This window comes from Lampetra planeri, chromosome 5 (genome assembly GCF_965212315.1).
Source record: "Lampetra planeri chromosome 5, kcLamPlan1.2.h2, whole genome shotgun sequence".
In the NCBI taxonomy this organism is placed as follows: domain Eukaryota; kingdom Metazoa; phylum Chordata; class Hyperoartia; order Petromyzontiformes; family Petromyzontidae; genus Lampetra; species Lampetra planeri.
Window position 1 is genome coordinate 1,860,516 of NC_136111.1, and position 144,179 is coordinate 2,004,694.

The following is a 144,179-nucleotide window of genomic DNA, read 5'->3' on the forward strand; positions in this document are numbered from 1 at the left end:
CAGATAATACGACAAATCGCTAACCTTAAACACCCAGTCGTTCGTCAAAGTTGAAGGCGGTATAGTACTATAGTGATAGAGCAAGTGCAGAATCACTGAACCGGAATTGATAGCTTGAACGCATTTAGCGCGGGCCCGTAGCATTTGCTACTTTTGCTACTAGAATAATCCGACACTGGATAGTAGGGCTGAACGATTTGGGGAAAATATCTAATTGCGATTTTTCTGACAGATATTGCGATTGCGATTTGATTTGCGATAAAAACAATTTAAGCCAAGCTTCAGTTCAATATTCACTGTGTAATAGATTTAAAACATGTGATGGAGCATTAATACATGATACCATCAAAATATGAACTGCTCTATATATTCTAATGCAAGGATGAGAACTTGAAAGATAGAAATTGATTCCAACATGTATTTATTAAAATGTTTTAATTGAAATAGAACAATCAAACATTGAACAATTGTTAAGTTAAATAAATAAATATCAACTAATCAAAAATCAAACATTTCCAATAAGAAAGTAATGACTTTTCAAATCGCCAAAAATCGCAGCCTTTGCGATTTGCTAATCGCATTGTTTCAAATTGCGATTTGAAATCGATTAATCGTTCAGCCCCACTGGCTACTACTATAGTTGCTGTTCATGTGAACCTCACTCATTGAACCCCCCCCCCCCCATCTACCGGACTCTTTTGTCTCATCCACACCGTGGGTCAACCACCACCACCACCACTGCAGGTCACAGCATTTCTCCTTCTCCCCTCGCACGGCTCCCCTTTGCAATTCCCTCCCATCACCGTCTTAGTCCCAAGCTCTCATAACCTTGCTCAATTCAAAAAACATTAACTCGTGCCTCTTACACTTTCAACAGTGTTGTTGCATGCTTGGTGCTTTGAGCCTCCTGCGCTCAGCAAGCGTGGCTTTAAATAAAAAAACAGTGTCTGAAGCCTGAAGCTAAAGAATAGTGACACAGATTGATAACTAGTCAAAGCATTGCTACAACAAATTAATTCAACGTCGGGGACTGCGACTATTAAATAATGCAGAGTAACCGCATTCGATCACAAGACAGGAACCACTCCCTTCAATAAAATGCTGGTGTAACTTTAAAATGTTCAAATGTAATGCTCCGTGTCAAGCTGACATGACCCCACATGCACACGTCCCAGATATCTGAATGACGCCCGCAGCAGTGATTAATCAGATTCTGAAGGGAAAAAAAAACTCGGGCAATTCGTTATTTTCTGTGAATGCCCTCGTTGTAGCAGTGGCAGTACCTGTCCAGAACGCTGTACAGGTACATGGTGTGCTTCGACATTGGCTGCGGTTGACTTCAGGGTGAGCAGACTTCTGCTTCAAGTGAACGTGTACACACGACCTTGTTAAGTTTCTTAAGTTCATCTGCTCGAGACAAGCAACACATCAATGTGTTGTGGCATTTGTGTTGTTGCTTTCTGAGCCCAGACCATCGACTTGCTCAGCAAGGGGACCCAGTTGAATCGCGAGCAGCCGAAACTTTCATTTGAACCCAGAATCTCAGCAGTTGGCTCAGCAATCTGATCCCTTTGCCACCTGGCCACACATACGTCTATGGATTTATTTTTGTCATGCCACTCACTGTTCATGGCCTGAACCATATCCATCAAGAAGACAGGACAGACACCTAATTGTGCTGTAGTACAACAGAAGAGCAAAAATGGCTTTCGATTATTATTTTTTGTTGCAGATATTTTCATAAAAGGACATGTATTCATGAGCCACGGATTAGAAATAACATATTGACTCTCAAGCGCCCAGGCGAGGTTGGCAAAACAAAATGTCCCAGTGTAATCGGGTTATCTGTCTCGTAACATAGAGTTGTGGGGCTGGGTTTGGCAAATATGCCTTCAAGATGAGATCGACAGAGTAATGGCTGTGCGAAATGTGCGCACATTGTCATTACACATAAACAACGATTATGAAGTTTAACACGCAGGCTTTCGCGACCAATATCATCGATAAGAGGTTTTTGGGGGGTTAAATCGCGTAAATATATAAATGTGTCGTACTCAGATTGTAAATGTTGTGGCTTGGCTCTCCAACACACCGGTGTGCTGTATTAGTGACGAATTGGCACGTTCTGATTACGTGACAACCCTTACGAGTTGGCTGTGTCGGGTGGTGGCGGGTTTTAACGACACATTTATATATTTACGCCATCTAACCCAAAAAACTATATTATGAACGATTATGAAGTTTAAAATTACGTGAGGGTTTGCACTTTGTGGGGGAAAAATTATTAACACATTGATTTTTTCAAGTGTCCAAGAGCCACTGCATTTTAAGATGCTACAAGATCCTGCAATGAGGTGGCTTGGCAAGTGATATTATTGTAGCCAGAAAAAAGGGGAAAACCCTATTATCATATTTTGGTACTGGCAAAGGAGGTCCCATGATGTAGATGCTCGCCTCGAGCTCTCATTACTCTGAGAGTGGCATTGTCTTTGTGCTGTACTACTTTTGGCGTCCTCTGGTCTAACAGCGTTTGAGACGAGGCTCAAAAGAAAGCTGTTTCTGGTGTGGACCAATCAGTTGCAAAGACAATGCATCTATTATCAGAGTGTTTTTTGTTTGCATTCTGACCACAAGTATTGTACTCGAGAAGATGAATTCAGATTGAGCATTGGAAGGATGTGATAAACCACGTTAAGTTTTAACTGCTATGATTTTCACTCACCCACCCGTGTCTTGTTGTCCGATTACTACAAGTCCATTTACTTGCTCATTTCTCCAGCCCACCAGTCCATGCACGCCACAAACCCTCCCCCCTGCGAACCCCTACAGCCAAACTTCTCCCCCTCCCCAACCCCTACAGCCAAACTCCTCCTCCCCCTCCCCCTGTGAACCCCTACAGCCAAACTCCTCCCCCTCCCCTACAGCCAAACTCCTCCTCCCCCTCCCCCCTGTGAACCCCTACAGCCAAACTCCTCCTTCCCCCCCCCCCGTGCCGAACCCCTACAGACAATCTTCTCCCACCCCCCTCCCTCCCGTGCCTAACCCCTACAGCCAAACTCCTCCTTCCCCTCCCCCCTGTGAACCCCTACAGCCAAACTTCTCCCCCCCCCCGTGCCGGACCCCTACAGACAATCTTCTCCCACCCCCCTCCCTCCCGTGCCGAACCCCTACAGACAATCTTCTCCCACCCCCCTCCCTCGTGAATAACCCCTACAGCCAAACTCCTCCTCCCCCTCCCCCCTGTGAACCCCTACAGCCAAACTCCTCCTCCCCCCCGTGCCGAACCCCTACAGACAATCTTCTCCCACCCCCCTCCCCCCTGTGAACCCCTACAGCCAAACTCCTCCTCCCCCTCCCCCCTGTGAACCCCTACAGACAAACTTCTCCTCCCCCCTCCCTCCCGTGCCTAACCCCTACAGCCAAACTACTCCCCCCCACCCTCCCGTGCCTATATAAAGCCACAACAGCAGATGTTTTTTCTCACCTGAAGACGGCCGCTGGTGTTTCGACCGAAACGTCGTGTTTTCTTTTATTATTTTTTCTATCTACGTGACTTCACTGAAAGAACCAGAGAATATGGATTCCTGCAGTCACGAAAACTTCAAATCAAGATTTCACAAGTATTGTGGTTAACTCAAGACATGATTCCTTGTAAAAGGTTTCAGTTTGGTGTTTTAAATTAACACCTGTTTTGTTGCCAGAAAAAAGGGGAAACACCTATTCTCACGAGATTGTTGTTGTTAATATGTTTTTTGGAGGCAGTAGGAGGCTGCGGGGCAGAGGCAAAGGTGGTTCAATAACAGTCAAGGTGTGAATGAGTCCTAGTATGACTCTTCTCCATTGTATTTTGCTTGCTTTATTCATGAAATCTCAGTGTATCTGTTCCATTGTTGCGGATAGTTTTATTTCAATTATTTTTATTCAGAAACAATATGTTTCAACTTGGATTACCACATCATTTCCAATTAGTCAAATGCTTTAGAATTCCACAAAAGCTAGGCATATTGCCATTCGGTATTCATTTATATTTTCCAGAATCGGACCGACAGTATTTGGTCAACAGCAGAGTAGCCTTTCTTAAACCTGGCTTGCTCATGTGGCTGGCTAGCATCTAAAATTTCCATTATTGTTGCCAATAATCTTGTTGAACAATGTATTTAAACGTGACGTATAAAGGAAACTATTCCAGGAACTTTTACTCCCTTGACTTGACTGCCTGGATAACTGGAAACAAAAAATTACAATTGTAAAGTTAGGGCACAAGAGCCCATTGGGGCTTGTGTCCTATTCAGGTCTATGAGAGGGCTCAACATCACGGGCTGACCCAACTCCCAATCACGGAGAGCTGAACCGTCGAGAGCCACCAGGATCGTAGTTGAGAAGCACTGCACCAGCGCAATGGGACCATCTCGTGCGGGTTTGCATCACGTGCACCTTATACACCTCACAGTCTCACCGTGCCCCCCCCCAACCGTCCCCCCCCCACCCCCCTCAATGAGTAGCTTCCAGTGACGCCGGGCATGTTGAAAAAAGTCGCCAGCAATGTTTCAAATAGTTTAATCTCAAACGGTTCTAAATATAAAACAAAGTACGTGTACTTCATAGGGTTAAATACTTTACAGATCGAGACTTGAAGCCTGGTGAGCAGGTCCCAAGTCTCGAGCTGTAATTCCGTGACTGGAATCTCAGAGCATCGCCGGCCCCCGTGCCGCGATTAACGCGACGGGGCAGATCGAGTCCAAAATGGGTGCGATGGCATCACACGCCCACTTTAATCTACATTTCACATCACCGCACATGTTCCTGCAGCAGACAAACACACATTCTCATATTCAGTGGTTTAGCTGTGAATGTAATATTTTGGTAAGAACAGACAGCATTGCTTTTGTGAGTTCCCCACATAAATGACCGTGAGGAAACAACAGCAGGGCTTGAGCCTGTTCACTGTGCAACCCAGGCTCAGTGGCAAGTTAGCCGAACACACAGACGGACCGCCGAGCCGAATGCACGGTGTAAGACGGTCGCGAGTTTCTCACATGTCATCTGAAACGGAGCGTCAACCCACACTCGTTTGTATCTGGGTGACGATCACACTCTGCTTCCCTTTACCATTGTTTCAGCCACGCGCTCCCAGGCAACTCACAGTGTCTGTGTTGCCATTTCTACACTTTGTACTTATATACTTTATTTATTTGTATTTATTATTCGTGACTCGCTTACCTTTTCTCTATTTTGCCCTATCGTTTTCTTTATGTACTGTTTGTTGTTTGTAACTTGCTGACCCGCCCCTTAATGAACATCTTGTGAAACAGAGATTCATAGCTCATCGGATTCCTCCAGTCCAAATGAAGATTCTGATTCCGACCCAGAGGTCAGGAATTCATTGTACAGGTCGCTCGCCGCGGCACCCACGCTCGCCCACTGGCACCAGCACATGGGTGTACTGGCGGGCGGGATGGACTACGTGAAGCGGCTGTGGCTGCAGCGTCGAGGTTGACAGGGAGAGGTGGCATCACTGGAAGGAGAAGGACGCACTTGGGGCTCCTCCGCACCACTGGCCCAGGAACTTGATCACGTCCTGGCACTCGGGGCTGTGGCTCGTCTGCGTGGCATGCACACGCACACACATACAGATACACACACGCAGACACGCATGTTTATTATCATCACGTTTGTTTACACGGGAAAGCCTCACCGAGTCTCGTCACTCTCTTTAGGAGGGTTCTGCAAAGTTTAGCATTCGGGAGCCATGATTGTGATGTATAATCACAATTTAGTGATTTCAGTGATAAAAACGAAGAAAAAAATCCCCCATATAGCCTGTCACAGACTGTTGGGGCAAGTGCTGTTAGCGAGTAGCACCTATGAAGGCTGGCACACCACACGAAGGGGGTAGGTAGCCAGCACCACGCCTGGCCGTCTTTGTCTCCTGAGTGGCAATGATTAAACACCATACCAGGTACTCGTTTGAGGCTGAGTCGACCTAGGGGAGGCCCAGGACCGGTTCAAATAATCGTCACTGATGTTGGCCGTGAGTGGGAATCGAACTGGGGTCACTGGGTTCGTAGTGCAACGCGCTAACTGCTACACCACCGCTCCCCACAGAAATACACACACACACGTACGCAGACACACAGCATGAACACAAGGACACACCTTGACCGCCATCAGAAAGCGGTTCCAGTCATCTTTGTTGGCAGTTTTCCCTGGCTGCTTGAAATCCACCTTGTTCCTTAGCACCGGGTATCCTGCAGAGCACAGTACCAACGCAGATTGCCCGTATAGCATTTTACCACATCAGTCCATCTCTTCTCCAGACCGTGCCATGCCCATTTAGCCCCCTTCTATCCAGCCAAACAGAAGACGCTTGGTCATGCGGTGGCTGGACATGCGGGCTATATGACCCAGTCAATGCAGCCTCGCCTGCTGGAGGAGCTTACTGATGATGGGACTGTCCACATGTTTCAAGGATCTGTGAGCTCATCACCCTGTAAACCAGTCTGTTAAATCCAGGATAGATCATAGACAGAATAGCCTGAGAAGATGTTCCTTTCAAGGGCTCCACATATTGCATAGAGAAGGGAGGGCATAACTATGGCAAGACACATACATACACACACATGTGCGGGGCCAAAGTAGAGTTAATGAAATTACTCGTGTGAACAAACAAGAACACAAGGGCCCCATTGGCAGGCACACCACACGACGATGGATACACAGGGAGGGGAGTGAATGATGCCAGCAGCGTCACATAAAGGGGACCGAGCAGGTGAGCGTGGCACAGCGGTACCGGTGATGAGGCAGGGCAGCGCCCGCACGCCGGTTCCGGAGGCCACCAGCGAGGCCTCGTAGGTGTGGCGTTCGTCAAAGGGCAACACCTGCTCCACACGCTGGTCCATGGACACGGTGAGCACCCAGTCGCGCACCTCCTCGCGCTTCTCTTCCTGCATGAGCAGCACGAGCAGCACGAGCAGCACGAGCCACGTGAGCAGTGTGAGCAGTACACATGGCCATCAAACAAAGACCGATATTAGGAAGCCACTGGAGCTACGCACTTTTAAATCATCATCTAGATTGAAAGCTCATTTCTTTAGAACTGCTTTTTGTATTTAATTTGCTGTTCTTCCCCCGCACCTCTGATTTGCATGGTTGGCTATATACGGTGCGAGAGAAGTTCAACATACATATGAGTATGCCATTGATAATAATGTTCTTTGTTAACATAGGAAAGCCTGAGACTCTAGACTCTTTTTTCACAAGTGTCCTGCTACATTTGGATGTTTCAGAAAATCCCTTTTTAAATTAGGAGCATTTTGCCTTGTGTGATAGGAAATTGGAGCAACCGGGGAAAAACCCCAACCAGGCATACAAGGGAATATAACACTCTCACAACCCTAAGTCATTCATGTAAGAAATGTGCACGTGTGTGAATATGGATTTGAGTATGGGGACCAGTAGTGCAACGGTTAGCACGCTGCGCTATGAACCCGGCGACCCGAGTTCGATTCTCCCTCATGGTCATCACAAGTGACGATTATTTGAACCAGACATGGGCCTCCCCTAAGTCGACTCAGCCTCAAACGAGTATCTGGTGAAATGTGTAAAAATTGCCACTGGGGAGACGAAGGCTGCCGGGCATGGTGATAGCCACCCACCCCCTCGTGTGCAATGCCGGCCTTGATCGGTGCTCACTAATAGCCCTTGCCCCAATAGTCTGTTAAGGCTCAATGGGGATCTTTTTCTTTATATGTGACGCTTGTGTGTAATGCCGGACTCACAGACACGTGTTGTGTTGCTGGTAGAGGCACCTCCAGTGGGATGTCAGTATCTGTGAAATCCGTGTTGTCCAGCATGTCCGAGCTGCCTTCCTCTATCGCCTGTGCACGCCACACCGCACACCGTTGGGCTACACCACCCCAAGCCATGCCACAGCACAGCACTTCATGCATACCCCAACGCCACATCACCAAACAAAAACATCGTGCAACACGGTGCACCACACCATGTACCTATGAGAAGCGTGGTGTGACTTCACATTGCACCGAGCATGCAATGTGGTTCGGCATCCTTGGTTAATGCAATCGCCGTCAAATACACCAACAACAAAAACACCGCTGAAGGGCAGGGTGTTGGCAGATGTCATTCGTTGACGAAAATGATGGTCACGATTATCATCACCATCATCATGACGACAAGGGCACAGTGGCCGTGGGCCATACGTACATCCGAAAGATCCAGGAAGTGGTTCAGGAAGATGAAGGCCATATTCTCCCAGTCATTTTCCTGCAGGAGGAAGAGGGGAGAAGAAGAGGTGTGAGGTGAAGAAGAAAAGGTGGTGAGCGTGGAGAATACACGAGACTCGGCCATGCTACTGCTGGCTGCTCACCTTTGCAGCCATGCCAGCTTCGTAGAAGGCCTTGTCAGCGGGGATTGCGTCCGTGTGTCGCAGTAGAGAGATGGACAGCTTTGCCGCGATGGCGTTCTAACCGTGGTAATGGAACAGGAGTGCGGCACATGCAGTCATCGGCGGTGTGAGCACACACAAATACTCAACTCGGGGACGAATTGAAAGCGATCGCGCCTCACCCATTAATAAATACACATCGGTTGTTGAATCGCAGTGATCACTGTCGTACAGCTGTTGTTCATCGTAGCCACGTATAAATGTATCGATTAAACAATTAAAATCGATCCTTATGCTCACGATACACACATAGTAGTGTGTGTGAGAACAGATTATTCTAAGCGCGTGCAAATTAAACGCTTGATGACGTGGGAGGTCACCAGTTGCGGTACGGTGAGCGAGGCGGAGCGCGTGGCGTAGTAGTGCGCGATGAGCAGCAGCCTCTCAAAGTCCTCGTGCGCCGGGGAATTCGCCTCGGCTGACCTGGACAAATTCTCACACTGACGAGACACACGCATGGCCACCAACACAGCCTCATTGCACACGACCAACGTCGCATCACATAGCTGACACAACAAACACGGCCATCAATACATGACACGTGCCACACAATGACACAGCTGACCGCCGTGCACAACCACGACGCACGCAGCGACACGACACAACCGGACCTCACGCGCGCGCGCCAGTCAAACAGCAGCGCGTCGTCGCATCCCGCAAGCAGCGCCGTGCAGTACAGCTCAGTAGCAGGTGCGGCGTGTCTCATCAAGGGGCCCACCAGCATGTATGCGCTACTTACCAGCGCATGTAGCATGTCCCGCATGGCAGCCCACGTACGGTACGCGTCGCCAGTGGCCATGCCAGGAAGGCTCAGCAGGTCCGATATGATGCGCTTGTAAATGTTGAAGTTCTGCCGTGGCACATGCACGTGTCGTGATTGGTACGCAGCCGCAATGCCATTTGTACTGTGCCGTCAGAGCAAGAGACAGCCGTTTTGAACTGGTACTGGTAAATACGCATGCGACATTTAATAGATTTTCCGCTTTAAGGTTATTCATATGCTCACAATAACGTCAATGGATTGTGAGAACGTAACATTTGATGATTACAATTCCTATACGTTGTATAAAATTGGATTATCGAAACCTTGCATCCAGCAGAGGTGCTACATATTATAAAGAGAATGGCGAATTCTTTAGTAGAATCTTGTCTCCAAATCAAGAAAATTAATGGAATCGTGCAAGTTATTCGTTCTGATTTTTTGTTGTATTTCTTTTCAAACCTTGGCGACCCAGGTCAATCTTTTAAGTATGCAGCAAACATTTTCCTACGCAGTCGAGCAACAACTCGCATTCAGCAGCAATTTACTGTGCATCTGAAAGCGCACGACGGCAGAATGCTGACCCAAGCAGCTTTGAAGCACCGACCTAAAGAAAACAAGTTACTGATCTCAAGACAAGCTGTATCCCAAGTCTGCATTTCATGTGGCTTTATCTTTCCGTAAATGTACCATAGCTGCTCGAGTCAATGAGCATATGAGTGACAGGTTGGCATTGCTTAATCAGTGAAGGATAAAATGTGCATTTTGCAGCATGAGATGGGCCTCATGCTCGCGTTGTGCAACCTGCGTGCTGTGTGTGCTCCGTCGTTTGGCTGCCAGCCCATGATGTGTGCGCGTGTGTGTGTGCCTCCTGGCTGCTAGTCCATGGTGCGTGTGCGTGCGTGTGTGTGCCTACTGGCTGCCTGCCCACATGTAAGGCCCTGTGTTTTTAAAATACCTGTAGGAAACGCTTTTAAAAGAATATGCCATGCATCTGGCTACATCCCAGCTGAGAACTTGTCAGTGAGCCAAGTACAATAACCTCCACCTGGCCTCGCATTCCGGCAGTGTCCCTTTCATAGTCAATTTATTCCGTGGATTTTGATGCCAATCTTGCTTTTTGGCAACAACAAAAAAGATGTTCAGAGTTTAAAATTACGACATTCAATCATAAACATGTTTGTCATGTACACACCCATACACACTGCCCTGTTTGTGTGCATATATTCGGCGTTATAAATATTCCCACATTGTTCCTCGGTTAATTGTCACCCAATTCACTCATTCACCCACCGGCCGACTTACTCACGCATTCACCCATGCACTCACTCACTCACCCATGCACTCACCCGCCCACCCACTCACGCAACCCACCCTTCTCACCCACTTTCGATTACACGATTGTTTAATTCCTCACAAAGTGGTGCCTATTTTATGATAGTCAACTCCCAATCAGGATTTAAACTCGCAACCTTTCCGATTGTGAGTCTCTTGCTCTACCGCCGAGCCACCTTGCCAGATGGATACATTCTGACCCAGTCTATTTGCCCTAGCGAACCCTTGTTGTTGTTGTGCTTATCATGAATTATGCAGCCTACATATCACAGGGCTCCACTTGATTAAATCAAGGTTATGAACATTGTCTGCAAACCCTTGGCTGGCAGCATCTGGCGACTGTAGAGTAGGTAGATACTACTGTAGAGTTAGTATATACTGCTATAGTTAGTAGATACTACTATAGTGATAGTAGATACTACTATAGTGATAGTAGATACTACTTTAGTCAGTATATACTACTGTAGAGTCAGTAGCTACTGATATAGAGTCGATATATACTATTATAGAGTCGGTAGATACTACTGCAGAGTCGGTAGATGCTACTGCAGAGTCAGTAGATACTACTATAGAGTAAATAGATACTACTATAGATTCACTAGATATTAATAAAGAATCAGTAGTTACGACTATAGTCGGGAGATACTACTATAGAGTCGGTATATAATATTACAGTCAGTAGATACTACTGTAGTCAGTATATACTGCTGCAGAGTCAGTAGATGCGACTATAGAGTAAGTAGATACTACTACAGAGTTAGTTACTACTATAGTCAATGGATACTCCTACAGAGTCAGTAGATACTACTATATAGTCAGTAGATACTACTATATAGTCAGTAGATACTACTATATAGTCAGTAGATACTACTACAGTCAGTAGATACTACTGTAGAGTCGGTATATAATGCTGTAGAGTCGGTAGATACGACTATATAGTCAGCAGATACTGCTATAGTCAGCAGATACTACTATAGAGTTGGTTGATACTACTATAGAGTCAGTAGATAATACTACAGTCAGTAGATACCACTATCGTCAGTATATACTGCTGCAGAGTCAGTAGACACGACTATAAAGTCAGTAGCTACCGCTATAGTCTGCTGATACTACTATAGAGTCAGCAGATACTATTATAGAGTCAGTAGATACTGCTATAGAGTTAGTAGTTCCTACTATAGAGTCGGTAGATACTACTGTAGGGTCAGTAGATACTACTATTATGGTCGGTAGCGACTACTGTACAGTCAGTAGATACAACTGCAGAGTCAGCAGATACTACTATAGAGTCAGCAGATACTACTCACTCTATTGTATGTAGGATATGTAGGTATATATACGTGGGGGTCAAAACAAATTTTGAGGGGGGGGGGGGGGGTGGGGGGTCGACAATTTTTCGGAAACCTTTTAGATCAACTATTTACCCCCCACTTTCTATAACTTTCTGGACTTCTGCAAGCCTCTTATAATTTTGTTGACGGACAAATGCACAGACAAACGGCATGCCGGGCTTTCACAATAGCTGAGAATTTGTGTATCTATATAGTTATGTTTTTAAGAGACGTTTTGAAATATATTTTTCCCCCGGGCAATGCCGGGTACTTCCCGCTAGTATATTATAAAGGGGCCTTAAATAAATAAAAAACACATAAATATTAAATCACAAATTTGTAACTTTCACAGTAAAGTAATTGTATTTTTTCATTTGCTATACAACCAGATAATACGACAAATCGCTAACGTTAAACACCCAGTTGTTCATAAAAGTTGAAGGCAGTACAGTACTATAGTAATAGAGCAAGTGCAGAATCACTGAACCGGAATTGATAGCTTGAAAGCATTTATCGCGGGGCCCTTGAAAGTGCGGGGCCCGTAGCATATGCTACTTTTGCTACTAGGATAATCTGGCACTGACTGCACCATGGGAATGTGGAATTTCCACCACTGACTCAGGGCCACCATTGGAGATTTGAGTAAACATTCCGTGCTCGACTGAACAAGGAAATACTTATAAAGTGTCGAAATAAATAAAAATCTCAAGATGCTGCTCGTATCGTTGCGGATTATAATTATTGTTGATGTTGCGACTGTGGAAGTGGCTTGAGTCTAATCGTAATTGTTGATATCAGTCAGTGAAGGTGCTGTGATCGATGCCCCTGCCAGACTCCGCAACCACACGTGTAATGAGACCCCCTTCGTCGTGGTTGCTGCGGTTTTGTTTGCTGCTGTGGCTGCTGTGATTGTCAAGTGTGTGAAATTGCGGTGGTTGTGGTTGCTGCCAGTGCGGCTGTTGTGGTTGTTGTAATTCGTGGAACTGCAGTTGTAATGGCCATTGTGGTTGCTGGCGCTGCAGCTGTTTTTAGTGCTTGCTGGAAAGGTTTGTGGTGAGTGTGGAACAGTGGGTATTGTGGTTGCTGGGAATATAGTTGTTGTGGGTGTTGCGATTGCTCGTGGTCTGAACGCTGTGGGCTCGAGCGATGGGACGTGCCTGTGAGTTGGCGGGTGTCCCGTGCTGGGTGTACAGAGCCAAGGCTTTCTGTGCCTGCCCCTCCTTGATGAGATGCGTTGCATACAGAGCTACGTATTTGTGTAGCACCTTGTAGTTCTGCATAAGCAACAAACACCGACAGAAATCGAGAAAAAAAATCGATGACAGTAGTAAACAACACATTTTCGAAGCGACTTTTAATATGGTTATATATTATAATTGCACAACTTTGCAGTGCCGTGCAGTAAATGTGTCAATCATGCGCACCCACTTAAGAGAGGAAGATTTATTGACTGAACACAAACAATGCTGCATGTTTACTCTTGATCTTAACATTTACATTGTTTAACTGTCATGCTGCCAAGTGTAATTCTCTTAACGCTTGCATATACTCCACCATTAGATTTACCATGTGGTCTGAACAAATAGGCCGGTTACATCTTTCTATCCAACGCCAAACTTAATTTATGTATTTAATATGGTGGTGTTGGTTGAAAGGGTTCACGATCGCTGCAACTGGTCTTGACACTTGCTACCATTTAGAATATCTTTCATCATCACCGAGTTTGGTGGTGGTTGGTGGTTATTGATGTGGTGATGGGGTTGAGGGTAATGCAAATAATGGTGATGGTGGCAGTGGTGGTGCTGCTCCTTGTGGTGGTAAAGGTGGTAATGATGGTGGTGGTGGATGTGGTAATAATAGCAATGGTGGTGGTAATAACAACAGAGGTGGTGATTACAATGGCGATATTGATGGTTGTCACGATAAAAGTGACAACAATGGTAGGAGTTGAGGCGGCAATGAGAGTGGAGGTGGCGATGAGGGTGATTGGAGGTGCTGCTGGTTACGACAACGAATGTGCTTGCTCACAGTACCTGCTTGGCAGCTGTCTCGATGCACTTCTCCCACTGCCCCCGCTCCATGTACATGTCCAGAGCGGCGACAACGTCAACCCCCACGAGCTACGGGAAGAGTCCGGCCGCAATGAGGGGGGGGCGGGGTGGGGGGGGAACAACGGGCAGCACAGCCTCCACGCTGCCACCCCTCGCACGCACCAAGCCGCCCTCCGCACACATGGTCATGGACAGTACTCGCTGTATTTCTCGATATTTATCATAATTACAATGATAATAATTAGGGGCGTAATGATGCATTAATTCGAGTGGCCTCTTATTCTCATGATAAATGCATACAATTGTGTTACGACTCGATGTTTCTCTTTTTGTAATGTCGTATGCAATGGAGTTATGTGACCCATATGGCTACATTAACCGGAACATTAAACAAGCATTGATAGCCGATTTGAAATGCGGCCCTGAACTTTGAGGACGAATTGAACTACAAGGGGTGTGAACCATTACACTCCAATTCCAAGGTGGGCACGCACACACAACGAGGCCACTCCAACACACTCACCGAGTCAACCTTCCCTTGATTTTTCAAGTACTCTTTGTATTTCTCATCGACGTACCCCTCAAACCTGTAAACGTAAGACAGGACACTTTAAATACGGAGATCGCGTCACATTAACAGTGGGTGAAAAGCACAGACAGTCGCCGTCACTAAGCTTAGCAATGTCTGCCCTGCTTGCAGCACTGCTCTACAGACAAGGCTTTCATTGAGTGCCCTCTGCAGACGTATATGATAATTGTCTCTTATACCTCGGCACATTCTGGATAGTACTTGGATGCATAGCGGTGATGGAGACTTCTGTGATACTACGTTGAAGGGGAAAAATGGCAGTGACGCAAAACCAATTGTAATACTGAACTTCGAGGCTCCCCGCCTTCACCAACCCACACTGACCAACGTGGTGAATTATGGCCAAATAAAGCCCACTACCCATATGCCGTGGGGAAGCCCTCATCCAGCGGTGGATTGACAAAGGGCTTTCCATGTATAGATTATACAGATAAACACTAGGTATGTACCGATAAATCAATTCACGAATTTAAATATATTCTTACGTTGACGATACACGCATCTATCACGCATGTTAGAATCAATGATTTCTGATTTGTATGTGCTGCATTTAATTCATTCACGTGACCCCAGGAGCCATGGTAGGTGCTGCATATTCACCACAATATGAAACCAAATCATGATCCCCTGGGATCATAAATAGTTCATCAATGTGTGAGGTGAGAGAACACATCGTTAAACACCTAATGAATACCACATCCACCACAACGGCTAAATATAATAATAGACTTGTGAATCAAATCGCAAATTATGACAATTCTTCAAACTGCAGGAGTGAATCGTTACACCACTCATTTCACGTAGAATCAGAATCTCTATTTAGACTGGAGGAAACCCATGAGCTATGAAGCACTCTTTCACAGATGTAGCGTGCGCTTGTGCGCCAAGCCAGGCAGCAGCTTCATCACTTGCAGAATGCAGCAGTGTCTGTCCTCAGATCGCCGCTGAGCTCGGTCAGTGGACAGTCTTCAACCGACTACCGATGGGTTCAAATGGCTGAGTGGGCCAGTCCTGGGCATGGAATCCGTCACACCTGGGTTCCATCTCCTTGGCCACACGCTTCGCCTTGTTCCATTCCTCGCCGTCGATAAACGTGTCGATGGCCTCTTTGATCATGTCCATGTTCAGGAAGAGTTCTGCTGCCTGAACAAATACAATGGCAATCCACAATACACACGGGAGTAACCGACACGTGAAATTATTTTTTTTAGAAAGGATGCTGGAAAGTATTCGTTTTTTTCTTTCCTGTGAACTCTTTATTGAACTGATACAAACATTTTGATGTTTGTTCATTGGAATGGCACGGACATTTATTTACTTGATCATTTCAGTCTCCATCCTGATGCATGCACTTGCCCCCATGGGTAAACGAGGCCAGCGCTCCATCAGAGTGAAAGTATTTATCGACGAAACATGACAACTTGCAAACAGCATCTTGTACACAAGGGTTATTTCAAAATGCTACCCAAGTTGGCCATCCTTCATAGTGCCGAGCAGACGAAATTGTGGGGGTGCCCGATCCGGGCTGTACGCTTGATGGGGTAGCACAGTCCAACCGAACTGTCAAATGGCCTCAGTTGGCCTGGGCTCGTGTGTGGTCTGGCATTTAACGTGTTAGATGGAGGAGGACTTCTGACGTATCTATCGAGTATAATTTATCGGTTTAAATAAAAAGTAATTCTGAATACAACAAGAGGCATTACTTTTTGAGTACCCATAAATCAGCAACGCCTCCATCGTGCACACGGGCTAAAACTGTGCCGGCGAGGAGCCACAGCTAAGAAGCGAACGTACCGTGTTGTGTTTCTTGATGCCGATGAGGCGCGGTCCCACGGTGCGCACGACCTCCGTGGCTCGCTCAGGACTCAGGAATTTGATGGCCAACTCTGCCGCCTGTACAACCACACACGCAGCACGGGAGCAAACCTCAACGATGGGCACGCAGGCCATTCACTTTATTGTCATCTATTTGATAAGAAAATCTATAATTGTTTTGTATAACAGATTGACATGCTAATCTCTCACAATTCAATGGCCACCTCCACAGATTCATAGTCGTGGAGGTATATTAGCTTTCCGATCTTACATCTACACACAAATTCCATCTCTAGCCCTGCCCAATTACCCTTGGGCTACACCCATCTCAAACCTATAAACATCCTGCTTCAGCAGCTCTCCCTCTATTTTTTTTTCACCTGATGACGATTGTTTGTGTTACGATCTGAACGTCTATTTACGTGACTTGACCGAAAATCCAAAGGGTATGTTTTGACTAGTTTGCACCGTCTTATTTGCGGAATCTCGTTTGGATTGTCTATCAAATTTATTTTCTCGTGTTTGTTCGACGAGTCTGAAGGTAATATTTACAAACAATTCTCTCGAGTCTTACACACACAATTCCACGCATGTATTGTGAGCAAAAGGATACATTTTAATCAAGGACTCGTGACATGGCCACGAAGTGTGACGTCACCATGAAGATTTAAAATCCTTCCATTACCCACACTACTCTTGAACAGCACTCTGAAAGCAGTGTCATGAATTAACATGGGAACCGATTGGCTAAGCACCGGGGTTTTGGTTAAATAAGTCAGCATTATGACTATCACCAGACTTAGTTTTTAAGGCACGATTATAGGTTTGATGATGATGAGTTGAGTGTTGCTCTATCGAGGGTAGAAGTTGGGGTAAAAGTCCAACGGCAGTGGGCTCGCATCGGACACGTGCGTCACATACCTTCACCCAGCACTTCTCCATGACGAGGCTGTTGCCCGTCGCCTCCACCCTTAGGTAGCTGTCGACGGCACGCGCGTACTCGCCCGACTGCTCCCATTCGCGAGCTTGCTCCACCTGGCCCTCCCCGCCCCTGCGACGGCGCACACAGACGCACGGCTCTCTCAAACCCGCGGAGGGGCTGGCGGGCCACACGAACGACGAGCCGCAGGCCACGGGAGGACGTTAAACTGGGGAGTCGTCGTCGTCATCGCCCATGGCCAGGTCACCCGAAGCGCATCCGATCTTGTCATATCTCGGAAGCTAAGTAGAGTTGGGCCTGGATAGTGTTTGGATGGGCGACTACCGTGCACATGCAGGTTATTGGCTGTGGAGCTATGTGGTGGGCAGCAGAGGGCAACAGAGTACTTCTATGCTCCCAATTGCAGGCTACCTTCATAAACCTGCACTGACCAGCGAGGTAATATATGGTCAAATAACCCCAATCACCTGCACGGCGTGGGGAAGCCCTCATCCAGCAGTGGACTGACCAGCATCACTGTCAATATATTACTGCCTATGCATTTAAATATGAGAAACGAATGGCAAGTTTTGTCCAGTCAATGACAGCATAGTTTGCGGGACCTCCTTTGCCAGTATCAAAATATAAGAATAGGTTTTCCCCTTTCTGGCAATAAAACAGTTGTGTTAAGATGTTAAAACACCAAACTGAAACCTTTTGCAAGGAATATTTTGATACTGGTAAAGGAGGTCCCATATTGTAGCTGCTCACCCCGAGCTCTCAATGTCCTGAGAGTGGCATTGTCTTTGTGCTGTTCACCTTTTGGCGTCATCTGGTCTAACACTGTTTGAGGCGAGGCTCTAAAGAAAGCTGTCTCTGGTGTGGACCAATCAGTTTCAAAGACAATACATATACTGTCAGAGCATGTTTCTTGTTTGTATTTTCACCACAAGTATGTGTGGGTAATGCAGACATGATTCCTTGCAAAAGGTTTCAGTTTGGTGTTTAAGCATCTTAACACCTGTTTTATTGCTAGAAAGGGGAAAACCTATTCTTATACAGCAGAGTTTGTTGAAAAAAATTGTGTTTGATGAACAACGATTGACAGGGCACAACCTCGGACAGTCGAGTAACCTCTGTAATCCGGTTGGAAGCTGCCATCTCAAGAGGGAGCAGCATTCAGATTATTTTTTTTAACAATAGGAATCCTACCGCCACTCCTACTGGTGACAATTGCACTCCATTGCCCGAGCCTGTCACGGCCCTTCAGGTACGGCCTTTTTTGCAGAGGGGCGGCATCTGCTTGCAGAGCTCTGTGTGGGGGCGGTAGTTCATGGAGAGAGATTGAGGGCCCTGGGCGGTGCAAGGCCTCACCGTGCGCCCTTGCCGGCCGCCTGGCTCTCGTACTCGTCCTGCAGCTGGCTCAGCTTGCCCGGAAGGTATTCCTTGCAGATGCGGATAGCGTCGCTCCACATCTGTGCCTCCTGCGCACAAGGTATGCGGAGTCAGAGCGGAAGGCCTATCATGATAAAAAAAAATACCTCTTCATTTGCATTGCCACTTCAAAAGTGATATTAAAGGTCAATATGCAAGTTAATTGCGGACTCTGTAGTTGTTGGTGAAGTAGAATAAACCAAGGCCATTCCTTCAGATAAGGATTTTAGAAGGCGGTTAGATATGCGACTGTGGAGAGGGTATCCAAATAATAATGCATTTTATTAACCGAGGAAACCAGAGGAAACCTACACATACAACACAAACATTGAAAGGTTGGCGTAGATGGGCTCACAAACAAATTCATTTTCTGTACTTCCTTCTTCTGGCCACCGCACAGCCCATTTGGTTTTGGAGTTTCACTAGTCTGTGTGATCCACTGACCCTTGCCTCCAAAGCGCTGGATGACAGGCATGTGACATGTTGCCTTGCTGGACTTGTTAAGAGTGCCACACGGCGGTGCAAGATGCATACCGCCCAAACCCCCGACTAAGCACCCTCCCTGCCCGACGGCACCTTGTAGTGCTTGAGGGCGAGCTCGGGTCTCTGGGCGCGCAGCAGGAAGGCCTCGGCTCGCTGGAAGTCGCGCTGCTCAAAGGCGGCACGTGCTTGCGCCACCAAGACGTCGGACACGCTCGTGGGGTCGTGCGCCTCGGCCACGGCTTGAGCCGAGTCCCAGTCCTGGCTGTGGACGTACCTGGAGATCCGTGAGCATAGTTCAACGATGGTTCACACACGGCATCGGCCACTCGGGCCAACGCTTATGGAGGGAGCGGTATTAGACCTTGACACAGGAGCATCGCTGCAATGCGCACTGAAGCCTGCAGAGCACTGCGATTACCGACAGAGCCAGACCCATACTTGTCCAGTGACCAAGCCAGTCCAGACCAAAGGTCACAACCTATCTAGTCCAAACACAGCTTCGTGTTCATTGGCTCGACCAGTCCCACTCCCGATATAGCCAGTGCCAGTCCAGTCTAATGACTCAAACAGTCACATCAATGTTGATTATCTATTGATCCTATCAATCATACCCCTATCCAGTATCTACAGACACAGCCAGTCCCACTGCTCTGATACAGATCAAACCTCCATCGCTTACATGAGAATGGCCTCCTTGGGCTTGCCAGCCTTGATGAATTCCACCTCCGCCTCCTTGTACTTGCCCTGCAGAGGCACGCGCGGGGAAAATCCCATGCGGTGAGTGAGGCCTCCGCATCTCTCCATTCACTCCCATTAAAGTCAAGAATACACAAAAAACAATAATCAAGATGTATGCACTTTCGCCAGCACACAGTGGCAGCTTTTATCAAAGAGCGTCACGTGGCAGTGCTCGCGGGGGAGGGAATACCTCCTCCTCCTCCTTTGTTATTGTTTGACTTGCATCACACTGGGATTTTTGCACACAGCGTTTTTTGTTTTTGGAAGATTTGCTGGTTTATCCAGGATGTTTCTGTTGCGCGTCGTCGCTTTAAGATGTTCTCCGTTCATATTTTGTTTGTTGCGGTTGCACCCGACTTAAGAGCCGCATGGCTCACAGGGCTATACCAAATAAATGAAACTTCAAACTTGAATACCTCGTCCTCCAGAAAGATGGCGTGCTTGAGATGAATATCAGCCATCTTGCTTTTCATGGCTCCCCGCGCAAGGTCAAAGGCAAACTCGAAGGCACTGTGAGGAGCACAAAACAGCGAGAGTCTTAACCAGCGACTCCATCTCGCAGGTCATGCACAGGCACCAATGCAGATGCAACGTCCAGAAGCCAGTATGGCTGCAACTGATTTTACCGATTTACGTAGCAAACTATAACCCACAAAAGAAGGCAGTGTGACTGAAACACGTCTTAGTCAAAGCAGTTGCGTTAAACCATATGGTGCGAAACAAGTTCAACATACACACACATGCATGCAAACGCTCTGTTAACCAACACCGCGTGGTGTCCGCGTGCTGTGCGCTAGTGGAGGAAGCACGGGGGCGGTTGGCACCAGTTGTCGGCGGCGTAGTCGATGGCTGTCTCCAGCAGCCCGAACTTGGTGAGGAGCTTGATGGCAGACTCGCCGCCCAGACTCTTGGCCCAGAGGTACGCCACCTGCTTGTGAGCCGTGGGGCCTCCGTGTGACTTGGCCACCTGCGCCACAGCGACAGCGACCAACTTCCACGGCCGTTTGGGAAGAAGCACCTTGCCTCATTTATGGGTAACCCCCATGGGGTGACTGAAAATAACATGGCTCGAGAGACGAGCAAGTGGCGCTACAACAAAGGGTGAGTTGTTCTGTTGAAATCATATTGTGTCCTCTGCAAATGATATGCAAGAGAAAATCCACAGAAATGTGGAAAACAAATTTGGGAAAATCCAGCACAACTTGGACAAAATGGGTACAGCGTTTTCCGCATATTTCAACAGTTAAAGAATCACTTGCAGCAAAAGCCATCTCTAGTGATGGTAAAATGCCATATGCAGTGAATAAGTGATTGTAGAAGAGAAATACATTTATAAAAGGTGGGGATGTCAGTCTAAAATATCAATGAAACTTTAAGGGAACAAAGTGAATGAACATAATTTCATCAAGGTCACTCTGCTTGATACCAGGCATCAGACTTTTCTACTTCCCCTTGTATACCCACTAATTGTGTTAAGGTGAAAAGGTTGACTGAAAGTATCTGCAGGAGAAAATGTTCTATGGAAATCTCTTGTGTGACCATTCACAGACCCACAGGGTCACAAAAGCTCTGCGACAATGAATTATTTATCTTTAGGCGTAATGTTGACAACACACTGTGGAATATAATTACAAGATTAAAATAAGAAAGATGAAGACAAGGGGTCGGCAACCTGCGACTCCGCAGCCACATGTGGCTCTTTACGGACTGCTTCGTGGCGTCACGCACGTACATCTTCGAAGCATTGCGGCTCTTGAAATTTTTAGTTTTGTACCAAATTCGAAAAAAATGGCTCTTTTTGTTATTTTGATTGCCGACCCCTGGTCTAAGATGTAAAGAAGATTGAGACGCAAAAGAAGACAGAGAGCCGAGAGAGGCTGCACGAGTCTCTAGACCGAGCAAGGTAGGGACGGCACGTGGGGGGAACGCACCCTGTAGGCCTCCTCCCACATGTCGGCACTGCGGTACATGTTGACGGCCGCCTTCCACTCCTTGCCCTCCAGGTAGTGGTACTCAGCCTCCCGCAGCTGTGCATTGGCCTCCAGCTCCTGTGCGGCACGGGCGTGCGGAGAGAGTGGACGCAAAGCAACGGAATAATGTGGTCGGTAGGATGACTGGACGCGCATACCCAAGTGCGTGCGTGCGTGTGTTGAGTGCCTGCAGAGGAACACCTCAACCTTAAGTGGGTACCCGAGGCCATATTCCCCCATCTCGGTGAAACCGCTGAAAGGCATAATTTTAGACATTTTCCCAAATATTGTGCGATAGTGATACAGTCCTGCATTTAGGATTAACTTTTTTTTTTACAAAAATGTACATCATCCGAAAAAATGTGAATCGGTGTTCATAGGTGTTTGCTAAAAGTGCGTGCTCCAAGCAGTCCGCGTGACTGAACGGAGGAATTATTTCGTCTTCCGTGTCACACCTTGGCCAGGTGGAGGTGCGTGTCGGCCAGCAGGTCCTCGTGATACTTGGCCACCAGTCGCACCATGTCATCGAAGCGCTTCAGCTTCTTGTACATGGTGATGGCGAGGTCGGGCTCGCCCACCGTCACGTACAACCTGCCGTGGGCACGGCGTCGGGGAGGAGGGGGGGGGGGCGGCACACACACAGTGAACGCCGGGGCGGGTGCACCGACGATAGACGAAATTAAACTTCTTCACTCTGAATAATTCCCAAGGAACTAGTTGAGAACCTGTTGCTCAGCAATGGAAAATAAGAGACGGCTGTCACGTTCATCCTCTTCTCACAATCCTGTACCCAGAGGACTAATAGTAATCCGCTTTTTTATTAAATAAAATTCCAAGATAACATGTATTGTGAGGTTTTTTTATATTCTCTAGGTTTAAAAAATATATATTGCAAAATAATTACACTAAGGAACACTGATTGACAAGTTCGAGCAATTTTAAATTAAGCGTGTCAGTCTTCTGTATTATCCATTATAAAGGTTTTTTTGGGTTAGATCATGTAAAAATATATGTGTCCTTCAACCCACTACCACCCGACACAGCTAGTAAGGTTTGTCACATAAACCAAACATGCCAATTAGTTACTACTTTAGCACACCTGTGTGTTGCAGAGTAAACCCACAACATTTACAATTTCAAGATGACGTTTTCGCTGATTACCACCAGCTTCATCAGGCAATTTTCCATAATCGTGGTAAGTTCACACTGGACAGACCTGTATCAGAGTGTGCAAATTCCTAATGTCCTGTTGAAGCTGGTTGCAATCACCAGCGAAACGTCACAGTACTCAAATTGTAAATGTTGTGGGTTTACTCTATAACACACCGGTGTGCTGAAGTAGTCACTAATTCAGTTTAACACGTAGGCTTTCATGACTCATATTATCCATAATTGAGCTTTTTTTGGGTTAGATCATTTGAGCCAATCAGGTTCGAAGACACAAGTGACAACATCACGTTTATTTCTCTATTTAAGAACGAAACAGGATTTCTCCACAAATCTGGATTCGCCTGATGATGCTAGTTGTAATTACTGGCAAAACGTCGTAAATGTTGTGGGTTTACTCTCCTACACACTGGTGTGCTGAACTAGCAATGAATTGTCATGTTTTGTTTACGTGACAAACCTTACTAATTGGCTGTCGGGGGGTGGCGGGTTCAATGACACATTTATATTTACGTGATCTAACCCTATAAAAACCTCTATTTTAGTCACTAATTGGCTGGAGCCTCACCTCTCGGCCTCCTTGTACTTGCCCTCCTTCTCCAGCTCGTGCGCCTGGTTGATGTAGAGCGTGCCCACCTCCTCCTGCCTCATGCACCGCTTCGCCAGCTGGGCAGCATACACGAGCGTTGGGAGGTTCACGGTGTCAGAGGGTTCAGAGGTCGGGGATTAACGTAAATAAAAGTTGAGGGAAGAGGGCTTGTGTGCAAGTGTCTTGGGTTTTGAGTGATGGGATCAGCTTTTGATTTGCAAAACAATATTAAACAATCATCACCATGTTACACAAAAAGGTAATTGGAAGAAAACAAATCACACGTACTCATTAAACAATGGGCAGATGGCGCTGTAGCAGTCACCTCAACTTATAATTATCATCATCATTGTCAATCCATCCTAGGTCAATTAAATGAGAACCAATCTGCAGGAAGAGACCAGTGGTCATTCTATGGAGAGACCGTCACCCACCATAGAGAGTGGAATTCTAGATTGAAAGCAAATTTTCTAAATTAAAAACTAATTTCTTTAGAACTGCTTTTGTGTTTAGTTTGTTGTCATTCCTCCGCACCTCCGATTAGTACGGTTGGCTACGTACGGTGTGAAATAAGTTCAACATACATACATACAAAGCTGTGTTACGCTCCCCATGGACTCGGTGACTGTGACACACAGTGCCTGTGACACGCGGTGGCCGAGACACGTGCTGACCGTGGAGAGAATTGGGTCCAGCTCACCCTGTGCGCATTCTCCCACTGTCCGGCCTGCGTGTACATGTCGATGGCGTCCTTCACCCTGTCCGCCTTCACGTAGAACTGCTCGGCCAACTGCAAGCGTGAGAAGACAGCGGCGGCGGCAGCAGCAGCAGCAGCAGCAGTAGGGCACCATCAGCATGGACCTTCGACCTTGACTGGACAAGCACTTCTTTTTTTTGTCTGGCGCCTCTTGCTCTCATATTATGCTTGCATTGTGTTTTCGATTCGCGTGCGTTTCGTTTGGGACCGTTAAATACCTCATTTGTTAGTTGTTCAATATTCCTTAAGGACCCTGGTGTACTCGTTCAATGCAAAATGTTGTATTTTGTTGTTGCTGCTGCTGTGCTCTCGCAGCACCAGCTAAACTGGATAAACGGGACCTTATAGGTAACAAATGTAATGAACTGAAACTTATTCTTGCATCTTTGAAGTCTATGTCCAGATGAGTTAGGAGTCTCTCCAGTGGTGATGTTTACACATCTCACCAGGGAAGGTCCAGGACCGGTCAAGATAATCGAATTCGGGTCGCTGGGTTCGTAGTGCAGCGCGCTAACCGCTACTACACTATCGCTGCCCACCCATGCACAGACACAAACACGTAAGCAATCACCTCATAGTCCTGCACAGAGGCGTAGTGCTGGGCGATGCGGACGTAGTACTTGGCGGCCGTGCGTTCGTCCTGCATCTCCAGAATGCTCGCCGCCTTCTTCCACTGCCGCGAGCCCATGGCCGCCTCCAGCGCCTTAGCCGAGCACCTGGCGTGAGGGCAGCCGAGACACACGAGATAAGGTCGACTCAGCCTCCAATGAGTACCTAGTGCGGTGTGAAGTAAATATCGCCAAAAGAGAGACAAAGGCGGCTGGGCGTGGCGTTGGCCACCCACCCCCTCGTGTGCCGTGGCGGCTTTCATAGGTGCTTGCTAACAGCACTTGTCCCAACAGTCTGTTCCGGACTATAGGAGGGATTTTTGTCTTTGTAGAAAGAATGAGCGATGTGACAAGGGAGCCGTGTTCTGGTAGTGAGAACACGTGACAGGTTTTGCTGTTTGGTACCCCTGCACTGAGTGCATGGGTCGCCTGGGTCGAGTTGGGACAACAGTAAGGTGCGGAGTAGTTGAGAGCAGTGAGATGGTTTATAAGGAGGGGTTGAAATATATCATGTATTATATTGCTTCACCAACACACACTGACCAGCGTAGTAAATTATTGTCGAATGACTCCCACGACCTGCAAGGTGCAGAGGTTTGTGAAGGTGATGATGATGATGATGACAATCACCCCGCCTCAATGTAGTGGTTGATGGCCGCGTCCAGCTGCTTCTGCGCCACCAGGTGGTCGCCCCACGCCTCCTCCAGCTTCACCACTTCGGCTGGGTATGCGGAGCGCGCCAACTCCACCGCTGAGACAGCCACCGTCACCATCACCAACAACAACACGCGTCATCATCACAGCCACCATCACCACCATCACCACCATCATCATCAGCCTCCCACCCCCCCCTCCATTGGATTACTCACAACACACCAGTGTTACCATCTGACAACCATCGAGGTGGGTTTGTTTTGCCAGGCACCACCACCGTCATCACCGCCACCACGCCACCACCAACAACACAACCACGATCATAAAATATTTTTCTGTGTGTACGAGCGGATACATTGCACAAGCCATTATCACTACAAACACTTGTTACGCACCCTTGCGAAAAGAGCAGCCCTTTTTGTAACAATCCAGAGCGCGCTTGTAGTTCTTGGTCTTCTCAAATAAGTCACCGGCCTGCACACAAGACATACGCATCAGTGCAGCGTTGTAGAAAACACCACTATCAAGTAGGGGTGTAACAACTCACCCCCGGCCCGGTGAGAGTGTGTCGAGAGTGCGGTGCGACTGGTGTGAGTATCGTGAGCGTGGCTCCGGCATGTGTGTGCCGTGCGAGTGCGGCGAGCGTGGTGTGGCGCGAGTGCCGAGCCAGGCGGTACACCCCACCCTCTCGTGCAGCTCCGCGCGGACGAGCGCGCTGGCGATGCGCGCCACCAGCTCTTCGTTGCCCAGCAGCTCGGGGCGCGAGGAAGCGACGCGCGCCGCCGCGGCCGGGAGGCCGGCCTGCAGGTAGAGCCCCACGGCGCCCACGGCGTCGCCCTCGCTCTCCCGCACCTCGGCCGCGCGCCCGTCCTGCCCGCTCACAGTGAGCCACTTCACGTAGCTCCGCCGCAGGCTCTCCAGCTCTGGGTGACCCTGGGGGGATGAGGGATAAAGGGATGAGCGGTGAGGGGCCAAGGGGTGTGTAATAAGGGGGGGGGGGGTGTTAGTGAGGAGTGCAGGTTGTGAGGGATGGAGAAGAGGTGTTTGGAGCGAGGGGTGAGAGTTTAGCCACCGCTAACGTATGTTGGCAGGTAACTGGGTTTGTAGCTCAATATGCTCAATACTACGCTACCACTCCACACGCATATAACCAACCCACCTTAGCCTCAGCGACAGCGATGCACTCATCCCACATGTGAAGGTTCTGGTACATCTGCATAGCCTCCTCGATTGCATTCTGTCGTCAACAGAGCACAGAAAATCCATGAGGCAGGACACATCACAAGCAGGAATGATGGCCGGTGGTCGAGACATCCAAAGTAGAGAACTTACTGCAGAGAGATGGAGCAACTAGATCAGCTCGTGTGCAGGAGCTATGTAGATTATTTCACTGTCTGCTGGTGAGGGATGGCGACGGCTTAGGAAGACCTTCATCCAGCAGTGGACAGATCACGGCTGATGATGATGCGCAGGGAGGTGGCATGCGAACCAGGCTCCAGGACTCACCTGCTCCAGGAAGATGCTCTCGGCCAGCTTGTACTGCTTGTCTAGCATGGCGAGCCGGGCTCGCACACGGTAGCTGTCGGTCCCGTCACCGCCCTGCACATGCCACGGGGCGCGGGGTCAGCCGGCAGTCCACTCAGCACAATGAGAGGCCTTTCCGTTACCCACGACCAGCGCACCAACCGTTACGACATTCACAATCATGTCAACCATGACAACTAAACCTACACCCTAAACTAAACACATTTTTTCTATTTTACCAGGTAAGGCCCACTGAGCTGTATAGCTCTTTTTCAGAAGTTACCTGGCTATCACAAATGACAGCTCAACGAAGTGGCGTATCATGTGGGAATTTATAGCAGCTAAATACTCTCAACGCATGTTTCTAAATTTGGAGGTAAAAACCGGAGGACCTAGAGAAAAATCCACATGACCACCGGGAGAAAACGCAAACCTCAAATATACAGACATCAGGGTCGGCATCGAACCCACGACCTCCTGTATACCAGGCGAGGTAGTTAACATAACACCACCGTGGCACCCATAACTGCATCCAGCCACAATCATGTAAACACACAACCGCATCAAACACGACCAAGGAAATCACATCCGTGACGACTACTTAGCATTTTACAATGAGGCGCTTTTCCTTTCCCTTGTGTGTGCAAGGTGGTCTATTAGGCATGTAACAACTGACCCCGCTTCGCTGCGATGCGATTGTCACAATGCAGGGTCATAATTTAATTGTGTCAAATTTTTTCTCTCATTTGTTCTGTCTCAATTGTACAGTTTTGTCCGCTCCATTATCCTGAATGTAATGTTCGCGCATCGCCTGCATATAATTTTCATAAATCGTCACACAAGCAGTTTAATGTGTTCATCATCAGCGTAGGAATTTATTTTAATCGATTAACTGACGTATCGTCACATGGCTGTTAAGTTTACAACGGCACCAGCGGCGTTTGAATAAATCGCAGCTCAGAGCCTCATTGCCAGACGAAGTAGCACTCACAAACTCCTGGGCATCCAAGTCAGCGATCCGATTGGTTTCGCGGAGGAACTGCACCTTGGCCATGTCTCCCAGCGCGGCAAAGCACCTGGAACAGAAGCAGAGACCAGGGGCTCAAACCCCCAACTCGCGTGTCGGTGTGTGTGCCGCTGAACGCGACGAGCCACACCCCTCGTGTGTGCCGTGTGTCGTGATGTAGCAACGACCACTTTGTGAGTGGAGGTTAAGGGACTGTCTGAAAGTCACACGGTTGTGACTTCAAAATTATATTTCTAATTAACAAAACATCACTCATTACAGATATCCATAACAGAGTTTTTTTGGGTTAGATCGCATAAGTATATAAATGTGTTGTTAAAACCCGCCACCACACACAGCCAACTAGTAAGGGTTGTCACGTAAACAGAACGTGGCCAATTTGTCACTAATACAGCACACCGGTGTGTTGGAGAGTCAAGCCACAACAATTACAATCTGAGTACGACGTTTTGCCAGTAATTACAACTAGCTTCATCAGGCGACAGCCAGATTTGTGGAGAAGTCTAACTGTTTCGTTCCTTATATAGAGGCGTAGATGTGGTGACCACGCTTCTGCGCTCTTGCGCCACGTGGGAGGGGGGGGGATTACTGAGGCAACGTACATTATGCATTATGCGAGCCCTTTGAACTTGTCCTTCCTGACTATTGTGTATATTAAATAGCCCTTACTAGTTGGCTGTGTCGGGTGGTGGCGGGTTTAAACGACAGATTTATATATTTACGCAATCTAACCCAAAAAAACCTCTATTATGGATGATAATGGTCGCGAAAGCCTACGTGTTAAGCTCATTACAGATAGGCCGAGTGGTATTCTTCAAAAGAAAAGCTGTTTGTTGTTTGGATTGTCTTCCTGTAAGCTGTGTGGCTATGGGCTCACTAAGCTTGCCCCCCACCTCTCAGCAATGTGAAGTTGTCGAGCTTCCAGAGCCAGGCGGCCAAGTGTCCTCCACATGGCCTCCGCCTCTGGTCCCATCTCTAGTGTCTCCAGGAACGCCACAGCCCTACCGCCATGCAGACACAACCACGATACAACCACAATCGCAGCCACATCAAATACCACCACACAGACGCAACCATAATACAAGCACACACAACCACAGTGAATACCACCACTACAAAGACAAAGATCCCCTGTATAGCTTTAACAGACTCTTGATTCAAGTGCTGTTAGTGAGCACCTATGAAGGGCCGCACGTCACACGAGGGGGTGGGTGGTCAGCACCACACCCGGCCGTCTTTGTCTCCTGAGTGGCGATGTTTACACACTGCACCAGGTACACTACAACAACCACACAGTCATAACTATCACAATAACCACAACCACACACAGCCAAAACCCTGCCAACCACAACCATGACAACAGCACCAACATGACCACACACAGCAACAACCATGTCATATCCCGACCCCATCACAACCGCATCACACCCACGCAGCCACGCAAACTCCGGAGAGCTGACAGGGCACGCCGCACCGCTCGTGGTCGCCGTCGTCGATGGCGGTGCCGAACTCGACGAGCCCCTCGTCCAGTGCGTAGGACGCGGTGCTCACGCCCTCGCTCACGACCACCTCCGTCTTGCCGTTGTTCTTCTCCACGTCCACGATGTCTCCCTGGCGCGAGGAGGAGGAGGCAGGCACGCAGAAACACGCCGGACGTCACGTCGCTTCTGACCAGCACGCATTGGGGTCACCAGAGCCGTGTCCACGTAGCGCTTTGCAATGAGGGCTGGCTTTTCTGACCCCTTGTGCGTACAAGGTAGTGTGCTAGGCATGTAATGATGCACCCCCCCCCAAACAGCGATTCGATTAATAAATTCTGCACAATTATGGAGGAAAAATTTTACTTTGGAGAAAGAGACAGGTGTTAAAGTTATATTTGAATGCAGGGACAGCTGGTGAGGTGACTACAGCAAAGAGGGGAAAACAGTCTTCCAAGAAACATTGTCATAGGCAGAGGATAGCTTGTCTTGGACTGAACCTGTCCTGTGCATTGCCTAGATTGGCTCAGACTTACACGAGTACATTCTTCTGCGAGTGAACATCAGTATCGGGTGACAAAGCCAACCGACCGCGGTGCTGAGCACATCATCTCTTTCGTGCGCTGTGCCAGCCTTAATAGGTGCTGACGAAACAGCATTTGCTCCGATCAAATATACAAATGAATGTGGGATGTTTGTCTTTATCTGTACATGTTTACGTTTGTGTGCGTGTGCGTGCCAAGGAGCCACACCTTGATGGGAAACATGGTGACACGCTCAGGGGCGTCGATGTTGTACCAAACGCACAGGTTACCACGGTTCTGCGCCACCACCACGTCGCTGGCCGGCACCCACTGCACGTAGGAGCAGTAACTGAGCAGAGTGGTGTGGACCCCACTGTCCACGTCGTACAGGTGCAGCTGTGGACGAGGACGCAGCATCCGCGGGAGCACGTTTACATCCCCGAGGCGACCGCGTGTACCCCGATGTGATCTCCGCACCTCCGATTAGCACGGCTGGCTACGTACGGCTTGACATACATACATGCATCTCGCGTAGCCTTGTGCGGTCCATTATGTTGCCACGCGCACCGTGGTGCCATGCCCTTCGCCTACAACCGCGTTCTGAGATTGTGGGCCTCGCGCCAAATGCTCAACGGATCACTCACTCTCCACCCACACACGCACTGCCGGAATATATTCATCGTCATTTTCACGCCAATGCAGTGATGTTACGGAGGTGCGTGTGACAGTAACTTTTAAGACTTTTATCTAATTACCAAACCGCTGAATTTGTGTCAAACATCTGAGTACTTACAGCATGGGGTCTGCTTCTACAAGAACAGTTTTTTTTTTTAGTGATGCTTTCCTTTTAAAAGAGAATTGACAAACATCCCATTGCAGCACCCTACTATAAGAATTTTGAGGCTCGGTGAGACTATTCTGAATAAAACAAAAATTAAATTACATTTGTATTTTTGCTCCATAGGCAAGCAAAGATACCCGCTCTTCTGACATGTGAATATGATTCTTAGCTTTTATTAGTACACTTATGTTACCCAGGGAAGCCTGGACCTCATGTCGGGGGTGGTGCTGCTGCTGTGTGCAATTACATTTGAGTAAATTGGAGGTGTATTTTCAGCATTGGGATATTTTCAGCCAGTACGATTTATGACGTATGAAGAGTGGAAGAAAAGTCTACCCCCAAGCGTTCGTGTCCAGCTCACCCGCAGCTTCTTGTCACGGAAGAGCAGCTTGCGCCCAGTCTCGCTGAGCTCCAGCCAGTCGACCTTAGTGTCGTGATTCAGACTGCCCAGAGCACACCCTGACACCAGGTCGACTGCACACGTACCGTGCGTGCACATACACAGAATTAATTGCACGTATGTTGAACTTCTTTAGCACCGTACATAGACAAACATGCTAATCGGAGGTGCGTGGGAAGGACAACAAACTAAACACAAACCAGTTCTAAAGAAATGAGTTTTCAATCTAGATTTTAAAGTATATAACTCCAGTGGTTTCCTCATATCGGAAGAGCGTTCCAGACATCAGAATCAGAATATTCTTGGTTCTTTCGGTAAAGTCATGTAGATAGAAAATAAAAAGAATAAAATATAATTTTCAATTTATTTTACATTTTATTTTATTATTATTTTCTATCTACGTGACTTTACCGAAATAACCAAGAATATTAATTCCTGCAGTCACGAAAGTTTTAAGTCAAAATTTTTATCAGAATATGTATTTATACTGGAGGAATACAATGAGCTATAAAGGTCTTTTTCACAGATGTCTAGTATAAATATATATATAGTTAAGTACAGTACATACACAGTTACAGACACATTTACACACACACATAACAGGTGAGTGAAAAATAATTAGCAGGTTTTTTTAACAGGAAAGGTCTCGCTGTTTCTGCCAAATGGCCTTCTTTGGAAAATATTGAGGTTTACAGAAATAATTTTAGATCAGATACACGTGTCAATCGACACCCTGGACCCACTTGCAAATGAGATGTTCCATCTCAAGGGATTTTAAGATAAGGAAAATACAAGACATATGTAAACACACATATATATACGTACACACACAATAATGTACACACACAGACACTGTTAAAAACGTAAAAGAACAAAGATGAATATGAAAGGTCTCACCTATGGCGATGGTTTTCAAGTCAACGAGGTAAGCCAGCTTCTTATTGTTCTCCACCCCTCGCTGCTTCCGCTCGTTCAAACGCACGCTGTGGAGGTACAGCAAAAAGCCAGTCCCGATCGCAACACATGCTGGGCCTCTTTACATTGCCCTACCATCTGGATTTAAATAGTTTACTTCATCGCCAGCCTCTGAGTGCCACCCTAATGTCTGTCTCATTAACCCCTTTCCCATTCCGATGACGTACACATATGTACATGTACATCATCGGAATGGAATTAGAATAAAAACTTAAATAAAACAACTTTATTGGTATCTAGGCTCCCACACGGCCATGCGGGAGAGCGTGTGGCACAGTTTGGCGCCAGCTATCATAAAGTATGGTCGTGTCGCTACAGTTATGTGCGGTGAGTACAATGTCTTTAAAAACAATGGCGCTATGCCTCTCTAAATAAAGTTAATGCTAAACCGCTTGCACGTTCCGAGATTCAGCGGTGAACGGGACCCCACCCTGCAACTTGCAGTCATCTTGGAACAGGAAAGGGTGAACTTGCCGTCCTCCAGCCTGGACACGTCGTCATCCCACCCATCACAACCTCTTTTTCCTGATTACATCTACAATTATTTCTTGTCATGTCCCATTCCAAACTTTAAAATTAATTATCCGATCCTGCCATGTAATTCCTAGCATCCTCCACATGCACCTATGCAAAAGAACAGAATCTCCTTTTCCATGATGATGTTGGCGAGATGGATGGCAAAAGGAAACAACAGTGATGATGTTCGCGACAAAGAGATGGATGCGAGGCCTCACCTAATGAGGTGTGGGTTCATAAACTCTGTGCGTACGGAGCCCAGGACTTCATTGCTTCCATACTCCACAAGGGTCAGCTCACCGGCATTAAACACCATACACACCTGCATCGACCACACACACACACACCTACCGTTAACACCACACACACACCTGCATTGACCGCACACACACACCGACCGTTAACACCATACACACCTGCATTGACCACACACACACCTACCGTTAACACCATACACACCTGCATTGACCACACACGCGCATCTAAATTTGAACATCAAACACACTTGCAATGAACACCATAAGTACGTACACTGAAGTACATGCCCATGAAATTATGCATAATGCATTACACTACGGGCCTCTCTTTTTACTTACATTTTCATTTTCAAAGAAAAACTTTTCATTTCCACCGGAGCCCTGCCACGCAATCTAGGAATGAAAAAGAAAACACGAGGAACAAAATCACACGCTGCCTCAGCCGATTGTGGGTAATGCAACATTATTACACCATTTGTTTTATCGCCACAATAATGGAACATTTAAGTCCATTGACGAACGAGCAATCCGGATCGACGTCCTCCGGTAGCATTTGCTTAAAAAAGACGGGCACGAATGAGACCCCGAGACTTAGGGTGGAGACGCCGCCGTCCTGATGTTTGATCTTCCACCCCAAAGCCAGCAGCCCACGCACCTCGCTGAGGCGGTTCATGGAGAGGTCGCCCAGCAGCAAAGTGTCAGACGTGTGCGCCACCAGGTAGCGATCCTTGCCCATAATCTTCACTTCCTCCACCTCGTAGCCCAGGTGAGACTTGAGGACGGCGCGTGTGCCTGTGGACAGGTTCTTGACGATCACCTGGTGTTGGTAGATACAAACTCGCTGTTACAGGCCGCATGCATGAACTCACCGTCACTGCACGAACTATTAGACCATTTATCAGCTCGCAATCATCACAATACACAATTGTGTTTTGTTCCTAACAATACAAACATACGGCTCTTATATTGGAGGTATAGATGAGTAGTCATATGTAGATATTGTGACGGCAAGATGTTGTGACATCCCTCCCCCATATGCCTGCGAGCACACCGCTAGATTATCACATGGTCCACTGGATATATAGATTAAGAACTCTGCTGTAAACCACAATTGGTTGAAAAATTATAATTTTATTCCATGCGCTCTGCTAATAATTATCATTATGATTAATTATTAGCAGAGCGCATGGGGTAAAATTATTATATTCAATTTACGGGAAGGAATGAAGAGCACCTCTTACCTGGCTCAGACCGACGTACGTCATCTCAAATTTGTTCTTGTAGATGGAGCGTCGCAGGCAGCAGTCAAAGAGCTCCACTCCCCCACACAGCGTGCCCTGCCCAGGATGCACATCAAAGATGGCTATGAGGATGCCGTCACACAAAAGATGAAGAATGTGTGGCACAACAGAGCTCCATTCTGCTGCTGGTGCTGACATGTACACATTGTAAACATAACGTTAATTGTTTTCGAGTCTGTCAACCAACTGGCCTTCTGGGCTAATGTAATCCAGCAGAATTCGTTTAAGCAAAAAAACTCTGGACTGGTTTCAACCTTGTTGGTCTCATGAGCGCATGGGAGGTGATTAGCAAGAGCACTCTATCTTAATAATTAGGCCCTGTTCAGCTAAAAAGAAACATATTTATAAAAACTAATTGTGTAACTTTGTAGATCATTTTGGGGGCACTGAAACACCATCATCATCAGCAACGCTCAGTCCACTGCTGCATGAAGGTCTCCCCGAGGCTGTTTAATATATGCTGCGATATGAATCCCCTGTGCAGGTTTCCCCCACTCTGCTTGCACCGCGCAGCATCGTGCGTGAGCAACGCGTACCGCGCACAAACGGGAGCCGTCTTTCTTCCAGGCGAGTGCCGTCACCGTGTACATGTTCTGGATCTCCTTGGGCTTGGCCTCGTCCCACGCTGATCGCCGCGGGCTCCAGTTGTACACGCGCAGTCTGCGAAGACAAACGGCGTGCACACACACTCTGGGTGATGGACTTGCTCACATTTTTTCATCCTCGCAGCAGCTGCTTTTGGCTAGCCATCAAACAAAGATGGTCACTGCACTGCGCGCTTTCAGATGCGCTTCTGCGGCCGTCTGGAACGCTGTTCCTTCAAATATTAGGAAGCCACTAGAGCTGTGCACTTTAAAACGTACATTGAATACTAATTTCTTTAGAACTGATTTTGTGTTTCATTTTTTGTCCTTCCCCCGCAACTCAGATTCGCATGGTTGGCTACGTACGGTGTGAGAGAGGTTCAACATACGTACAATGAGTTGAGAGCTCACCGGTCATAGCTGCCAATGACCACGGACTGGGTGCTGGGACTGGCGGCCGCCACCGTGAGCTCCCGCTCCGTGGGGTCGCGGCTGTAGTCAAACGTCTGCAGCGTCTGGCCCTCTCGCCCATACGCTACCACACGCCGGTCGCAGCCCCCCGCCAGCGGGCCACTTGCGCCCCACGCCAGCGCATACGGGGGGCAGCTGTGCGTCGCAATCTTGCCCTGTGCGCCACGGCAATACATGTCACCTCAAATTCCGCTCACGTACGTTAAACACATGAGGGGAGGGGGGAGGGGTTTGTAACACAGACCTGGGATTCTCCGGAGCCCTCATCGTCAAAGAAGTAACGCACGATGGTGCCGTCAGCATGCCCAGACAGTATTCCTTTACCTGACGAGCTGAAAGACAAATCACAATCACTTATATGGCCTGTTGCAACCACTGAGATCCACACTACTGTTGAAATTTACACTTTAATTCAGATTTACACTTCCGTTACATTACAACGCATGCGAGCAGTGGCACCGACTTCATTACATGTTGCTTACTTTGCGGTCAGGGACACGACGTAGGAATCTGCTCCGTAGATGGTCGAGGATTTGTTTGTCTTGACATTGGCCAGGCGCACCTGTGAGCAATGAAATGCACGAATCACCGCGTGGAACTCCCAAGTTGCACGTTAAATAGTGTTGGAGTGTAAAGGGACGGTTGAGAATGTGCTGTACATGACTACATAATCTTATCCTAAAAAGTGAAATCAATCAAACATTTACGCACACATGTCAAATGGGTAGGAAGGCATTTTGATATACAAACATTTTGTGCACACAAATTATACATTGTCGCGAACATTCATATTAATTATGACTTCAAAAGGGAATTCCATTGATATGTTAGAGAAGATTCCCCTATGAGTGGAATGAATGTTATACAAAATATTGTAGAATTTTGCAAAAGGAAACCATCATATGATCTAATTTGTCATCAAGTACGGTTTAGTTGACAATAAGTAGATTAAGTGGATAAAGTGAGTGCATCATTAATTTCATTGTGCAGCGATCTGTGGGGAAACTATACAAGACTAAAAGTGGATTATTCAGTGCTGCTAAAAACCACGTCAGTGTTAGGGGCAGGACGTCTCCCTTTGCATCGACTGACAAATTTGGGACTGGTGTTGATGCCCAACTGTCCTGCATGGCATTACTGTTGACAAAGTGAACCCAAAGCACGACCGGAACCCTTTACCTTTCCTTCAGCGAGGCCAAACACAATGGCATGTTCCATGGGCCATATGAGAGCAGTGACAGCGCTCTGCAATAAAAACATTCCGCAACCATCAGCCAATGCCCTGCATGCAGCGGTGACCTAGTGGGTAGCGTACTGTTACTATGAAACAGGTGAGGCTGAGTTTTATTTCCAGCCACGGTTAAAATCAGCAGCGAGTGATATACAAACCAGTGCTGGGCCCTCCCCGCCTTCACCAACCCACACTGACCCAGCTTAGTGAAAAACGGTCAAACAAACACCATGACAAACACTGTGTGGGGAGGTCCTCATTTAGCGGAGAATTGACAAAGAGGTGCAAATTGTCCAACCAGAGAGCAAAAGACATGACATTGAGCAAAGCACACGCACACGAGGACTTACGGTTTGAACGAATTTGTTGCAAATCACTTTCTTATCTCCCCTGAGAAAACGCAAAGATCAGATATTTTGGAATTAAACAATGTAAGATCACACTGGTTTACTGAACAAGAGAACATTCAGTATTGAATCATGAATCAGTTTTGTGGCACGGTAGCAAAGCATTTAGCTCACAATCGCAATGCTGCAAGGTCAAATTCCGGTCAGGTTTCAACTGAACCCATAATCATTTTCAGCATGATAAAATGAGGACAACTTTGGGAGAGGCAACGGTGGTTTTGCTATAGATTGACTGGCACCCGTCAAAGTAATGTGGAATTTTACCACTGTTGCAGGACAATAGATAAAGTACCAATCCATGCTCATTTGTGCAGATACTTTGACTTTGCTCAAATACTAATTTCTTGGCAAAGGATCTCTTGGGGACCCAAACTAACCAAAGTCAAGCATGCCATGTGAGAGGTTCAAACGTTGTGCGTACAACACCAAGTGACAGCCCTCACCACTCCTCTCCGATCTTGTAAACAAAGATGATGTTGTCCGTCTGCCCAACGGCAATTTTTGTGGAATCCGGAGAGAACGCCATTCCTTTCACCATGTAACTTTTCTTGCCATACTATATTTCAAATATACACACACACAGTAAGACAAAGTAAAACATATTACAATGGAGACTTGTGGCGATGTGGTACAGTGGTAACAGGCTATCTGGCTCAGCGGTAATGCGAGCAGCTCGCAATTGGGAGGTTGAGAGTTAAAATACCGGCCAGGGGTTGATTCAGCACACAATCCCACTGGGCTCAATAAATGCAGCACAACTTTGTGGTGAATCGGAAGGTTGCGAGTTAAAATACTGTCGGTGGTCGACTCAGCAATCCTAGCAGGGTCGATAAAATAAGAACCGTACTACTTTGCGGAACAATGTGACAGTGGTTGTGCCATATGGATCGACTCGCCCCCACCTGAGGAATGTGTAATTTTCACCACTTGCTCAGGACTATAAACAGGCGGAAAAGCACCTTCTCAATGATGATTTCATTTGAGAAGATCAATATGACTCGGCGGTGTCATGGACGGCACTGGGTATTTCAGGGGGGGCACTTGGGGGGGGGGGGGCACTTGGGGGGGGGGGTGCGACTCTGGGGAAGGGGGTGGTGACACTTGGGAGTGGAGGGCGACACGTGGGGTTGGAGGGCCACTCGCTCTCTGTGGTTCCGCGTGCCTTGGCGTCGGTGGGTTTTGTAGAGAACTTGTCGCGCCGCTCTCCGCTCTCATCGTACAGCAGCACCACGCGGTCCACCGTGCACACCGCCAGCTTGCCGTTGTTGGGCGCCCACGCCATGCACGTCACCTTGGCCGCACCGTTCTGGCAGCATCACCACCACCGGAGTTGCGTGGTCATTCGCCGTGTATGCACTCGCGTATGTATGCGCTGGGCACATGCCCAGAGCAATGTTATTATCTTACACAGAGTACACAGAGCAATGTACTGCACTCAACTACACATATACAGCACAATTTATACATTGAAACATATTTGACCTACTCACAAACAGAACGATGTTTCTTCTTTCGTATGGATGATGTAGATGCAGAGAAACAACTACAATTTCACATCCACAGAACGATGAACCTACTAAACGCATGCACGGCAGCAGTATATGATGTCCAGAGCGATGTGTATTTCACACACACACACTACTTTGCACAGTACTAAGATGCAAAGTCTCCATGGCCCGGATGTAATGCAGTACGCACACGGCACCTTGTAGCAAAGCTCATTCGCGCGACTTCAGTGGGCAGGTAAGGGGACAGCGAATGTCAACAGAGGGGAGTTTGAAACCCCGTCCATATCAATGGGCCCTGTGGTGCATGATTCTTTAAACTATACAGTACATTAAAAAAGTGTTTTTATTTTTTTTTTACCAGGTAAGACCCACTGTGCTATATCGCTCGTTTTTAGAAGCAACCTGGCCACAAATGATAGCTCAACTTATTGGCTTAGGGGCCGTCCATAAATGACGTCACGCACCTGGGGGGGGGGAGACATTTGTGACGATGTGTGACGATGGGGGTGCGGGGGTTGAGAAATGTGACATCACATCAAAATGCGCAACTTTAAATAAATATAGACAACACGTTCTACTTAATTAAATAGACTTTTTAATAAATGTTTTCTCCTACAACATCAGAGTGCAGCGCCACATTAAATACGCACTACAATGACAATAGTTTAAAGCGATTTGAAACATGTTTTATTTTGTTTTGGGGGGGGGGGGCGAGCTTTGTGACGTCATATTTGAGGGGGGGGGGGTCTGACTTTGTGACGCCGTGTGACGAAGGGGGGGGGGGTCAACAATCGTCCAAAATCTCGTGACGTCATTTATGGACGGCCCCTAAAATATCACGTGGCAATGTATAGCAGCCAAATACTCTAAACGCGTGATGTGGAGGGGAAACCCGGAGAAGATTACACGCGACCACGGGGAGATCGACATACAAACTGCAAATGCACACGAGGCGTCAGGGTTGGGATCGAACCCATGACCTGCTGTACACCAGGCGAGGTAGTGAACATCTCCTAGCCGCCGTGGTTCTCTTGAGAAAGATGCCCTTGGAAGGGTCCTTGAGTAAACTGGATCTCCTTGGGAGTGCCTCTGGATGTGGTTCTCTGGGGGGGTCCCTGGTGAGGGAGGACCCGTGGCGACGATTCCTGGGGCACAGTCCTTGGGGACATGAGTATATAGACCGGGTCCGTGGAGAATGATCCCTCGAGCAAGGAGAGCCCCCCCCCCCCCCCTGGGGACGAGGCTGAGCCCCCCTCTCACCTGGGGCGTCAGCAGCGTCTTGAGATGCCGGAGCTGCATGGCTGCTCCTGTGGTGAATCTGGGGAGTCGAAACTCGTCTCGCTCCTCCTCCTGTCGCCTGGAAACTCTCCGCTGTCTCTTCTTCGCTTCTTCTGGAGCCTCTCTCGGCCCTCCTCGATCTCGCCCTTCACTCTCCCCGCAGCAGAAGCAGCAGCGGCAGCAGCAGCAGCGATTCCTGGGCCGAGGCTTCGTCTCCCGGTGACGTCACGACGCGTGCTCAGCGACGCGTTACCATGGCGACTGGTGACGTGATGGGCCCCCACTCCCTTCCCACCACATTCACCCTCTCTCGGTCACGTGACGCCCCCCCCCACATTCACCCTCTATCGGTCACGTGACGCCCCCCCACATTCACCCTCTCTCGGTCACGTGACGCCCCCCACCCACATTCACCCTCTCGGTCACGTGACGCCCCCCCACATTCACCCTCTCTCGGTCAAGTGACCCCCCTCCCCCCACCACGTTACTCCTCTTTCAGTCACGTGACTCACACCCCCCCCTTTCTCACAGTCACGTGATCCCCCTTCTCCCTCCCCACCACATTCCCCCCCTCCCACCACATTCCCCCCCCTCCCACGTGATGCCGCCACTACCACCCCCCTTTCTCGGTCACGTGACATTCCCCCACCATCACGTGATCCCTCTTTCGGTCACGTGATGCACCCCCTCCCACCACATTCCCCACCACACCCCCCTCTCGGTCACGTGACATCTCGCCACCACACACCCCCCTCTCACGGTCACGTGACCCCCCCCCCACCAAGCTTCCCCCCCTCCTCTCTCCCCGCCACGTGTTTTTGAGCTGCCAGTAGCGGCCGGTGTTCATCAGAGGGCGGTGGTGAGGCAATGTGTCTCAAAGCGGTGGGTGATGTTACATCCACGAGGAGACGGGGATGTATCTGAACTCTGAAGGCCGAGAGGAGTCGTGAAACTCGGAGATGGAGACGTCAGCTCGTGTGCCACGTGCGTCGTTACGTGGTAGAAATCGTGACAGCTGGCGACGGCTTTCATCCAGCAGTGGGTTGACCATGGCTGGTTATATGCACCCTGCAGATGCACTGCACCTACTTTGCCATCCTGTAGAGACTCTTTATCACATTCTTGGTTCTTTCGGTAAAGTCACGTAGAAGGGAAATAATAAAATAATATAAATATAAAACAATATCAGGTGTGAAATCCACAGCAAGAAAATTTTCTTTATCACCTCAAAATATTTAATATGCATATTTTTTACGCAGTTGAATTCATTGGAAAACGATGTTCCATGGAGAGGTGATGTGACTTTTTTAAGTGCATTGAAAAATAAAATAAAAGTTACCCGTGGAGATGCCGGGGATTGAACCCGGGGCCTCATACATGCAAAGCATGCGCTCTACCACTGAGCTACATCCCCGCACGTCTCAAACCCGCGCGTAGGGGCTCTTAACTCTACTACACCCACGCCTCGTATCAAAGATCCCCCATGTAGCCTTAAACAGACTTCAGAATAAAGGGGTTTTTTTAGGGGTGGGTACGTTCGCGTAAATATAAATGTGTCGTTCAACCCGCCGCCACGACACGGCACAGCCAATTTAGTGAGGTTTGTCACGTAAACAGAACGTGCCAGTTAGTTTATACAACATCAGCACACCGGTGGTGTGTTGGAGAGTAAACCCACATTTAGCATGAGTCGTGACGTTTCGCCAGCGAGTACAACAATCAGCTTCATCGGGAGATTTGCCAAGATTGTAAAGAAGACTGTTGGGTAAAGTTCTGTTAGCGAGTCGTCCTCATGAAGGTGATGGATGTTGAACTTCTTTCGCACCGCACGTAGCCAACTCTGCTAAACGAACTAAACACAAAAATCAGCCCCAAAGAAATTAGTTTTCAATCTTGATTTCAAAGGGGGGGGGGGGGGTGGAGAACACCACGCCCGGCCGCCTTTGTCTCCCCAGGGGCGATGTTTCCTACACACCGCACCAGGTACTCGATTGAGGCCGAGTCGACCTAGGGGAGGCCCAGATAATCGTGAGCGGCAATCATCGTCACGTTGCTAATCTCTCACATTAACATGCTTATCTCTCACATTAACATGCTCATCTCTCACATTAACATGCTAATTCATTCTCTAGCCCCGCCCACTTTCCCTTGGGTTGAGCCCACCCAAATCCGATATAAACTAATTCTATATCAACTCTTGTTGTAGCAGCTGTTTCTCCTATGTCAGCAGTTCTCCTGTTGTATCTGCTCCACCTGATAACGGTCGCTTGTGTTGCGATCGAAACGTCGTGATCGATTCTTTTTCTACCTACGTGACTTGACCGAAAGAAGCAGAGTAATAACATGCTAATTTATCTCATTAACATAATTTATTACATTAACATGCTAATTTATTACATTAACATTACTAGCCCCGCCCACTTCGTTTATGACCCCGAGGACGTCACCCTATAAAGCAGTCTGCATTCAGCAGCTTTCACTCTTTCCTCCTGATGACGGTCGCTTGTGTTGTGATCGAAACGTCGTAGTTTTGTTTATTTCATATTTATTATTGAGTTGGGCATTTTTGAGTTGGGCATATGTATAAACCACTCGATTTGCAAATCCCTCCCATCGCTTCAAGTCCCACATTAAACATGTCCCCACGTGAACACGGCTCATCAATTGGCCGATAATGCCCTCACATATGGAGAGGACCGCAGAGCTTGGTGTGACGAACATTTGACGTCAGCTGCTCACCACGTGGTTGTTGTTGCTGCTTCCTTATTACAACCTTGCTCAATTCAAATAAATGGTGAACTCGTATTCAATGCAGCATAACTCTGTTAGTGCTGTTTGTTGCCGGCCGTTCAACGTCGTGGGTCATTGCTCAGCAACTCCAACTACTGTAGCTGCCGGTAGGATTTTAGTGCAGTGCAAATGTAGTTCAGTGTTTAAGACCGATGGGCTTATCAAACCCGACTAAACTGGCTCTGAGATTACTTACCAACCTGAGCAGTAGTCGGTGGGATTCATACCGAGCCCCCACAAAGCCAGACGAAGGCCACCTTCTGGATTCCCCGGGTACGAGGAGGTCGTAGACCGGAGTCCACAAATCGGACCGTACATACCGTATCGAGTAACACATTCCTCCTGCGGAGAGAGCTGGTAGGAACGTTGGGTTGCTCGGTCAATGGCCAGGGTCAACGGCGGCGTGGTGTATTCCGCAAATATGCCCGACTGCGAGGGCGGGCACAAGCCGGCGTGAGTAGGTTAAACGTTGAGTTTTATAAGAACACCACAAAGTGACTAGTCCCTCCCCACCCAGCCCCACCCCCCACCCAGCTCCTCCCCACCCTCCCCCCACCCAGCCCCTCCCCTCCCATTTTCGGATACAAGACAGACGGACGGACACAATAACCAGAAGGTTCCTACCAGTATAACGCCTCTCGCTAGAACCGTGTGGCTCACTGGTCATGGTGCCCTCTGTTCTCTTAGACCTGGGAAAATTTTACCACGTAGCAGCATTTCGCGACCACTATTTAGATTCGTAACAAATTTTTGTTGTTGCTGCGTGGATTGATCTCCCGGTTCTTAAATAAAGGTTCGGATTCTGAAGGTACCGACCAGTTCAAAGCAGGCACGTTTATTCACGTGGCAATTTTATAAATTCTGTGTCGGGTGGAGGAGGGTTTACGACACATTTTTAGTTACGCATTCTGACCCAAAACTCAATTATTGACCTGGGAAATATTAAATTATTTGGTGATGCTGCTGCCTTGGCAGTGGTGTAAGAGTACACCAACAAAAAATACATTCGTCAATAAAACTGGTCTGGAAACTAAAAACATTGTATGCGACGTAACTGGCAATAAATAAAACATTAATATATGCCCTACGGAGATATAATTTTTGACAACACAAGCGAGGGCAGGTACTGTGTTAATATTGCAATTCGCATCGAGTCTTTCCTGCTCGGCAAGATAATTAACTGTTGTTCCCTCACGTGGTAATTGCAGGGACAATTTACAAAAAACAGTACAAGTTTGTCCGATACATCACTAACAATACGACAGTAATGTAGTCATTTACGTACATTTGATGTACAATGTTGTTTTCATTTTTGTTGTTGCTCAAGTTGTTTATTCTAGCGAAGAGTTTTTTGTGAGAGGGGAGATTGAACAACGGATAAAGGGGCATGCTGCCAAGCAAGTCCATTCAGTGAACCTCCATTTTGTTAAGGGCTTTGAACTGCGGTGCAAGGAAATGTGGCAAAGGAAATTCGCACAAGTCGTCGCTACGAAGCGCAACTTTTACATGCATAAAACACGATTTGTTGCCCCAGGGTTGTAATGTGTGGATGTGCGACTAGAGACATTGGTGTGGAGGCAAGGTTGGTGGATCACAGATTGCGGTTCCCAATTTAGCATAAATGGTCACATTGGCAGCACAGCACCCAAATGACCTTCTATTTAAAGCTTTCGTGACTGCAGGGATTCATCTTCTTGATTCTTTCGGCCACAACGCAAGCAGTGTTGTGGCCGAAACGTCTTAAGAATTGTATTTTTTAAAATTTCCTTTCTACGTGACTTTACCGAAAGAACCAAGAAGATAATCGACCTTCCTGTATGGATTTTGAGTGTTACGCCTTCGTATGCATGGGTCTTCTCCAGGTTCTCAAATTGGAAACAGGCGTTCCTGCAGTGGGCATTATTTACCATGGGCAGATTATCCTGCACAGCATCAAAACACACCACATCCCCTGGATGGAGGCTAGCACACACACACACACAAGTTCTCACTGCCAAATTATGCCTGAATGCTTGCCAACAGATGTTAAAATAGATCCGACCGATCAACTCGATCACTCTGGGTATTATAACGAGGCTGTTTAGATTTTATATTTTCCTACAACCTAATCGACAAACGTTCATGAATCTCAGATGCCTGAAACAAAGCACCATCGAGTCTGGTTAGCACTTGCATGGGTGATCAATGGGGCCTGCCAGGTGTGGTCAGATGGGAGCCGTGGTGACCAATTGCTGGCAGGACAGCGCGACCCACCCCCTCGCAAGTTGGATCATCTTCAATTTCTCGAGTTCCGACATGAATCCAGAGAGCAATGTTCTTCGCCAATCGTCACGATAAAAGGACCCCCCCCTCCTTAAAGTGTCGAGACCGAGGCTTTTCTGGACAAAATGCGTTTTGTATCTCACACGGTGATAGAATGCTTACCATCCCATTACCAGATAACTTTACTAAGCCCACGACTGTTACATTTGCAGAGCTTTACTTGCAGAGCAAGCAAGCCTTCGAGCAAAACACAGATCTGGAGGCCGTGCCAGTCGCACTCGAACTTTGGTACGTTGGCAAAATTGTGCGTGTTACAAGTCGTCTTTATTCCTCGCACATCGGTCAGTGGTTTACTGCCAACACAACGCGGCACCGAAATACCATTTTCAGCACAGAGGCAGGTGGAAATTCAACATTCCTACAGCAAAAGTCCAGCCACTGTTCGTGCAAGTGTCCCCAGGTAAAAAGTCATCAGCTTGTACACTGCTAATTTTTTTCACATTTTGCATCCTCCTGCGTCATCACAAGCATGGGCATTTAATGCATACCTTTATCGCACACCATACCAGTTACATGTGGTATACCTTTGCTATTTTATGTACCAGTTTATTTTAAACTTTGAAATCAGTTCCAAGACAGCAACACATTTATGACTAATATATTTTGATTTACACAAACTGTATACATACAGTATCTTGCAATAGCAGGCTGTGCGTGCAAAACGGTGCACAAAAACTCAATACAAACCTGTTTGGGAGTTTTTTTTTCCAGTGCAGACTGCTTTTACATACAGTATGGGTTTCATGCAACTTGTGTAATGAAGTACAAATTAACAAAATTAAAAGAGACAAAACGGCGTGCTTTGCTAAGTAGGATATTGTGTTTATTAAGGCTAACGTTTTCTAAGAGAAGAAAACCAACGCCACTGTTCTCCCCGGCCGTGTTGTTTATCTGAGCGAGCGGCTCAGAGACCTTGGGGTTGAGAGGAGGGAGCCACTTTGGCAAGTCAACAATGATGCTGAAAAGCACGATGGTGTGTGTGTGTGGTTGGAGTTTCTGTCACCAAGGTCCAACAGTACGATTTCAAAAGTCTGCATCCAGTCTTTTTTTTAAGTCATCGGCAAAACACGGTGAATGTAATTTTTTCACTCTTTTTTCTCCTTTTGACCATCTACGATTTTTTCCAAGAAGGGGTGTCCCTGCATCAGTCCTCAAAACCCAAAAAAAATCAAAGATAAAATACATTAAATGAAAGACGGTTTCTTTCGATTACCAGCAAGCATTGAAGTAGCAAACTACAGTAAATCAGTCATTCAGCTTCATTCCTGGAGCATGTATTCTCTATTGTGGCCACACAAATGTATGCATAGTATCACTGCTTACACAAATCACAGCCGCAAAATGAGATTCAGATTACACATCACAAAAATAGCAAAAAACTACAATAGAGTTATTTTAAAAAATGGGTACGACATGGATATCAGGTCAGTCTCCAAAAACAAAATCAATGAAAGATTTTTTTTTAATCAACATTTTTGTGAACCATTCACGAGATTAATAGTCATAGTAATTAGGTATATACGACCATCTATACCGTTTATTTGCTACTACGCTTCAAAGGGACAGCGTTAAAGACAGAAGCGAGATACCACTGAACGCACAAGGAAGCAGCCGCTTTTTTTCCCCCCTTCATCACCATCGTCGTCGTCATCATCTCTTGGTGCAGTGCTGCTATATTAGCAAAGCTTCACTTCTCCAAGCCTGCACAGTGTCAGCACAAGTTCCAGTGGCGCGTCGCCAAGCTCCGCACGCTATTTGGTACGGGTCTGACGTTCCTGAAACACAATTCGAGCGACAATATCAAAAAGCTGCCAAACTCATCGGAACGTCAAAGTCAGCAATCGATTGGCAAGTCTCACCCACGTAGTACGCATACAACAAATTACATTTATGTGTTCATAATAACAAAACACCTCTGAGCAAAGAGAAGATTCAAAAACGTGTTTGTGGAATCATTGCATTCAATGTCCATCCACAGTTAGCGTATTCATTTATGTAGTTATTGGTTTTACAACCTGTATTAAATAGATACCACTTAACAAAAGAAAATCCTTGCGTGCGATTGTAGTGGTGCATAATAAATCCAACACCTTCGGAGGTGAGATTGGTGGCACACGGAGAAATTATCGTGGGGGAGATCATTAAAATGAAGGTCGCATGGAGAAAGTAGCAAGTAAATCGTTTATAGACGTGGGTGGATTGTTTAGTCATCCCCTTGTATGCACGATATTTCCACTCGGTACTGTCATCACACATGCAAACCCATGAAATAATGTAATTTTATATAATCTCACTGCAGGACCTTCCCGATGGCCCTACCGTAGAAGCGAGTCTTCCCTGAGTGAATAACAGATTACAAAAGGGATGATGTAAGTCCATGTGTCGACAGAGCAATGAGTAACCTTGCTGAAATATTTTTTGTACATTGTTCCCTTTCAGTGAACTGCACATGGTCCAATGTTGATGCTTTCATCCCTCTAAACCACTCATTTCACGGAACACATCTCTTCCATGTCAACAGAAAAGAGCTTTCCCCTTAAGAGACGTATTTCCGTGCAAACAGCTTGAAAGCACTGGCAATGAGGCCAGGCGAGTGGTGGGTTTTCTCCAGAATTTTATGGGTTTTCAATATTTATTTTCATGGATTTTGCCATTCAATTAACACATACATACTCACGAGATTATTTCAAACGCTTGTGTAAAAAAACACTAGTTAACCTACTGCTATTAAAGTCAATACTTAACATTACATACCATTAAATCAATTATCCAGAATTATAATCAGAATTTCTTCTCTAGAGAAACTTATCGCTCCTGTCGCATATCTGCTTTAAAAACACAAATCGCACGTTACAAGCATCTTTCGGCACGCGCTAGGAACACTTGCCATTCACGCGAGGGCGTCATACTAACCTTCTTGAGGTTATCCTCCTCCTCTTGGCGCTTCTCATAGTGGCCAAAGTCGTCGAAGATGGAGGTGGTGTGCTTGTACGCGGCAATGATCTTCAGCACCTGCTTGGCCTTCTCGAGCGGCACCTCCTGTGTGTCGCGCGAGTTGGTCACCGGCTTGTTCTCGTTGTTCTCCAGCCGGATGTGGCGCAGCTGGGCATTGGGCACGTCCTTCACATAGATCCACTTCACCTCGAATTTGCCCTTCCACTTGTCCTGCGACCACACGCCGGCACACGTCTGGTAGTCCACTGGCGACATCATCTCGGCCACGCCGCAGAAGTGTCCGCTCCCGTTGACGCTGAACAGCAGGTAGATGGGCCCTTTGCTCTGCAAGGAGCGGTAAGCAGAATCCAGTCGCTTGTTGCCATGCTCCGTGCTGCACCAGATAGAGTACTTGATGGAGCGGTGGATATCGTCCTCCGAGTAGCTCTTAATGATAAACACGCGCGCATTCTTGGGGCTGCAGTCAAAGTCACGGGGGTTGTAGCTGTTCATGGACTTGAGTTTCTCCAGCACCGGGTGCACCTCTTGGCCCAGGCCCGGCTGCGCCACGCTGATGGGAATCAGGCCCGGCACGTTCACCGTGGGGGGACCGTCCCCAGTCCTGTTGCGCGGCGCCACCCAGCGGTTCTGCAGTGGCTGCTGTAGATGCTGCTGTGGATGATGATGATGCTGCTGCTGTGGCGACTGCGAGGGCAGCAAGTGCTGCTGCTGCGGCGGCCCCACGTGGCCATACGCCATCTGGAAGGTCTGCTGCTGGCCCGGCATGGGAGGCTGCACCATGGGCTGCTGCTGCATCTGCTGGGGTGGAGATGGCTGAGGTGGCGGTGCAGCCATGTGAAGTGGCACGTGCTGCACCTGATGCTGTTGTTGTTGCTGCAGCTGCTGCTGCAGCTGCTGCTGCTGCAGCTGCTGCTGCTGCTGTTGCAGCTGCTGCTGTAACTGCTGGTGTTGGTGCTGGTGCGGTGGAGATGCCTTGCTCTGGGGCGCTTTATTATCCCAGGTGCCGATGTCCATGTTGTGTTTGATGGGCGGTGGCGGCAAAGCGGCTGCAACCGGGACCACGTTGGCAGAACCAGGCCCCGATTTGGGCTTCAGCTTGGGCTGGGGCTTTGCCGGCTTGCTGGCAATGGCCGCCCAGGACGTGGGCTTGGGCTGCGACACGGGCGGCTGCGGGGTCGCTGTGGCCGGCACAGGCATTCCACCCCCCACAGCGACACCGCTGCCAACAACTGGGCTGCCCACGGCGGCGTGCGCCGGTTTGGCCAGTTCGGCGGGGGCACCGACAACGCCGACGCCGCAGCCAATCTTGAGTCCGGTCATACCCTGCTCGATGCTGTTGATCATGGGTGGAGGCACCAGCTTGTTGCCCAGCGCATCACCGTGGAAGCCTCCCGAGCCATCCATGAGGGGAGCAGAGCCGGGCGCCGGCGGGTAGCCGTAGCTGCTGCTGTACGGGGAGCTCTGCGACTGCGCCGGCTGGGAGGTGCTGGTAGCCCAGGCGGAGAAGTCCACGCCGCTGCTGGGGAAGAAGCTGAAGGCGCCGTGCTGGCTCAAGTAAGGGGGGGTGCTACCCAGCCCACCTGGCTGCCCGAACATCGTGTCCGGCAAGAAGTGGTGCTCCCCGTTACTCAGCTGTCCGTAGGTGGGGAGGTACGGCATGGGGGGATCCCCGCCCGTCGACCAGGGCGCCTCGCTTAGAGAGTACGACGGGAATCCCATTGAGGGACCGTAGTAGCTGGGCATGTAGGACTCGGACATCCGGGGGTAGCTGTTACCCTGTGGGATTCAACGTGCAGGAAAGCAAGAGTGAATGCCAGTGGCAACACACACACATTGTTTTAATAAGCAGGATGTTTGTTGTAATGTTACAATTTACATATGGATATAAAAATCTGGCTGGGCAGCAGTGTTTGGGTTCCAAGTTCAAATCTCGACCATTGGTGAATTCGGTCATTAGTTTTTCCACGGCTGATGCACAACTCAAAGCGTACGCATAACAAGCACAAAAATAATAAAATAGCCATTTTAATAAACCAAGTACATGCCTAGCAACCACGAACTTTATTCTGCCGCACTGGCTCACGTCACCACACTTCCGAATTACCATGATGGACCACACCCACCTCACGAACCTGAGAGCTCCACTTGTTGCGAAATTCTGACGTGGAACTCCTGAAGCTACGGCCAAACGTGACTAAAGCAACCAGACCAATCCGTGTCACTGCTGTGACGCAACACATCCCCCTCTGGCGATTAAAACTGCAAGCTGTTAACAAGGCAAGCAGGCATTCAAGAACTTGCAATGTGTCACCAATTAAAATGTATTCCCAAGCTCATGATGCACACATGGAACAATGTGCGAATAGATGAATGGGGATTTGTCGCTTTAAATTGAAAAATGTCCTTTTGATAATCTTAAGAATGACCAAGGCTATAATGAGACAAAACCATACGAGTGAAAATTAGATGGTAGGAAACGGTAACAAATACAGAGTGAGGAGCAAGGTAGCGCCAGACAATCCAAATGACACATTATAGAAGAAACACAATGACTATGTAAAAAAATACATTGCAAAGGAGGCAAATGAAATCAATCCTTGATTTGAATAATTAGCCTGATTAGCCTAATACACTTGGTATTCACGTGGTTTGTACAGCACACAGCCCAAGGCCATCACGGATGAATGATGTTTATATTTTAAGCTTTGTAGAACATTTGTAGTTTCAATATATACTGCAAAAACAGAAAAATAACCGTATATAGAATTGTGCTGAAAAATGCAAATTAATTAATATGATTTAGGCTCACGATATATACATCAAATCACATGTGTAAGAATCTATGTCTATATTCATGTTGTTTGTAATGGGTTCATGTAAACCCGATATCCACTACAATTCAGCAAAAAAATGTACGTATATTTGAACAAAAATCGCCGATTAAATGAAACATTTAACTTCCACCGGTAGGCATACGTAACCAGCCTTCCCACGGCATGCATTGATCACAAAATCAAACATGTACTCCAAAATTAATATCACAGGTAATTATTATATTTGGAAACCTGAATTCGTTCGGGGCAGCAGTGTTAAATGCATATGTAGGACATGGGGTTCAGAACACGAAGTATCATTGCCGACAGAATTCAATGTTAACTGTGACATTAAAACTATGACCGCACTTATTAAAATTCTTACATCAGTGCTTGGGTAAATATTAGAGCAACATGTTTTTTCCGATTGACTTCTAAACTGCGAAATGCATTTATTTTTTAAGTTTATTTCTGGAGATGTACTGTGGTGCCCGAAAACATTAAACGAGAAGTGCACATTAACACTGCCTAATAAACAAAACATTTGCACTCAACTAATGTTGTGGGCAATGAATGACCGACTTGCGGATGGAAACTGCATCTTACACTGGACTACAATGTAGCCCATTAATATTGTATTACCTACGATTTAGCAAATACAAACATCCAGGTAAGACGTATGTATTTAGCCAACACCAGTTCGGAATGTGACACGGGACATGCATGATTGAAGGAGCTTACAATTAACTTCATGTCAACACTTTTTAAAAGGTGTTTGGTATTGAGGTGCACTACCTCGAGGTATTTAACACATTTTGACCTTTTGTGACCACGTGGTCACGTGTAGCATTAGGTTAGACAATACATTTACATCGACCAATACAATTCGAAAAAACTACATTCTGGTTAAATTCAGGCTAATCGGGGTTAAAGTGGGTTCAATAAAAATCCACCAGTAGTCACAGGGACAGCATACACCCACAACAGCAGCAGCCACTACTAATTCAGTCACCCAGCTAGTGCCTGTATTATTACCATACTTGCTTATCCAGGAAAGCTTCAGGTCTCATGACTTTTTCAAGAGGGCACTGCCAAGCTTTTTACCGCAGTAGTGATGGCGATTGCTATGCCCATTCCAATCGAGTACAACCTATTTATTCTTGCTAATTACATCACGGAGGTCTTTAACATCCACTGTTAAACAGCTGGGCGGATATTAGTGGTCATTACTGTTCCTAGGCCATGTCACTCGTACCACTAGGCCATGTTGCTCATAAATATTCAGTCTTCACGTACGCATGTATTTTCTTCACAACAAAATACAAAGGTCATCCATAATGGTTACAGTACAAGCTGCGGGAAAATGGCACATACCCTAAGTGCCATCGTGACAATGAAAACACAAATTCCTCAGGCTTCACATGATAGGCAGATATGTGCAGTCACTCACCGCCAAAGTGTGAAGCTGCACTGTACGTGGAAGGCAACCCAGTAAACAGCCATAATATTCTAAAACACACATCGACTGTCCTACTAGGCGATTACAGCTTTGTTAAGTGTGAAAATACTTTTGTTATTGCGAATTCTGTATATTACCAAAAGATGCTCACTTGTAGAGACTTTAAAGTTATTTGATTATTAACAAGAGCTCAAAAACGGTGCACAAATCACAAAAACGGCCACTGGTTCAGAAACAAAAATTGTGTTTTTGGACTTATATTAGGACTTTGTTGAATGACACGCGTTCTGAAGATTCCTTGAAAATAATGAGATTACTAAAAATGTAACCGTTTGCATTTATACACATGCATAACAAACGTACACGTCTTTGTATAGGCCGTGACGTACTACTGCTAGTGTTCCGTTATCTACATGGTACGTAGTCAGAACCATAAACGAATGGGTTAAAACAGCAATATGTCCCTGGCGCCAATGTAACATTCCACGGATTCATATCTCCATGGATTTTTACTAAGAAGACAGGAGACCTCAGTGATGAATGATGGGGTTGAACAGTCAAGAGGTAGAAGCCATTTGGAAACACAATGGGCTTTAAAAAGATTGGCTGCACGTAAGTGCGTCATAGGTATGGAATAGGGGGTGTAACGATTCACGCATCAGCGATTTAAATAACTGTCGCAGTTCGATTCGAGAATCAATTATATTTCTTACTTTGGGGCGATTTTTGGCAAATCACGGTTAGATGCATAGTGAGCTCTAAAAATCATCATGCATGCATAACTACACTTATAGCAAGTACCAATTCACCCCACTCTACAATTCCATTGTCCTCTCTGGGAACAAGATTCAATTAATTATTTTTCATATCGTAAAACATACAACGCTAACACACTACGATGGCACAAAATGTATTACCACATGAACCAGAAATAATAATTTCTTACACGTACGGTTCAACGCATGCTACGAGCTGAACAAATACATTTTAAATAGTTAATAGTTAGATCTCTCAATCATCACATCCTGGGAATCTTACACCACATCATGGGATGGCACAATTTAAAACCCTATAAAGTGACACATTGTTGGATAAGCTAAACCGACAGGTTTCAGCACATCCCCATGCACCACAAGCAGCAGTTAATTTAATGTACTTAACCCTTTGGCAGAGAATGCAAAAATTGCATTGAAGCACAAGCTAGAGAGCTTCCTCAATAATTGTTACCAATACCTTCTGAACGATTGCATTGTTTTCAGCCAAATAATTGTAAACGATGCATTACACACCCTTAAGCAATTGCACAAGTATGAATACATAACAATTTAAGGTTAGATACAACCAAAGAAAACCGGAGCAAAATTGCTAAATGTTAACAGGCACAGAAGCTACCAAAGTAATGATTCTGCAATCTTATTAAGTTACTGATAAACACTTCCTGTATTAGTGCTATTTATACCCACCCAGAACTCAGAATTATGTGATGCTGCAGTAGATTGAGCAATATTCGAATTGCCCATGAACATGCATTAATGCGCCTCACTTTAAACAGAGAATTTAAAAAGATAAGCAGTACCGTGTGCATACTCACGCGATTTTTTTTGTCAAATCAATAACCTAGGCATGCCAGCAGGCAAAGACAATTTGGATTTTGCACGTTCTCCCCGTGGTAGCATACTTTTTTTCTCCAGGTGCTCTGGGTTTTCCCTTTCACATTTATTAACATGCGTCTAGATTATTTCCATTATTTTGCTGCCATAAATTCCCACACAAGCCACTTCGTTGAGCAATCATTTGTGGCCAGGTCACTTCTGAAAAAGCTAATAGCTCAGTGGGCTTTACCTGGTAAGATAAAAATGTTATGTTTATTGCATATTTCTTTTAAGTGATTTGTTTACCTTCCTGATACTTTGCACTCCTATTGTGATTTTGTATTGCTTGTTGTAACGTTCTAACCTGCCCCTACTGGATATCCGCGAAAAAGAGCTTGAAAGCTCGTTAGATTCCTCCAGCATAAAGTCCGAATTCTGATTTGTGGACACCCCTCACACACGCTGTCTCCAGATACTCGGCTTTCCTCCCACTTGAAGCAAAACACTACTTATAGAAAAGGCCAAACAATCCTAAAAGATAATCCTGCTGAAAAACGTGTGAGGCTTTCCCAAATGCCTCCCATTAACAGTATTAAAAGATCAGCCCTTGTAAATATGTACCAATGCTATATGTCCCTGGAAGTCGAACTATCGAGTTTGTCAATTTATTATAGTTGCATATAAATCCACGGTGGATGTTGCAATGATACAATATAATTCCTCGCTCGGACTTTAAATGCCAAGTTCATCAACATCCATTTTAAAATGTGATGTACGAGGTATTTGCATTTTTCTACGGGTTTAAAGACATTCATAACTAAAAAGCCCCCATTAAGCGTGACAGACGACTAGGGGAAAGTGCTGTTAGTGAGCACATATTAAAGATAGACAACACCAGTTAGGAGTGTTATTGTTGTCACCACGCGCGGCTGGTTTTGTTTTCCAGCTGCTGATGTTAATAGCTCTAAGATACCAACTCGGGTCACCAAATTCACCACTGCGACACCACTCCCCCTTCCCATGTGAAGCACAGCCTACAGAGTTACACTGCAGTAAAGTCACTTAAAAACACACTAAAGCAGTACTCCTACAATTCCTTTTAAAGTATGTTTTTTTTCTCACTAGCAAAGCTTCAAACGACAGTCCTAGGTGGGTATGCGCAAGAGCTGTTTGTTTTTTTAGTGGCATTCTTCAAATAAACGCACAGTGTTTAACCACACGGATACAGATCATTGCTGCAACACACGACTGTAAACCAATGTCACCTCCCATTGGTTGATGCATGTTTGGCACCATGGTGGCAAATGCTGCCAAAAACACATTACTTTTAAACATGTTCACAATAATATGGAGCGTCAAATAGCCTCACCGAAGGGTCCTGCATTGAGATGAATGGCCAATTTACATTTAAAAAATGTGCTTTTTGCATGTGTGCGAGGAATCCAGAGTATGCAAATAAAACCTATGCATACGAGGGGGGGGGGACACTCAAATGTTTCAGGACGCCCATGCAAAAGACGCAACATTTAATGAGTCTCAACGGGTGTATTCCATATCCCGGTTAAATAAAGCATACGACGGATACATTTAAGAACTCACTTGCTCCGTCACCTTCTGGTCACCTTCACACCAAGCAAGGTTTGAGATTCACAAATCTATGATCCACCAATTATTGCCTACAAAGCTTTGGAACCACTGGTTGAAACAACCAGGCCTGGGCTTGGTGTTACTCCTGAATTTAGGCTCAAAAACATTGTTGCAGATAAAACAACTTGAATTCCACAAGATATTGCTCATTACATGTAAAGCCAAAGATTAGCAAATACCCACCAATTAGTTGCATAATACATGGTTATTTTACCTTACATGTTGTACTACTTTAAATTACAAACTCAAACAACATGCAATGTATTTTATTAGAACTGGAATTTTTCTCGGTTTTAAGGTTTAACCAAGGTCAACAATGAAGAAATGGGGTCACATTATGATATACATTAGCTAAAATTAGTTTAAGAGATGGCTATGCTGCTGGCTGACACATCAAGTAAAGACATTTCACTCCGTATTAACAAGCGCCAATATTAGCTTAACATAGACCAGAACCACACAATGGTAGACTTCAAAAAAACCACAATCCAATAAACAGCTCATTGCAGATACGTAAACGGACTATACAACTCAGGCTGTGCGACTCGAGGTTGTATGTATTGTTGGCAAGAAAAAAAACACTTTTTTAAATTCAGGCATCTGCTCGGTTAGAGCACTCTATTGATGTCACTACATTGATGTTGCTGCATTGATGTTGCACGACGATATGGGAGGGAGATCTGTACAGTGCCATATTGAAATTATTGCCCAAATAATAGGTCCTTTTGCCTATCGTCAAGCTTAAGGCTTGCATCAGAAAACCTGGGACACGCACAGAGCCTGCCTTGCTACTCGTGAACAGCCATCTGTGTGTTTTTAGGTGGCATCTTCCTTTAAAATGGTCAGATGCTGCCAGCCCACCTGGTTGGTCTGGGTACCAAGGTAGGCGTCAAACTCGTCATCAGTCACCCCATCCTTTTGATGCACTGTTCCATTTTGAACTGCATGCACACAAGGGGGGGGGCGGACACACAGCAGGCGGGATACACATAAGACGAAAAAGAATGCACGAGACAAAGGGGGCGTGGTGGGGGTTCGACACGGGCACGTGTAGCATCCGGCAGGGTACACAAAAGTGTGGCTGGGCACGCGAGAAGGGTGCGGCCACATTGCTGGCAGCAAAGTAGAGCTCAGCTCTTTGGCCACGTCGCCACAGGCCTCAAAACATTACCATCATGCGGCACAAACGCCCAAGGAGAAGTCCATTCTCAACAGCCATCGCGTGCCAGTTACAAAATACTGTCCTTTCCCAGTTCACAACAGTTATAAGCAGCAAAGAAGAGCCAGGCTCCCGCCCCCACTGCCTAAAGGCAATGAACGATATATCAAACATACAAGAGGGGGGAGGGGTAAAATAGAAGTGACGAGAATACAGGACTGTAAAGTCAGCCTGGTGCATGCTTGAGCTCTCACCTTTATTCCCTTGTCCTTTTGGTCTCTGGTGGAGAGTGGAATCCACGGTGCATGAAAGGTAGAGACAGACACAGTGAGATCACAATTAGCACGCGGACAGCCAGACTGGGGAAAGTGGCATCTCGGCTCGTGTGGTTACTGGGCATTTGTGGGGACCTCAGAATTGGGTGGGTTGGTGCAGGGAGACCGGACTGGGCCTTAGTGTTGGGTGCTGGGTGTTTTGCAAGTGCTTGGTGGGTGGGTGAGTGCAGTGTGATACACGTGTTCTATTTGGAGGTTGCTTGGATATTGGCTGCGTGGCAGACGCAGTTAAATATGTGGTGAATGTTCTGTGCCGAGGGCTCCGAGTTGCGTTTTGACGGGATGCAGTCTCTTTAAACCAGGCCTTGGTGTAAGTGGCTGTATGTTGGCGGGTGTTGCTGGATATCACTGCCAAAGAGAGTTAAATGGGTGCAGTTCTTCACGTGGAAAGTGCTGGGTGTCAAATGTCAGATGTCTGCTTGTTTGTAGTATGGCAAGTGTGCTAACCATCGTAGGTTATGGAGTGGAGTGCAATGGGTGTATTTTACCTGCTGTAGTTGTATAGATATTAAAGTGCTAGGTGTGGTTACATGGATGCAGTGAGATGATTTTACTAAAGTAGTTTTACCTAGTAGAGTTTGCTGGATGTTTTTTTTCTGAGTGTCGATGTAACGTTACGGGTGTAGTTAATGGTTACTCGAGTGTAGGCAATTGGTTATTCGAGTGTAGTGCAAGTGAGAGTGCACTTTGACATGTATAGTTTCCGGTCATTAGTTGCATTCTGCGGCCTGTAGTCGACTAATAATAATCAGCTCAAATCTCCGGGATGCTGGTTGCAGTTTAAGTATCGTAAACTAAACTATACACTATATTATTCCTATACACTATTACATTGAACTAGAGCTATGTATCGATAAACTATCTGTACCAGTAACGATAATTGGTTATTTCTTTTGTATTTGTTAGGATAGTTTACTGCCTGTGTACGTAGTTTGCGTTGTTTGTAGCCTCCAGGCTGTAGTTAACTGAATGTAACAAGTCCACTACGTCTACTGGTTTTGCTGTAGTTAGCTGGTCGTTTATAATAAAGTACTGCACTTGTCGCGATTTAGAATCTCTTTCCCACTGGTAACAACTCAGGAGTTGCCGTGGACTTTGTGTGGTCGAGGCTTGTTTGTAGTCAACTGGTTGTAGTTAAATGAACGTACAAATTCACCCTTAATCCCGCTGGGCACACTTTCCTGGTTTCAGCCAATTGTGGACATACTCTTCGGTTCTTTCGGTAAAGTCACGTAGGTATACAAATTGCACATAACTTGTCCGCCAATTGTCAGCCGGTCAAATCCGCCGTCGTTAATCACAGCCGACTCCTCGGGGTCGTCCGATGAATCTGCTGCGGTAGTGATCGAAGCGAACCTCGGGGGGGGGGGGGGGGTCCTGGGACTAGCGAGCCGGGGGGGTCCTGGGGCTAGAGAGCCGGGGGGGCCTGGGACTAGCGAGCCGGGGCCTTCTTACCTGCTCGATGCTGGGCGCGGACATCATCCCCGGCCACACCGGCCACTCGCCACCCACTCCTGTCTCCTCCTCCTCGTCGTCGTCGTGGGCTCCCCCCCTCGTCGTTCCTGCTTCTTAGAGTGTCACTCTCCTTCTGCTTCTTCTTCTCCGCCACCGCCGCCCACACCACCTCCACCACCGCCGCCGCCTCCTTCGCCTCCTCACAAATGGCGGCCGCCCTCGTCGCCGCCGTCGCCCGCCGCTCTTATTGGCGCGCGCGCAGTCCACGTGACCACCCCGCTTCCTCCCCCATCCCCCCCCCCCTTTCGCCATCTTGGGTAGGGGGGGGCCCGCCTCGCGAGTCCCGCGCGGGGCGGGGGCGGCCTCCCCGTGCCCCCCCCCCGCCCCGAACCCCGCAGGGAGCCCCAGGGGGGGGGGGGACCCCACCTCCCCCCTCCCCCAACTCACCCAGCCCCGCCATGTTGGGTAGGGGAAGTCGGCGTCGCTTATAACGCCGCCATCTGGCCGTTCGTGTTGTACTGTACTTGCCATGTCACTGGGCGGGAGTGTTGCATCGATTTGCACGATACATTGATTCACAAAAACTGATTCGATTCTTACTTTTTTTGGTTGTTTTCTCTTCACGTGACGCACGTAGAATCTTCTGTTTTTTTTATTTGGAATGTTTTGAATGTCGCGTGGAAGGACAGATACTTGAAGGAGATATGGTGTGGCCTATTTTGTATGACTTATATTCTACGTAACGACGTTATTGATTATGTGTAACAATACATTCACTGCTGGATGAAGGCCTCCCCGTACACGATGGAATCCAGTGGTGTGAATATAACATTTATGGAATCTTGTGGAATGATTCTGTAATCCAGTGGTTCTGATCGAGAGAAGATAAGAGTCGTGAATTTATGCGTCAATTTACCCAGAACATTTGATCCTTATAGCGGTTACCCGGGGTACCAAATAATACAAAACGGTTCGAGGCAATTCAATACTTTATTTCTGGGACACTTTTTGTTTCCAGGGGTGAACTTAACTCCGCGACTGGCGTACCAATCAATCCGAAATCAGTGCCACACTCCGCGATGTTGAAACGCCAATCAGCATAAAAAAATCTTATCAAAAAATAAACTTTGAATAGTGCATCGTGTCCAGCTCGTCGAGATGAGTCGATAGCCACATCGCTGACCACCAACAGAGACTAAAGATGACTGCATCAGGGACATTATGCGAGAGCCGGGGTAACCGCCATAAGGTTAATTTCACCAATTCACAATTCGTAGTGACAATCCCACACCAAGAGATTGGCACAGACACCCAAGTAGAAACCCGTGGAAGAGACTGAAACGGACACAAAGTGAAACAATGACACACCAAAAGCCACAAAAACAACACGTTGTTAGTCCGTGAGCCCAGATACACTCAAGCACGAGTCCCAGAACCACCCAAAGTGCTTCCCGTTTTTTTTAATACGGCCAATAACGATGAATTATTTGCCATATTTATGGACTGCTAAAGATGAGCTACCATTTTATATTCCTGCCCATGGACTATCAAGAGACACAGAGACAAACATGACACGTTGAGTACGTTTGGCACCGACAGACCAGTTTTGGTTATAAACCGAAGTCATTATAAACGTCACCTCCCATAACCTAACAGCACAAGAGGACTCACAACCTCACGATGCTGTTACCTTATCATGAACTTAATCAGCTGACAGCATCGCTAGAACACGGCGGTTTAAAGTCCACAGTCTGCGTCTTGTGCGGAACGAGAGACTTTGGCGATACTGTGGGCAGCAACCGGGAACCCCACCAAAAAAAATCGATTCAAGAGGCTCGGCAAAGCACTGTGGGTGGGATAATGGTTACGGATATGGGTATATCCAGTCACTGTATTGTTAGTTTGCTTGGTTAGTGTGGCTATGAGTTAAGCATATTGTTTATTGTTAGAAATTGGTTGGCTATGGGGCTATGTCTGGTTGGCTCATGTAGTTAGGATTAATGGTTATGGATAGTGGTAGGGTCTGGTTGAATGGTGAAATAATGGTGCGCGTGAGTTTTACTGTGGCTAGGGCTAGAAATAGGGCAAGTGTTATTAAGGCTTAGGGATATGGTGAGGATCTGGCTGGTTCGATTAGCAAGAGCTAATGTGTGGCTAGCTAGTGCAGCAAATGACTAATGCGGTTATGGGAAGGAGAGTGGAGAGGGATAGGGTCTGGTTGGGTAGTATGGATACAGTAGTTCTATGGTTTGGTTGTCTGTGCTGTGTACCCCCATTGTCCCCACCTCCCTATTGACAAGTGAAGCCTTTCATCATTGTTGTTCACATCACTCCTGATTCTTTATTGGTTGTTGGGTCACATTGCGTAAGTAAAATGTATCGTAAACCGTCATCCGTCTGACACAATGAAGTTGTCGCTTGAAAAGTGCCAATTTATTCATGTATTAACATCTTATTTGGAAGTGTGGTTATATACTTACGTGATTAATCTAGTGATAATTACATTAATTGTACCAGATGGTTGTTATATTACAACAGATTATGTGAGATGCTATCTGGAGGATATTTTCACAATTCTGGCAACTGCCTGATTATGCTGGTTGTAACTATCTTGAAACGTCATACCAAATCGTTAACATATTTTGAAATTTCTCTCCAACACACCGGTTGTGTGCAGAAGCAGTAAAAAAAATTGGCACTTTTGTTAACGTAACAAATGCATTAATTGGCTGCATTAGATGGATGGTTGACAACACACATTTTACTTATGCGATCTGACCGAACAATTATGAAGCATCCTGTTTAAACTCTCACATCAAATATACCTGTTAGCTTGCTCACCTCTATATGACTTACAAATCTGAGTTTATTTTGTCAGCAGCAGAGGGCACACACTGTCAGTAAAAGCAATGATCACCTGCATGGTAAAACTACCATTAGAGAACAGCTGTCAGCTGCTGGAGCAGTATAATCATATACTTTTCCCAGGAAAGCCAAACTATCAAGACTCCTTCATAGGAGGGTACTGCATTGGGGTGTTTGGCCAATTCAAATGTTAAAGAAGAATTTAACACCCAAAGGTCCACACAGATGTGGTGCCAACCCCATTTGCTGTATTGCCATAACCTGGTCACCTCACAGCTTAGCAGGTTCGGGAATTTCACAATTATTCATAATCTACGGACCCTTTCCGCGAAAGCGCTGGTATAACAGGCGTGTGGATAGTGCCCGGAACACACACAATGCACATCTCCTCTGCCAGTGGCCTTCATTTATTAAATTGGAACCTGAAGCATTGCTTAAGCACTTCATACTACCAGTTTGCAAACAAAGAGCACGTTTATTTTTTTGTACACTCCGTAAGACAAAAAGCAACACAAGAATGCAGTACATGCAGAGAAGAGACAGATGCTCAGGTTTACAATGAAGCCATTACCATACAGGTGAAGTGTTTCTGCCGGACAGGGCCTGACAGCTGTGAACCTGAGTTCAACACCCAACCACTATGGAACCTGCAAAGACATGCGGGTGCCGTTATGAACTAGGTATGCAACGGAGAATCGATTCATCAATAAACATCGATCCTTATACACGCATGACATGCATGTGATCATGCGAATAACAAATTATTTTCTAGTTTTGCGATTTTTATGAACCAGACATGGGACAAATAAATGACAGTCAAATTAAAACGCATTACAAATCAGGGAGTGCAAACAAGTCGAATATTATATAGTATAAATGACATAATACAGATAAAACTGTGCAAATAAGACACATTACATAAAGTATAAACAAATTAGACGATACAAATGAAACGGTAAAAACAAGAAATAAAAAATTTAATAGTACTATACAAACATAACACAAAAAATAAATCGTGCCAATGTATCGAATCGTTCCATGCCTGTGAAGATTCATTCGACAGGACTAATTAGCGCAAGCATGGGGGCACCGCACGATACAAAAAGTGGTAAAAGCTGCACTCTAATTCCACATTTTGGCACAACCGCATCCATGGAAGCAATGAGTGTCCTAAAGGCTGATTTCCAGTTCACTTTTGATGCTGCTGATACGTAAGCAATGAAACCCCAGTGTAAGACGAAATGGAAAAACAACTAAATTATATCAGCGTTGGTTGCTATCCCATCATCAGGATGAGGTGATGCCATTGATTGCGTATCTGTGTTTAGCGCATTGAGACCAAAGTTACGATAATATAAAAAAGGCTGGAAAATCTCTTGTGACTATATACATGCATTGGGGATAGCGGAGCATGTGTGGAGTCGTTTTGTATGTGAAAACACAGGAAGTGATTGTCAATATTCCCGAAACACATGACCTCAACAACTACAGCCCGGGTACGTTAAAGGCACAAGTGGCCTATGGGTTTAGGTACTATAAAATTCCACTTTCTTTATTTTGCCAAAAATAATTTCTGGTTAAAACGTCTACATACATCTATTTGAGTGAATTATTAAAAAGGGTCAGGTTGATGTTTATACAGCACCTATATTTACACAGCTTCTCCCAAAGCTGCACCATCATGCTACATAGGATCTATTACATTTTGCGACAATCACATCTGCATTCCGAACACCGTTACCCACAGATGAACACACTTTACTACACAACTGAAATCGACGTGCTATTTGTATGCAGGCACCACTACCTGTCAATGCATTTACAGCCATTTAAAACATGAGTACAGTGTCTGTGTTGTGTTTTCTATGATCTGCAATACAACTATTACAAGTTTTTTTTTTTAAACAAGTATTTTCATATGAATCCGGCATTGTACATGCAGGTTTACTTGCATGGTGTCTGCTTGTCCTATTTTATCATGTCTAGTCTGACAAAACATTATAATGGTGCAATTGTAAGAGGGCAGAACACATGGAAAGAAAGATTATATGTCCACACGTTTTGATAAAATTGAGCTGTATTTTATAACGCGTCTTGATGCTACAGAGGTACTAAATCAAGCTTCTGACAGTTGATAATGTCATACGTTGGGACTGAGCGGGGCCAATGGTGGAGAAGCAGAGTGGTGGCTCTGCAGCGAAACACCCTTCTGCAGCCAATCACAATTGGTTCTGGGGTCCAGCAGTCTGAAAATGGACATGTTAATGGCCCCACCAGATATAAAAAGGTCAGCATTTGACATGGTTGGGGGTTAGGTTTAGCAATTGGCTGCAGTACTAATTGCCAGGGCAGCATTACTTCCTTCACAATACACCACACAGCTTAACATGGTCAGCACAGATCACAAGGCAAGGCTACTGCATGTGTTTTCCATTATTGTTGCTATAAAAATGGATAAGAGTAGCAAATTATCCAATGCAAGCGAGCTATAGTTGTATCGTAAGTGGCAGCTCTAGTGGTTTAGTTGTTCAGTGATTTAACCACACCGAGTTATAACAGCATCATGATCAATATATAAGAATGCATTGTACCAAGAAGCCCACGTGAGAGTTTTTAAATAGTTGTCAATCCATTAACATTGTTTAACCATGCACTGTTTTAGCGGAAATAATTAAAAGTAAATTGAAAACAATTATTATATTCCAAACAACTCTAGCAGCACTCAGACAGCACGTACTTAACCAAACAATATTAATGGTGCCTGTTTAGTACACACACTAAATTACATATTAAGAAACCAATGTTAGGTTTGATTGTTACTGTTACTTTGGGAGGGCTTGCCAGTTACATTTTTGTTCTAGCTATAGTCTTATAAATCACGTTTTGGATTTAATATGCACATTTTTTTTCAATACGTAAAGGTGTATATGGACTGCTACAACACACTAATATATCCTACGGTACTGCATTACGTGTGGGTCTGTTTTTTTTTTAACTATCGTTGCCATAAGACCATAACAATGACATATAGGACTTCTGTAAATGAATGGGCTGAATTGAGAGGCAGAGTTGTCAATGCAGTGTTTGGAATTAAATATATTGGCCTGTAAAAGCCTCACCCTGTGCCATGTTTATCACCACACATGTACACATTACAACCGGAATATTTTAAATACCCCAAATTCTATTAGTTAAAGGAATGCCGTGAAGTTTAAAATATTCACCCACTCAACGCAAATGTTTGATATAACAGCCTGAACGAGGCAGAAAGCAGCGAGCTGATTGTAATACACACAAATAAAAAAAAGACAGATTTGGCCAAAACATTGGTACTGTAACTCAAAACATCTTATACATATCATATTCACACACAGCTGTTCACTGGCCGTAACACTCAGGCGCAATCATTCGAAATCCCATCACACAGAGATCCGATATTGTACATGCAGATACATGTAACAGTAATGGGCTCTAATAAACAAAGTGATTAAATTCTGTTCCAATACAAGCATGTACCAGGCAGCATATTCTAACAATGTAACTATCATTACAATTTACTACTATGAGCCAAGAATGTCTGTGTCTTGCACGCGATGTCACTCCACGTCGACCAGCCCCCCTACCTGGCAGCCCTTTAATTGGTGGAAAACCCACCACCTCACATTAACATTAGTTGCCCCGCCCATGCTACTGACATTTGGGTTACGCCCATTTTTAAACCTTTATACACAGTTTGCCTTTAGAAGCTAATCCCCTTTTCCTGATGATGACCACTTGTTGCGATCGAAACGTCGTAGTTTTTTTTATTTTCTTTGAACCTATCGACTTGACTTTACCGAAAGACCCAAAGAATATGAATTCCTGCAGTCATGAAAGCTTTTAAGTCAAGATTTAATCATGAACAGGTTACGTCCTCCACATGGACCCCCCCCTCTTATTAAAAATCATGAGCGGGTGACGTCACTCCACATCGAACAGCCCCCCTCATTAATAATCATCAACAGGTGACGTCCTCCAAATGGCCACCCCCCCCCCTCATTAATAATTAGCGGGTGACGTCACTCCACATGGGAGGGCGAGGCACCTCCTCCCCCCTCATCTGCGTCAACTTACTACCCTCACTACAAAGGCAGAACCCTCACGTCACGCGATCTCCGTAACGCTGTTGAGACATAAAAGTAAAAAAGACGTCATGATGAACAAGGGATTATAACCTTTAAAATAAAATGTCTGTCACCGCGCCCTTACAAATTGCACACGAATGGATGCAATGAATATCACGTCGCGGACTGCTTTTCGCTTGCAAGTTTCAGATTTACTGCAATACACCCGTCCTTCGACGGGCACAAGGCTAATTGAGACCATATTTACGTGACCTAACCCAAAAAAAACCTATATTATGGATATTGGTCGCGAAAGCCTACATGTTCAACTAATGAGACACATTGTTAAAAACAGCTCTGCGAAGAGACTGCTATTATTGTCCTAAATGCATGTTAACTTGTATTAAGAGACTCAAAATAGCCTTGTGAGGTGATAACTGTTCTGCTATGCGACACTCAAAAACCCCACAACTGCATACAGATTTTACAACATATGAATGCATACAAAACCTTTGCACATTGGTGGTGCATCTTATTGGTAATCGCTAACAAATAAACCTCTCCATGATGAATACCACTGCGTAAGGAACCGAAGCATGTATCAGCTAACATTTAAAATATTCCTTTGGCAATGTAGAAAAACAATTAGGACAACTTCAAAGACAAAAACTCAAGCCATCTTGGAAAAGGATAAAAAAGACGGATTCATTGAGACGTGAAGTGAGATCTTTTTGTTACTTAAAAAACAGTTTATTGACTTTCCACACTGAGGCTGAGCCACTGCCAACAACGTTAGCTATTAAAACAATTTCAGTGTGTAAGATGTTTCAAAATACTGTCATTTTTTCAGCTTTTACGTTACAAGTGGTGTCAATTAATCCATGAGATATGACTTGTAATGGACTTGCCTGAACATTACTAAAGTCTTGTAAAACAAATGAAATGCACAAAACCAACCTAAATTTAGCACAAAATCGAAACTGCTACACATCTTCGGTGCCAAACACAGCGAATGTAACAGGTCTTAACCAATCTCAATGAGCCATAATATTGAACCAAATTTATATTTTAAAAATTCCGATTGAAAAGCCCAAACCTTGTGCTTTAACTCTTAAAATGTTTCACACATCATACAATGATGCACACCAGGGAGACACACACACAAGGAAAAACAAAACCTGTCAACATTTAAAAGCATAATTTAAGAAACTGGTGTTAGGCTGCTGTTAAAATATGTAACGTTCTTAATATTATAGAAAGCCACAACCAAAAACATATCAAATAGCTCTTATTTTTCAGGCCATGTATAGGCCGTGTATCCTACCTAGGCTGTCCCAGTATACATTTTATAGCTTCATTAACAAAAGACTTTAAAGCGACTATATAGCATGTTTTACTGAGGTGGCTGCCATGGCATCGTATTAAAATATACATAAACTGCAATGCTGTGATATTATTAGTGCTATGGTGGCACATATTAGTTAAAGTCTTTATTCTCCTTTTCGAAGTCGCAAACTGAAACGAACTTGGTATGCGCACAACCTAGGTGTGTATCCGTGAAATAAGAGATAATATTTTAGCTGGATCTTCTTTTGAAACAGATATATAAAGTTGTACAAACATACAAGGGACAAAGCTGGACCAGAAAAGCAGAAACAAATCATTTCACTTCGAAATCAAGTATTTTAGATTCAGGATAACCCAAAGATCACTCATCCTGGATTAAAATAAACTGCATTCATCAACGCTCTATTCGGATTACAGATAACCATTTTAATAGTTGTAATAAACAAAAATACTGAAAGACAACAAACGACAAGAACCTAACACACACTGACATTTTAGCATTTGTCAATTTCTGCTCACACAGACTCAGGACTTAATCCCACAAAAGGTCAATGTGAAAGCTTTCAAATTGTAAATAATGGTCTGTCTCACCAAGTAATTAATTCCATCAGCTCATGGGCTTCTGGGCTAATGTCTTCCAGTAAAATTTGTTTAAGCAGTCAGATGCTGGATAGGTTGAGTGTCATCAGCAGTGTGGAAACAATTTGTAAAGCAGGTCCATAGGTTTATGGACCAACATGCTATTTAATTTTTACATGAATATGTCTTCATGTGTTAATTTATAATTTTAGTATCCATAAGCCACAACAGTTCATAACAAATGTTATGAAAGCTTTTTATGCACAACAATTAATAGAAATGAAGCTTCCATATCTTCACTTGATGGAAATAATGCGTGATGGAAATAACGTGTAATGTACATTTCCGCACAATGTAGACTTGAAAGAGGGTTATGTATCAGTGTTTCCAGCCTCTTTACTCAAGGATAATTTGGAGTATATCGATTTTAAAATGCAAATATTATTTTACTATTCCATGCCCTTTCCACACGACTCAAATATCAAACATTCTGGTTACACTAGCCTTTTGCCCGTCCAACGACGGGTGTATTTCAGTAAATCTGAAACTTGAAAGAGAAAAGAAGCCGGTGATGTGATATGATATTAATTGCATCAATTCGTGTGCAATTTGTAAGGCCGCGGTGACAGATTTATTTCATTCAAAGATTATAATCCCTTGTTCATCATGACGTCCTTTTTACTTCTATGTCTCAATAGCGTTATGGAGATCGTGTGACGTGAGGGTTCTGTCTTTGTAGTGAGGGTTGTAAGTTGACGCTGAGGGGGGAGGAGGCGCCTCGCCCCCCCCCATGACGTTACCGGTTCATGATTATTAATGAGGGGGGGGGTCCATGTGGAGGACGTCACCTGTTCACGAGTATTAATGAGGGGGGCTGGCCGACGTGGAGTGACGTCACGCGCAGGACACAGACATTCTTGGCTCATTAAAGTAGTAAATAACACAAATCCACATAATTTAGCACTTATTTCATGACTAACTGGACACTCAGCTCGTGCTTAATTTATATATACTGTTACATTAACAGCTAATTTTGGAGAATTTACATTTCAACTAAAGTACATGTTAAACAATTTCCAATACTATTAATTATTTTCTACAGTTCCAGTCAAAAGCTACAAAATATGGTGCATAACACCATGAACTTTTAACCATACAAGTGGATGAAATTCATTTTTAATCATACAATTGTATCTGCAATCCACCTACAATGTCAGTTTGAGAAAGGAGTTTCTGCAATAAATGTTAAAGAACTGGCACGTAAAAATCTACATCACCATGAACGTATCATATAATGTTAACCTCTAAATGTAGCAAACTAAAAATGGTAAGAGATCCATTTTCACAGCTGTCCAAGTATGTACACAGGTCCAAAGACCCAACACGTGTATATAACTCTGTGCTCTCCACGGTAAGACAGCACTGCCAGGAGATGATGCCACTTCCCTCTTGGAGGCCGGGTCATCAAGATGCACTCGCAAACAAAGGAGTTCACAACATTCCCAGACGCAGCAAGATCTTCAGCAACAAGCAGCTGGAAATGTCTGCTTACTGTATTTGCATAATATGAAATAAAAAAGCAGGTGGGGTGTTAGTTAATTTAATTGTTAGTAAAAATTGCATCCTATCTGCCTGATCTAACAATAACATTAAAATGTTGAGAAAATGGAAATAGTAGATGCACGAGTCTTCCTTGGGGTTTGTAACTAAACCAGTCTGTGAGGTCCCATGACACTGCACTTTTGACCTTTCAAAACAGTCTCTGCAACAACAACAGCAACTGCCGCAGTGGATGTCCGGGGGCTTCTACTTTGTTCCACACGTCTGTCCCAAGGCGGTCGCCAGCCCTCACACGCACACTACCCTCATGGCGCCACGCTTGCTCCCACATCGCTCACCGCCTGTTCCCCCTCCATGGGAACCGCAGCCGGGGCGGCCTGGATCGGCAGCGCTCCGGGCACCGCCGTGGACGCCGCTGCCGCAGAGACCATTGCTGCGACGGTGGCCTCTGGGACGGGCTGCAGCGTGACCACGGTGCCGGGTCCCGATACCACCTGAGCGCCCTGCAACATTGCTCCCAGCCCGGCGGCGCTCATAATGCCGCCGCCATCGCCCCCCTGCGCCGACACAAACTGCACGGGGCTCAGCACCTTGAGCCCGGACGCAGTGGAGATGATGGCCTGCGAGCCGATGACAGTGAGGCCACCTGGCGTCCCAGCCATGGTGCTATACGTCGCCGTGGTAGTCCCCGCGGCGAACGTCGGCTGCTGCTTGCCGAGCGTGGGCAGCTTGGCCATGGGGATGGTAGTAAGGCCGGGGATGGTGGCCATGGTGGGCACGCGCTGTGCACGGGGCCGCTTGGCCGGCGGCGGGGAGATGGCGATGGCCGATGGGGAGAGGGTGGTCAGCTGCTGGCGCTGCTTTTGCTCGATGCTGCGGCGGCGCTGATCATCGCACTGCCGCTCCAGCTCTGCGCGTCCGCACCACAAAGGAAACAAGCCAAGCTCGGACTTGCTGTCGGGCTAGTGCTACTAGCTCTCATGGCAATCGCATTTACCGTGAGCAACTGTGGCAACTTGGTAAGGCAATAGTGCAGGATAACACAATTTGGTCGAGCGAATGACAACAGTTTGTTGAGATGCGTCTTTGATAAACAAAGGTCTACAGGACACACAACGTTAGGTAGTCACGTGATCATTTTTTGTGATCTGAATGCAAGTTAACATTCCAGTTCTCCCCCTAGCGGGGAAGCGATAAGATTTGTCAATATTTGGGCAGCGAAATTTTTGCCTATGATGATTTTCAGCGACGCATCTCCCTAAAAGCACCCAGGTGTATCAGAGCTTTTACCACTGTAAATTACGAGATTTATTAGTCAGTAATCATGAGAACTACGAGTCAAATATCTTCAGAAACATCTACAAAAAAGCGCAGACCAGATTAAAGTTTAATGTAGCACACCAATTGGAAGGCTGAACAACCGGTCACATGCATATAACTCAGGAAAAAGTCAAGCACACCCTGCGGCTTACATAGTCTCACAGCACTGCACTCCTTAATCATGCATCTCTTCAGTTCCTCAAAAGACATTAAGAATGAGTGAAACAATGCAAATGTGATTCACAGATTTCAAATGTAGATGAATACTGCGTGTAAACTGGCTCAGCGTAAAAGAAAAAACATCAGCAATGCTAATCAGGACCCATGAACAGAAAAGGGTCGAGCGTGCCTTACCAAAATTCCATTTCTCAAAAATCTAAAAATCTCTAACATCGCATCAAACAATAAATATATTTTAATTTCAACCCACTGAGACACGTGTCTCTGAATTGGAAGGGACATCTGGGATTTAAAAAAATCAACAAGAAATGTAAATGAACACAAGAATTAAAATAAATGGTAAAATCAAAAGATATTGTGAGAAAGTGAAGACGTGTGGGTGCTGACAGACAATGCAGTGGTGAGGTGCACCGCACCTGCCAGGTCCCGTGTATACTGGTCGCGGTATCGACCCATCTGGGACTTGTGGTTGCCCAGGATCTTCTTAACATTATCCATGAGGCCAAAGTGTTGGACCACGCCGTTCAGCGTCGCTGCATCTGATAGGGGTCCACGCACACAACAACATTAGCAGCGGAAGCCTCTGATGTATGCATGGAAATGTGACTCATAATTTACTATTGTGCACCTCCACTTGCCATTGCCACTGAAACAAGGTTAATTTGAGAGCTGAATAGCCAGTTGCATTAAACATTTAAGTGAAAACCGTGCCTTATAGTACACGGACTTAGGAAAATAAGTAAACAATGTGCGGAAGCAGTTATGCAAATCACAAGCATTCATGCTATGGAAAGCAGCAGTGATCCTTCTGAGTATTTCACTTAACGAGTGATGGAAAAAACCGCACCACAGGTGGCCGGCTGCTCGTGTTAGGAACCGTGAGGGCAGTCCCCTGGTAATAGACTTGCAACAATTCATTGCATAAAATCAATTCTTACACTCATGATACAAGTACCAAATTGTGTTCATAAACAACAGTCATTTACAATTTATACAAATTATATCATAATATACAAACAACAAGAGATAAAACCTACAAATGAGACCGTCTAAATTAGATACAAAAAAATAATAAATTCTTGGTTCTAATCGTAACTCGGAATTGTGCCAATTCATAGAATATCGAGAGGCAAGGGGTGAAGCATCCATGCCTAGGTTTTAACAATTATGTACTACTAGCTGTACTACCCGGCTCCGCCCGGGGACTTGGATTCACCATACCCAGCCGCCTTTGTCTTCCCAGTGGCGATGTCCACAAAACACACCAGTTACTCGTTTGAGGCTGAGTCGACCTAGGGGAGGCCCAGGACCAGTTCAAATAATCGTCACCGTTGGTGGCCGTGAGCGTGAATTAAACTCGGGTCGCCGGGTTCGTAGCGCAGCGCACTAACCACTACACGACAATGTGTTACGCTTCCACATGCGCGGGTCACGTGACAGATGTGACGTCACAGCTCACTTGCCGTGCAAAAAATATATGCATTATTGAGCTCCCCCCCCCCCACCAAAAAAGTGTATTTTTATCATTTTTGCATGGTGTACAGTCTGGAAAGTACTCACATGGCAAATTTCAAGTTTGTTGCATGTCGGGAAGTACGCTAAGCATTTTGAACAGACACACATAATCACAACTTTGCCTTTTATATATATGGAGATAACATAATGGGAAGTGCTTAAGAGGGTGTCCACGATGAGTGATTGATTTAGTAGGCAATGCTAGACATGCCAATTTGGCACCTCTCATTTCTCAAGCCACCGATTCTGTGATCCCAAGCTCTAAATATAAAAATCAGCCAGATACTCAAGAGACCAGCGCCACCGTGTGAAGCCACTTCACGAACAGACAATGACAACAGAGTAAACATTGGGCCTGTACCACTCATCTGCAGGGGGGAAAGCTGTATCCGCTGGCGCAGGGCCTTGAGCGTGTCCTGGATCTCCTGCTGCACCTCGTTCACAACCTCCCCAAGCAGCCCCACGTCAGCGATCCCCTTCCACAGCGAAAAGACCTCGTCTGCATGAGCAATACACACAGAGGCAGGGTTGAAGGCAGTTAAAAGTTGACTCAGCGCTCCTATAAAAACAGTACACCAGCTTTTGTATCCTTCCAGCTGCAGTTGAAGTAAGATGTAACCCAAAAAACAAAGACCTCTTAACTTAAATCTTGACTTAAAGCTTTCGTGACTGCAGGAATTCATATTCTTTGGGTCTTTCGGTAAAGTCACGTAGATAGGTTCAAAGAAAATAACAAAAAACTATGACGTTTCGATCGCAACACAAGCGGTCGTCATCAGGAAAAGGGGGTTATAGCCTCTAAAGGCAAACTGTTTAGAAAGCAAAGAAAGGTATTATCTTTCAAGTGGCACCATTACATGCAATAGTAACGTAACTGTACTGATATATAAAGCGGTGTGGGGGGTGTAGTCATAGTGATGTATGTAACTCGAGTGCCACAGTGAAGCACTTGACCTGACATTTTAATTTCTCACTATGAAGCTTGAAACCCATGTCAGACAACTCGTGACACACAGCCAAGGTAGGCATCTATAAAGCACGTATTAGCAATTGGCTATGTACAGTACAGTGCGAAAGAAGTTCAACATATATACAAAGAGCCCTTTAATTTTTGGGGTTTCATCCCCTTTTAATTATTACAACCGCTGCTTCAGCAGTGCATTATATCAAAAGTAACAAATGTTATAAGGCTGTATTGTAAGATGGTTTACTGTTAACCTGTAATAATAAAATTTGAAAACTAAGACACAATATCGATAAAGCTGTAGAAATAATTGACATATGACAGTTCAATTGACATTGCCGGCATGTAAATAGCTGCAAGGCAACTTGACAATATTGTAGCTGGAATCTGAGCATAGTTGTGCTCTTATGATTTTAGTTCCAGACCTTATGGGGATTGTGGATCTCAGCCTGCAGTAAAAGTAGCGCAAGGCAAAGGCAGACAGTACCAGTCAGGAGGAGCAGAAGCTGAGTAGTGTGGACAGGGTGAAGATGAGTACTGTGATGATTCCCACCCGCTAGTACAAGTGCCGGCCTTAAATAAGTACTAGCTAACAACACTTGCCAGGACTGCCTATAAAAGTCTACATTAGGGATGGGGATCTTTGTTTTATGGGTACATAGGTGTATGTCTAGATACACGGGTGTGTGGGTACACCAGTATATGTGTGTGTAGGTACAGGACTGATGGGCGGGCACCTTTGTCACCTGGAAGTTCACTCGCGTCCTTGGCGCGCGCGCTATCGGTGCACGGCGTCGAGGGTAGGAAGGAGGTGGACGGAGTGGACACCAGCTCGCTCGCATCTTTGGCTGCCTCCTCAGCACCCCCGCACACCTGTGCGCCATTCACTGCAATCCATACCACACCTCGGTTAAAGCCAAATTCCTGTTACCAATACCAACACCTGCCATTCGTCACTAAGTAACGGTGACATCACCACGATGCCTGTGCCAGGTACACTTTGAGGCCACGTGAAGTATCAAAGGCTGGCTTACAGGAGATCACGGGACAGACCCAGGTGCCATGGGTTGACCGAGATGACTGGCAGATGCATCAGCTGTGGCCCCGACTGTGCCAAATTCTCGTTATAGACACGAATACACAGACATGCTGTTGTACAAAAATCCAGAATCAGCATTGTTCACTGAAATAATTATCATTAGATTGTTTAATGCAATGAATACATCGAAATGCAAACCTGTGGGACAGTGTTGTATGCAATCTGAGGTGTCAGAGACATATCTAACATTGTGGGTGTAATTTATAACCACACACAATGGGGTAATGAATGGTTTATTCCGTTTATTTGTAGTAAGGCACTTACATTCCAACAGGGTGAAGTGTTTATCCTTTAAAATGAGCATTGATCTCTAATGGTAGCTAAAAGCAAGTCGTTTAAAGCCTGGACCCTGCTGCATTTCTGTGGCAGGAGCCAGTCTATGAATGGAGCAGCCAATGTTGAATTTCCACCACTGGCTCAATACCACGATAACAAACATTGGTAACTAAGATACTATATATATTGTGGTAAACTGAGCAAGACGTGAAAATATTCAGCATTATTTATCTAATCTTGCTTGTTATAGGCCAATTCATACATCCCATTCACTCTATTCCCATTCAACATCGTTGTCAGTGTATTGATATTTAACCCCAATGAACGTTATTCCACATAACCACTCAACCGATCAGTATACAGGCAGGTGGTGCGGGATAAGGTCAGCAGTGGTGGGCGCTGGGAAACTCACCGTCGGAAGGGGTTCCAACCATCGAGTACTCGCCCTGCGTGCCGATGATGGGTAAGCGCACGTTGTTGATGAGGATGTCGAACTTGGTGCTTCGGCAAGTGCTGGTGCACACCTTGTCGTGCTGGTAGAAGTCCAGCTCCCCCGAGTCCATCACCTTTCTGCTTGGTTACACGTCACGGGCAAAGATGGAGGCTTAAATTCAGCCAGGTCTGTCCGAGTCAGCAACCCGGACAATACCCACATCTAGTATATCTCTCCCTATGGCTGTGGCTACCATTGACGTGCCACCTACTTCAGAGTACTTCAGCGACAAATAAAATATTCAGTGACAAGCTCATAACTAGTATGTGAAAATAGTGACAAAACAATGAAGCACATAAATGTGACTGCATCGCAAGGCACAATACAAACAGGGGGAACACATACGCGTAGATTATTGAAGGATGGGGGAAAATAACTAATTGGAGAAATAATTAGAGGCAGCTTGCTATAAGGGTAAAAACTGATTGGTATCAGGCTGCCTACTATTTATCAAACACCCTGCGCCATTTGATAAACGGTCATGAATCTGGGTCAGAGTTTGACTAAATAATTTATATGATCCCGTCTCATCAACACTTTCATATTTTAATTTCCTGACTTGTTGGTTTTGTCTTGTTTATTATTACGGGCAACCCGCACGCACGTCCTTTCAACGTGAATGTCCATCTGTCCCTCCCCACCAGCTAGCCAGCGAGCAAAACTTTGTCATTTTATATACAGCCCTGTCTCTCCGCCTTTCTCTTGCCTTCTCTGTATGGTATATTCCAATTTATCTCGATTTCTTTCTTTGACTCTGTTTATATCTCTTTCTCTATTCCTCTGTGCCATCTTTATCCCTCCCTCTAATTTCCTCTCTTCCCTCTACTCTATCTCACCCACTTCCCTGACCCCTATCTCTCTTTCACCCTCGCCTCTCCTTATTCCCAGCTCTCCCTTTTCCCTTTTCAATCTCTTGCCTCTCCCCAATCCTCCCTCCCACTGCTTGTTGCTTTCCCTCGCTCTCCTCTTTCTGTTTTGCTCTTTCTTCTCCGTTTTACACCCTTTCACTATCTCCTTGTCCCTCTCCTCTCCACTCCTCTCCATCTCTTCCGCCCTCCTCTATCTCCCTCCATCTCTCTATCTCTCTCCTCTAATACATTTGCGCAGGATACACAGCTGGTGTGGAGGGTGGGTGGGTGGGGGGTGAGCGTGATGTTAGCGTGACAAATTGATTAACCCGGCTCAACGCTGTGGGATGTAGGTGACGTCATGACAAAGATGTGCGCCATGAAGTCACTACAACACACACGTATTTGGCTATGTGCCAGCCAGGCAGAATGGAATCCAGGCAAGATACTTTTTTTCTAATATTGCATGTCTTATTCATATAATTAAATAAAAGTACAATTCTAAATAATCAAAAGAAAATTCTTACACACTTTAATGACGGATGTAAATGTGAGCGACTGAGTTCTAACCACCACGAAGTTGTGTTATGTTATCAGCATATCCATGTTATGATGTTAATTTTCCCTGCATGATTGCAATAACATTTTTTTCTAACATTGACCTGTTTCATTTATAACAAGCCAGTGCTCTTTTTGAGGTTAATGTTTTGCTTAGTGAGGCTTTAATTTCAGAATGCAAAGGTTTTTGTTCTCAATGATTATAGTTTCAAACATCATTTAACCAAGAGTAATCAATTTTGTCTTAGTGCAAATCTTTGATGCTCAGGGGCCGCATCTTTCATCAGAGAATGGCTCAGGAATATGACATTTTGAACTACTTCTGAGGTTACTTCAAAAGGCATCATATCAACACGAGGTGGCACATCTTTAACATGCCTTGAAAAAAAGGGTGTCCATCACATGTCAAACCAAAATTCCCAATTATAGGATCTGGAATAAGTTATGTAAAAATGAGATTAACATTATGTTTTTGGAATTTTCTTGTGAGGCACAAAGGCACTCTCTCCCAGCTCTCACCACTAGACAGGTGATAATTACCCTTCACTAGGAGTCGTAACATCTTACAATGGTGAAAATTAGTCAAATGTAATTACAATTTAAAAGTAACACAATTCAGATACAAAAAACAGCTCAATTAAATCTAAATGTGTACTGTGTATCACTTAAAACCCAAATGATCATTCTGAGTGTGTCAACATTCAAAGACTGAGGACAGTGATCGGTGGATACAACGCAAAAGCTGGATGCCGGGAGCTGACCTCAACATGACCCCACGCATGCGAATGGCTCTCTTCCAGTCCTTCAGGGTCGACTTTCCAGCCATGTTCACAAACTCCTTTGGGCTGATCAGTCCGGTGTTAAACTACACGTAAATTATGGACATCACACAAAAAAACATTCGACACAATTAAAACATTTTTACTAACATAATCCATACAAATTACACCATTAAATTAACTCACTCATCCATCTCTCCACCAATTCATCCATTTCTCCACTCTCCAGATCCATCCACTCACACCCTCACCAAAACTGAATCACTCGCTTAGTCACCCAAACACTCACTGGATCATCCAGCCATGAAATTACTCCCTCCCAACTCACTAGCAATAGCACCACAAGAAACAAAGCAGATCAAGTATGATTCCATGCCATGTGAACACAAATGCACTCCTTTTCGGGCGACGACATCTGTATTACATGCTTTACACTCCAACGTATAACTGAAAGAACTACAAAAGGCCACACATACCTTAACACATGGGACGTTGATGCCAGGGCAGACAAACTTCTTCCAGAGCAGTGTTGCCTTGTTGTCTCCACACGTGATGGGATACGCCAGGTTTGTTCCTTCCCCATCGTCCACCTCTTCCTCCTCCTCTACCTCCTCCATGCCCTTCTCTGGGAGAGTACAACCCAGAGACACAAAATACAAAGATAAAGATCCCCCATATAGCCTGAACAGACTGTTGGGGAAAGTGCTGTTATCTAGCAACTATGAAGGCCGGCACAGCATACGATGGGGTGGGTGGCCAACACCACGCCCGGCCGCCTTTGTCTCCCTAGTGGAGATGTTTACACACTGCACCAGGTACTCATTTGAGTCTGGGTCGACCTGGGGGAGGCCCGGGACCAGTTCAGATAATCGTGACTGTTAGACGTGATTGGAAATCAAACTTGGGTCACTAGGTTTGTAATGCAGCACCCTAACCGCTGCGCCACCGCTCCCCGCAGAGACACGTATGCATCCACAGATGCAGAAGACCCAAGGGCTCATTATGGCACATTAGGCATGCTCATGCACATACTCAAACTGCGTTTAAGCTGCATTGGAACACAACAAGTGTGTCACATACATATATTATTTTATACACATCATACTAGAACAAAAAAACTGGTTATTTTCAGATTATACTACACATTACAAAATACACTGTCCATTTGATAAACCCTACTTTTAAAATAAACCACATTGTTATGAATTGCACCAACCTAAAGTTACACACACCCAGTCTAGAATCCACAGAAGGTACGATGTATAAATGGGTGGCCACAACACCAGCCATATCTAAACGAAGCATAAAGATATACACACACACAAAATACAACAGGCATGCACTACGTGCTCGCTACGGCAACATAACGAGATACCTGCACACAGTATACACAACTGAATAACTTCACAAATGAACCTGTTCTTGCGTATGGCAATATTTACAGGAGCTAAATGCCAATGCAGAGGTCTGCTAACCACAAGAGGGCTTGAGGACAGAGTTTGTATAGTTTTTCTATCCCTGAATTGAAGGAGGACAGACAAGCCTAAGCACTAGATGGTCCATAGTTTGGGTTGCATGGCATAGGCACACTATGGCTTAGCTTAAATTTTCCATTCAAGAAGGAGATGTGAGCATCGGCCTGTTTATGTTCTGATGTGGTTGATGGTCACACCAGTGTCTTGGAGGAATGTCAAAACCAGGAGATGTGATGTCTGGGTCTCGAATGAGGTGTTCATTCTGGACGTCCGTGTTGTTCCACTCGGTTACTAGTGTTCTTCCAGATTTGGTTGAGATTCTAGGATGGTGACAGCATGCTCCACACAAATAATACTACCAAGTAGCTAAACACAATAAGACACAGAAGCAGATAACTATGAACAGCACACACAACCAAGCAGCTATACACAAAAATCACAAGTACGTAGACAGTTTTCACGACACATATAGAATGTGGCATACACGCATGACAGCACACACATACAGCACAATAGGGTATATTGTATGACAGATGTGGTACTTGCATACACAAGGAGGTACCATATACACACAGCATACATACATGTAGACAGCTACTCACTTGACAGTGGCCTCACAGCACACATACCACACCCCCATCGTGCAGTGAGACATGTGTACCTTCCGTCACGTCTCCCGAATTGGCCATCTTCTCCACCAGTGTGTTGGCAGAGTACACGGACTCAATGTTGTCATCTGTTTGAGCGGCACTGAACAAAAGTATCACATCCAGCGATTAGCAACGCGATGAAAGAACATACCGTCGTGTACATTCAACAAGTTCACACTTGTTCTGATAAACAAAAGTGCCACCGTTGTCCGCTGTTCCTTGCCAAGCATTGGAAGGTATTAAGCTTTATTTGCACTCTCATTACTTTCAATGCAATATAACTTAGAGGTTAATATAACATCTAAATGTGACTGCATCTTACGATGCTCTACACATAATCTGCCAAGAACAGTCAAGTTAAAAGGTAAACCAGTCATTCCTTTCAACAAATGAACATTAATTACTTACAGTTATCCATCTCACAGGAAATATGTATTCTACTGGAATTGGTTGTCTCCTGAATTATGCTGTAAACTTTATGTAAAATTACGTATTGCTGTCATCTATTCAGAACTCTTATGATATATTCAAATTTCATGGATTCATCATAGTTAAATAAAAGTAATTACACAATCGGAGTGACGAGTAGTGGTAAAGTGGTTAGTACTCTGCACTATTTTGATCATTGGCCAAGGCTAATATTGAATCGTTTAAATCGCTGCCATGGCTAATATCAATGGCAAGAGTTATCTGAACCATGGGCCTTGCCTAAACAGGTCCTGGGCAACCCCTAACCAACCGGATGAATTTACCAGCATGGTAAAATACGGTCAAACAAACCCCAGGACCATTTTTTTCTATTTAAAACGTTTATATTGCGGAAAAAGCAAGCCTTACATAAAGGACCACAACTTGTGCAAGAACCTACACTTCTCAGTGCCGCTCAGACCAGTAAAATGATAAAATATTGTCCATGTACGGGCAGACAGATGACGCTCATAATGCAACAATCATGGAGGTGGTCTCTTTCACCACCCCCCGCCACCAGCATCATCATGGTTACCTAGCGTGATCCTGCTTGAATTGAACCATCATGGCGGCACTTGAATCCTCCACAGAGTCGGTGCTGTTCTGAGGTTCCTCCACCGTCACCATGACGATATCTGCTTCCCCTTCACTTCCCACCTCGCTCGTCGCCATGGTTGCCAAACGAGGTGAAGACGGACGGGCCTCAGAGTGGACTGCGCCTCCCCCTAACTCCCCCTTGCAAGGGGGTTGGGGAGCTGCACACACACGGTGCACAGCATCACGCTGTTATTACACTTACCTCCCTCGATAGTAAGCGCTTGAGGCTTATATAAAATTCACTGGCATACACTTATGTGCCCTGTGATATGAACACGAAATCCTGACAATCGAATCAAACAGTGTAAACAAAATTAGCAAGCATTGTGCATTAATTATACAAATCTCAATTAAAGACTACTGTACAAGCATGACCTATATAATTGTCCCAAAAATTTGGATTTTTATTAAAACTAAATTTTTGTTAGGGTGCAGGTACTTGTCAGACACAAGATGATTTTTTTGTTGCATTTGTAACATAAATCGTGCACTGAATCCGTCGTGTGCCATCAATCACCAATTCCTAAAATGTCCAAATGACCTTAAATAGTGTTGTAAATGGAGTAAAAACTGCTGTCGTTGCAAAGCGATGCATCGTTATAAGTTTCCCTTGTAAACATATACAGTACCGTGGATATTATTAGACTTCCATAGTGTTAAAGAGGACATTATGTTTTTAGGAAACAGGCCAAAAGTATCTTCTTGTGCGGCAGCGGGATGTCACTGCATGCTCCCACATGCAATGAACAGAGGCGGATTCGCACAGGTGGGCAGTTCTACACAGCCACCAGGCGTGAAGCATCACGTTTGCTTTGAAAGCAAACCTCAAAGCCTGAACTACGGACGTCACCAAAGTCCCTACAGGCAGCCCAACCACCACCTCCCCCGTGGTGACGGCAAGTGCCGACGTCAGGAGGGCCACGGTCTGTGAGCATTGAGACTCTGTTCCCTTGATGGGTGCTCAATTGGGAATATAGCACTGTAGGTTCCCAACCGCCCTTCTCCGCGGCCGTCAAGCAGCATTTTACCACGATAACTGTAAATAACTCTGCAGCAACATAATAACATAGACTCATAGGCGAGTAGTGTTGGAGTTGGTTAGTGCGCTTGATTGACGATCTGAAGTTTGCAGTTGAAATCACAGTCGAGGACTATCATATGTACATCATTTATATGTTTTTTTTAAAAAACATCTTATAGAATGTGATATGCATTTCTGGGAAAAAAACATAACAAGCTCATGACTTTAGATGGAGTCAAAGAAGGCATGGGGTTCCCCATAAGTGCACGCATTAGGGACTTTACTGAACATCAAGTTATTAAATAACAGCTCTTTTCCAGCCACACATGCTGTAATTATACATACACGTGCACGTATAAAATAAAGTGGCTTTCCACTCAAACAAAAACGAAAGGTCAACCACTATTGCACACCATCCAGGCTCAAAACTGCTTGACTTACCCGCCCTGACGAGATCGGGTGCTTTCTGGGTGATATGGTTAGAGGCCCACTGTGCGTGTAATGCCCCCATTGGTATCCACGTGTTTGTCACAGCCTTTAATATACTGTATGTACTCATCAGCACACGTGGTTTTCCAATGCAATAATGGCGCAGAGCTAATTCACCAAAAGCTCCTGCAAATCCACTATTCTGAGGTCACACCACGTTCTCGAGTCGCTGTGCCCATGTGCGAAAATCGGCGTACGTGGGTAATGGGAGCGAACTTATACGCCTGTGTACACGTGTCGTGAGCACAGACGCACGCCTGTTAAGCGATGAAAACACGTCTGTACAAAACATTACCACCTTATTCGGTATTATGTCCCTGCAATACCGATGCCTACGGTATTATTTTTGCCTGCGTTGTCCTGTTTATAATTGGCTGCAAAAACTAGGGAAATATCTGCTTGTAGTTGAAAATCTTTTCTTTTAAACTGTATTATTTTGTACTGCATGGGACTGTATATTCAACGGTGATGTCATTGGTTGGATGAGGTTTTATCACAACACGAAAATACATTTGAATAAAACAGACGTTTCCACGTGAATGCATTGCTGAATAAAATTGGATGAATCAATATTCGTCATATAGTCTTGCTCGAATTTGCCTTAAACATTTTCGTAGGCCGAGCAGGTGCATTCTCTTGACTAGATGTCCTCCTGTCTGAACTAAGTGATCTTCTTTAGCTGGGTCGTTCAGAGGAGAGGTGAGGGGCTGCAAAATCACGTCTTGGCCCTTCCCACGTTGAACTCTCATGCATAGCAAGGGCGGTGATTGCAACTGCTTGAAGTGCAATGAGTGTTGCAAAACAGAAGCGATGCTGCATACCTGAACGCATGACTTTGCGCAACTTATGAAGTAACTGAACTGTTGGGTGGATCTACAACATGCGTTTCCACATAGATAGATAGATCGTTTATTGTCATTGTCACCAGTACAACGAAATTTAAAATGCTCACCAGTCAGGGCATCATTCATAAATTTAAATAAAATAAAACAAGAAAATAAAAATAAAATTAAATGAAAGATAATCAATTTATACTATATATAAAAACAGCCCAAGTATAATTCTAGATTTGAAGCCCAAGTATACCCACATACTCACATAAGGTTACATTTTGTCATTGCACATCTCTATTTCACAGTCAATTGAAAATACTATTACTTAATAATTAATTGGCATTATTGAGTGTGGTGATCGCTGTAGGATAAAAGCTCTGTTTGAATCTGTTTGTCCTTGTTTTGACTGATCTGAATCGTCTGCCTGATGGCAACAGCTCAAACAGTGAGTGTCCAGGGTGAGAAGAGTCCTTTATAATGTTCTGTGCTTTTTTGATGCAACGTGAACTGTGTAGTTCTTCCAGTGTGGGGAGATGGCAGCCGGCGATCTTTTGGGCTGTGTTGATGACCCTCTGGAGCGCTTTCCTCTGAGCCACTGTGCAGCTGGTGTACCATACACAGATGCAGTATGTGAGAATGCTCTCGATGGAGGCTCGGTAGAAGGACACCAGCAGTTTCTGTGTGATGTTATTATTCCTGAGGATTCTCAGGAAGTAAAGTCTCTGCTGGGCCTTTTTCAGAAGCTCAGTGCTGTTGGCGCTCCAGGTCAGGCCCTCCCCAATGTGGACTCCCAGGAAGCAGAAGTCTGCCACCCTCTCCACACAGTCCCCGCTGATGATTAGTGGTGGAGTGTCCGTTTTCTTTCTCCTGTAGTCTATTATGAGCTCCTTGGTAAAAAATAGGTCACGACTAAGGCGGGTGCATTTAATGCTGCCACATGCCACGGTCAACGATGACATCTTAATTTTTCCACGGTGGACGTCAATTAGTCAGCCAATGTAATGGGACACGGTGATAATATAAATAACTTCTGCAAGCTATAAGACGTCAATGGTACATTCACAACATAACAATATTAAGTTCCAGCAATCCTATGATTGAAGTTAATTCAGCGCATTTTATAAATAACACACGAGTATGACGTCTGTACAACACCCCGTTCCATAACGGCAATAGTATAGGACGTCAATGACCGTATTTCAGTTCCCTACCACTGCTCAGCCGCTCTATCACCCGCTGCTTTGGGTGGTCATAACATTGTTATTAAACGTCACAACTCTACAGACGCTTAGCGCTGCATACATTGATGCATCGATGGATTGAATACTGCACCAAAGGCACTATAAAAACGATTACACTACCGTATAAACACCTAGATTATAGTTTAACACGTAGGCTTTCGCGACCAATATTATTCATAATCAACGTTTTTGGGTTTAGATCGCGTTATTTATAAATGTGTTGTAACCCTCCACCACCCGACACGGCCAATCAGTAAAAAGTGTCACGTTGACAAAAGACAAATAGTTAACTGCTTTAGCCCACCGGTGTGTTAAAGCGTGAAACCACAACATTTACATTTTTTGTACAACATTTACAAAAACTGTAAATGTTGTGGTGTCACGCTTCAACACGCCGGTGGGCTAAAGCAGTTAACTATTTGTCTTTTGTCAACGTGACACTTTTTACTGATTGGCAGTGTCGGGTGGTGGAGGGCTACGACACATTTATAAATAACGCGATCTAAACCCAAAAACGTTGATTATGAACCTAGATTATAGTTACAATTGTATACGGTATATCACACCACTTTAAACGCTGTGTGTGGTGGGGGGAAGGGATAGTGCATCGCAAAATTTCTGAATCCCAAATCCAATTGGCACCGAGGTAGCCAGAAGATGGTAGTACAGCATGTGGATTCGTGAACCCGTCTGTTGGCATCTTTAAATGATATACCTCGTACGCGTGAGTTTACACCGCAAACCTCGGTCTCCTCCTTCCATTAGACAAACAATTTGAACATTTTCCAAACCTCCCAATGCACGACTCCCCTAAACGTCTTCAGGCTCAGGTTTTTTTTCTGACACCGCAGTAATATTTTACTTCTAAACCTCTGTCTGCATCAATGTCACAAGACCCTAGCATTTCACTATACAATATATACAAATAACAGTACAATCCCCTTGATAAATGATTGCCTAATGTATAATCGTGGCGCACTACTTTATAAAGCCCCTTGCAGGGTATAAACAACCGACATCAATATATAAACCCCATAATCTGGCCCTTTTGTAAATCCACCGGTGCATGATGGCCTCACCCGCGCCGTGCGGGTCTAACGTGGCCCATACTTCACCACGCTGGTCAGCCGGTTCTGCACGTGTGCAAATATCACCACTGTAAACCACACACTCCCGAACGGATTCGCGCATGCGCACTACACCGCACCCCGCCCCCCCGTCACGCGCTACCTCCCCACCACCGCCGCGGCCCCCACCCCCGTCACGCACGCGCCCTCCGCGTCGCCGCGCTCTCCTACTGGCCGCGACGCATCACGTGTGGCGCGGCGCCCGTCCATGCCATTGGCTGGGGGACGCGGCGGCGCAGCGCGCGCACGGCGGCGGGGGGTGCGGGCGCCATGTTGACGAGGGGGGGACGTGGGGGGGGGGATCAGGAGAGCCAGGGGGGGGGGGCGCGGGCACGCACGAGACCCATCGCACGCACGCGCCCGCTCACGCACACTCTCCCCCGCCAATCTCGCACTTCCCCCCCACCCAGCCCCACCCCTCACGCTCCCTGCACTCATTGTCGAACTGGCGCCTGCCTGCCTGCCTCCTCCTCCTGAGCGCCGAACGAATTATTGTTTTTTTCCTAAGGGGGAAAAAAAAAATCCAAACACAAATCCGAGCCGCACTTACCGCGTCGAAGGGCAAACGGTGCGCGGCGAGTAGCATGAGAGGCGGCACGCGCGCTGAGATTGGTGCCTCTCGGCGCGGATTGACATCTCCCATCGGCCGCGGCAACTTAACGAACGCGAGGCGGGCTACGTCGCTGCCCGCGGTGACGTCACCGGCCGTGCGGGTGACGTAAACGGAGGAGAAGAGGGCGGAGCCGGGGCGCGTGACGTCACGGGAAGGGCGGGGCCCCGTGCCTGTGCGTGATTCGTTCGCGGCGCTGTTACGCGTGACGTCGCGGGGCGGTGGGCGGGACCCGGCGCCCGTGACGTCGAGGGGAAGGCGAGGCCTCGAGCCCGTGACGGACGTCGCGGAGAGGGGGCGGGGCGGGGGTGCATTGCGCGTGACGTCACGGGGGGGGGTGAGGGGGGGGGTTAAAAAAACGGCGACATTGGAAGTCGATTAGCAACGCCAAGTGGCAACAGCAGTGGGCAGTGGAGGGCAGGGTTAATTGTTGCACAGTACCGCACCATTAAATCTATGCTCCCAGGTAAATGCTCCCCCACCTTCGTCAATCACGCACTGAACGGCTTGGTCACGTACGGGTCAAATAACCCCCATAAGGTTAAAACACCTGTTGTTTATTATTGCATGGAGGCTCACCCGTCATCCCCTTCACTATCCAGGCTCAGAGTCGTCTGCTGTGTTTTTGGACGCGCATTCCTAGCGATTTGCTCTCTCCTTATTGAGAGTTCGTGACGAGGGGCTGTCACTGAACGTGTTGGTGGCGAGATATCTCGCCCGATATGCAGGTGACCCTGACGCCTGCTGTATTTTTTAGTTTGCTATTATTTGTGGCCAGGTTTAGTTTTCGTCATTAACAAACGTGGATAATAATAATTGTTTTTTTACCCTTTTATCTGGCAACAAAACTGACACCTTTTTTTACAAGGAGTCATGTTTGCATTGACTCTGATAATGTATGCACTGTCCTTGAAATTGATTGGTCCACACCCGAGACAGCTTTCATTAGAGCCTCGTCTCACATGGTGTTGGACCAGATGACGACAAAAGGCGCCTTATGTTTTTTGTTTGCATTCCGACTGCAGGTATTGTAGTCAATGCAAACATGACTCCTTGTAAAAAAAGTTGTCAGTTTTGTTGCCAGATAAAAGGGTAAAAAACAATTATCATATTTTGCTACTGGCAAATGAGGTTCCAATGGTGCAAACGTGGATAGTTTGTGAGAGTGACCAGCAGGTGCCATCAGGCCAGCGCCGAGAGAGATGCCATTGATGACTGTGACGCTCAAGTGTCAGCTTGATCGATACTTTTTTTTACCCACTGCTGGATGGAGGTCAATACATAACAATTATTCGAGTCAAAAAGAAAATTGGAAATCCAAATATTGTATAACGACGGAGTAATAAGATAACACTGAACAAAGCAAGTCACGTACAAGTTTGCTTAAAGAAAGAAAATCATTCTTGAACAAACACAAATGGGGAAAAAACAGCAGAATATGCACTCCAATGGCAACAGTTAAAGGGGGTTAGGGATCGAAATTATTAAATAAAGCGGCGAAAGACGGCAGGATGGAGGGCATTTTGGTGAACTGAATTTGATCATGAAAAGCCCAGTCCACCCGTGCCTGAAAATATAACTAGTTTTTAAGAATTCCATATCACCCGTTATCGTTTGTTGTTTGTGCTTCACTGCCTACGCAATGTCACCACATAATTATAAATGACATCCGCATCTGGGCGAATGCACGTTAGGGGCAACATATTGACTGTTGTGGTAAGTAAGTGTGGGCTTGGGCAGAACACGCCATGGCTAGAAGAGACGATGACCGGTGGTGGTCGAGACTAATGATTGAGTGGCAGTCAAAGGAGGTCCCACGCCCAGAGATTAAAACCACGAGATAAGCTCATTTGCAGGTGCTTGATGGATCTGATAGAGGCCTTTATCTAGTAGTTAATAGATCATGGCAGATGATGATAACTACCCTGCCAGCGTGGATGTGTAGGCCCATCTCTAACCCCCACACCATCCGTAAACCGTCCGAGTAACATGCATATGAGATGCTGATGTTGCTTTTTGATAATGCATGCAAATAATAACGAACAGATCATTAATTATGATTTTTTTACATTTCTTCATTCAATTCTTGATAAGGAACCCCCTTCACAGTTTTAAAGGTGACAGAAGTCAGGGCACTCGGCAAGGACAGGGCGCTGGGCTGGTACCGCTGAGATCCTGGGTACAAGGTCATGGTTTAATCGAGTTTTCAAGTCTAGTGAGTTGATGGTTTCAGTCTGGTCACCAATGACTGGACACAAACATATACACCTACTTACATTGGTTCTGTACATACAGAACCTCAATTCCAGCTGTGAGAATTACTAATGTCAGATTGACTGCCATGTGACAAATATTCGGCGCTTTAATTTCTAACTCGATATTTTCTATAACTCTGCTGAGCTGGCTTGGAATTATGAATGATCAGCCTCCGGAATTGTTACCACTAAAGTGTAAAGTACCACCGATTCATAATAACCATTTATTATTGTACACTGTGTCACTCTGATTCTACGATACCGCAATTTGATGAGGACAAAATAAGGCGAGATGGTCGTGGTGTGCCAAAATAATTCCCGATACAGCATTACAAACCGTCCGCGGCCCAAGTTAAGCCCCGGTAATATGATCTCAATAATATATCAGGGAGAGTAGGAAAATGCTGCCCTCTGCTGTGTAGGCCAGGTCCTGCGGACATATCCGGCTGAAATCAAGCGACATGTCTGGGTTATGCAATTGGCGACGAAATTATGTGATATGACACCTAAGGTCACGGATTATATAAACGTTGCGTAACGTTGCTGAAAAGTAGATTGTGTACTGGGTTCAATTTTCACCACGTGCGATGCAGGTTGTGAATAGACCCAACAGCAAGCTTGGTCAATTGACAGTTGTTCTGCAATACAGTGTGCCTCACCTCACGCCGTCTAGATATACGAGGGCAAGTGGGTTACAGGTTTGCTAACACACCCAAAGCGCAGCTACCTCACTTACTATATCCATCATCACTGGATTGCAAACAATTTCTGATTGGGGTGACAAAAGCACGGTCAATCTCGACTAAAAACAACTAAATAAGTCACAATATCACGTTGTTCCCCACGTTGTATTTAACGATGATATTGTTATCGATAGTAAAACTATTTCTTTGATTGGCACAACAATCTCATTTGAGCTGTAATGGAATGGCTATGTTACTAATCTGACTCAGGAGGAAGCAAAGACGCGTGGTTTTATCTTCTGTGACAAAGCCTCATTAGTTACGACTGTCGCTCTATACAGAGCACACATCGGCCCAAACTGAAATAATGTTGTCATATCTGGGGTGGAGTACACCGTTCCTACATCACAGCAACTCACCGGTGGCCAGTCACCTCCTCACCACTCTGCCATCGCTACTACCGACTGTTTTGGTCTCGTTGCCATATGGGAGCGCGTTTCCCCGCTTGTTGTAAGAGGTTCGAATCCAGCTACCGCCCTGGTTATTATTTGTGGTGTAAATTACCATGAATGTGCATCGTCTGTTTTACGGGGGACGTTAAAATTCCCTTGACGTCATTCGCCAGAGAAGGTGATTGTGTGCCGACATTCAAATTTTACGCCGCAAATAACTCAATTTGAATTACAGTATACACATCCACCAGTAACCATCACCCCCTACTGGCAAACTAACGTCACTTTTGAAAAAGAGACGTTATCCTGTTCTCGAGTTCTCACCCGGATAAACATAAAATAAGGGGCCGTCCATAAATGACGTCACGCACCGAGGGGGTGGGGGGGGTCAGACATTGTGATAGCTTGTGTTGCAATGGAAACGTTGTGAGAATTTTTATTGTTTAATTTTCATTATTTCCCTTCCATGTGACTTTACCGAAAGAACCAAGAATATGAATCCCTGCAGTCACGAAAGCTTTAAATCGAAATGTAAACTTACTTGCTTCAAGTTAGAACACGTCTTCGTGATAACGGTTGCTCTCTAAGGAAGGCGTGAATAGACACGATTTGATTTAATGTTTTCCTAGGGTCCCCCCCCCAGGATCATAAAAAACGACCCTAAATGTAATGAATTGCCACGTTCAACTCAGCGAAGAATGAATGCACACTTTAACAAATCCCTGGTTCCTGTTTAAAAAAAAAAACACGCACATGCCATGGTTCTGTTAAAAATGAGTATCTCTGAATACGGTCGTGGCGACGTCGGTATCAACTCAACATCTCCCCTCCAAACACACAAAGGTTCATCACTTCCATTGGCATTACGCCCGGAATTAAGGGCCACAGGTGTTGACTCACTCGGCTGCGTCTGCCGGCGTAGAAACGAAAGCATGCTTGGCAAAGATCTTGATTATCTGGGACATGCTGTGTAGCGTTCGCATGGACAAACACACACGTCTCCTCGGTAAGAAGCGTGACACTGACGGCTGGGGGGGAGAGGGATTACGCAACTAATGGGCATCGCATATAATACCACCGTTCTACACTATCATTCATTCGGGCGTCAGCAGTGAGCCGTGAAAGACGCTTCGGGCGAAGGAAAAAAAAGAAGGGTGGCGATTCGTCCGAGTCGCTGCTTATTAGGGGCGGCGTTGGTTGGAACGTGACGTGTTGACATGCAGGACATTCGATAGACACTGATTTAGAGCGACCTAATCGGTCTGCTTCGGATAGTCATGAATATCTAGACACACACAGAGAGAGAGAGGCAACATTTCACGAGTTGCTCCGATTTGCACGGTCGGCTTACGTACGGGTTCGCGATAAGTTCCAAAGATACACACAGGCGCGCACACGTGCGCCACTCGTCGCGTTCGTCAACTATGAATTTCGACGACGTTCTCAAGAAGATCGGAGGCTTCGGCAAGTTCCAGGTGATTTTGTACACGTGGATCTGCCTGCCGCACATCTCCATCGCGATGCACATGCTCGTGTCGGTGTTCGCGGGCGCCACGCCGGAGCACTTCTGTCGCGACCCCACTGGGGGTCACGCTCAGGTGCCCTCGGCCACCACCACCACCGCTGCCACCACCACCACCACCGCTGCCACCACCACCACCACGCCCGCGGCGGAGTCGGCAGCTGCCAACGGGACGGCGTCGCGACCGCGGTGCGGCAGCCTTCTGAACGAGAGCGAGTGGCGGTCCTGCGCCACGGGGTGGGATTACGACCGCAGCGTCTTCACCAGCACCGTGGTCACCGAGGTGAGACGGCATGCATGGAAGCCTCCTGGAGCACCATCAGCATCACTAGCATCAGCAGCATCACTATCATCAGCATCACCAGCAGCAGCATCAGCGGCAGCAGCAGCAGCGGTAGCAGCAGAAGGCGGCACCTGCTGTTGTAATACAATAAAGTCAGAGTCGAAAGTATGGTTTCCTGCTCAAAGGAACATTGAGGCGGTAATCATCTTTTGTTTAATGCCCCTCCGAGTCAGTGACGCGGGAATTTCACATTCCTATGGAGGGGGGGGGGGGCATGCAATAGGTCAATCACTTAAAACTTTCGTGACTGCAGGAATTCATATTCGTGGTTCTTTCGGTAAAGTCACGTAGATAGAAAAAAAAAGAACCAAGGATATAGGTCAATCACTGTTGACTTCTACACAACGTGTTAACGATTTATCGACTCCGGAGGGATGATGGGCTGAGCCAACTCTCCCACTTTGTGTCGAAAGCGCTCCAGAATGTTGCATTTTAAAATCAATACTCGGGAAAAAAACTTTAAGTGGAGACGTTGGTTATTTATTTCGCTGTTTATCTACTATAATCACCAAAAAATGTCTGTCTGTCCCGCGCGTGACGTCACTCCACATACCGTACCACTCCCAAATAACCATATACGGGTGACGTCACTCCATATGGGGCAACCCCCTCCCCCCTTATTAATAATAATGAGCTGAACAATTTTTCTATTGAATATTTCAGATTTACTGCAATATACCCCCGTCCTTGGATGGGCAAAAAAGCTAGTACATATTATTTAGGGTTGTATACTCCTGTGTATACTACCATACAAAGCACACATTCACCGCAATTTGGAATCCTATTGTTGTCAAAATCTGGAGTGGAGCACCCAGTTCCTCCCTCACTGCACCGGACAGAAGTACAACATACAACATACGTGTTAGCACTTACTGGGAGGGACTTAGTCACGCGTGTGGAGAGCACATCGCAAATACAGGCCGTCCCCGGGTTACAGAAGACCCGACTTACGGATATCCGACTTGCGGAACCCGCCTTTACGGGAATGCTCCCATAAATCATGTAAAACATTCATTTTAATACTGTATGCATAAATGTTTGCATTAGTTACGTAAGCGCAAATAGTTCAGCGCGACGAGGTTGTGGATGAATGCAGCGGAGCTAGGCGTAAGGCGGGACAGCTGCGTATTCCCGAATTCGGTGGTGTCCCTGCAGAGTGTAGAGCAGTCTGTTACATCGTTACCCTGAGTACACTCAACCCCGCCACGTCGTCTCTTTTTCCTTTGCAGCATTACGTCATTGTTTTCTATTGTTCGTGGTATTCATAAACAATGTGTACCATTAGTTTCGGCATGGGCAGTGTTTGGGTAGATATTCGATCAAATTAAATAATCGTAGGAATTGCAGAGCGTTTGGACAGCGATAGTGGTTGAAAACAGACGACAGCGCGATACAGTACTGAGAGAAAACGTTAGGGGAGACACAGATATTTCCAACTATGGTATTTGATCTTCATTTTGGGGAAAATTTGTTCAATTTCCGACATACGGATCATTCGGGTTACGGATATTCATCGGAAACTTAACCGTACACAAATACACACGCGGATGCAAGCAATACTATTGTCACAAAAAAAGAAGAATAAGAAACAACTGCGATCAAACTCTACACTAAATCAGTGGAAGGCGATGGGAGCAAATCTAAGGGGGATTTTTCCATGGGATTCGCAGGGGCATACGTCGAGACCAAAATTCAACGTGCAAAATATGAAAGTAAAACAAATGCATAAACACACGTGTGGTGGTGTACATGTCAATCCACTGCTGGATCAATGTCTCCCCATGCAGTGTCGATCATGTGTCCGTGTGTGTGTCCATCTCCATCTCTCTGTTCCCCGCGTGTGCCTCCGATTGCCTCGATGTCCCCTCCACGTGCGCGTGCGTGCGCGTGTGTCCATGTCACCCGTGTCGCTGGCAGTGGGACCTGGTTTGCACGAGAAGTTACCTCAATAACGTGGGCTCGTCCATCTTCATGCTGGGCCTGATGGTGGGGTCTCCCGTGCTTGGGACCATGGCTGACAAGTGTGTCTCACGTGGCCAGAACCGCGCACTCACAACGAGTCGCAGACTCACAGCGCACGCACGCACACACGGGTCAATTAATAACGATAGCAAGGGTAATCTTCTTCTGGCGTGTGGCAAGTGTAGCACGTGTAACAATATGCCTCCTGATTTAAGTTTGTGAGCCATGCGATAAAAGCTTCGGGAGTAGAGCGGCTCATGCTGTCCTGTCTGCCGGAGAGCGGGCGTAGAATGTACGTGTATGTTGAACTTCTTTCGCACCATACGTAGCCAACCGTTTTCATTGGAGGTGCGGTTGCTTGCAATGTGATCCATTCCGTGGTTCGGGTGGCCACAGTCACAGTCCCTATCTCACGTCCCGCGTGTGGAAGTGGTGCACACAAGCAGCGAACGGTCGCCGTTCCGAAGCGGTTGATGGAGCCACCACTGTTTTCTGTCTCGCTGGATCGATCAAAGCCATGCAGAGCTGTGTTCGGGCCCTCAATGGGGCTTTGATTAGGAACCTCAGCAACAGAATTCCACAGTGACAATGTTAATAATTAACTGTCACAGATAGGCCAAACAGATTTCATCAATGTCATGGACAAATGGGTTTGTGCCAAACTCGTGGACAAATGTTTGTTGATTGCAAAGCATTTTTTTTGTGATTTTACTCTTGCGTACGGCAGTGTTCAAGAACTAAATGCCAACGTCAAGGTCTGCCCGCCACGTCGGGAGGTCTTCAGCAGTTTGTGTCGTTTTGGCTGTCCCTCCGTTGAAGGAACACAGACTACAGTGGTTTACTATAATAGTGTTGGGTTACATGGCCACAGTCGCTGTAGTTTGTTGTTTTGTGATAACCAACGATAATTATATCACAAATTCACTTTTATATACTATATGCAGAAATCACTACCATTAAGGTTTTACTACCATGGGTGGACTCTGATCCATAGACGAAGCATGTTAATTTATCAACGTCGGTAATCACGTGTGCTTACTTACAGTGCAGTGTGCGAGGTGTGGAGCAGCTGGATTAGGGTAACGGAGATGGTTTTATTGAGAGGAGATGCACAGGGTGGTCGAGTATGGAAGGAAATGTGAAGGAGCTCGGTCAGCCACAGTGTGTGGGGTGCCGTGACGCTGGTCATGGTCAAGCCCGGTTTATTTTATTGAACCAGGTGAGAGCTGAAGACGTAGACTTTCGTGACCAATATTATCCATAATATAGGATTTGGTTTAGATCGCGTAAATATAAATGTGTCGTTAAACCTGCCACCACCCGACACAGCCAATTAGTAAGGTTTGTATATGGAAGACTTTGAAGCAAAAGCAATAGCTTCAAGCACACTAAAACCCTGTTTGGTTTAGATATGTGGATGACACATTGGTGGTCTGGCCACACGGTACAGATACACTTAAATCATTTCTAAATAATTTCAACTCGCAAAATCCATCCATCAAGTTCACCGTGGAAGTGGAGGCTGATAGAACTCTCCCAATTATGGATGCAATTGCAAGTGAACCTGTCGTAATACGAAGTCAACACTTTTAGCATCAGATTATTCTTTAGATCGGAGAGGAAGAAACGGCATTTTTTGAGCGATCAAGTTCCACATTTTTTGGTCGGGCATTAACAGATCGAGAATGAGTGAGAGGACTTTACTGTCCTCAGCTAATTGTAGATTGTGTTTATATCGCTGCCTCCTGGCCAGTGACTCTGGCTCTGAGACCCTGACAGATCCTCCAGGGTTCGTGCATGGACACCTGGCTGGACATTCCTCCAGTGTTTACTGTCGCCTGGCATAGCTCGTGTTATGTTCGCCTCATACCCTTGCGCTTGTTGTGTTTCTCTGGAGTGGACTCGCTCGTTCGTGTTATGTTTACCCCATACCCCAGCTCTTGTTTGTTTTGTTTCTCTGTGGTGGTCACATCCATATTTATTGTAAAACGTGGTTTGCAAAGTTCAGCGTTTTGAGGGGACAACTTGCATGAACGATGTTACGTAATATAACATTATTATTAACATTGTTATATCTAACCTCTGGCTGACAGGAAAAAACAGGAACAAATTATATATTATTTTGAATTAACTTGTGCACCGTTGTATACGTTCTCTGAGACAATAGTTTTAATTTCGACAAGTGTGACATGTATTGTCAGGTAGGAACACCTTGAGACAGGTCTCTTTTTGAAGAGACATGGTTTGCAAATTAACAATGCACGGTCCAAAACACGCACACTAATCATTGACCGTGGCAGTGGAGAATATAAGGAGCGAATTAAATAAGCTTGCTCCACAGGCGCCGAGTTCATAGTGCAGCGCGCTATCCACCGTGCCACTGTTCCACCCTCCCATAAAACGCAGGGATCAAATGAAGCCATTCTCACGCACGAGGTTCGTGCGAGTTCGAAAATCATTCGTTTAGCAAGTGTTTCATCTCCGAGGCATCCAATCGCGCCCTCGTTGGTTCTCGTAGAGACTTCCGCAAAACTCCGTGAACCGGCCATCAACAATATACGCCACTGTTTGTGCAGTGCCCCAGCTGGAGTTTGGGTTGTCACAAAGACCCGAAACGGCGGAGGTTGACTTGATCACTTGTACGTAGAACTTCTTTTGCACCATACGTAGTCAGTGGTGCTAATCGACTTAACACTGTCATGTTTCGCTGCAGGTATGGCCGTAAGTCCGTCATCCTCGTCTCGATGGCAATTCAGACAGCCTTCGGCCTCGGGGCGGCGTTCGCGCCCAACTTCATGATGTACGCCTTGGCCCGCTTCATGGTCGGAGTCGCCATCTCGGGCGTCATCATGAACGCCTTCGTGTTGGGTGAGCCTCGCTTGGGGAAGAAGGGGCGTCGTTAATGGGTGGCAGTGGGGGAGCAGCCCCGCTCCTCAACTTTAGAAAATACATGGCCGAAATTAAGCCGTGGTCAGGCGTCTGGAAGCAGATATAAACTAAACTAAAATTTTTAGCAGGTAAGGCCCATTGCGATATATAACACTTGTTCAGAATCGACCTGGCCACAAGTGATAGCCCAACAAAGTGGCGTATCATGTGGAAATGTATAGTAGCAGCCAAATAATCTAAACGCATGTATCTAAAGGTCGAGGGAAAAACCGGAGGATGCGGAGACAAATCCACGTATCCACACGGAGAACATGCAAACTGTAAATATATAGGCGTCAGGGTCGGGATCGAACCCACAGCCCCCTAAATGCCAGGCGAGGTAGTTAACCTCTCGCCACCATGGCGGCCTTAAGTTCGTGCCAGATTAATGTAGAGACATTACTGGGACACCTATTTTTAACAACAGTCAGAAAATATGACTGCAGACCTCAGGTTGGGTTCCCTTATCCAGAGTCTTAAATCACTCAGAGATGCTAGACTTAGTAACACATTGGGAGCTTAGTAACACATGGGCCAGGAACATGGACACTGACAAAATATAATTGGAAAATATATATATAAATCCTCGAAAGAAGCATGTAGAGATTCATGCTCGGAATTACACTGAGAAAAATAATAAGCACATGGATCGGGGAAGAAATGCAAAATCAGAGACAGAGATGACATCAGAGATGACATCGTCATCCTCTCAGCCGACAAGGGCAATGCCACAGTTATCATGGACAAAACCACATACAATAACAACATTCAGGACCTATTTCGATTTAAAGCTTTCGTGACTGCAGGGATTCATCTTCTTGGTTCTTTCGGTAAAGTCACGTAGAAGGGAAGTAATAAAATAATAAAAATAAAACATAATAAAATAATTCTCACGACGTTTCGGCCACAACACAAGCAGCCGTCCGACAACTGTCGCGTCAACAGACCTGGTCTTCACCTGAGGACGGCTGCTTGTGTTGTGGCCGAAACGTCGTGAGAACTATTTTATTATGTTTTATTTTTATTTTTTTATTACTTCCCTTCTACGTGACTTTACCGAAAGAACCAAGAAGATTCAGGACCTACTTAATGATGGTAGCTATATCAAAATTAAAAGAGATCCCACCAACCGCCTCGTAACGAAAACCAACAATATCATCACTGATTCGACATCTTTGATCAAACCAACCAAGCGGTTTTCCTTAAAACCCTCTGCTGCTAGACCACCCAGATTGAATGGCTTACCAAAAATCCATAAAGAAGGGACGCCCCTTCATCCTATCGTCTACACCATTGACTCACCCACCTACAAACTGGCCCGATTTCTGTCTGAGACCTTAAAACCATTCACTGGTAAGACCACCTCAGCTGTACTCAACTCAGCTCACTTGGTATCATTCATTAAGAACATCTCACTATCTCCAGGTGATTTGCTCGTTAGTTTCGATGTGGTCTCTTTGTTTACCAAAGTTCCTGTGCTTGACACCATTGCAATCATTGAAGATTTGGTCCAACAAGGACTGAATGCTGATGTACTGGCCCTGGTGAGACACTGCCTCACCAACACTTACTTCACCTGGAATGGAACATTGTACAAACAAGTTGAAGGTGCCCCAATGGGTTCTCCCTTATCTCCAGTTGTAGCCATTGTCGGGTTGGCTGTCCACCACTTACATTTTCATTGGCTGCTGACATTTGGGCTACGCCCATTTCAAACCCTTATAAACAGTTTGCCTTTGAAGCTAACCCCCCTTTTCCTGAAGACGACGGCTTGTGTTGCGATCGAAACATCGTAGTATTTTGTTATTTTCTTTGAACCTATCTACGTGACTTTACTGAAAGACCCAAGAATACAGAGACATCCAATTGATGGTTAAGAAAGGTGAGCCATCAGCATAGCTAGAAGTGATAATGGCCGATGGACAAGGCGGTGATGGAAGAGAAGTCAAAGGAGCAAATGTGCACTAGAGGGCAACTACTGCGGAGATGGAGCGATGAGATTGCGTTACGGAGAAGAATGAGATGGATTGTGGCATCGTCGCACTGTATGGGTTGGCCACGGCATGGGAAAACCTTTATTCAGCAGTTGATATACAATTGTTGATAATGAATGCCTGGGTAAATGGGACATTGCTTAATTGTACTCGGAGATGATTTAAGGCAGTCAGGTCATACGTGCCTACCGCATCCACCACAATCTTAACTACCACCATTATCGACACCGCCACCACAATAATCACAACCACCAACATCATCACTCCCACCTTCATGATCATCACCACTACAATCAACATCGCCATCATTCATGAGCACCACCTTCAATGACTGTGTATGCAAAATTGACCCCAACGACTCAATGAACTCATTTATATTCTTCTATTGCTCTATTGCTCTTTGCTTTTGTCTGCCTCGTTAGCACATCCACGCGTAACATTGGCACGCAACTTAAAATTGACGACAAAAAACGAAACATGCTTCTCGAGTCAATGCCTGATCGCTACCGCTGCTGCCACCGCTGCCAGCCACGGAGTGGACGGGCATCGGCGAGCGCATGCTGGCCGGAATCGCCACTCAGCAGGCGTTCGGCGTGGGCTACATGCTGCTCGCGCCCGTCGCCTACTTCATCCGCGACTGGCGCCACCTGCAGCTCGCCATCTCCATCCCCGAGATCCTCTTCATCGCCTACATCTGGTGAGGAGCAACGGCAGCACCGGTGGCAGCAGCAGCGGCGAGGCTCGTGCTTCTTACGGCGACCCATGACCCCGGCAGGGAAACGGTGGCGGCTGTCGCGCTGAACTTTGAATCGTGTGGTCGCATATGCCGTAAACTCGGTCGATCCTCGTGCGTGAAATGACATTCGCTGGCGTGGTAATTACAACTCACAATTTGTAACACGTGCATAATGCGCACACGTAACTCCGTGGGTGCAGAGCTGAGCTCGGAGTTCCCCCATACTCTCGTCGAAAGAGATAAGCCTCGCGGCTGCTGCTTAGAAACGGAGGGAGCGTCGCTGCTGTCTATTTGCAGAGGGATGGAGTTTCAGGCAACAGGTGCAGCAGCAGAGAAACGTCACTCGGCTAAGACGGTCATGGTTCTGGGGGCAGCGAACAGCGTCTGTGACGAGCTCCATCGTGGCCCCGTGACTCTCCGCAGTCCGCGGTGTAAGGAGACGGGTCAGATAAGGGCAGTGAATGAGAGCTTGTCAACGCAGGACAGCAATTTGTATGCTCGATTTAGCATCCATTTATTCAAACTAAACACTGTTCAGGAGTCAAGAGTGATTTTCTGCTCGACTGAGCATTGAAGCAGGGCCCCTCCCCTGCTGCCCCTTCCTCTGGTGTCGGCGAATCTGTCTATAGCACATTCACTGTTGACTTGGCCACAAAATGGTACTGAATGTTTTCAACCCCGGAGGAATGATGGGCTGTATCAACTCTCAACACCAGGATTGGAAATCGCAAAAGCTTCCGAAGTGCGTGCCGCTCTCTGGTTTACTCATTACGAATGTAAATCTTTGTAAAGTAAAGCAACAGTTGCAGGCATTTTGAAGGTATGTTGTCAAATAGTAAATAAACGTCTTGGTCTTCAAGAGGATCCTGCCATATTTTGACAGTCGGAGGGCAATGTTGCTGCTGTGTGGAATCCCAGTTGAATAATTTGCAGGTCATTTTTAAACATGTGTGTATGTTGAACTTCTTTTGCACCATATGTAGCTAACCGTGCTAATTGGAGGTGCTGCGGGAAGGTCCACAAACTAAACACACAAAGCAACATAGGGATATTTGGTCAATACCAGTTTCATTCTGTCTATTCGGCTATGAGAGGAAACCCATGCAGAACAGGGGGGGGAGAATATACAAACTCTACAACCACAGGAACCCAAGTCAGATGTCGAACCCAGGACCTTGCTGCGAGGCGCGAGTGTTACCACTGCGCCTCCCTGGTCAGTAGTGAATGTGGTAGTGAATGTGGTAGTGAATGTGGTAGTGAATGTGGTAGTGAATGTATTGAGTTCTGTGCCCCCAGGCTGCTGCCCCGCTCTGCCCGGTGGCTCCTGGCGAACAATCACCACGACAAGGCGGAGAGTCTGGTGCGCAGAGCAGCGGCGATCAACGGCATGAGCCTTCCTGATGACCTCCTGAAGTCGGAGGTACGGGCTGGGAACTTGCACATTGGAGCTCGGCACTCACTTCACTGCTGCTACGGTCACCAAATTGCGCAAAAAAATATTGAACTGATTATGAAATCGAATCATTCCGAGGGGGATTAATTGCTACATAGTGCTGAACAAACCCGCACAAACGAGGAGGCAAAAACGAGAAATATGGTACCAAATTTATAATTGAATTGTTCGGGGATGAATCATCGCAATGCCTACCCATAATGATATTCTTCTTCATGTTTAGTGTGCATGTTGAGCATGCATTCTCTGTTGAGCATGTATAATGCATTCACTCAAACTTTCAGTTCAACAAGTTGAATTCACTACAATTGAAATTCAACTCCCCGCGAAGCCCGCACTCGGATTGCCAGGGGCCGAGGTGAGAAGCCGCGGTTTCAGGCCGGTCATGTCGCCTTTCTCCTCCTCCCTCCTGTCCCGTGCCTCTCGTGCCACAGATGCTGAAGCAGAAACTGACGGCGAGCCCTCAGCAGGCCCACTCTGTCCTGGACCTCTTTCGCACGCCGCGGCTGAGGAAACAGTCCTTCATTCTCTTCTACTCTTGGTGAGCGTCACTTGCGCGGAAGAGAAAAAACAATTTGAGCACTTTACGGTGATGAACTTGTCAAACAGAAAAACGTGAGTGCAGGCTGAACATAAATATGTTTTTGTGGATGTGTGTTGAACTTCTTTCGCACCGTATGTAGCCGACCAGATTAATCGGACCCGGTGTGTGGTTATCCCCTAAGGCTGTGAAGGCCGAAATAAATAAGAGTACCTCCTACTAGTGTCTGTGAATCAGCACACTACATCTGTTTTGGCGAGCTGCAAAGGTCAAAAGGGATGTACATGCCAGGTTTTAATTCAGCCTGAGCTGTTTGGGACTGAGCTTCAGATAATATGTCCTCGCCCCCACCCCCAGCCCGCCCGCTCCCAACCAAGACCTCCTATCCTTCCGTGAGAAATGAAGCCCGTGTGTGTGTGTAAATCATCATGAGGGGAGTGGTAGTGTAGTGGTTAGCGTGCTGCGATATGAACCCGGTGACCCGGGTTCGATTTCTGCTCACGGCCAACACCAGTGATGATTATCTGAACCGATCCTGGGCCTCCCCTAGGTCGACTCAACCTCAAATGAGTACCTGGTGCGGTGTGTAAACATCGCCACCTTGTATGTATGTTTGTTGAAGTTCTTTCGCACCGTACGTAGCCAACCGTGCTGATCAGAGGTGCAATGTGGATATTGCAAGAGACCACGTTGCTGTGTCAGCAACACCCAGTTTGCATGGCAGAGGACACAGCGATGGAACATGAAAGGTCGATGCACGAAATCTACATAAAAAATATATTTAAGGGCAATACAGTAACTAACTGTAAAATGTAGATATGAGAGGGTACATGTGTTTTATAGTGTTATATGCCACTGTTCGGGCGTGGTGCTGGCCGCCCACCCCCTCGTGTACCGTTCCGGCCTTCATAGGTGCTCGCTAACAGCACTTTCCCCTACAGTCTGTTAAAGCTATAACGGGGGTTCTTTGTCTTTATCATCATGAGTGGCTAAATGAGTTGCCACTCAAATGGCGAGTGAGAGGAGACGTCGCTTGCCGCCCGCCGCAGGTTCGCGATCACTCTGGTCTACTACGGCCTCTCGCTCGGCATCTCCGACCTGGGGCTGGACATCTTCCTCACGCAGTTCATCTTTGGCGCCGTGGAGATCCCCGCGCGCTTCCTCTTGCTCGTCACGCTCCCCAAGAGCCGCAGGATGTCCCAGGTCGGATTCCTGGCCTTCGGGGGCCTCTTCTGCATCCTCACCGTGGCCGTGCCAAGCGGTACGAGCCTCGCGATCGTCGTCGTCATCATCCAGATGCCTCTCCAAGCCGTCACCATCCTCCACGATTGTCCGATACAGCACCATGGAGTTGGGGAGGACTGGAGGGGGCTCACTCTCCCTGCTAAAGGCCGAGCCCCCCCCCTATTAAATTCCTTCGGCACGACTGGGCAATGGGCGTCGTACCTCCACAGCCTTTCCTCGACGACGCAGGCTGTGGCAGCTAGAGCAGAACGCACGGTAGACAAGCGGAGATCGCATTGCCGCTCATTCTCTTTAGTGGCCAACGTTTGTTTCAAGCTTGTTTAAAATTCAGACTCGCACTCTTTATTTACTGGAGGAATCCGACGAGCTATAAAGTTCTAATTTCACAGATGTCCAGTTACATTGACAGTGTCATGCCTGTACCCCCCCCCCTTCCCCTGACGTTCACGTGAGTTGCGATGCAATAAGTCTCGTGACGCTGCACGTAATCTACCCCGAGAGTTACAAACTTGCCCCAGACGTCTTCGCTTTACAGAGCAGACCGTAGATCGTGTCCCCCCCCCACCGCGTGTCTCTCCACACACACAGACATGCCCACCGTTCGGACCGCGCTCGCGATGCTCGGGAAGTTCGGCGTCACGGCTTCCTTCGTTGTCATCTTCATCTACACGGCAGAGATCTACCCGACGGTCATCAGGTTTGTTACTGGACAGGGGGAGGAGGGGGGAGGTTGGGGGAGCAGTGGCGCTCGCCTGATATGCAAGGTGGTCGTGGGTTCGATCCTGACCCTGATGTCTGTATATTTGGAGTTTAACACGGAGGCTTTCACGACCAATGTAATCCATTATAGAGGTTTTTTTGGGTTAGATCGCGTAAATATATAAATGTGTCGTTAAAACCCGCCACCACCCGACACAGACAACTAGTAAGGGTTGTCACATAAACAGAACGTGCCAATTCGTCACTAGTACAGCACACCGGTGTGTTGGAGAGCCAAGCCACAACATTTACAATCTGAGTATGACGTTTCGCCAGTAATTACAACTAGCTTCATCAGGCGACAGCCAGATTTGTGGAGAAGTCCATCTGTTTCGTTCCTTATATAGAGGCGTAGATGTGGTGACCACCCTTCTGCGCTCTTGCACAATGTGGGGGGGGGGGGGATGACTGGGGCAACGTACATGATGCATGTGCTTTATGCGAGCCCTTTGAACTTGTCCTTCCTGTCTATTGTGTTTATTAAAATAGCTGTACCAACGGTAATCCCTATTGAAGTACGCTGCCCTTTGTAGGCATGCATTTAAATAATGTATTATTTGATGATTCGCTTCCACGCAGCACTAAGGCGGTAGCTATCCGAACGGTTAAAGTCATAGCATTTTGATTTCTTTCAATTTCGCTAGATTCTCTAATTAGTCTTGGCCAGTAGTAGCTAGTTTTGCACAAAACTTCAACATTATCAAAATAAATTGAGTGTCCTTGTTGTCACGCATGTTCTGCTGCTGCTGACAGTTGTATTTGGGAGTATTTAATATTTCTCTGATGTTCTTTTAGTCTCGTGCTGATCATTCTTCCTGTTTGCCCAACACAACATTTACCACACATGCAGTTAATCCTGTACACAACTTCTCTTTATAACTTCGGTAATACATCTTTTGTACCAGATATTAATTTGTGTTTTATGTACCGTGCCAAATCTAACTCGGATATTTTGTTTTTCCAAACATCTTGCTAGTTTATCAGTTACTCCCGCAATGTACGGTATTTTGATCGTTTTCATTACTTGGGCAGTTTCAATGCTCGTGTTATTTGATTTGGTTTTGGCATTCAATGCCCTGTTGATTTGTGCATCATTGTAACCGTTCATTTGCAGCCCTTCTTTAACGTGTTGAATTTCACTTCTCAGACTGTCATCATCTGACACTTTCTTAGCTCGTTGAATGAGCGTCTTGATAAGAGCAGATTTCTGCGTGGGGTGATGGTGTGACTGCATTCAGAGAGGCGTCTGACGCCTATCTGAATGCATCGAGCTAAGAAAGGGAAGTTTCATCCCTGATTGAATTGAGGAGGAGAGGCATGAAGAGGCTAGGGAGCAGTGTGGTAGATTTTTATTAAGAAAAATAATCTCCTGCATGCAAGAGCTGAGTGAGGGGTTAGGGCATGAGGTGGTCTTGTTTAACTGAGTGGAGGAGCTGTAGCTGAGGGGATAGCACACGAGGTGGTCTCGTTTAATACAAACGACGGCGGCTTCGAGTGTCCACACCCAAGGAGACGGGACAGGATATAATTCATTCTGCACTACCTCGGCCACATTATCTCCCTCCGCGGCTGTTGCCTCTCTGTTTTGGTGTGCCCGCACCCCAAATCCACGGCTCATGGCAAACCACCCCCTCCCTCCCTCCTTCACCACCCTGCTCTCCTTCCCTCCCTCTCAATCCTTCTCCTCCCACACGCCCTCCCCTCACTCCGTCCCCTCCATCCATCCTTACTCTCCCTCCTTCCTCTCGCTCCCATCACTCCTTCCCCTCCCTCCTTTCCCTCCCTCCCCTCACTCCCTCCCTCCCCTCCCTCCACTCCCTCCCTCCCCTCACTCCCTCCCCTCTCCCTCCCCTCTCCCTCCCTCCCCTCACTCCCCTTCCTCCCCTCACTCCCTCCCTCTCCTCTCCTCACTCCCCTCCCCTCCATCCCCTCCATCCCTCCCCTCACTCCCCTCCCTCCCCTCACTCCCTCCCCCCCTCCCCTCACTCCCTCCCTCCCTCCCCCCGCGGGCGCCTCGTGCTCGTGCAGGCAGATGGGCGTGGGGATGTCGTCGATGTTCGCGCGCTTCGGCGGGGTGCTCGCCCCCCTCGTGAGCCTCGCCTTCCCCCCGGGCCACGCGGGCCCGATGGCGATGTTCGGGGCGATGTCCCTGCTCGCCGCCGCGCTCGGACTCGCGCTGCCCGAGACGGCCAACCGCCCGCTGCCCGACTCCATCGCCGACACCGAGAGGAGGGATGATGATGATGGGGGGGAGGAGGAGGAGGAGCGGCGGCAGGGGGGGCAGAGCGAGGGGTGAGGTGGCCCTGGGGGAGGGGAGGGAGCCGAGGGGGCTCGAGGCGGATTCGCACGGCGGGGATTTGGAGATTTGGGCGATGAGAAGTTTGGGGGGGGGGGGAATTGTGAATGTAAACTTATTTTTTGTTTGAATTTTACCTGTTTTATCAAGTAAGGCCCACTGAGCTATGCAGCTATGTTTAGAAGCGACCTGACCATCACAAATGATAGTTCAACAAAATTTATAGCAGCCGAATACTCAAAACGCGCAATGTCGATTCCAAATGTGGAGGTCGTTAACATCTCATAGCCACCGCGACGCTTGTAGCCGAGGGGACAGGACACGGGGCAGCTATAGTTTGACACGGGAATGAGTAAACGTAACGTCGTGGACAGCAGGTCCACTACACAACTGCAGGTTTGGGTTTATATTGGAGGGACATGACACATCAAGTACCTCTTGGGGCACCTACTGAAGATGGAGCGGGGTCAGAATTACGCAACGCAGAGGAGGGCGAGTGGAGAAGGTTTGGGTGCTTTTGGAAAATAATTGCAGTGGATTGACAACGAAAAGCACTGCGCCTGAGAAAGATTAAATCGGTGTATATTGTATGGATAATAAATACGGACACTGACACGGACAATCGGAGATCAGCATTGTGTGTGAAGAAGCAGGGAGAGACGCACGCTTGGAATTACACCGAGAGACAGAGGAACATTTATGTGCCTCTTCTGAATCCCAGGTTCTCCTAGAAAATGCTGACTTTTAGTCTCAATGGGCCGTCGCCTGGTTGAATAAAAAATGATAAGACTATGTATTGTTAATTCGCGTGCATATGGCCTAGATAATGCGTGTGTGTACGAGTCGGTGAAGAAGAGTGTCATATCTGTGTGTGAGCAGGTGAGAACATGTGACCTGTGCAGAGAAGACACTAAAGACGCGTCTCCTGACGGCCGCTCCGTGACCTTCAGGGACAAGACGTTCTGTCTGCTGTCTGGCCACTGGTGCAAGATGTGTTAAATGTAAACGATCGTGAATTTAAACAATATGAAGTGTAACTTGAGCACGTGGCATTGAGAAGATTTCAGAGGCGCCATATTTCCCCCCAAAAACAATTATTTCGAATCAATGTTTAGTCACTGTTAATGCCATGCCACGTGGGTTTCACTGGAGGTGTAAAGATGCATCAATGTAGTTATATCTACGTCTCAGCTCACGATGCATGCATCTAATTTCGTATCATGGGACCTTTTTCGCCAGTATCAATGTACATCTTAACACCTGTTTTATCGCCAGAAAGGGTAAAACATTCTTATCTAATTTCGTGGATAACAATTAACGTTTTTTTAAATTCGTGGGTTAATGTGACCCCTGTAGGCGCCAGAGGACGCGATATTCACCACAGTTTAATGGTGACCCTGAATCACGATGGTTCTTCGAATTGCCACAAAGTTCAGGGATAAGGAACGGTTCGTTTTCATGCAACGCCAGCCTCGCGAACCTCGCTGGACCGAAGCAATACCGAGACGGGATGGAAACGAGGCAAATAGGAATCTATTCCTGAATCAAACTGTGGTTCTGATTCGTGACAATTCATGGACTCGCAGGGAGGGATGAATTATTACATATCCACCTCTGTGCTGCGGTAAGTTCCATTAGCGGGCACCTATGAAGGCCTGCACGGCACACGCGGGGGTTGGTGGCCAGCACCATGCCCGGTCGCCTTTTGTTTCCATACTGGCGATGTTTACATGTTGCACCAGTTACTCATTTGAGGCCGAGTCGACCCAGGGGAGGCTCAGGACCGGTTCAGGTGATTGTCACGAATGTTGGCCGGGGGGGGGGAGGGGATCGAACTCGAGTCGCCGGGTTTGTAGCGCAGCTTTGCCAACCACTAAACCACCACTCCCCATACACACAACGTCCAGCTTCCAAACGCCCAAAGATTACTGTTTGGAAGCCGGGTCGTGCCGTCAATTCCACACACAATTCCCGTTCTCATTCTCCCCAAATCAGCGTTTACCCATGATATGTTTTCCATAAATCTTGTACCTGGACAGCGCTTTTGTCAATCCACCGCTGGATGAGGGTTGGGATCTTGTATCTTCTAATAAAACGCAACATCTGCGGACTTTGCAGCTACAAGCTTGTGTTCATTTACACAGGCATAAAAAATACTCTCCGACTCTTGCAGTGCCAATAATAGCAAGTGCTTTGCCTCAATTTTGCTTGCAAGTCAAAAATAAACTTTTAGAAGTGCGCCGCATGGAACCCACACCCGGACGTTCCATCGTAGGCCGCATCACCACATTGACCTCTCATACAATGAGAGTTTCGGCATCCGTTCTAGGTAGCCCATGTAGATCTCAAGGCTACCTTTCGACTCGGTCGACCGCAAAGCTCTTTGGTTGCTCCTCTCACAAGCATTGGATTGCCAGCCAAAAGATCGTGAATTTGTTGAAGGAGCTCGACACAGACACAATCAGTTGCTAATAATAGTTTTTTTACCCTTTTATCTGGCAACAAAACTGACACCTTTTTTTTTACAAGGAGTCATGTTTTCATTGACCACAATACCTAAAACAAAAGGTGTCAGTTTTGTTGCCAGATAAAAGGGTAACAAACCAATTATCATATTTTGCTACTGGCAAAGGAGGTTCCAATGGTGTAAATAATCAGTTGCGTTCGTGTAGACGGAGAGTTGTCCCGAGTGGTGCAGTATCCAAAGCAACGCTGCACCATTGCCCCGATCATGTTCCTTGCCCCACTGGACTGGATACTGCAGGGCACGGTCCACAAAGGCCTGCCAGGAGTAACCCTGGGCAAAGAGGCGCTCACCATCCTGGACTATGCAGATGATGTTGCCTTGCTAAGATGAAATGCTCGAAGTTTTTACTCCCTAGCCCTGGAGATCATTCATAGTGAAGCCCTCACATTTGGCCTGGAAATAAATTGGGCTAAACCAAAAATACAGACCACTGCTGAGCAACCATACAACGTGCCTAAAGTGGAAATAGCGGGCAACGATGTTGAATTGGTAACCATCTTTCACATCGCGACTGCACTATGCAACTCACTGGAAGCAGCGAGGCAGAAATTAAAAGACGAATCTCAATTGCACGCGAGACATCTCGACAAGACACCTGGCGCTCCAATATCACAACAGCAACAAAGATTCGGCAATACAACGCATGCATCCTCCCCGTACGACTGAACGGCACAAGAGAGACGTGGTCAATGACGGCGTCCCTGAGCAGGAAGCTGGATGCCTTCGACCGGTGGTGCCCGCGAGCGACGGAAACTTCGCATCCACTTCAGTGAACACTTCGCCAATGCCGAGGTCCGCCTTCGCACGGGATGCCCGACAGTGCATGCGACGATCAGAGCCAGAAGACTCGGGCTTTTGGGACACGTTGCCCGGGCGGACGCATCAACAGATCACGCCAGAGGCCTGCGCGCAATCGTCGAGAGGCGCCCTCGAGGGAGACCACTACGGCCGCAGTGGATACGCACGACCGAGGTTGGATCTTCGACACCACGGCCTCGTCTTGCAGTCAGCGTGGCGGATCGTGGGGACTGCTACGCCCCGAGGGGCATGCACATGATGATGATGATGATACGAAATCGTGACCCCGGTTTTGTGACGATTTATCGAGGCGGGTGGAGAGCACAGCCGTTTAGCCATTTAAACTTTGACGTTAACAGGGGTGCATGGAGGGTTGCACAAAATAACTGGGACATCCTAGGGGGGTTAGGGGAGAATGTTTAACTTCTTTCGCACCATACGTAGCCAACCATGCTTGACTCAATTTATCACTCAGCCTTAAGATTTGCATTGAACTGCCCATATAGGACTCACCAATGTGATCTCTACATTGGGTCAAACTTAACATATCTTAATGTTCGACGGCTTGTGCACCAGATCTTATTTATTCACGATGTACTTACAAAAAAATCCACAGACTACCTGCTGGATCTCCTCTCTGTTTCGAAGAACAAATGTGACCTAAGGTCTTCGCTCATTTACCAGCTTCACATTCCCTATTGCCGCACAAATACTGGAGCAAGGGCCTTTGCTATTGAGGCCCCCAGGGTCTGGAATGCTATTGCCAATAAACTGCAACTTGAATCACTACCTATGAGATCTTCACTCAAAACTGCTCTAGAGGAGTTGTACACCCCTAGTTGCCACTGCTATTCAGTGACCTAAAATCAAATGTTTTCGTTCCGGATGACCGCTGCAACGTATGATCTTGTGTTTTGATTTAGTGTGCTGATCTTTAAAGGTGCATTTGAAAAATGTTGATACTCCTACTGATGCTCCTGCTGTTGTGGAGTGACTCATGCAGCCAGCTATGGCTACAGGGTTTGATGGTACATGTTGTTTGTCGTTAATTGTGAAATTTCGGTCACAGTTCCTATGATCACTGTTACATTGCTTTTATGGCTTTATTTTGATTTCGAAAGCGTTTTTTTGGTTTGGCCATGTTTGTTTGTTGTAGTATGGAGTTAGAATGATGGCTTTAATCTAAGTTGTCTTGTGGTTGTTGTTGTTTGACGTGCACCCCACTGGGATTTTTGCACAGTATTGGTGTACGGTGCTTTTTTTTCTGGAAGACTTTGCAGTTTTTTCCTGGATTTTTCTGTTTGCGCATAGTCACATTAAGATGTTTTCTTGTTCATGTCTTTGTTTTTTGCGGTTGCACCCGATTCAAGAGCCGAATGGCTCACATGGCTATACCGTATAAATTAAACTTAAACTCATCGGAGGTGCGGGGGAAGGACAACTTCACACAAAAAGCAGTTCTAAAGAAATTTGTTTTCAATATCAATATCGAAGAGGGGGGGGGGGGGAACTCCATGTAAATGCATCGTCTTCAGTGTGTCTTGTTGTGCGACTGAAAAAAAACGAACATTTGATGCCCTGGGAAATCTTTAAACAACAACCTCAGAGAGGATGATCCTGGGAAAACCAAGTTCAACTAAAGAACGTTCAATTAATTGGCAGCAAAGGTCTCCAAAACAATAGTCACACACGCCAAACGTCGTGTTTTGCTGTTGTGAAGGCAACGAGAAGCGCCGAGCAGGCCGGCCTCGTCACTCCCGAGTTGCACAGGGCCAACTCTGCTCCAGAGGCATCAAGAAAAGCACTACGGCCCACGGGGTAGAGAGCACTACAAGCCATTGTCTTGTCAAGCACAGCAGCAGTCGTGTGAAGGTGTTTCGATTAACGTAGTAAAGCATGCGACGTTCACGCAACGCCAGCCAGAAACCCAGTTTGAACCCACCCTCGCCATCAGAGTCACCGGTGAAGATTTAAGTTACAAACTACAAGTGCGACATGTTTCAAAAATCCTTTATTCGCTTTGTAATCTTAAAAATTATTCACACCTCGTCATCGATTTCAAGATAACTCAGGACATTCCGACACTTTGAGAAAAGGCAACACTTTTGAGAAGATTAAAGGAGGCCAATCACCAAATACGATGATCTAGCACACGTATCCTCATTCTCTCAATTCATGAACACCACTTGTTGACCGGTGCTTAAGGAACACAAATTCCACTTTCCATTATCGGGAACGACGGCATAGATCTATCCTTACTATTTTACAGACGAGTGCTGGGATGTATTTACGACTAAAAAACCCCGAAGCACTTGTATGAGACTTCTGAGAATATTTCAATGGAAGCACAGGCAATATGTTTCATACTTTTACAATTATTATCACTATCCATGCTCTTTAATGTGTCAATGCTGCATATAGCATATGGCTGTATGTGCAATCTTTTAAAACGTAATCTGCTTTGATTGACCGACAAGATTGTGTAATTTCAACGGATTTGACATTGCGCTTTTCATTTTTTTAATATTCGGACATCTGATGAGGTTAATAAAACATGTGCAAGATTGTATAAGGCTAACAACATACCTTCGAAATCATGCACGTTCATTAAAACAGCGCTTAATATTTTCATGACAATGTCCCACAAATAAAAAAAATATTCAAAAGACAACAACCCCTGACACCAAAACCACACCCAATTCAGAATACAAAACTATCACAATCACCCAAGATCAGAAAATTAAACAAACCACACGAAATCAGTGAAATGTATTTTGAACGATACTATGGCAGAAAAGTGCCTCATGCGGACAAAAACTCAATGGCATTGGAGAGCAGCTGCGATCGGCAAAATGGTGTCGAGATTAATCGTATCTTCTCAAGCCGATTCCAACGGATTGGGGGTGAGCGAGTGGCTCTGCTCACGATCGGGACGAAGCTGGCGCAATCAGGCCAGCACGGCATAGGAGGCGTCCGTGGTGACGCCGCAGTTGTTGTCGCGCGTGGACATGAGCACGTAGCCGTCGTTGCCCCAGTACGTAGACCACGAGTTCTTGACGAGCCAATAGGCCTCCCCGTCCAGCGTGCCGTAGCCCACCCCCAGCACCGCGTGATTGAGGTCGTCCACCTTGCTGTCTGCAGGCGCGGGAAGGGGGGGGGTGCAAACGGGGGCAGAGGACACACACACACGCTACGGTTTCTACGGCCACCGGGGAGTCGATGCTAGCTGCGCTGGGCTGTTATTACGACCCGGCGCGGCTCGTTTCTTAGCTCGGCTCGTCGCGAGCCGTGCAGGAAACGTGGCCTCGGACACTCTCCCACTTCATTCCCCTCCCTCACTCACCCCCCCCCACCTCCTCTCAGCCTCTCTTCCCTCTATAGCCAGAGGAAAACGATCGGAAACATTTTGGAAACTTTTAACGAGGTTGATGGTATGCTTGGGTGAAATGTTATACCAAGCAAAAAGAATGGTCCACAGAAGGAGGTACCATAAAGCTACCTCTGAGATCCCTTCAGTGGTAGGCACCAGCACCTTTCCCACCCACCCACCCCGCTACACAGTAATATTGATTGCATGACAGTCAAACTGACAATTTTAATTCTCAGGAGCTGGAATGTATTCAAGTTAAGTTACTAAAACATTTGGTGTTTGGGCTCAAACCTTAACCTCACTGCAATAGAGAACCCGATTTAATTACAGGTGGTTGAAACTCATTAAAATCACAACATCTGTGCAGTGCAAGTTGAGAGCTCTGACCTCTGAGCCACCTGGCTACCTCCCAAAAAAGGAATTCCTTAAACACACAAACCTATGCACGTATCGTGCAGGCAAGGAATCGCTACCAGTCGATGAAGGATGAAATTCTCCACCCACGTCACCTCAAGCAGCGCGACACGAGTTGGAGCTCGCGGAACATTTTGTGAGGGTCACTTACGGCACTTTGGCTCGTAGTAGACGCCGTTGCTGTAGAAGGCGAAGGAGAGGTGGCCGGCGTCGATGCTCACGGCCACAGGGCCGTTCTTGAAAATGGCCAAACGGAGCGCCTGTTCGTCGCCCGACGTCACATTCACGTAGTGGTCTATGCGCGCCACGTGCTCCGTCTCATTGTAGTGGCAGAAGCCGTTCTGCGTGGGGTGACAAGGCAGCAGCAGCGAAACTCTCAATGCCACCACAGTGACAGTGGATGAACGCAAACTCATAAGACATCTGAGATGCCACCAACTCAAACGAGTAAAAACTGAGCACCATGTTATTTTAGGCAGTAGGACGATGAAAACAACCACATTGACCTCACTGTCGAGATGGGAGCGATTAAATCGGCTGGTGTGCAGGTTTCTAGGTGGATTGTTACATCGCAGTTCCACACGGGATGGCGACAGCTTGAGGGGAACTTCAACCAGCGGTGGATGGACCATGGCAGATGACAATGATGAACTTGACTGGGTCGAGCGGCAGAGCAAAACGGCGCACGCACCTGTCCCTGGTAGGGCCCATAGGTGTCCGCGGTGGAGATGCCTCCGTGCTTCATGATCCACTCGAAGGCGCGCCACTCCTCCCCACCGTCGCACGCATTGTTTCCGAACCCCCACGTGCAGTCGACGAGCATCTGCTGCGACAGGCGGATCAGCTGCCCTGTCTGTCACACGCACGCACACACACACGAGCTCACGCATGCACAGACAAGTAAACACACGCACGCAAATATAAGTGTACGCACATACTCAAGCACACGGATGCATGCATGCAGGAGGTATCGAGACATACCCAGGTTCACTGGTGTACCTATACACGTGCACGCACAAAAGCAGACCTAGATACGCATTTAGAGTCAGTAGGAAACATGCTGTATGCATGTAATTGGGCTGTTTTAATGTAAAATTTCCATTATGAGTTGTACCGCAAAATAGAGTAATAAAAAATCTAAAAGTCCACTGTAAATGACACGGGCAAAGGGAGGCCTTCATCTGTGGGCTGGATTGATAAATATGTATTTAACACACTGTTCGTGAATTGTATTATTTCACTTCCATTACAGCATGAGGTTACAGCTCCAAACGCATACTATGCAGACCTGGGATCAATTACAAATGTAATTGTGTCGTTCGTAATGATTTGCAATCAGTGTATCACTGTAATTTGAACTAACAATACTGCTGCAGGTATAATTAGAACTGACCCAAGATCTGGTTGTGTCCATCGCTGTGTCGTGCTGTTATTGCTAAAGGTGGGCCAATAGCACTGCCAAATGCCACAAACGCGCACACACGCACGCGCATCAATTACTACTCTCACTGGAATAGGCCTATAATAGGCCTATGCATTGACAGACGTGAGCAGGTGCACTAAAATTATCAACACAGTGTTGGTGCCAGGTTGAAAACATTCCCCTCTAGGAGCAGCGATGAATAAAGATGTTTGCAGCGATGGATAAATATCGTTTGCGGGGCCGTTTCCAAGTGGTAGGCCTCATGCGGTCGCTGGCCACACACGGAGGCCAGTTTCCCCACGCAGGTGCTAAGGGGACTGAATGGCCACTCTCCCTAAACGAACAGATGCGTTCGCCTCCCAGACTCGCTGACCAGTCCCGCTGCATTCACCCAACGAGGTCAGAACACACGCACGCACTTTATTTAGGAGCGAATCGAGCTGCTGCGCTGGTTTTCCTGTTCGGCAATTCCTCAGCCCCCACCCCCAGTAATTTAGGGTCATGCTTCGATGTTTTATTTCTTATCCCTGTTGCCTTCTCCTGTGTTCTTGTTGTTTTCTGTTCCATGTGTAACAATGTATCCAGTCAATTAGCCTAAGTGTCACTCAAGTGTATCATTCGGATACGTTGTAAATCATCTATTCTCAGGCTCAGTTATTCCATGCGTATATTGCGAACACAAGAATCTGCTTTTAGAAGCGGACTTTGAGTGGAAGGTGCCGGCGGAATTAGGGTGGCATTGGTGACCCCACGAGACACCCCATGCTGCCTTCTTCCTCTATTTGAGCTAATAGGTCGTGTGGCATAACCTTAGTGGTTACAATTTCTTCATGTGGCCAAAAATAAGTAACAACAATTTGAAATGAGTAGGGGTTAGCAAGTAATTCACTCTCAGCTCAGGCACTCGGGGAGGGGAGGGTTTGCCTTGAGGAAGAGGGACCCCTCCAGTGTCCCAGTGGTGGCGAAACTCCAGCACGAGCCACAGCAAGCCTGATCCTTCACGGGGGTCACGGCCCCTGCGGAACGGAGAACAAATGCAAAACAAGTAGGGATAGAGAACACATATCGTGGACTGGAAAGCAGGAAAACAAGACATCACATGCATAGCAACAAGCAGGCACACAACACACGCAGAACATAGAGAACACATGCCACACAGAGAACATGAATCAAGCGCAGGCACACAGCATGCGTCGCACACACACCGATATTTATATATATAGATCACGTATTTGGCACACACAGAGGAAACATCAAGCACAGAGAACACAGCTCATGCACAGGTACACTGCGCAGGCACACAGCATGTGAATCGCACACGCAGCGCACAGATCACACGTTTGTCGAATTTCTTTCGCACCGTACGTAGCCAACCGTGCTAATCGGAGGTGTGCATAGAGAATGCAAATCACGCATCAGCAGGCAGTGCATGTGGGCGCCGAGCAAGACGCAAGAGTTGCGACGAGGGCACGAACGCTCGGCATGTAAGCGGCGCGCGCACCGTAGAGCCTCCAGTCCATGGTGTCTGGCGGCGTCACATTCACGTAGTTCTGCGCCGGGAAGGGGCGGCCGTTGTTGGGGGTCGTGGGTTTCTGGCGACCCCGCATCAGCGCCAGTTCCTCTACCGAGCGGTCAGCCAGGTGGTTCAGCGCCAGCGTGTACGTGCGGTTGGCACGATTCGCCGAGTGGACGAACCTGGAACGTAACCGCGAGCGTGAGCCGAAGGCGTCTAACAAAGTGCCGCTGTTTCAGAAAGCTCGACTCGCGGTAGGAACATTGTGAGCGGGGCGTGGTGGCACACGCCGGCGACCCAGCGCTTTGGAGGGAAGTTTTTATGGATCGTGGCAAGGTATGCCAAATTCCAAAAATCCGCTGGGTTACGAGGTCGCGAATAGACGACTTTAGGCATTTACTTCAATCAAATGCATTATATGCGATGTAACAACACACGTACATCCTTGGTCCACCACCACAGCACTTGCCTGTGCGGAGACAAAATCATAAACTTTATTTAGACTGGAGGAATCCAATGCAGCTATGAAGCTCTTTTTCACACAAGTCCAGTAGGGGCGGGTCAGCAAGTTACAGCACTGTGAGCCGAGGGTAGCCAAACCGGAGATTGTGGACAAAGTTGGTCTTCCTGCGCTCGTGCTCATGGCTGCCCGGCGGGTACTCCCGCCCGTGCTTGCTCGTGAAGTGTTCGAAGAGACGCTGGTGGGTGTCGTCCACGGCGCTCGGTTCGCTCGGCACGTACTGCGCCATGGGATTGGCGAGCAGCGAGTGCTCGGCCCCTGGGCCTGGGAACCCGACACACTTGGTGCCTGCGTCCACGGGGATGAGGAGGAGAGAGGACGGAGCTACATCAGCCGATCGCTCGCGCTGCGCTGTCACCTAGCGCTTGTTTCCAAGTGTGGTCTTCAAGGGTTGAAGAGCAAGTAGTCAAAAATACCTGGCATCACCACATTTGATGGTGAAATCAAAGCTCATCGAGTGGTGGAATCTACACCGTGCATCTGGTCTCTGCGACACTTAACAATCTCACTTCTGATGGCAAAATGTTATTCGGCTGCTCCGTGTGCTCCACCAAGTTTGACCTCAGCTCAGATAACATCATCAATGCATGAATGAGGTTGCCTAAATAAAAAAGAAAATCTGGATTTTTCTAAAAGTTGTATCTTGGGTTTGGGTGAAGACTGGGGGAGAGTGATATTACAGTAGCACTGCCACATCTGACGTACAGAACACCGGGACGTTTAATGGGAAAGCAGTGGCTGTCACCTTTGGGAAGCTCGAAGACGGCAGGGTCCACCTTGTGACTGATGGTGTGGTAGTCCACGTTGTACTTGTCAACGTGGGAGCCCAGCAGGGTGTTGAAGCCGCGCATCTCGTAACGCACAGGCTCAGGCTCCCCGGAGACGGTGGTGCCCACCCACAGCGTGTACGTCGCCTTCTTCTTCCCCTGGTACGTCACGTTTCTCCACACCGTGCAGTGCCGGCCGTGGAGCACCTCCGAGCCGGCCGGCTGTTTGCGACGAGACACAACAGAGCCGCGTCCAGCACATTGGTGCCGTGATTTAGGAGGCAAGGTTTTTGTGGATCACGCGTAGTTCGAAGCGGCGCGTAACTCCAAAACACGCTGGACTGAGCGGTGGCTAAAAGATTTTAAGACAGTTAAATTGATACTTGAACCATCTGTGTGTAAATAAAGAGTATTATTATATCAACAGGTTGACACTCAAGGGAGAGTATACGCTCGAGAGAACATCCACCAGGCAGATGTAGCGATGAAATCACCTTGTGCAGAAATGCTGGATGAAGTCCTGCACTGCAAGACCGTGAAGGATGACGATGGTTTAAGGAGGCGTTCAACCCAGCAGTGGATTGATCATGGCTGATGATGATGGTGATTCATGGTGAAGCGAATGATGCCAACAAGTTGAGAGACGCACCTGGAAGCCAGTGAGATCTGGAATGACGGCCTGGGTGGCTACAGGGCTGGCGCTGGTGCCATTGATTTGGAAGCATTTCTTCACGTTCACTACATCCTCCGTGGTCTCAGGAGTAATCTTGTATGCGATGCCAAACTCCTTCTCCGAGGCGTGCTGGTACGTGAGCACCTGACCTACAGAATCAAGGTCACGCCAACGGATATACAGAAACCTCGGTAAGAGAAGACTTGAGTGTCGGTGATGAAACAGGTGAGGTTCTGCCTGTAGTTTGTGATTTTGCTCCATACAACCCAAGTATTCAAATCAGGTCTGTACCATCACGATATTCAACCTTGCTCTGTGATCTTAATAAACAACCCAGCTTCATGCGGTTTTAATTTTCAAGCCTGCTCCATACAGTGGACGTATTCGACCCTGCCCTGTACTGCCATAGTGCCCCGTACCACCATAGTAATCGATCCTGCTGGCTTTGCCACTCAAGTTGAACCAGGCTTTGAACGGCTCCTCGATCTCAGCGTAGGGCAGCAGCAGCACTCCTGTGAGGACAATTGCACACACATGCATAAGCACAAAGGACAAGGATTCCCCTGTGTAGCCTGTATAAACTTTTGGGGGAAAGTGCTATTAGCGAGCACATATGGCGGCTGGCACGTGCACGAGGGATTGGTAAGACGACCATGAAGTCCAGCCAGCTTTGACGCTCCAGTGCTGATGTTTACATACTGCACAAGGTACTTATTTAAGGCTGATTCGACCTAGAGGAGACGGTTCAGCCAATCACCACCCATGTTGGCCATGGGCGACAATAACTCGGGTCACCGGGTGTGTAGCACAATACGCTAACGAGTGCCACTGCTCCCTACCAGAAGGTCGAGCGCACACAGGCAGACAACACATGCCGCCCTTACGAGTCCCACGCCACACACAGCCATTTGTGAGGACACCTCATGTCAGTTCCGATTAGCGCGGTTGGCTGCGTACTGTGCGAAAAAAAGTTTAACATATGTATAGCCACTCACGGGCGGCACTTACCCGAGATGTGGTAGACATCTCCAAACTTCGGTGGATCCACCACCGAGTCCACCGAGGGCCTGGCCTCTGCCGAAGCTGCAGACAGCACACAGTGGGAACATCCGTTTCTGGAAGGTGATGCGTGGTTGCAGACTGGACCACGAGAGAATTACACGATCGTCTGCGAACGTGTGCTAAAAGCCGAGGGGCTAGGGTTAATTTGGCACGTTACGACATTCTGACGGAAACGCACGCGGAAAAACGCCCCTCGACTGCGATAATTAGCGAGACACTCCTGAAACCGTATTGAAACTCAGTGATACTTTACTGGATAGATAAATGCTCTTATTATTCTTTTATAAATAGGCCAAGAATACGCATTCCCTTGCCAAGATCCGCTGTCCGCTTTGAGTAAGCTCCTTGGGCTGTAATGGATAGGGTGGAAAGGTCAGGTCCTCCAGTAAAGCAGGTATTAAACACAAATTATCTAGTCATACTGTGGTGGCAGTGATACACAAACACAGGAACAAATAAAATGTGCCATTGTACAAGACTGCCGAATGTATACCGATTTCCAGTATTAACACAATCGGCTATGACGGACCACAAAGGTTCAGTGATTTGCAACTGCACTGCAAAGCAGAAGCAATGGCGTTGCAATGTTTAACATGGGACATTTCAGAATATTTGGAGAAAAGTAATTGCCACACAACTGCAGTTACCAGTTCAAGTCAAATCTAAGTTAAACCGAAGAGAAAATATCCAAAGTCTAAAGCGGGGGAGCTTTTGGATGGGGGTGTTTAGCAGCTGCTTTTCAGTCGAGTTATGTTGAAACTTTGATATTGGTCCATCCACACAATGTCTTCACATTTCTTTTGCACTTTTCGCATTGCCGATATATATGCAGAGCAACAACTTCAATGTAACATTCTTTTGCACTGTACTCCTATCACTGTGCCCACATCTCCCTTTCACGTCCCCATGTTCTTGGGTAACGTGCGACTGCAGAACGATGCCGTGGCATCACGTGCGGATAGATCATATCGAAGGGGAAACAAATCTCTGTACATTTTATTTTGTATTCCTTGTGAAGTGACACGTGTCTGCAATGCTGCACAAGGAAACAGAGCTGGTGAATCACAGAGATCGTGCATTTGGAACAGCCACCTGCAAGGGCTCGCAGTGACCAGGAGGTAAAACTGCAAGTAAACTCCAAACCAATCTATATTACGAACCTCCCATGTGTGTGGGTCTCTTCTCTGGGTTTTTAAAATTTCCTTCCCAATCACAAAACATACGATTGAAAAAAACATGAATGGACTGAATCCATCCGTGTGGGGCTTAGTGCCTTATGCAACTAAGTTGTCTCCCACATGAAGCCACTCATTCATGGAATTGGCAAAACATCCCAAAGCAGGAGTCCTGAAAAATAGTCTTGAGACTCGTTGAGGCTTTCATAGAAAAAAAACCCAATAAGATATCTTCAATGTATACAGTTGTCATGAAATACAATTCTACCTGTTTAACCAGCACAGTTTAGGAAAGTATGATATATGGAGATTAAATCAAACACGAGTGTTATACCAGCTTTCAAAGACACACTTGTGCCCATCTGAAACTCAAATCAGACAGATTCATGTTTGTAGATTCCAACCGGTCCAGTACAATACTGTACTTACCACTCACGAGGAATGACAAGGAAAAGTCAAGTAGGAAGTGAGTAGTTTCACAAACTATCACAAGTAAACACGGCATCCACACACCCACTGCCTGCAGTTACAATTTGGGCGTTTTTGGTTGAATCTTTAAAAGTCTGTAAGTTGCAATCACGCCACCGCTGGTGCACTGGTCTCCACCATCAGGAAATACATCGACAGAATTGGAAATTACTGTACCCACAATTTACGCCGACCACACTTGCCCTGTCGATCGAATGGTTACTGTGCAGTAGAGAATAAGAGTTTTTGGTTAAATGGACTGCACATCACAAAAACCTCATACAGGTAGTCCTCTACTTATGATGGGAGATGCGTTACGACGACCCCATCATAAGTAAAAAATATCGTAAGTCGAAGATGGCCTAGCCTACCCAGGAGTCGTAAAGAATGGTGATAATTTAGCAAAACAGAGCAATTTTCAGTACCGTACTGTATAAACTATATGTATTTATTAATTACAATACTGTATTGCACAGTAAATGTAAACAAAAAAAACAAGGTAAATTCTTAGCCTACCTATATGAACTGCAATTTAATAGAAAGTTGTTTCAGGAAACAATCCTATCTGCTATAGAAACTTTTAACAGGCATTGAACGTATCGTATCGCGATCGTAGGATCGAAATATCGTAAGTCGGACCATCGTAACTCGGGGACGATCTGTATAGTAGCCCTGTGCAGGACACCACCTTGTTACAAACGCCGAGGGCAGTTGCGTCACATAACGTGTCCCAACTTGTGGCAAACGTGTGAGTAACTACTCTCTGGGGACATTCTTGCCACTATTAAAGTAGGTCCCATTTCATGGCTGCTCACCCCCAGCTATAAACGCTCTTGATAGTGCATCGTCTTTGTATTGTTCGCGTTTCAGCGTTCTCTGCTCTGACACTGGTGAGACTAGGTCCTAAAGAAGGTAAAATAAACAATGCATATATCATCAGAGCATGTTTGTTTGCAGGTTCACCATAAGTACGTGTGGTTAAATGCGAACTTGATTCCTTGTTCAATGTTTCTACTTTGTGTTTGAACATCTTAACGTCTGTTTTATTGCCAGAAAGTGTAAAACCTATTCTTATGTTTTTTTTTATAACCACTCTCTGTTATAAACATTTACCGACAACCGAACTACAACACACGGGACGAGAATCACGCGACTCGTGAGAGGGACACGAGGCACGACATTTGAGGTATTACACAACAGACTGGCGACAAAACACGACAGAAAATGTTGTTAGAGACAGGAGGAACACAATAACTGGAACATAAGAGACACACGGGACACACAAAGCAGACGGCGAAGACGAACCGAGAGCCGAACGTAGTTCCAGAGACACACGGGACACACAGGGAGACAAGGGATGACGGAGAACCACAGGGAGACGCAGGGAGAGAGAGATGTTTAGTTATTAATGCGGGGCTTTACATGACATCTCAAACGTTTGAAATGGCACCCCCGGTATCAGCTGAGTGTGAACTCCGCGCTTGTCCCGCGATTCGGGCACGGGTCTGCAAGGAAGGGCACCATTATTTCCACGCGTCATCCAAATTGAGTCATTTGCGGGCCAATTTTCGAATGTGGCAAATGTCGACCACGACGCCAGTACACAATGGCTAACTCTTGCGAATTACGTCGATTTAACGCCCACTGAGAGGCAGTGTATAATGGTTATTACAAAATATTCTTGGTTCTTTCGGTAAAGTAACGTTAAAACTTTTGGTAAATAATAAAAACAAATGATTTTTTTTAATTGAAAATAATAAAAGGAAAAACCCACGACGTTTCGATCACAACACAAGCGGTCTTCATCAGGTGGAGACTGATGAAGACCGAGAATATGAATTCCTGCAGTCACGAAAGTTTTAAGTCAAAAGGTTATTACATTCACAGTAATATTCAGGGCGGCCACTGGATTCGAACCGTGAATCAATTGCAACGGGCGGCGAAAGGCGCTCTCGGCTGGGCCCAGGTCAACGCACCCACAGGGAGACGCCAGAGGCACGGGGAGACCGCGGGCAAAGGAGACGCAAACACGGGGAGACGCTGGGGGACACGGGGGATATGACACGGGGAGACATTAGGGACACGTGGAGACGCTGGGGAACACGGGGGGGATATGACACGGGGAGACATTGGGGACACGGTGATACAGTGGGGGACACGGGGATACAGTGGGGGACACGGGGAGACGCTGGGGGGCATGGGGGGATATGAGGACACGGGGAGATATTGGGGGACACGGGGAGACACTGGGGGGCATGGGGGGATATGAGGACACGGGGAGACACCGGGGATATGAGGACAGGGGGATACACGTGATGACACGTGGAGACGTAAGAGACAAGGGGAAACACGGGGAGACACGGGGATATGAGGACACGGAGGGACAAGGGGAGACACTGGGGGACACTGGGATATGAGGACACGGGGAGACAAAAGAGACACGGGGGACACGGGGAGACGCTGGGGGACACGGGGAGTCTCGGACCCCCGGGACGCGCCGTCCTCACCCAGAAGTAAGAGCAGCAGCGACACCATCCCCAAGCCGGCCATGCTGAGCGCGCGACGACAACCACGTGATCCTGGCTGTCACGTGACTCGCGGGCGCGCGCGACCCCCGGATTATCACGTGACTCGCGGGCGGGGGAGGGGATCACGTGACTCGCGGGTCTGGGTCGTCACGTGACGGCGGCGGTCCGCACGCGCTGGAGTTGCTGCTTGTCGTCAACGTGCAACTTTATCCACAACTGGAGGGGGAATCCGATGAGCTGCAAAGCTCTTTAGCACAGATGTACAGGAGGGCACGGGGTCAGAACGGAGTGCAAAGTACAAGAAAAGGGGCAAACACATCACCCAAACACAGACATTCAACACTAAACCATCTAGTTTAACACGTAGGCTTTCGCGACCAAACTCATCAATAATACAGGTTTTTTTGGGGTTCGCGTAAATATAAATGTTGTTCAACCATCCCCATGCTACCAGGCAAAGCCCCACTGAGCTAATTGCCTTGTTTTTTAGAAGCGACCATGGCCACAAATGACAGCTCAGCAAAGTGGCTTATCACGTGGACATGTATGGCAAAATTAATACTGGTAGGAACCTCCTGGTTACACCAGCCCACGGGATTTTTGTGTCCGTACGTCCGTCATGCAGGGAGGGGCTGGGTGGGGAGGGGCTGAGTGGGGAGGGTGGGGAGGGGCTGGATGGGAAGGGTGGGGGGTGGGAGGGGTGGGGCTGGGTGGGGAGGGTGGGGAGGGCTGGGTGGGGGGTGGGGCTGGGTGGAGAGGGGCTGGTCACCCCGTGGTGCCCTTATAAAACTCAACGTTTAACCTACTCACGCCGGCTTGTGCCCGCCCTCACAGTCGGGCGTATTTGCGGAATACACCACGCCGCCGTTGACCCTGGCCATTGACCGAGCAACCCAACGTTCCTACCAGCTCCCTCCGCAGGAGGAATGTGTTCACAACGCGCGTTTTATAAAATTACGGCACCGTGCCACTCATGCCACGTGTTCGCGAACGACTCGCGCGCGTCTGTGGACACGTCCCATGGGTGAGCTCCTCCGGCAGGCAAGGCTGCGTTGGCTGGGTCATGTCGCCCGCATGCCCAGCCACCGCATGCCAAAACAGCTTTTGTTCGATCGGATAGAGGGGGGCTAAATGGGCACGGCACGGGCTAGAGATGAGATGGAGTGATGTGGTACAGGCAGGGCCGGATTAAGGCATGGACTTTAGGAGCTGCAGCCCAGGGGCCTCCAGAGATTAAGTGAAAAGTTATTTCATCTGTGAATGCTGAACTTTATTTGTTGTTAGCTTTGTAAAAAATACAATTTTATTTTTCTTTCACTTTGTTTTCCTTTTGAAAATATTTCTGGGGGCCTCAGTACCTGTAGCCCAGGGGCCTACAAAATATTAACCCGGTCCTGGCTACAGGAGGATGTGGAGCTGAGTGGACTTGCCAATGACTGGTACCAGCGGTGTCAAGATCGGCCTCTGTGGAGGAGGCTCGTGAAGGACGCTGCTGCTACTGGGCAGTTGGAGGCAGTCGCCCTCCAGCAACAACGGAGGGCAGAGGAGCGACGCTCACAACAACGAGCGGAGCGCCGGGCGGAAAAAACACAGCAAAGTTGGCACAGTAGGGAGCACAGTTGGCGCATCGGTCAATCTAGATTTGGCATCGGTCAATCTAGATTTGGCATCGGTCAGTCATCTCAGTCAGTCGACCCACGGCACCTGCAGGATCTGTCCCGTAACCTCCTGCCAGCGGGCGTTCAACACTCGGCCTTAAAAGTGCACATAGCCTGGCACAAGCGCGCCGTGGAGACGTCACCGCCACTTCGTAAGCGAATGGCTGGGTCGTTGTTGTTGTTGAAGCCTTCTTTCGCTTGCGGGGCTCTGCGGTCAGCAGGTGGCAGTGCAGCAAAATACATCGCCCGGGACCCGCGTGTCTGCTGCTCCGTGCCACCGACCCCCCTGTCACCACCACCACCACGCTGACCATCATCGCCGTGAAGCAAGGGCCCGGATATTAATCCCCAAGAGCCGCGGGCGATGGCACATCCAGCAATGGATTGACTAAAATAATGTATGCACACATTGATTTTTTTGTTTGTTGAAATATCATCTATTGCATATACCAAGACACGGCAATTGACAGGGTTGTATGTGGTCAAGTGCGGTGTCGTGAACGCTCCGCTACGATACCCGGCGACCCGAGTTCGATTCGCGCTCATGGCCAACACCAGTGACGATTATCTGAACCGGTCCTGGGCCTCCTCCCCTAGGTCGACTCAGCCTCAAATGAGTTCTTGGTGCGGTGCGCAAACATTGCCACGAGGGTGACAAAGACGGTCGGCCGTGGTGCTGGCCATCCACCCCTCTTGTGTGCCGTGCTGGCTAACAGCACTTAGCCCAAAAGTCTGTTGCTGGCTGGGTCACGTAGCCCGCATGCCCAACCAGCTTTTGTTTGGCCGGATAGAGGGGGCTAGAACTGGCGCGGCACGAGCTAGAGAAGAGGTGGAAGCTGATGCGCTACAGGAGGATGTGTGGGGCTGAGTGGACCAGCGGTGTCAAAATGAGCCTCTGTGGAGGAGGCTCGTGAAGGACGCTGCTACTGGGCAGTTGGAGGGAGTCGCACTCCAACAACAGCGAAGGAGCGACGCTCACCACAACGAGCGGAGCGAGCGCTGGGCGGATAAAATTCAGCAAGTTTGCACAGAGGGGAACACAGGTGGTGCATCTGCCAGTCATCTGTCAGTCAACGCATGGAGTCATGCCAGCAGCGAGCTTTCAACAGTTCACGCGGCCTGAATGTGCACCTATCCTGGCACGCGCGCTGTGGTGACTTCACCGCCACTTAGTGGCGAATGACGGCGGCTGGTGTACTCCCAAATCTTCCAAGACGTCTGTTCATTGTGGAAGAGTAGGCCAACATATTCTCTATAGGGGCTTATTCTAGCGGAAAACCCATCCGCCAGCAGTGACGTGAGCAAGGCATTGCGGGGCTGTACCTTTAGCTTTACAAATGATCAGGCTGGATGGCATCGTGGAAGAGCGCTAGAGATCCACAAGCTGAAAGTTAAGGTCAGGTGTTAACTCAGCCTATCATTCTGGGGTAGATAAAATAAGTCCCGCTTTGTGGGAAGTCAACAACGGTCATCTTACCGAGAGACTTTCCTGCATTTCTGTCGTTGCTTTGACATTCTCTAGAAATCAATAAGTTAAAAAGCGATCCTATTCCCGCATTTTATCAAAGCAAGTCAACCCTTGTTGAATCAACTCAACACATAATCATCTAGTTCATGGTCAAACTACAATACCAAGTGAAGGAGGATGCAATTCAAAAACACGAATAGCATCTTGAGATGTGTGCGTTTTGTAGATACACTCATAATGATTGCACCCAGTGCTGTCTGACATTGTGCTGTTATCCCACAATGAGAATAACGCGTTTTTAAAGTAAAGGTGATGCACTTTTTCATAGTGCTCTCGTCACATCACTTCGATAATAGTTTTTTTACCCTTTTATCTGACAACAAAACTGACACCTTTTTTTACAAGGAGTCATGTTTGCATTGACCACAATACCTGCGGTCGGAATGCAAACAAAAAACACAACTCTGATAATGTATGCACTGTCCTTGAAATTGATTGGTCCACACCCAAGACAGCTTTTCTTAGAGCCTCGTCTCACATGGTGTTGGATCAGATGACGCCAAAAGGCGCACAACTCAAAGACAATGAACCATCAGAGTATGTGAGCTCGGGGTAAGCATTTAGGTGTCAGTTTTGTTGCCAGATAAAAGGGTGAAAAAACAATTATCATATTTTGCTACTGGCAAAGGAGGTTCCAATGGTGTTACATCACTTTATGCATGTATTAATACTGACGAGGGTGACATCATGAAAGTGCAATGATGACACTTGACTTTTATTGAGCAGCCTGGGCCACACTGCCGTGGAAAGCACATACAAGAACTGTGGATATTATTGTATTGCCCCGTGAAGTAACATTTCCTAATTTTCCAGCTAACCTGCACTTATTAACATACTCTTTCCAGGACCAATGTCTGACCTCAAGTGTCTGTAATCGCTTTGCACAATTGTGCACAGTGCGTGCACTTGTGTAATGAGCGACTTCCACGACACGTCGTATAGAGGGTACTTCTTTATTTCTCACACTGGGCACAAGACAGGCCAACAGTGGTTCTTCCTCTCACTGACTATAACTCTAGGCAATAACACCTCTACTGGCTACACGCACAGCCGATCACTCGGCGAAGTCCTCTCGCCTTCACTTGTCTCCGCCGCTGGCTGGCGGAGTGACGATGACGGCGATGGAACCCACGCAGGAGATCTTCCATGTGGCCGCACGACGGAGAGAGATGTCGGTGAACAGCGACACAGCCAGGACCCAGGACCTCACACACGAGCCCCGAGCTCCGGGTCCACTCCCCCTTATATCCCCCCAGGCGTGGCTAGGCCCCGCCTCCAGCCACGCCCTCTCGTGGAACCTTCGAGCAGGTTCCCAGAGCATCTCGGCTAACCCCTCCTGTTACCTTTCCCCAGATACGCCTCCTTCCCTGATTGGCTGTTACCTCTGTGGCTGGACCCGTGAAACCCTTTCCAAGCCAGCAGGTGTCACTTTGTCATTACACTTGTATGCAAGCCTTTTTTACATCTTCCCTTTGGTAATCACAGGGCAGTAAAGCTCTGAGATTTGTGGCGTATATTGCAGGTTGGGGTAGAGCAGTGCTTTTGCAGGAGCCAAAAGATGCTTTTCAACTGGCGTCTCCAGCAAACCTAATGTGTTTAAGCACATATATTTTCTGCCCTTGCATTGTTCTCGTGGCCACAACCAATTGCAGCGGTGCACATTTCACGCTCCAAACTTTGCGTCCCGTTTTTATTCTACACTGTGGCCTCATGGCTTTCCGCTGCTTGAGCCAGTCCTTGCACGGTTGCACAGTCCCTCTCTTCTGCACGCGCGCGAGCACTCTGCGCCGCATGTCACTGACCGCACCCTTGACAAAGCGCATACAGCGAACACGTTAAATAATGCATACAAGTGTCTGTGTTGGCCTCCTTTTATGCCCCCAATTAATTGGTAAAAAAATTGCTACGCTTTAACCCAAGAACATAAATCCCACTTCGCCAACCGATGACAGTGGACAGTTATTGATTCATTTAATGGGTGGGGCATAGTTGTGTCTGCTGCTGTATCACCCGTGTGGGTTGACTCGTCACATGACATTTGTGCAACTGTGCATTGAATCCATTTACGAGGTGAACATGGATGTGCAGTGCAGACACAATGTGCAATTTTTTTACCTATTTTTATATTTTGTAACCCTCCAATGGTTTCCCATATGTGCAATCAGTGCCATGTCTTGATGTGCATTTTCAATTCGGATCTCTCGCAGGGCAGAGAACAGTCCATGGAAGTGTATACCAGAGAGGTACTTCTGAGGTCGCTTCAAGTGACTTCTGATCTGCACAGGAAAGGGCAGCAGAATGATTTCACCTTTTAGGCAAACAAAAAAAACAATGCACCTGCGTGCAATGTTGAGTCCGAACAAAATTCAACAATAATCCAATGTCTGGTATCTATATCTCACCTTGTATTACTTCACACATTCATGAATAAAATAACCTACATTAACTGCTGAAAAGAAAATAATTATTCAGAATTTATGGGTCCAAATATACCAATAGAATACATTGGCAGAGATACACATGCCCACAAAAACATTCACCACATTCATCATTAAATCTATTACAATATATAACATATACTGTATTCTTCGTATTATGTGTTATTTAATTCCAAGCGTACATTCTACATTTCATAACTGTATGTCCTTGTTTTTCGCTTTTCCGGGATGTTTTTTCTCAAAAAAACTTTTGGGGTTTTTTCCTTTAAAAATGACCCCAAAAGTTGGGGTGCTTATTACTTTCCGGAGCATTATAATCTGCAGAACATGCGAAGTATATATATTAAGCTGACAATTCAGGCAACGGTCTCTAAAGAACGGCGACTGCCAGAAACATCAGCCTTTGGTGGGGAATGTTGCAACTCTCACATGTAAGCCAAAACGGAAGTTCAGCAATGCAAGTGTAATTATGAGTTCCACCCACAAGAGGGCACCTAAGATAGTGTCCAGTTAATGTCTTGCAAGCATCGAACCCAGCGTCCAGGTCTCTTTTGAGTCCAGTCTGTCCCAATTTACCCCGGTAATCAAAGGTAGCTCACTTCTTCTGACGCCAACAGATCCAGGGTAAATATCGAGTAAGCCCATGGGTGTTCCAACCACGCCGTTAGATTTGGCCATGCTTCACCATATATTCAACGATCACAGACGTCTCTGGAAAATGTTGGTAGAGGCGTCAGTGAGGAAACCCACCATATATGAACCGCTCAGGAGAAACATTTCTGTTTTTTCTACCAATGTTATGAATCTGTGCCGTAATTTTCAAAAACGTTTGAACGTTATGGCAGCTCCCACAATACTGGCTATATACGAATTGGTGAGGGGAAATCATGGGCAGCACAAAATGGCCTCACAATCAATTAATAAATATTTAAAACTCATTTTCCAAATCTATTTGTATGCACATTAATATTCCACCACCCCAACTCCCTCCACATTATAATTGTTGTAGAATTAATGGGGGATATCCTTCAAACACTCTGAGTGGTGCAAATGCCTTAGTCGTGACTGCCATTTTGTGCCCATTTTACTCTAATTTTGTGGTTTACCACTTCAGCAGATTCATTCTTTCTGGTCTCTACCTTAACTAATAATAACAAAGCATACTCTTCCTCGCAGGACGATGTTGTGGAAAGTATTTAGGAAAATACAAGTTTGGTTGTTGAGTACAAAGAAGATGTCGTGACGAAACTGCTGTAAAAATGCTACTTCTAATGGCATGTCTATGCTGTTCCTTATGGGGTTAACTTATCACGGATGCAAATGAGGTCTAATTCATTCCCTCCAACAGATGGCACAGCAGATAATGATGACAAGGGGGGGAAAGACAGGGAAAGATAAAATGTCTCTGCCACCATCACTATGGTGACTGAATGAGGAGTATTATTAATATGCGCAATGAGAGTGTCGCTCATTATGAGCATTGCTGAAGCGAAGTTTCACATTTCACCATAGCAAAACGAACATTTTATGTCGTGAGTCCATTTGTTGTTCATTGGGAAGATTAATTGCATCAGCGGTGTTATATTAATATTTTTTTTGCATTTTTACTGGATAATTGAGAAAATATTTCGGATTTTTTAATATGTGATTATCATATTTAGAAAAAAAACTATAATTGCTCAAACACCATGAAGTCTAACGACTGCATACAGAGCATGTATTAAAAAAAAACCTCAGCATAATGTGCAGCAGCAATTGCCATGTACGAACACTTTACATATAACACACATGGATATGTGGTACGCTATTTACGCATGCCATATATCCACGCGTAAGAGATGTCAAACGAAAAAACAAGTATGATATTCCGGAGTTTGAAAGACATTTAATGAGACACTGTCTGAGAATAAAGAAACTTAAAAATGCACCCCACGTATATTACCTTGGGCAGTACAGCCTGGTAAAAAAAAAAATTCTACCCCCGGGTAAACAGATCACTGGCTTCCTGCGTGTGGCTGATTACACCTCATGTGCGAAGGTGGGGGGGGGATGGAGGAGGATGGGCTCAGCGGGGCGGGACTGCAGGCTGTGTGCGATACGCATACATAATGCTCGCCAGAAATCGGCATTGACTGTCAATCAGAGGGGTTCCGGAAAGATCCAATTCCTCGCCCTGCAACGGCGCGCGCCGCTTCCCCCACCACCATCACCCCACCCGCGTTATTTGCAGTCGAATTCTTTGCAGAATCGCAGGGAAGGAAGAAGAAGAAAAAATGTGCAAAATTACGTTAATTGCATAGCAAAAAGTACCCCTGTGGAACCGCACCGACTGGAAGGCGTTAATGCTTTAATGTGGATTTTGATGTCGTACGTTCATCATTGCATGATTTTTTTAATCTCCATTTTTGTGGTGTTACAATTTTTTTTTATCTGTGCCCCATGTATTATGTATATTACTTGTTTGTGATGCCATGGGCTCTGGTAGCCAATGCACATGAAGCAAACAGACAGGTTTGGTTAGATATTTATTTATTTATGACATCAAATATGAACATTTGCACACATTTCAGGAGCTCGCCTTTACCACCTCGGCTATCACCAATCCCGACAAACCATCATCACATCTCAGCATTGCATTTACGGATCAGAATTGTTGGGCAGCACTAACAGGCGTGCATGTGTGAAGCGTGTTTCGTGTCCCTGGAAGACGACGTGAAGTTCAATTCTCGTGATTGCCGACGCTGCTTTGTCTGCTGATTTTTTTGGAGCTACAATGGCCAATTCTACAGAAGATGGCGGCGGGTTGATGTCCCACTGTGCAACTAAATGGGTTCCGCCAGGCGGAAAGGCAGAGGCGTCTGTCTCAGACCCTCTCCGCAGAAACATCAAACATAGGCAGGGGCCGAGGTGGAGTTGAGCAGACGTACAGATTCAGCTTGCCGCTTTGAATAGGGTAAGCAACTTGGAAGTTCAGACTACAAAGTCAACAGCAAGGCACCGTAGGTGAGGTTTGTGATGGTCTTCGCCATGGAGTTATTCTCATTGAATATTTCCCTAATTCGATAAAAATATATATATATAATATACGTCACGCTAAATAATAATGTGTCGTTGCGTTGGGAATAACTAAATGCGTAAGTAGAGCATATTATTTGGATCCATATTTAAAAGATAGTATCCTTGCCGATTATATCTGACAGTTCAGCAGCATTGATTCAAACAAGGTTGCCTCTGCTGATGAGACAATGTTTATCGAAGCCAGTGTAGATTTACTTTGTATTGAATCAATGCTGTTGAAAGGGTCTCCTGTATTCCCAGAAGGCCATGGGGCCGATGGGTTTTGAAGAAACATACTTTTCATTATTATGGAGACATTGTCTCCTTATATATTTTGTGACTTACATTCTCCACCATGACGCGAATGGTTATATTTTGAGATGGGTTGGAAATATTGACAAAATACCTTGGCTGCTGGAGGAGAGGAAACGAGATAGGAAGGTAAGTGTATGGACAATAATGATGATTGTAAAAGTGAACTCGCAGTTGCCCAGCATTTGGGAGTCAATGATGGTGCTTTAGGATTGAGATCTTGATTACAGGTACGGTGAGAAATACAGTGGTGTAAAATTGGATTATCTGGAGTTTGAAGGCTTAGTGATTTGGGTAAGTCGTATAAAGGTGAACGGGACAGTGAAGGCAATAGGTGACAAAAGGCAATTGATGGGAAGTGGTGGATGTGGGAGATGTTGCGCAGTTGGAGGCAGGAGGTTTTGCAATGTTGAAACTAAACTTGATTATTTTACCAGGTAAGGCCCACTGAGCTATATCGCTTTCTTTCAGAAGCGACCTGGCCACAAATGATAGCTCAACCAAGTGGCTTACCATGTGGACATTTATATCAGGCAAATACTCTAAAGGCGTGTTTCTAAATGTGGAGGGAAAAACCGGAGGACCCGAAGAAAAATCGACGTGACCACGAAGAGAGAGACATACAAAATCCAAATATATAAGCGTCAAGGGTGAGGTAGTTAACGTCTCGCCACCTAAAAATATGAGGGGAAAAGAGAACTCAGAATCAAGGACACCCAAGGTTTCAGATGTTCTAGAAAAGGAGTAACATGTTTGAACATAATCTGCTGACTTTTTTTCCAAATAAGGAGGACTTTGTTATCCATTTAGTTCCAATTTTTCGACGATTTTACTGAGTTATTTCCTTTTTATCAGAAATTTCAAGCAAGTTTATACAATTCCAGATGATTTACGGTATGTAGCAATGTAGTCCATACGAACTAATTTATTATGTAGTTATCAAAATGAAATTATAAATGTAATCTATCAACGAATTAATATTTGGCATTGCTATATCCCAATAGTCATATCACAGTTCCAATAAAACAAGATACTTGTAAAATTATGTGGTTATCTGGAGGCGTATTGCACGACGTTTCCAATTTGAAATTCAGTATGAAACTAAAATGTTATTTATGCGAACGTTATAAATGAACAACAAAGATACGTTTTAATAGACGCAATATCGCAAGTCTACGGTGCAAAGAATCTTGCAGGTAAATATTGATTACTTTGAGAGCCAGGCGGGGGTGGTGGGGGGCAGGAATTGCTTGTTAAAAAATAAGAGAAAGTCAATTTAAACGAAGAATCATTTGAATGAGCTCACTTATGGACATTGCCCTTCTCTGTTGAGAGATGCCTCTGGCTCCGTGCTCTACAGCACGACGTGCACCACACAGAGCAGACACGGCCACAGATGAGGTTTTGGATTCGCCACATTGAATCTTTCTGGGGCTGTGTGTGACTTTGGATGATCCACGGACAGACGGAGGAGGCGGCAGCGTTTGCGTGGGCAGAGCTGCACCTGTTCACAGTCAAATAAATAAATAAAAACCCTAGCATGCGGAGCGGGATAGGTAGTGTATCACTCTGTGTGTGTGTAACACTCGCACACATGTACAGATTAAAAGCATAGGCTATCAAATTACTGGGGTTTTTTTCATGGGTATTGAAAAGTGTTAAATAAACTATTAAAACGACAAGCACATTTAAGCTGCGGGAAATTAAAGCGTGAAATGTAAACAAAAAAGTTTGCTTGTAAATTTGAATGTATCACCATGCAAATCAATGCAAATGTATGAGTGTGGCATTCATATCTTTGTAAAAGTTACATAGAGTGCTTGTTTATACAAGGTGAACTGCTAAGTGTCAGGTTTGGGTTGTATGACTGCCTCATAACAGACTTCTCTTGTGAATCAAAACATGATTTTAACATCCTCTTCAAAGCTGATGCTGTATTCTTGTAATTTCACGAATAAGTACCCAGTTAAACACGTGAATGGCGATTGATTTCGAACTGCCTCAGCTGTATATGTGCAGTGAAACATCACTTATACTCTCACCCACAAACTCTATTACACTCGATGTGATTACATGCATTCGCAGCTTCCCATATTCTCGAACACCTCAGCATTTGCAAATCGAATTCATAATTAAGACGATAACGACAAATCGTGCATATTCATGGCCTTTATTGACGCGGTGGTCCATGTGAGTGCAGTACTGTTACAGGTATTCAATTAGCGATAACAATTTAAGCTTTCAAGCCAGGCTCCCAGGAAGAAGTCACGACCAGTATGCGCAATGAGGCGACGGTGCTCGGATAGCGGCTCTGCCGGGGAAGGGGCGCTTCGAACGGCAGCGCTGCGTAGTTGAGAGGTGGGGGGGTATTGACTCGATATTTTACCTCGTGGCACAGAAGTTGCCGAGAGTATTCAGATCAAGAGAGACAGGCGTCGTGTCATAGCCAGACTCAGGAGTTGTGACATAGCCAGCAAGACTGTGAGGGATAGCATTGAAATGGGGAGGGCCCCATCCAGCATTGCCGAGATCATGGCTGATGATGCTGGTGTTGTACGTAATGATACTGGAAGGAACATCCTGGTTCCACCAGCCCACAGGGGATTATTGTGTCCGTCCGTCCTGAATCCAAAAATGGGAGGGGTGGGGCTGGGTGGAGAGGGGAAGGTGGGGAGGGTGGGCTGGGAGGGTGGGGCTGGGTGGGGGGTTGGAGGGGTGGGGCTGGGTGGGGAGGGGCTGGTCACACCGTGGTGCCCTTATAAAACTCAACGTTTAACCTACTCACGCCGGCTTGTGCCCGCATATTTGCGGAATACACCACGCCGCCGTTGACCCTGGCCATTGACCGAGCAACCCAACGTTCCTACCAGCTCCCTCCGCAGGAATGTGTTAATGCCCAACTACCACAACGTCGTTTAATTGTAAGCAAGTTTATGTTGTGTTTCCAGGTGAGAACTCAAGAGACCAGGATAGCAGTCTCATTTGCAAGAGTGACCTGAGTCACCAACATTACAAAAAAGCAAAACAAATAAAGTACTCTACAGCCAATGAAGCAAAGAGAAATGAGAACACAAACAATTGCGCCATATGATACATCTAAATATTGCACGAACATAATTCAATGATAAATAATCAACTCCCTCCAGTGCCAGGCGGCTCGGGCAGATTCTTTTTTAACTCATCATAGTAAAATTACAAAATTCAGTTACAGAAACATTAAACAGCTATTGTACCAATATGTAAACCATAGGTGGAAAAAAACCCGATTTTTCCAGCGGCAGGCATCGGGTTTTTTCTTTAATACAATTAAACCCGATTTCGGGGAATTAAAATTTGGTTTAATGAATACGACACTCTGATAGGCTTAGGCTGCTTCCTCGTCGGTGCTGCTATTATCGTACTCGGGGCCGTCGGGCACGGGGTAGTCGTAGAATGCGGCGGGCAGGTTGGTCTTGATGAACACGAGCTACTCCTCCACAATCGTGGGCGCCAGTGAGTTCCTTAGCTTGGAATGGACGAAGCCCATCGTTGAGAAGTTGACGAAGTTGCGGTTCTGCAATTAGAACCAATTAAACCGGATTTCTCCCAATCTCAAATGATCGGGTTTAATATAAAAAGACAATTAAACCCGATTATAAAAAACCCAACTGTGCCACCCTTGATGTAAACAGACAGGGATGAACATGAACGGTGTCTAAATCTCTGAAGGACTTGAATATGGAGGCCAGAATCAGCCTATTGAACTGTTGTCGTTGATGCTACTCTGCACGTGTTCGCTCAATATATTTGCATTTCTCCTTTAATCGTTGTGCTCTCTTCTCTCTCAGTCTTCTAAACCCATCACTGTTACACAATACAAGAGTTGCACCTTGTTATTGAAGCAAAATTACATTTAAAAAAAAACTATCCGGGCTCCTAGAATTGCCACAATTTGGCTGATTTTTTCCCCATGAAGTGAGTTTTAACCAAACTAAGTTGTATCTCTTTGCCAATGGAAGGCTACTTCTGAAATACATGTTTAAGCATCTGCAAGATTTAAATCAGGTTTCACGCGGACACGCCCTTCGACACACTATGATTGGCAGATCACAAAAACGGCGGCTCTGTCGACCTCCACCAGTGGATGTCAATACGTGAATCGGTCTTACAATTGTCTCGCGGATGAAAGCCCAATTTATACAGCTAAGCTTGTTTTTGGCTTAGTTGTGCCCAAACAGCACTCTCCGACAATTTAATATGGCTTTTCGTGAACATGTGACTCACACAACACGATGCTGGTGAAATGTTTCAATTTGGTTTTGAATAGTCTCACTTCTGGATATCTGCTTACATTTTTACCATAGGCAACGATCATGTAAGTGCCGTTGGTGATAGAAGCCATTTTCGCTATGCCAAAGTGAGCACTTGGAAGCACCTCCATTCAGCCAAGATAGAAATCGACAGAATTACCAACATTTTACAATGATATTATTACTTGTGTGTTGATATTGCTTTGACCCATTTCATACAAACACTGATGTATGTCAGGATCCTCTTTTACCCCCCGCCCTTTATTGCGTTTATTAACGATCTTCCGTCACGCAATGGGTTAGTTGTGTGAGCATGGAATGGAGGGGGGGGGGCCTCCGTCAAACGAGAAGAAGCGATCTGCATGGTTGATGAGGTGAGGGTAGGGAACCCACGGCTGGTGTGCCGGACACAGCCCACGGTCACACGAGACCCACCTCTTTGAAAGAACCCACCGACAGTATTCAACTATCGCCGCAGACCATCTTAGCCACACATTGTGCGCCGAGAGGGCATGGCGACCCATTCCGCCCTAATTCCCACGTGTGGGTATTGCTCCCATTTCGTGGAATATCTGCACAAAATGTAAATTAGGCGTTTTGCACGAAACTGTGCGAGTCAGTGCACATGACGACAACGGTGGTGATGAAAATGAAGACGATGATGATGATTAAATCATTATTTGTAAAATAATGAAGTTGATTATTTGTGAAATATTGAAGTTGAATATTTGTATTGTTTATGAAGTTGATGAGGATGTCAATATGAACAATGTTGCTGTTACCACTGTTAATTCTGTTAATGACAATAATACTGGAAGGAACATCCTGGTTACACCAGCCGACAGGGGATTATTGTGTCCGTCCGTCCGTCATGCATCCAAAAATGGGAGGGGTGGGGCTGGGTGGAGAGGGGAGGGTGGGGAGGGGCTGGGTAGGGAGGGGCTGGGTAGGGAGGGGCTGGGTGGGGAGGGGAGGGTGGGGAGGAGCTGGGTGGGGAGGGTGGAGCTGGGTGGGGGGTGGGAGAGGTGGGGCTGGGTGGGGAGGAGCTGGTCACACCGTGGTGCCCTTTTAAACTCAACGTTTAACCTACTCACGCCGGCTTGTGCCCGCCCTCACAGTCGACAATGCTTGCGGAATACACCACGCCGCCGTTGACCCTGGCCATTGACCGAGCAACCCAACGTTCCTACCAGCTCCCTCCGCAGGAATGTGTTGCAGGAGAGCGACATGAAGCATACTAGAATGATGGAAAACTACAAGGTACCCCCAACTCTGAAGAACAATGGTATGTTTGTAAAGAAGAAACAGATGCTGGCGGATTTCAAGGTCGTTATGGATGCTTGGTCTTACTTTAGTAAGCTCTTCCCAAAAATCTGTTATTGTTTATATAATAGAGTACAGCTTCTCAAAGCTGTCCTCGCGTAATCCAGAATTCGTAGGAAGCCATTAAGGCGACTGAAATCCGTGTGGATGGGTAACCACCAGGATTTATGTAAATTATGTGCAGGGAAATTCGAGATGAGCCTCTCAATACTTGGGAATGTAAAAAAACTATCCCTGGCCATTATAGCTCGTACAATGTGATTTGATTGACGAATGTGTTGAGTTATTTGTATGATTATTATTGCACTTGGTCACCACTGCCAACGCAGCAGTAGCATCACCAAATAATTTGTTTCATAAATACAATAGGCAGGTGTTTGTGCCACTTGCGATTCCAAGGCTGTAGTATAGCCATCTGCTGTATGGACTTCGGTGATCCCCTGTGCCCTTGGACGCGTCGTCCCTTCTCCACGTGTGCTTTCTGCGCACTCTCGTTAATGTTACAATGACACTAAACATCTTCCGGCCTGTCGGGACATCTTTCCAGCTCTCGATATCCAGTGAACCTCGGTCTTCCTCCTCCGCTTCGTGATGGCGATGATGGTAAATAACTCATTAAACCGTGAAGTCGCTTTTTAAATTATTAAATTGTAATTATAAAATGGTAAACATTGAGCAAATCGTCATTTAGTGTGACAACATGTGTATTTACTTCAACAGAAACACAAGTGGGCGATGTGTAACAGCATTGAGATCAAGATGAGGTTCCTGCGATTGTGAAAACTCCAGTCGCCATAAACACAGCAACATATTTCTTTACGAACAACTTTAAAGCAAGCACACAGACTCTAAAGGTGATCACAATTAACACGTAATTTTGCCTCGCAGTTCTGTGGCCACTCTTCTCTCGATCGTTTGTGTACACGCTAGGCGTGTGAATTTCCTTGCGCGGAACCAAATAAACGCGTGTGGCATGTCGAAAACCATGGCGTTCGTCCCCTGGCGACGAGTCCTCGTTGGACCAGAGAACACGTGCTCCATCCCTAATCACGGAGATGGACGGCACATGACACCTGAACCCCAGCAGAGTTGTCTGTCGAGGAGAAAGGGCCAATACAGCAGTCGGTAACAAGCACGGGGGGGGAGGGGGCTTATTGTATCCTCTGAGCGTGGTCTCAAGGCAATAACAGCGCCCAAGTGTGCAGATACACCGGGCCCAGCAGTCGCACGCCTGATCACGTCCTGCTGAATCACCTGAACGTAACGCGCGCACACACAGAGTAATTATTGTGTAGGTCTTAAAAGACCAAATAACAATCATTTAACCACGTGTATAAATATAATCGCAATGGATAGCGTTCATTGGTGTGGCAGGGCCGATGACATTTTTTAACAGTGAACTGAACAAGATATTTTTTCCCCTCTCCCAATACACAATTACATAACTAGGTAATTGCCAATAAATGCTGAATTGCAGATCTTAATTTATCCCCGGGTCTTTTTTTAAATCAAATATTTTAATCAAAATGTACTCCTGATACACATAAAATACGTGCAAACGGCCTTGGCTCGCCGAGGTGTTTAAAGGAAAACTGAAGTGAGAAGATTGTGGAGATGTAAAGTGCGCTTGCTTAAAACACTGCACATCAGAGTGGTGGATGCGGGACCCTTTTTTTAAAGTGGATACGATCATTAAATTTAAAACCCAATTTTCTACTTTAAAAAAAGACCATGGATAAAAACACAGGTTACAAGACAGTGAACAGGTCCCGTGTTTACAACATCAGTGTCAAAATGCATGCGGGATGAGATCAAGCGCAGGCGTTGGTGGTGCCACTCTCCCAGGACATGGCAGAAGGCAGTGATGGCGGCATCAACAGCAACCACCAGGACCCCGTTTAAATTTAAAGTCGAGTAATTCCTCAGCCCCCATCAAAGTTATGTTTTCACAATAAACGTGGAACTATAACATTTTTTAAATAACATTTTACATTTTATTAATTTTAAAAATATGAAATTTTAAGCCTCCTTCTTTATAAATATACATATATGTATCCAAGACGCCGTTGTGGCACACATGAGGCCCGGCACACATGAGGCCCGGCACACATGAGGCCCGGCACACATGAGGCCCGGCACACATGAGGCCCGGCACACATGAGGCCCGGCACACATGAGGCCCGGCACACATGAGGCCCGGCACACATGAGGGAGGCCCGGCACACATGAGGCCCGGCACACATGAGGCCCGGCACCCCCCCCCCCAACACAGCACTGCCTCACTGGCTTCTACAGCCACCGTTATATAGCAGGAGCCGATACAATTACCCAAGCACACCCTGGACAGTGAATGGTCTCTCTCTCTCCCCCGCCAATCAGATAAGCATTGTTATTATTTAATCATCCCGCAGCCCGATTGGATTCACCTGTTTCCAATCAGGCAATCCGACAGACGTCTGGGATTTCCAACAGCCGGCAAAAACAGTCTGTGGGCTTCAACAGCCAACGCCTTCTTTGCTTCTCTGGCAGTGGAAGGCAACTTGTTGGCTTTGTGGTCGCATCTGCGCCCTTGAAAAAGAGCTGCTTAGTGCAATGAGCTCACTGGCGGAGCCAGTGGGGGTGGGGTGGCACGTGCTCCCCCCCCCCAATGATCGGATCGAAATCCTTAATTTCGATCGGATCATTGGGGTTTATTAGTAATAAACCGGCATTTTGCGACCCCCACTGCCACTGTGTAGCATATTATTACGTGCCAGGGACTCTGTGAGATGATAGGACAATAGTCTGAGTCCATAATTGGCAATAAGTAACGGCAAAGCAGTTATAAGCGACTCATAATTGTGCGCAGTTGCGTATACAGTACACGACTTCCCTGAAGGCATTCACCCTCAGCGAGCGCGATGCCGATCACACAACGCGGTTCTAACTCGACCCTCGATCGATGGCTGCGCCATCGCCGCACACGCATCGAATAAAAAGCAAGGGACAAGTCCTTACTTACTAACAACTCCCCTATCATTTTTCATTGCTGGAGGGGTTGCCCCCCCCCCTACTTGAAAATCCTGGCTACGCCATTGAATGAGCTTTCCTCGGGAAATAAAACTTCTGAACTTCTCAAAGGTTTGCTTCCTCTTGCACGTGTTTAATTCGATGCTTTAATTAACTTGGCAGGGAAAGTTCAACCTCTGGAGGCTCCACCTCCGCCTATTTAGGTCCCACTCCTTTGTACGCCCCGCCCACTTACTATAGACCCCGCCCTTTATCGATTAGACCACGCCCCGTTAATCGTTAGACAACGCCTCCATCTCTATACTCTGCCCCCGTTGACCCCACCCCTTCGAGTTTCGGCTCCGTGTCTTTATAAAAAATATTTTAAATAACTTTTTGAAAAAAACACGCTTTAATTAAATGTACCGTACTCGTAATGGCAGAACTCCACGACTCCAGGAAGTGGCCCCGAAGCTTGCAATAGCGTAAAAGGTCGTGGTGATTTACAGGCAACGTGAGTTGAGCGTGGACAATTAGACCCGTAAAAAATATTGTTCAAAAATATTTTTATTTTATTTTTAACGATAGAATATAGTATTGTCATCAGTATGACATACCTATACCAAGTTTGCAGTCGATACGACATTGGGAAGACGGTTGAAATAGAGTTACAAGATTAAATAAAAGCGTGTAAATTTTAAAAATATATATTTTTAAGTTTGCATGATAGAATATAGTCTTGTCATCAGTATGACATAAGTATACCAAGTTTGCAGTCGATAGCACATTGGGAAGTGGGTAAAAATTGAGTTACAATATTTTTTTAAGGATACGACAACAGACGGAGTGAGTTAAATAAAAGCGTGTCTTTAAAATTGGGCTCATTGCCTCGCATCGAAAGGTTTTAACAAACCTACATTACCTAGCGCGGTGAAGCATGGACGAGTAATCCCCATGACCGACATGGGGTAAGGATGTCTATAGATCCAATACTATATTCACGTATTTTTAAGGCCGAAACAGGAGGAATTATCCACAATTCTGTCTGTCGCCTGATGAGACTGGTTGTAATTATCGGCGAAACGTGATACTCAAATTGTAAATGTTCTGGGTTCACTCACCAACACACCGGTGTGCTGAACTAGTACTAATTGTCATGTTTTGTTTACGTAGCAACCCTCACTAAATTGGCTGTGTCGGGTGGTGGCGGGTTGAACGACACATTTATGCGATCTAACCTCTTATTATGGATAATATTGGTCGCGAAAGCCTATGTATTAAACCAACTGAAAATACAAATAATATGAACAAATACCTGGTGATTTTGGCTCAACGTGTTATATAAACTTTGCAATAACAATGCATTCTACCTTGGCAAGCTAAGGAGAACCTGGGGAAAACCCACCCTGCCAGCCCTACAGAACGCATCACTGTCACAACCTAAGACTCGCCTTACTGGGCATCCACTATCTCCGCACGATTGCACGTAAATGCTCCAACAATAGTTCTGCTCTTCAGTCCCGAAATCTCAACTCTCGCTCAGACACGGTGCCGCCTCAACTTGGAATGATCTTCCCCAGTCACGCTGAAATATTCCGCAAGCCTCTCACGTAATTGACATCTCTAATTGAGACTCACTCGCACAGCACTTGCAATAGCTCGCGAATATTCCACATGAACCCAGCGATGGATAGATATGCATGTAACTATTCGTGTTTGTTTACCGAGTGTGATATGCGATGTATATAAATGCATACGGTATACGTTATGGATAAAAAAAAAAGATTTGTGTGCCTGTCATTGCGTGTTTGCTGTGTCAGTTGACACCCTGGACACTTCTGCAAATGAGACGTTCCATCTCGATGGATTTTTTTTCCAGGTGAAATCGTCTCATAAAAAAAACGCCCCAACCAACCAACCCACAACGCACGAAATTCCCTGGCAGTCTCCCCCATTCACATAACGCGCAGGCTCAACCCTGGCATTGTCTATTTAAAATCTTTTACCTGGGGAGGGTAAACGTGTTAACCCCCCCCCCCCACAACGCTCCACACACCAACAACAACCCTCCCCACGGATGACAACTGTGAGCAGTGCGGTCTCGAGGATTACAAAAAAACTGAGCAGGAGAATCCCCCCCCGCCCATCACCCTCCCCCCATCAAATTACACCCCGCGGACACGAGGCAGAAGGGGAGGGGGGGTCCAATTCCCAATGTAGCGCCGCTGGAAGGCGCGTGTACGAGAAGACCTGGAAATCCAGAACCGCCATAGCGGCAACGCATAGGGCGAATTGGAGTGGAGGTGTTGCGACTCGCTGTACGCGCGTGTACGTGAATCTCACGTGTGTGTGTCATGCGTACGTGTTTGTCAGTGATGCGCACGTGTGTGTGTGTCATGCGCACGTGCGCGTGTGATAAGCAGGTGTGTGTGTCATGCGCCACGTGTGTGTGATTCGCAAGCGCGCGTGTGACGAGCACGTGTGTGTGTCATGCGCACGAGGCTTGGGAAAGTGGTGGCGACTCCACGTAGTGCTGCAAGCTCTGTCACATGGTCTAAAATCACCGCTGCGGATATGCGCCTTACGGGGTTTCACAATAGAATACTAATTAAATAATAGAGTGCCCAATGTTCATGCATTAAATAGCTCACAATGCACAACAGGGTGGATCGATGTTCGCTCATTTAAATGTTATTACATGAAATATTTCTTGATTTTAAAATATACACGCGAAATCGGCTATTGTGGCAGGTGCCTGGTGTAAATTTGCATCTTAGCACCGTGGTGGATCCCGACAGCTTGGGGGAGGCCTTCATCCAGCAGTAAATCGATCATGGCTGATGCTCATTATACAATTATCATTGTATAAGATATCTGTAGAAGTGACAGATCCGGAAAACGCATGAATGTGTGAATTCTAGTAGGGCGGTTATTGACGGCCACCTGGGACCAGAAGGAGGCAAAAGAGATCCGGGTGGAGTGCTTTTGGAATACTGACCTTTAGAGGGTGCTTCAAAAAAATGTTAACACTTGTATGGGACTATCGTTTTTAATGGAAAAGAACGAAAATACGCTGTAACATAACAAAAATATGTTAATAGCTTAGAACAGTCAAAGAGTCTCCACTTGTTCGCCATAATTGTCAACACATTGCCTGGAATCTTCTCCAGGTGGTCTCCAGAGCCCGGAGGAACATTTCTTGTGGTATTGTTGCAAATTCTCAGAAGTGTTAAAACATTTTTTGAAGCGCCCTGTATAATGACGAGCAGCATAACGATAAGCCGAAGGAGGACGCATCACCTTGTGGGAGGCCATTTCTTTGTCGGCGCCATTGACTCCGCTTTCCGTCCAATTCTACGAAGATTCGTCAGATCTCCAGTCGAGTCCGGATGAGTTTAGTTCAACGTACAGGTCATTAGTCATCTCCGGCAGCTTGGTGAGTAGCCGTTGATGATTGGCGGCTTCGTAGGCTGCCCAGTCGATCTATGGATACAGCTCCCGTAGTCAAACCAATTCTCGAAACCATCCTCGGTGTGCCGCACAAGGTTAAGCAGCTGGATGGTGCACGGTTTGCCTGGTCTCTGGGATCGACCTCTCTTCCGTACGCGGTGCAATGCGGCTCATGTTGAGTCTTTCTGATAGCTTGAATGCGTGGCACAGGAAGGAGGTCGAAAATTCGGCTTCCGATGGGTTTGAGGAGGTGCTACTACCCAGGGCTTGCCGTCAGAGTTTTGGGATCTTTTGAGTAACCGTACACTAGTCGTAGAGGTGGAAGTCACGAGGCCTCAGCTTTCCGTCTGAAGTGTTTGAATTGTTTTGTCTGAATGTCATCCAGGACTGCCTTCTTTGCTGTTCTTCCATGAGTTAATGCCAGCCTCAATATTGACCACCGTGAGGGTTTTGGGGAATGCATGATTGTGTGGGTGTTGCTGTTGGTTTATGCGGGCTTTTGGTCGCCTGTTGGGTTGCATGTCCATTCAAAATCCGCTACTACGTGGGCCATTTGGTTCCGTGCAATGGTGTCTCGGTGCTCAATGTTTCTGCAGTGTAACAGCCGCAGCAGCGATTCTATTTTTAGTTGAGCGATCGTTAGTTAGCACCGATTGTAAAAAAAAGAAAGTAGGAAACCCCTTAGAGATGTAGCGAAATTAGGGAAGAGAGCTAGTGTGAAGATGGAGATGAGTGAGATTAATTAGCTTTTTAAATATTAATTGGCGTTTTATGTGTATTGGGGACCTGAAACCAAGCTGATATTTGGTGCATCCTCAATTTTGATGAATTCTAGGCCCCTTGAGCTGCTTGAGGCCAAAGCTTTGCTAGCGCCAACCACTACTGCCGGTATATTTGATCGCATTGAGCTGTTGGTGTATTGTGGTGTATTGCATATCATAAGTAGGAATCCAGAGACCCTACGAGAGATAAACTTGGGTTTACACGTGTAGGAGATATTTGATGGTTTCTGCTAGGCCACTAATGACTAGACAACATTATTTACGGGAAATAAAAATGTGACTTACAATTGAATTAGGCTTTGTCGAGCTGGAAGGGCTAACGATGAACATGTTTAACAGATGTTGAGAAACGCATGGCGAGGTCATGCGTTTGCGATGTACAGAGACGTGTCTCCTGTGCACGCATGTGCCACATTTGGATCATTCTGCAAGAGGAA

At 46.6% G+C, this 144,179-nt stretch overlaps 5 protein-coding genes and 1 non-coding gene across 8 annotated transcripts; 1 reads left to right on the plus strand and 5 right to left on the minus strand.

The window, feature by feature from the left end:
- Nucleotides 1–4,540: 4,540 nt before the first annotated feature.
- Nucleotides 4,541–40,266, minus strand: IFT172 (intraflagellar transport 172). The gene is made up of 48 exons (XM_078594028.1): nucleotides 39,969–40,266; nucleotides 38,363–38,506; nucleotides 37,644–37,756; nucleotides 37,144–37,183; nucleotides 36,742–36,807; nucleotides 36,045–36,124; nucleotides 35,807–35,894; nucleotides 35,503–35,717; nucleotides 35,044–35,167; nucleotides 34,448–34,543; nucleotides 33,862–34,023; nucleotides 33,546–33,599; nucleotides 33,168–33,271; nucleotides 32,356–32,441; nucleotides 31,420–31,532; nucleotides 30,446–30,613; nucleotides 29,690–29,826; nucleotides 29,109–29,216; nucleotides 28,180–28,264; nucleotides 27,171–27,263; nucleotides 26,824–26,901; nucleotides 26,349–26,597; nucleotides 26,060–26,138; nucleotides 25,641–25,761; nucleotides 24,974–25,118; nucleotides 24,346–24,435; nucleotides 23,625–23,722; nucleotides 22,345–22,480; nucleotides 21,851–21,967; nucleotides 20,744–20,886; nucleotides 20,336–20,429; nucleotides 19,861–19,925; nucleotides 19,275–19,455; nucleotides 18,639–18,748; nucleotides 17,267–17,396; nucleotides 16,325–16,423; nucleotides 15,564–15,673; nucleotides 14,465–14,528; nucleotides 13,924–14,010; nucleotides 13,048–13,164; nucleotides 9,204–9,314; nucleotides 8,785–8,904; nucleotides 8,387–8,482; nucleotides 8,224–8,283; nucleotides 7,779–7,877; nucleotides 6,791–6,944; nucleotides 6,157–6,248; nucleotides 4,541–5,602 (listed from the first exon to the last, which is right to left on the minus strand). Exons 1-48 carry the CDS (start codon nucleotides 40,005–40,007, stop codon nucleotides 5,513–5,515), a joined length of 5,250 nt encoding a protein of 1,749 aa, XP_078450154.1. The 5' UTR covers nucleotides 40,008–40,266; the 3' UTR covers nucleotides 4,541–5,512.
- A 1,062-nt stretch (nucleotides 40,267–41,328) lies between these two features.
- Nucleotides 41,329–41,400, minus strand: TRNAA-UGC (transfer RNA alanine (anticodon UGC)). Its single transcript has one exon. It is a non-coding gene; the product is annotated as a tRNA-Ala (tRNA).
- Nucleotides 41,401–45,612: 4,212 nt separating this feature from the next.
- On the minus strand, nucleotides 45,613–58,732 carry LOC144718631 (YTH domain-containing family protein 1-like). 2 transcript variants are annotated; one of them, XM_078594030.1, is made up of 5 exons: nucleotides 58,514–58,732; nucleotides 56,978–57,002; nucleotides 56,426–56,505; nucleotides 48,012–49,829; nucleotides 45,613–46,873 (listed from the first exon to the last, which is right to left on the minus strand). In XM_078594030.1, the coding sequence occupies exons 1-5, from the start codon at nucleotides 58,538–58,540 to the stop codon at nucleotides 46,850–46,852; spliced, it is 1,974 nt and encodes a 657-aa protein (XP_078450156.1). In that variant the 5' UTR covers nucleotides 58,541–58,732; the 3' UTR covers nucleotides 45,613–46,849. The 2 variants fall into 2 exon arrangements, with proteins under 2 accessions (XP_078450156.1, XP_078450157.1); XM_078594031.1 differs by lacking the exons at nucleotides 56,426–56,505; nucleotides 56,978–57,002; nucleotides 58,514–58,732 and adding an exon at nucleotides 50,177–50,424.
- Nucleotides 58,733–61,833: 3,101 nt separating this feature from the next.
- Nucleotides 61,834–85,634, minus strand: LOC144718632 (glucocorticoid modulatory element-binding protein 2-like). 2 transcript variants are annotated; one of them, XM_078594033.1, is made up of 10 exons: nucleotides 85,451–85,634; nucleotides 80,128–80,347; nucleotides 79,136–79,224; nucleotides 77,476–77,624; nucleotides 76,982–77,085; nucleotides 74,734–74,891; nucleotides 73,693–73,833; nucleotides 72,344–72,481; nucleotides 70,884–71,006; nucleotides 61,834–69,877 (listed from the first exon to the last, which is right to left on the minus strand). In XM_078594033.1, the coding sequence occupies exons 2-10, from the start codon at nucleotides 80,262–80,264 to the stop codon at nucleotides 69,273–69,275; spliced, it is 1,644 nt and encodes a 547-aa protein (XP_078450159.1). In that variant the 5' UTR covers nucleotides 80,265–80,347; nucleotides 85,451–85,634; the 3' UTR covers nucleotides 61,834–69,272. The 2 variants fall into 2 exon arrangements, with proteins under 2 accessions (XP_078450159.1, XP_078450158.1); XM_078594032.1 differs by having other exon boundaries at nucleotides 73,684–73,833.
- A 2,046-nt stretch (nucleotides 85,635–87,680) lies between these two features.
- Nucleotides 87,681–102,196, plus strand: LOC144718633 (organic cation transporter protein-like). Its single transcript, XM_078594034.1, has 7 exons — nucleotides 87,681–90,705; nucleotides 92,683–92,786; nucleotides 95,441–95,595; nucleotides 98,178–98,346; nucleotides 99,682–99,805; nucleotides 100,273–100,379; nucleotides 101,429–102,196. Exons 1-7 carry the CDS (start codon nucleotides 90,325–90,327, stop codon nucleotides 101,946–101,948), a joined length of 1,560 nt encoding a protein of 519 aa, XP_078450160.1. The 5' UTR covers nucleotides 87,681–90,324; the 3' UTR covers nucleotides 101,949–102,196.
- A 7,802-nt stretch (nucleotides 102,197–109,998) lies between these two features.
- LOC144718634 (digestive cysteine proteinase 2-like) lies at nucleotides 109,999–122,016 on the minus strand. The gene is made up of 11 exons (XM_078594035.1): nucleotides 121,897–122,016; nucleotides 117,693–117,767; nucleotides 117,104–117,196; nucleotides 116,661–116,833; nucleotides 115,990–116,233; nucleotides 115,325–115,532; nucleotides 114,713–114,906; nucleotides 114,136–114,227; nucleotides 112,480–112,641; nucleotides 111,940–112,129; nucleotides 109,999–111,139 (listed from the first exon to the last, which is right to left on the minus strand). The coding sequence occupies exons 1-11, from the start codon at nucleotides 121,937–121,939 to the stop codon at nucleotides 110,952–110,954; spliced, it is 1,662 nt and encodes a 553-aa protein (XP_078450161.1). The 5' UTR covers nucleotides 121,940–122,016; the 3' UTR covers nucleotides 109,999–110,951.
- Between the last annotated feature and the right edge of the window lie 22,163 nt (nucleotides 122,017–144,179).

Bases quoted from the DNA above. Each gene is read 5' to 3' on its own strand.
- IFT172 (XM_078594028.1), bottom strand. From the start codon at position 40,007: ATGCAGCTCCGGCATCTCAAGACGCTGCTGACGCCCCAG. The intron at 17,397-18,638 runs GTGAGGCCTTGC...GCGCCGTCGCAG, and splicing joins GCGGCCGGCAAGGGCGCACG to GGGCGGGGAGGGCCAGGTGG. The intron at 15,674-16,324 runs GTACGTTCGCTT...GTATTTGTTCAG, and splicing joins GCATCAAGAAACACAACACG to GCAGCAGAACTCTTCCTGAA.
- LOC144718632 (XM_078594032.1), bottom strand. From the start codon at position 80,264: ATGGCGACGAGCGAGGTGGGAAGTGAAGGGGAAGCAGATATCGTCATG. The intron at 79,225-80,127 runs GTAACCATGATG...ACTTTTGTTCAG, and splicing joins TTCAAGCAGGATCACGCTAG to TGCCGCTCAAACAGATGACA. The intron at 77,086-77,475 runs GTATGTGTGGCC...ATTTACGTGTAG, and splicing joins TCAACGTCCCATGTGTTAAG to TTTAACACCGGACTGATCAG.
- LOC144718634 (XM_078594035.1), bottom strand. From the start codon at position 121,939: ATGGCCGGCTTGGGGATGGTGTCGCTGCTGCTCTTACTTCTGG. The intron at 116,834-117,103 runs GTACGGGGCACT...TTGATTCTGTAG, and splicing joins CAGGATCGATTACTATGGTG to GTCAGGTGCTCACGTACCAG. The intron at 111,140-111,939 runs GTAAGTGACCCT...CCGCGCCTGCAG, and splicing joins CTACTACGAGCCAAAGTGCC to ACAGCAAGGTGGACGACCTC.
- LOC144718633 (XM_078594034.1), top strand. From the start codon at position 90,325: ATGAATTTCGACGACGTTCTCAAGAAGATCGGAGGCTTCGGCAAGTTC. The intron at 90,706-92,682 runs GTGAGACGGCAT...TGTCGCTGGCAG, and splicing joins CCAGCACCGTGGTCACCGAG to TGGGACCTGGTTTGCACGAG. The intron at 99,806-100,272 runs GTACGGGCTGGG...CTCGTGCCACAG, and splicing joins ATGACCTCCTGAAGTCGGAG to ATGCTGAAGCAGAAACTGAC.
- LOC144718631 (XM_078594030.1), bottom strand. From the start codon at position 58,540: ATGATGTCCGCGCCCAGCATCGAGCAG. The intron at 57,003-58,513 runs GTAAGAAGGCCC...ACTCTCCACCAG, and splicing joins CCGCGCCCAGCATCGAGCAG to AGACCAAAAGGACAAGGGAA. The intron at 49,830-56,425 runs GTGGGCTGGCAG...TGAATCCCACAG, and splicing joins TTGGTACCCAGACCAACCAG to GGTAACAGCTACCCCCGGAT.